A 144,179-nucleotide genomic window follows, 5' to 3' on the forward strand; every position below is an offset into this window, starting at 1 on the left:
CCGTTAGTTCCTGGGCAAAGATCCTCTTCCCCCTTTGAGAGAGATGAATCCCATAAGAGTTCATCAGGCCTGATGCCGTGTAGGCTGTCCCATTGTCAAAGAACTCAAAATTGTGGTGTTCAGTCCAGCCATGGAGCCATGCATTTATGGACTGTGTCTGCCTGTTCCTCCCAGCGTCACTGCCCTCAACTGGAAGGAGGGAGGAAAATATTACCTGCACCCCCGAATCCTTCAGTGACCATCCCAAGAGCCTGAAGTCCCTTTTGATTGCTTTCGTGGTACGTGTCTCTGCTTCATCCCCACACACATGGAGGAGCAGCAGTGGGTAATAGTCAGAGGGCCGTACCAGGCTGGGGAGTTGTGGTGGGTTGAGCCTGGCTGGGGGCCAGGTGCCCACCAGAGCCGCTCTCTCACTCCCCTCATTCACTAAACAGGGGAGAAAAGGCATAACGAAATGCTTGCAGGTCGAGATAAGGACAGGGAGAGATCACTCACTAATTATCATCACGAGCAAAACAGACCAAACTTAGAGAGGGAATTCATCTAATTTTTTACTAGGCAAAACAGAGTAGAGGAATGAGAAAATAAAATCAACTCTTAAAACACCTTCCCCCACCCCTCCCATCTTCCCAGGCTCAACTTCACTCCCGGCTTCAACCTTCCTCCCCTCAGCGGCACAGGGGGACGGGGAGTGGGGGTTACGGTCAGTTCATCTCACGGTGTTTCTGCCGCTTCTTCCTCCTCAGGGGGAGGACTCCTCTCATCGTTCCCCTGCTCCAGCATGGAGTCCCTCTCACGGGGTGCAGACCTTCAGGAGCAAACTGCTCCAGCGTGGGGTCCCCCACGGGGTCACAAGTCCTGCCAGCAAACCTGCCCTGGCCTGGGCTCCCCTCTTCACGGGTCCACCGGTCCGGCCAGGAACTTGCTCCAGTGTGGGCTTCCCATGGGCCACAGCCTCCTTCAGGTGCCTCCACCTGCTCCGGCGTGGGGTCCTCCATGGGCTGCAGGTGGAATCTCTACACCCCCTCATCCTTTCTCCATGGGCTGCAGGGGGACAGCCTGCCTCACCATGGTCTTCACCACGGGCTGCAGGGGGATCTCCGCTCCGGCGCCTGGAGCTCCTCCTGCCCCTCCTTCTTCACTGACCTTGGTGTCTGCAGAGTTTCTTACATCTTCTCACTCCTCTCTCCGGCTGCAAAAGCTCTCTCTCTAAGTGTTTTTTTCTTCTTCTTAAATATGTTATCACAGAGGCGCTGATTGGCTTGGCCTTGGCCAGCGGCGGGTTCGTCTTGGAGCCGGCTGGCATTGGCTCTATCAGACACAGGGGGAGCTTCTAGCAGCTTCTCACAGAAGCCACCCCTGTAGCCCCCCCGCCACCAAAACCCTGCCACGCAAACCCAACACAGGAGTTTTCTCATAATGTCCTTAACACGGGCCCCGGGGAGGTAGCAGACTTCTCTGAGAGGAGGGTATGCCCTGCATATCAGGCCCTCTGTACCTGTCAGAAGGGAGTCCCCTATGACTACAACCCGCCTTTTCTTCTTTGTGTGGGTGGTCATGACCCTAGGCCTGGGCCTTTTGGGCCTAGGTGCTACCTCTGGAGTAGCTTGACTGTCATCCATATCCTCGCTCAAGTGGCCTTCCACAGCCAGAGCCTCATACCTGTTGCACAGGGGTACATGGGAAGGTGAGGTGGGTGAGGAGGAGAAGGTTCACCTGCCACACCAAGCATGGACTTGTTTCCATTCACTCCCCTCTTTGAGGCTGCTGCCTTCTGCCTGGCAAGGGGAGCATACAGGGTCCCCTTCACCTTGGCTTTGGTCTGTTAGCTGTCCCTGTTTCTGCCTCAGGGAGGGCAGAGCTTGGCTCCACCAATCTATCTCTCTCAGCCTCTCTGATGCTCCTTAACCTTTCCACTTCTTCACGGAGTTCTGCCACCAGGCTGAGCAGATCATCCACCTGGTCACACCTCACGCAGCTAACCTCACTACTGCCTTCCCCTGCCAGTGCCAAGCTCAGACACTCCCTGCAGCCTGAGAGCTGGGTGGCTGCATGCTTCTGTGGCAGCTCCGTCTGCATTGCCACATGCCTTCTGGCGAACGCAGAGCTTAGGGCTTTCTGCCTGGTGGGTGCCATGGCTGAACTCCTTCTGTGAGAGCGTGATGACCACCAATGGACTCCCCTCTTGAGCAGGCAGACTGACTAGGCCCTACCTGCACACCCTGCCTGCACTAACTGCCGCGTAAACTGACATGCCCTGTAATGGAGCAAAGCACTTCTGAGCATGGAGCATGCTGATAAGTGATATCTTGCACTGTAAAATTCAGGAAGATTTCCCACATAGTTTTGCTAAGTTAAGGTTTGTAAGGCCTTTGCTATTAAAGACTGAAGGGACAAAGAAACCGCTGTAGCCATGTATCAGTAGTACTTGTGCTTTGCCTACCATATGATGCTGCTTCTTCCCTAAGTAGCACTGATGCCACACATGAGACCTCCCTCCAGCAGTACGCAAGTAAGGACAAAGTGTGTGGGGAGCATATCTACCTCCTCAGTCCTGCTGCGGAGGAGGGAAATCCACATCTCAGGGCAAAATAAGTCGTGGAGAAATCTCTCACCTAAGCTGTCTTTTCTTTGATCAACTGAGAGAAGTTTTCACTCTCCTGTACCAAAGAACAACTTCTCTTACCAAAGAGAGCTGGGGATGTGATGAAACAGGACAGAAGAGGGTGATCATGATGTCATGGTCAGAAAAGTTTGTGGAAAAAGTAGCCACTCTGTAACCATGTAAAGATTTCTTCCCAGGAAGACTTCAGGCTCTGCACAGCAACAGTAAGACCAACCCCAAAGGAAAATGTTAGAGCACCATAATTGGTGTGTGGGTGTATGCAGGTGTAAGTGAGTACGTGCATGTGCATATGTGCTGGGGGAATAATTTCTTAAAATGAACTTATGGTGTCTGAAACAAATGTATAAATCCCTCAGTTCTTATATTTGGCTCAGATCATATTCCCTGTGCAGCTGGTAGAGCCAAATGTTTCACTCACTCCTCAGAGAGCTCAAAGCTCTCCTTCGTATCTTAAGATGTCAGCGAAACACTAGCTTCTTTCTGCTGAAACCCGACTCCAAGGAGCAATGACAGTAGCATCTATAAAAATAACTGTCTGGGCTGGGGTCCTTAGAGAAGTGTTTGCTATTGGATTCTTGAGCCCAGTATAGAACAGGCATTTTCATAACAAGTCAGACCCTGCAGGGCCCCCATTTCAGCTTGGTCCTTTTTAAGAAGTCATTGCACACTTCATGTGTTTCAGGGGAAGGAGCAATTTTATCTTGTGTCCTTGTATATGCCGAATTCAAAATTACTGTTATTTCATGCATTGCCAGGAGATGTCCTTCCCATCTTCTGCCTACAGTAATCATGTGACATGAGTCTCTAAGAAGTTGTATTTTCTTTGAAAATGACTGTTGTCATTGTTACTACTGACCAATGGCTTCGCGTCCCACTCAGGATCAGCCAAGAAGAGGTTGTGCCACAGAGAGCCAGGAGCCTGTGTGCTGCTGCTCTGGTGCCAGAACAGGCTCTGCTCCATGGAAGGGAAGATGCCCCTCTGTTTGCATGGGCAGGCAGGCTGAGCACAAGCAGCTTCAGATGCAGCCACTGTGCATGGCAATCCATTCATCCAACCCATGGCTGCCAAGCCACGGCCTTGGGTGCTCACTAGGTTCAGATGCCGAGGTGTGACCTGCAGCACAGCTGAGCCTGCTCACAGCTGAGCAAATCCTGCTTATGGAGTGCTGTTTGCAGTGGGGACACACCAGCAGGGCTTACAGCAAAGCTACTGGAGCCCATCAGGGACTACAACTCATGTAAAATACCCTTTTCTCTGTCTTTTTGGCAATGGTATTCTGATCCAGAACCCTTTTGTTCAATTTCTCTCATTTAGCTCAGAGAGTTATTTTCTCTTAAATTAGTCTGAGTTTTAAACAGAAACTCTATTCAGAGTTAATTTTGTCTAGATTATTAAGACAAGATCACATCCTACATCTATCAAAAGCACACTAGTGTCTCTTTCAGACAGTGAACATGGATTCATAGCACAGATGTAGCAGGATAATACTTTCTGGGGTTCACAGGAGGCTGTAATAATTATAGCATGAAACATCATGCTTATTCAGTGTTTACTGCATCAAGTAAAACTTCTTGATTTATACAGCTAGAGACTGCCTCTGCTCCCTTCATGCTAGAATCACGTTTCTAGCTTGTCAAAATGGAATCTGTTAGTACAATGAGGTCTTTCTTCATTGCATTGTCTAGATGAAGTGCTGGTGAATGCAAAAAGAATATTGGAATGATGAGCTCATTAGAGTTTCCATTATCACTACTTCAGCCAAAAGTAGAACCATCTCCACCTCTTATTCCATATCATTTAAGTCATGCACTGGTTTCACACTATCTGATATATCCTTATTAACCATTAATCCCTCCCCATTTTTTGATACATACACAAATGTCATTTTTTATGACAGGGGTGGCCTATGGGCCATCTCTGTAAAATGTCCATAAAATATTCGAGTTCATATAGTCCATGACTTGGGCTCCATCTATTATGGTGGTCATTTAGGACAGGAGAGATGGTGTGGGTTTTGGAGTTATTTGGCACCAAATCCAGCTCAGGTTGGCTCACTGCTGTACTTGCATGTCATCTTGTTGAGGCTGTGTGTGGTTTGTGTGGTTCCTTCTATAATAATTCCTATAACATGTAACGCAAATCATGGTCTACAATAACTTAAAAGTATATCTGGTACAGTCTCCACCCCTTGACCCTTTGATTTAACATTTGCAATGAACTCCTACACTTGCCTTTGCCCTTGTCCATAAAGGTATGCCTGCTTCAGCATGAGAAGGACAATATTTCCTGCAAGACCAGGAGAAGGAGGATGGCCACTGTGAGGGCCTTGCTGTGCCTAAGATACCCCCTGGGCCAGGGGTACTGTAGCCTCATCTCTGCCCCTGGGCAGGTTGTGCAAACAACAGGAGGATTCCAGCTTCTGGGGAGGTGGTGCTGCTGCTACTGAGCTGAAGGAGTACAAACCAGCTACTGGTCAGGCACTTGATGGGCTCTAGCCTCCAGCTTGCATGGGGAAGGGGTTGTAGGCAGGAGCCTGCCACAGCCTCAGCCTAGTGGGTGATTCTTGGTGGAGTTTTGCACAGGGGCTCCCACTTGGGCTGTGAGCTAGGCAGCAGCCTCATCTTTCAAGCAGTATCCCAAGAGGAGCAGTGAGATGTGTTGCCTAAGAGCTATTTTCCTTGTTCCCCTCCCCAGAGCTGACAAAGAGGGCTGCAGGGAACCTGGGTTGGAACAGTGAATAACTGATGGCTACAAATGAACCTGGTCCAAGTGACTTTGGAGGAGACGAGGAGTCATTCCTGTGGTTGGGCTTCAGAAAGGGGCACAGGGAACTGCAAGGGCACATCTGTGGCAAGGCTGCAGCAGTGGGACTGGGTTGACTTGGAAGCCTGGGTACAGACCAGCAGGACAAAATGTTCATGGAGGAGGACAGGCTTGAGGGAGGGTGAGGAGAAGATTACAATACTTGTTCTGGAGGGATCTGCATTGTGACCAGGGCAGTCCCTGAACATCTGAGTCTGTCCTGGCTTCAGCAGGGATAGAGTTAATTTTCTTTCTAGCAGCTGGTATAGTGCTGTGGCAAAACACAGCACAGATTTAGGATGAGAATAACGTTGATAACACACTGATGTTTTTGTTGTTGCCAAGCAGTCAAGGACTTTTCAGCTTCTCGTACTGCCCCACCAACGAGAAGATGGGGGCACTCAAGAAGCTGGGAGGGGACACAGCCAGGGAAGCTGTCCCAAAGTGACCAAAGGGATATTCCATACCATACAAAGTCATGTTCCGTTTATAACTGGGGGGTGGGCCAGGAGGCGGGGCAGCTTGGGGTCTTGCAGAGCATCGACTTCGGGTGGTGAGAAATTATGCTGTTCATCACTTATTGTGTACATTATTATTATTATTATTATTATTAACTTCCTTTTTTTTTGTTTTGTCCTATTAAATTGTCTTTTTCTCAACCCACGAGGTTTTTTTCCCCCTCTTCCATTTTCAATTCTCGCCCCCATCCCACTGGGAGGAGGGAGTGAGTGAACAGCTGTGTGGTTGTTTTAGCTGCCTGCTGCATTAAAGCGCAACAGAGTCCCAGTGCAAAGCCCCTGGCAAATGCTCAGGACAGCTTCATGGATGGTGGGGTCTGGTACCTGGCAGGCCAGTGTGAACAAGTATTGCATGGGAACCTGCTTCCCCTTCTTTCTGTCACCAGTCTTTGGGGGCTGACTCCGGTCCAAGGGCAACTGTGAGTGCTGTGATGAAGTAAGGAAATGAGTGCTTTTCAGAGAGAAGATGACTGGAGATGCCCAAGAGGACAGAACAGAGTCTGGGTAGTGCTGAATGGGGGCCCTCCCGTGCCTTCTGGCTCCTGATCCCCTTAGGGATGGGGGCAGTGTCCAGAGGGGAGGCACCCTCTGATATGTCCCTGCCTGTGTCCCACCCTCAGTCCCAGTACCCAGCACAAGCAGCTTCCTAGGAGGGTGTTAAGGTGCCAGGGGACATGTCCGTCCCAGTGCAGCACCAGCAGTGAGAGCAGGATGCTAGAAGACCTTCTGTCCCTGTGAGCAAGAGCTGCCTTTGCTTTCACAGGCCATATGGATCATTTTCTCACCTGCTATCTCTGTGGTAGAGGAGAGAGGAACACCAGCAGAGCAGCTCTGCTGCCCAACATTTAATGCAGTGAGGTGATGAGAGCAGAAGAATCACCTGAGCATCCCCTCCATCAATTCACATGAGTGTGTAGCCAGCTGGGGGTGGGAAGCCAAAGATCACCCTTTTAGAGCTATGGCTCCTTCCAGTGCCAGCCAGTGTCCCAGTATGCCTGGGGGAGTATAGAGAGGAGAGGTGAGCCCAGGCTCACAACTGCTTCCCTTGGATGTAGGACAGAGAGGCTGAAGCAGTGGCTAAGGAAGAATGCAGCAGAGATGTGCCTTTGGCAAGGGGTGGACAGCGTGGAGCTTGCTACTTGGCAAGGCCGATCTCATGAAGACAGATAGGAGAGAAAAGCTCCTGGGGAGGAAGAGTCATAATCCCCTAAGGGGAAGATAATTCCCTAAGGGGAAGATAAGTTCTGCATCTGTTTGCACTTGTCATAGACTCCTTGATCCTTCACACTACTGTGAGTGGTAGCTTTTCTAATACTGTCATGCCAGTACATTTATTCATTTCTAAACATGGTTTAGAAAACTGTCTTCTAAAATGAGCTAATTTTTTATGTCATTTTACTTCACTTTCGCTTCACTTTAGTTCAGTATGAGGTGGCTGCTGCATATCTTGTACTAATTTCTCTGATTATGTTCAATACTAGTATCTTTTCTGAAACTTTGCAATCCCAGCTGTGAGGCAAACCTTTCTGTGGAGAAGAGAGTCATTCAAACATTATTCTGAGGGCAGAAGCAGAGAACAACTGCAAATATCAAAACAAGATCTTACTAAAGAACAACTTTTTCTACTATCTAGTCACTGGATTTCTATGAAGTCTTGACAGCAGGTGGATCTTGCTACTTCTTTTTTGTTGTTCTTGCAGTATCCCAGAAGGACCCTGTAGCTCTTCTGAGCCTTGAATTCAAGGTTGTGTACCAAAGGTGGAACAGTTGTGCCATAGACCACTTGGCTTCTGGAAAAAGCAAAGTTAAATACCTTCTTTTATGAGGAGCCTTTGTATTTTTAGCTGAGCTCAGTGCCATTAAATGTTGAGCTAGCAACACATAGACAGCAACTATGTTTATCCTTGAATTTGGATTAACAAGTAGTTAAATTTGACACCGTGCCTTGGTGCGAATTCAGATTATCAGTTTAAATATTATTGTCTTCAAATCTTTTTGATTCTAAGAGTAGCAAATTTTGAAGGATTGTGAATTATTTGCAACTTCCTTGATACTTTGTAATTTAATACTCTTGAATCATTCTTGGGTATCATAGGTTATGAAATTTGCTTCACAGTGAGGAAAATTGTGTTTAGTTTTGTACTGTTATGAGTCTGAATGGATAAAAGGATGTAAACCACCAGATCTTTAAAAAAAAACCCCAAAGGCTGGAAAACTTGAGAGAGTTATGAACTAAAGACAGGGGGAAAAAAAAAAAAGCTTTTAGTACTTGTGACTAGCCCTTACATCACAATTGTCAAGTTGAGATGTACAGAGACAGCATCTTGATCATGTATAGAAAAGAGCAAGAATATATTACTATAGATATTGCTTACTCATGAAGTGTGTGAAAAATATTTCTTTATGTAGACTATTTAAAATATCACTTTGATAAACTGGGAAAACATATTGAGAGAACCAGGGCTCCAGTTAAAGGCAGTGCCCTCGCCACCCGGGCTCTGTCTGCAGCCCTGCTTCTTCCTGCCCATTCTAAACCCCTGGCTCTGAGCTGCCAAGACCTTTCTGCCCCCTCCTTGGCCAGGACCGATAGCCACTGGGCTGCTAGACACCACGTGGCACCCCAGCACCTCAGGGACTCAGCTGCAAGAGCCCCTCAGAGCAACGCTTGCTGGCCCCAGGCTGGGGAGCACAGTTGTGCTCTGGGTCCCACTGGAGGGAGGTGCCCCTGCCAGCACCCCTTGGTGCCTGCTCCCCAGAGAGGAAGGACTTCAGATGCAGCCCTGTGCTCACCATTTCCCACTGGGTGGCTCTGGGCTCCTCCTGGGCAGGGTGCAGGGTGTTTCCATCAGCCTCCCCATGACCTGAGCATGGACCTCAGCCGTGAGCCCTGAGTTTGGGATCCAGGCTGGGGCCTAGACACCCAGAAGTGCTAGACCTCTTCTTGGAATAAGCTCTTCATGCTCAGGTCAGTGCCTAATGTTGGATGTAACCTTGGATCACAGGCATTGGTTTTCTAACTTTGTTGCTATGTTATTGGCTGAACTTTATCCACCAAGCTCTTTTAATAACCAAAATGTCAATGACCAGGAGAAGAGTGTGTTTATATCTGGCATGATTTAAAGCTGCTGATGTTTAAGTTTCAACAGGTGAGTTCTGTTGTATTGAGCTGTTGGAGCGAGTCCAGAGGAGGGCCATGAAGCTGATCAGAGGGCTGGAGCACCTCTCCTATGAGGACAGGCTGAGAGAGTTGGGGTTGTTCAGCCTGGAGAAAAGGTGGCTCCGGGGAGACCTAATTGCAGCTTACCGGTACCTGAAGGGGCCTACAGGAAAGCTGGAGAGGGACTGTTTATCAGGGAGTGTAGTGATGGGGCAAGGGGTAATGGGTCGATTGAGATTAGATGTTAGAAAGAAATTCTTTACTGTTAGAGTGGTGAGGCACTGGCACAGGTTGCCCAGAGAGGTTGTGGATGCCCCATCCCTGGAAGTGTTCAAGGCCAGGCTGGATGAGGCTTTGGGCAACGTGGTCTAGTGGAGGGTGTCCCTGCCTATGGCGGGGGGATTGGAACTAGATGATCTTTAAGGTCCCTTCCAACCCAAACCATTCTATGATTCTATGATTCAGCTGCAGCAATTTAGGAATGCTGTCCCATCTCCTTGTAGCGAAGGAGAGTTGACAGATGGAAATGTGGGTCCACGCCTCTCCATTGTTTATAGCATCTTGTATCTTAATCTTAACCTCTGATGAAGATGGCTCAGGGCTGGCATAGTAGCTAGTGTGTGGGTACCTTTTTACACTTTCTCAGACAATAACCTGTGTAACAAGGCAGTAGCAAGGAAGTAGAAAGTGACCATTCAGAAGGTCTCCACATGCTAATATAATGCAATGTGTGCTAGGTGAGGATGAATATCAGTCATTTCCCCATTAAAAAACCCCACAATAACAATCATTTTAATCTTAATCTGCAAATTAGTTCTTTTTCACAGCACTGAAATTCAAGACACTGCAAACTGGAATCTTCTAGTTAGAAAATATACATGTCTAAATAGCATATTTTCTTATATTTTCTTAGATTTACAAATCATTTTGGAGGGTGTGAACAAATCTAGACATCAGATACGCAAATGGTGGAAGTGTTAAGCATTCAGGGTACCACAAGCCTGGGAGTCTGCCCTGAGGTAAAGTTTGGAACAAATATGTATTTGCTTGGACAGACAGACCTGGTGCTTTGGTGCTTTGGTGTTTCTAAGTCTTGTGTGCAGGTAAGAATTGCTTATTCACTGAGCAGAACTGTGGATGTGCGATACTTCCATGTAGGTGTGTTTACCACTGTCAGAAGGAACATCTTTCTCTGTGTTTGTGGAGTAGACCCTGTGTCAGAGATTGTGAATGTCATTGACCATCTGCTCTCTTTTCTGATGTGGCACAGGTCTAAACATGCTCCTTCAGAAAGAAGTGATCAGCCAGGACAGAGCAGCACTTCTACGGCATCTTCCATTTTTATGAGGAATACAAAGGCTGGGTGTACATGCGTGCACACATGCAAATGGATGTGTACACTTGTATATGCATTAAACTACTTACCTCAGAATGCATCTGATGTGCTTTATGTGAGGCTCTCACTCAGAAAATCAGCGTGGTCATGGACACGATAGTGAGGGACCCCCAGCACCGGCACTGTCACAGGAAGGAGCCTGGACTGTAGCACATCTCGTCTCTTCTGCTTTAGGTGTTTTGCTATTGCAACTGGTAACTGGTTTTAACAAAAAATTACTCACTCCTTTATGGCATATTTTATCTAAAACATTTAGCACATTTCTTCATAAACTTTAGACTGTGCTGTGAGAAGGAGAAGTACAAACAAATGCTTAAGCACTGGAAAATGTGTCCAGAGAGATTGTAGCAAATTCCTCCTCGGAGATTTCAAAAATTCACCTATACATGGTCCTGAGCGGCTTGATCTAGCTCTGCTTTGAGAATTGCATGAGAGATTTCCAGAGAACATTCTGACCTAAATATTTTCAGGATGCCATGATTCAGTGATTTTTCTCCAATAAGAGCAAGGCCCCTGTGTTCTCAAACTTGCACCCTGCATTAATTTCAGTGTTTAACTCACCAAGCCTAGTGGGCCCTTTCAAACTGTCTCTGCTGGACTTGTCCAAATCCTTCTTTTAGATCCTTCTCATATTATTTATAGGGGATTTATTCAGTCAGTGAGATATCAATAATTTCTAATTATATCTAATCACATCATCTGACAGTTTTCCCTTTAGTTGACTTTGCCAAACAATGCTTTGCCAGGAACAAAGTTTGCCAAAAATGTTATGACTGAAGAAAGAAAGGGTATCTGTACTATGTGAAGACAAGAGTATAAAATGCCCTGAGACAAGACAGCTCTGCCTTTAAAGAAAATTTCAAGGTAAGTGTGGGGTGTCTCGGCTAGCAAAGAGAGGATAGAGCTTCCATTCTCTGTTACACTGCAGTCCTGCTCCTCCTGGCCCTCATTTTCAGAAGGTGATCTGTTTCTCAGCTCATATTTTAAATATGCTTTCAAGACAACTGTAACTAATCATTCTGCAACTTCCCTCTGAATTTCTGCACAGCAATAAGATGGGAAATTCTTTTTTCATTTTACAGTACTACCAGCCTGCAAGTCACCCAGCCTGTAAGTAACTCATCTTATCCCACAAGAGGTAAGACACTATTTTATTCATTTCTTGTGTATAATAAGGACATATAAAGGATTTGGACTTGTCTAGCAGTTCTACTTTGAAAAACACACTTACTGGAGGGAGGCAGGGGAAGAGAGGGAAATTATGCTGGGACTTCATTTGCTACCCAAAGAGTGTGTCTAAGAACTACGAGGTAGTGATGTGTGAAGAATAACATGTATCTTAGAAGCAGTATAACTGTATCAGTGTCATGCTGCACTTTTGCTAATAAGCCCTGCTTTTTGGTACAATGAAGTAATTTGGGTGGAGAAGAGCACACTGATGTAGTTTTTCTGCTTCCAGTACTAGATCTTGCAGAGCTGATGATGGTCATTCTGTGCACACGACACTGTGAAGTGCATAGTGCTTTGTGATGTGCTGTAGACCTACCACAGGAGACCATCTAAGGTAGAATTTCTTTCCTGCTGCCAAGCTGTTTGCTGTCTCTCTTATGTAAAATTAAATTATAACTCCACTGACCTGGACTTAAACCCACTCCTAGCTGATGTCTCATATTTAATTGTGGGCCAAAGCAGAGGGTGGGTTTTTTATCCCTAAATCTTTGACATGGCAGTAATGTGGTTACACCAGAAGAAAATATTTGTATATTTTATTCACTAGTCAAAAACATGTGAGTCAGTCACTTTATCCCATGTTTTCTATTAAAATATATTGTGTTCAAAAACATACTAGTCCTGCTGATTAGCTTTGAAACATGATGCAGTGTCCTCTTAGAGTTGCAGATTCCGTAGGTGCTGGTAAATGATTTGAGTCAAGTGAAGACAGATCACAACCAATATTTACTTGAACATGTTTCATTAACTAACTTGCTACAATTATTAGATCAAGCTGTTGTTATTGATGCCAGGCATCCTTGGACACTGCACATTCATGTATTTCCTCACAGCTCATTCATGCACACACTCACCACTTAGCTCCCCAGTAGGAGCAACAACCAGGAGGCCAACCCTGACAGGCCAGTGGCTTATAGTTGCATGTTGAAAAAGACCCTCAGGGGCTCCTGCTTTCATCAGGCAGTATGTATAATGCTGTAGTCTTTACTAGCCTCTTGGATGTCATCCCAGTTATACAACCCATTGTTGATGATGGTGTGTGCTCGTGGGCTTGGGCAGATTCAGCAGGTTTTGGTGTTGTGGGTTTGGCAGTTCTTGAGGCTTTATCAGGGTCACTAGCCTGCAGAGTTTGACAGTTTTGAGGAGACTCTCACAGCATGCACTTTTTCTCTGTTCAGCCCAGGCTGTTTCTCCATCCATACAGAGGGGTACCTGTGCAACCCATTCACATTCCCTCACAAGGAGGGAACTTTTATGACATTATGAAGGACTTTGCGCTACTATGCCCATCCTGTACTCCATATACAAAACTGAAAATCTCTCTTCCTTTCCAAACTCAAATTTAATTGTTGAATATGTAGGGAGCTCTCAATTAACTGCAATTAATTTAATGCTTTGCTTTTGGTTACCCAAAATTAATGCTCAGAGACTTAGCTGAGAATCTAATATTGCCTTGCCTTCTGAAATTTCCAATTATGAGAAATGTATTATCATTTTGGGATTCTAATACTGGATTTAAAATTCCACTTCAATTTTTGAAATTCATAAACTTCTATTTTCTTATAAATTATTTTCATGTACATTTACAAGGCACCAAAACACCATTAAACAGAAACTGTGATAAACATTAAAGTCATATGTTTTCATGCAATTGTGTTACATACAAGTTATTTCCAATCAGCACTTTCGGTCATCAAATATTTTTGCTGTGGGTTTAAGTTCAGGTAGTCACAATATGTTGGAGTTGAGTGTCAAAAGGGAAAAAAGATCTAAAAAGTGCAGTATATGTGTCTCAGATCAGCAGGTTAATTCAGAATAAAAATATGTCTAAATGACTACATGGTTGGGAAGTATAAGTTTTTTGATCTAAACTTCTTTATATACGTAAAGTTTCAGTGCCATCTTCCATGGTATGAATATGTGGGAACTTGTCTCTAAGGCCATTTTCAGTGGAAAATTGGAAAAGTGGAACTGAAATACTGCATGTACTGAGGGTGATGCCTTTTTTTGGGCATTGGATGTTCACTCTTGTCTGTGCAAGGACAGGATCTTGCTGTTCAGGGGACTCAGAGAAGCCAGAATTTCTGTTTCACACAGAGACAGAGTACAGCTAAGCAGTATCTCCATGTGAAACAGTTGTTGTTGGGTATAGTGGCTGCATGGTGCTGTTCACATTGGGTGTCACATTGGATCTCACTGCTCCACTGGGAGAACTGCCTTGAGGAGTCAGTCCTCCTGCTTCCACAAGGGAAAGCAGTGGTGGCTGCTGTGGGAAGTCGTTTGTCTCCAAGGCCATGCTCCTGTATGTAGCAGCAGCCGGCCCGGTTTTCCAGTGTTCTGGCCAACCAAACCAGCTTGTGGAACCATGGCTTCTTTGCTGCCACTCACCTGATACCAGTGCTCACCTCAGGGTGGTGCTTTAGGCAGGTGGTACTTTGCCTCTGGCTGGGTGATACAGCTGATCATTTCCTGGTGGATAGTTGTTCCAACCCTATGAAGCAGGGATGGACTAAGAAGGACAGGAGCCACTTCCTAACAACCCTTCAAGACCTAACTTTTCCAAACTATTTGTCCAAAACCCTTAAGAATAAAAGTCCAAACAGAAATATCAGCATCTCTTGAAGATATTTGCAATTATGCTAAAGATCCAGAGATGCCTCCAGTTTTGCCATGTGCTTCTGCCCCAAATTCTGAGCTGTCATGTGCTTCCTCCTTAAATCCCATTAGGGATTCAATGAGGGTGTATCTTAATTATCCTACCAGCCAATCAAGAATGCCTGAGCCACAAAAACATACATAGCAGGTAATAGCAACAAAATCTGTACTCAGCATTCACTGAATACAGAAGAAAACTGTGGGAACAGTGACTGAAGACTGGAACTAATTTTTGTAGCTTAATTCCCTAACAGCTAGATTGAAGGCAGAAATCTTTCTTATTCTGTGCATTTTACATTCTTTTCTGTGCAAGGATTCTTCTTCAGTAGGAAAAATGGACAAAAGTGTTTTGCTTGGCTTTCAGTGGAATTTGTAAGAGGTGGTAATCGAAACCAGATGCCAGTACTTAGATAAGGTTTATTTGCCTATGATATAATACATGCTCCACCACCCAGCCTGTCTTAAAAAACAAGAGAAAGCCTGAATCAGATCTTTGGAAGAATGATTAAATGTTTCCTAGAAGGAAGATTACAGGTTTGATGCCTGATACTTCCTAGAGTGCTAACTCATATACACCAGGTAGCTTATACAGAACTGCAGAAATGATCTGTACTCCATATTTCCTGTCTGAGAGTATATCAGTTGCCTTCAACAGGGGTCTGTTTCTCTCTACTGACTATATAAGGGTGCTGAGGTGGTAAAAATAAAATTTAAAATATCACTTTCAGAAGAACAAAGTTGTCCTTGTTCTAAGTCTTTATCACCTAAATTGCCTGTAGTCAATGGAGAACAGCGATGTTGACAGAGAATGATTCAGGTCACTCTGAGAAAAATGTCTCAAAAAAGATGGAGTTAACTCCTGGAGGTGCCTTTTTTTTCATCAGAAACTGTAGACACCCTGGACCTCTAAATTAAACTGCCAAATTAAAAATAAATTTAAAAAAAAAAAAAAGAAAAAGAAAATATTTCTTCAAGGCAAAAAACCTGGGGAACTCTTGATAAGTCAGTTTTTTAGGACACCAAGGAAGGCACCTCGATCAGAAATGCACACTGAGATAATGTGGAGCAGTCTTATAGGAGTTTGAAGATGCTAGGAATGAAAGGATCCTGCACTTCACCTGTGGAAGACTGGTGAGGACATATCACCAGTGATGTTGTTTAGTTTCTCCAATCACATCTCATTTCATTTCCACGTTCTTGACAAAGAAAGCATTTTCTGTTTTCTTTTCTCTGCTTTGAAGTTAGTATAGTATTAGTGTGTTCTTTATTCAATTTGATACATTTGAATATCTTTGCTTGGGTAGGAGCAGGGGACTGCATTTAGAGAAACACCAATGAAACTGGTATTTTCCCCATTAGCAAGTTTTCAAAACCGGGAAATGACTGAATATAGCTCTCCAAATGACAATCATGGCTTGATTTACAAGAAGTAGATAAAATATACTTAACCTTGTCTTTGAGTAGGTATCTTTCTAAAGGGGAAGAAGTGCAAGGGAGAAGCTTACAAAGGGAAATATTTATAATGCTTGAAGGGTGGCTTTCAACAAAGGTACAAGAATATTGGCTAGGAAGGCATTTGGAGCCTGTAAAATTTTAGACTTTTAAAGCCAGATGAGTCAGTGAGGAACAGCTCTCAATTTCATTTTGATACATACTTCTGAAAGGCTTGTCTTCGCTCTGAAGCATGCCATTAGAAGTGATGTGACTGTTCCTGCTTGTTAATAAGACCCATTTCTGAACTGTATCCTTGAACTGGCTGATGGGAAAGAATCTTCTTCTTTTATTTTCTAAAGGTGGATCCAGTTAATGTTTATCATAAAAATATATGTGCTAACATGGCTGAGCGAATAGCATAACATAGCATGACAGAGCAGGAATAACTTGAATTGCTGTTGCCACCAGACTGATCATAAAGCTAGCCTCTGATGGGAGAGATTTAATCCTCTTGAAGACAGTATTGTCATGAAATAACATTTTGCCTATCAGAGTTCTCTACAGGTGTAACCAAAATAAACTGCAGCCATGTCTTCGGATGCTGAGATGGCCGTCTTTGGGGAAGCAGCTGCATATCTCCGAAAGTCAGAGAAGGAAAGAATTGCAGCCCAGAACAAACCTTTTGATGCCAAGTCATCCATCTTTGTGGCCCATCCTAAGGAATCCTTTGTGAAAGGGACAATCCAGAGCAAGGAACCAGGGAAGGTCACTGTCAAGACTGAAGCTGGAGAGGTGAGTGAAAAACAAGGCTGAAGGACACCATTTGATTCCCAGTCTCAACTCTTAGCTGCCATACATGGATCTCCTCCTTCTGACAGACCCTGACTGTGAAGGAAGATCAGGTCTTCGCCATGAACCCTCCCAAGTACGACAAAATCGAGGACATGGCCATGATGACCCACCTCCACGAACCCGCTGTGCTGTACAACCTCAAAGAGCGTTACGCAGCCTGGATGATCTACGTAAGTACCAGCAGCAGTCTTCCTTTGGGTAGCTAGGGGTGACATCATTGATGTAAACTTCTGATGAGGGGGAGGGGAGAGTGAGGTGCTGATCTCTTCTCTCTGGTGTATGGTGATAGGATGTGAAGGAATGGCTTAAAGCTGTGTCAGGGGAAGTTCACATTGGATATTAGGAAAAAAGTTCTTCACTGAGAGGGTGGTCAAGCACCAAAGTGTTTGTGGCCCCAAGCCTGTCAGCATTCAAGAAGCATTTGGACAATGCTCTTAGATATATGGTTTAATCTCTAGGTTGTCCTGTGTGGACACAGTAGTTAGACTTGATATTCCTTGTGGGTCCCTTTCAAACCAGGATATTCTATGATTCTTGTGTTGGGTTTGCATGGCAAGGTTTTGGTAGCAGGGGGGGCTACAGGGGTGGCTTCTGTGAGAAGCTGCTAGAAGCTCCCCCTGTGTCTGATAGAGCCAATGCCAGCCGGCTCCAAGACGAACCTGCCGCTGGCCAAGGCCAAGCCAATCAGCGCCTCTGTGATAACATATTTAAGAAGAAGAAAAAAACACTTAGAGAGAGAGCTTTTGCAGCCGGAGAGAGGAGTGAGAAGATGTAAGAAACTCTGCAGACACCAAGGTCAGTGAAGAAGGAGGGGCAGGAGGTGCTCCAGGCACCGGAGCAGAGATCCCCCTGCAGCCCGTGGTGAAGACCATGGTGAAGCAGGCTGTCCCCCTGAAGCCCATGGAGGAAGGATGAGGGGGTGTAGAGATTCCACCTGCAGCCCATGGAGGACCCCACACTGGAGCAGGTGGAGGCACCTGAAGGAGGCTGTGGCCCCTTGGGAAGCCCACGCTGGAGCAAGTTCCTGGCAGGACCTGTGGACGCGTGAAGAGAGGAGCCCGCACCAGAGCACGTTTGCTGGCAGGACTTGTGACCCCGTGGGGGACCCACGCTGGAGCAGTTTGTTCCTGAAGGTCTGCACCCCGTGGGAGAGACCCACGTTGGAGAAGTTGGTGAAGGACTGTAGCCCATGAGAGGGACTCCATGTTGGAGCAGGGGAACGATGAGAGGAGTCCTCCCCCTGAGGATGAAGAAGCGGCAGAAACAGCGTGTGATGAACTGACCGTAACCCCCATTCCTCGTCCCCCTGTGCCACTGACAGGGGGCGGAGGTTGAAGCCGGGAGTGAAGTTGAGCCCCGGAAGATGGGAGGAATGGGGGGAGGTGTTTTAAGATTTGATTTTATTTCTCATTCCTCTACTCTGTTTTGCTTGGTAATAAATCAGATGAATTCCCTCTCTCAGTTCAGTCTGTTTTGCTCGTGACGGTAATTAGTGAATGATCTCTCCCTGTCCTTATCTCGACCCACAAGCTTTTCGTTATATCTTTTTTCTCCCCTGTCTAGTGAATGAGGGGAGTGATAGAGCGGCTTTGGTGGGCACCTGGCCCCCAGCCAGGGTCAACCCACCACAATTCTATGACTAGAATTCTATAAACTACCCTTTTGAAATAATTTTATCAAAAACTGTGCATCATCCAATAATTGATTCTTCTTCTCTCTCTTTCTATTATCAGTTGCTGACAAGGCGGCCTACCTGATGGGTCTGAACTCAGCTGACCTGCTCAAGGCACTGTGCTACCCTCGAGTCAAGGTTGGGAATGAGTATGTCACCAAGGGTCAAACTGTGCAGCAGGTAACAATGAGTTGGTGATAGGGAAGTTCTTCCTTGAATTAGCATCGTGAGCATTCTCTTCAGATCTGCATGGTAACTTTCTTTCTTTCCTCCTGGTATAGGTGCACAATTCAGTAGGTGCTCTGGCAAAGGCTGTCTATGAGAGAATGTTCTTGTGGATGGTTGTTCGTATCAATCAACAGCTGGATACGAAGCAGCCCAGACAGTACTTCATTGGTGTCCTTGACATTGCTGGCTTCGAGATCTTTGATGTAAGGAAAAGAGTTTCTTAAATGCTTCTTAGGAGAGCCATCCAACTATTAAGGAAACTCAGAGAAATATGTTGGTTTATTTTACATGATAGTGGAAAAATGATTATGTGCTTATAGGAGTTCAGAAGCACCTGGCCATACAAATGTTATGTATGAAGAACAATTCAGTAATAACAATTCTCCAGAAATACAAAAGTTCTTATAAGGCATAGCAAGTGAGTGTTAAAGATCCATCAGATAGACCATTGTAGGCTGAAAATGGTGGCAAATGAACATGGGCTTTCTGCAACATCATGTTTGATGTACTAGGGCACCAAAATTATGTGTTTCAGGATGCAGTGAAAACCAAGGATTTTATCTGAAAGAAGAGAAATATTTGAATGAAATAACTGAAATATTAAACTTGAATCAGAAAGAAGTGCTGTAACATGCCTAGGGACTAATCTTCTAAAATTTTTCCATGAATGTGCTTTATAACTGTGTACAAATTAGGAATATTTATTGCAAAGAATACCAGAAAATCATTTGAGAGCACTGAATTTGAAGTTTATCTTTCTTCAATATGAAGGGAAAGATATTACTGAGAATGCTGAACATAGCACTTAGTATAGTGTAGGTTTCCCTGTGAAAGCTTGTGAGTTTAAATTTCTCAAGTTTCTCTTCTTTCAACTTATGATACCATTGTTGCATGACAAGAACAGAGTGCTGACATGAGAGAAGAGAGCTGCAGTGCTAGTCTTCAGATGCATGACATGCAATTACATAGAGTTCCTCTGACCACAGACACCTATTATGTTGAATAACACTAGTCAGTGTTAGGAGAAGGACACTTGCCCTACAATTGACTCTTTCCACTAGATATAGCTGTTAAGTAAAGGACAGATTAGGCTGCTCAGCTGTGTCTGGTACATGCTTGTTACAGGAAAGATGCTGTAGAAGAGTGCTACAGATGAATTATAAGCCGATCTAACCATAGAACTAGTCTGAGTGGAAAGTAATGGAGTAAATCTCACTATTCTATAGAAGTAGGAACATGGTTCAGAAATAGCTGCATCTGTCTGTTTTGCAGTTCAACAGCCTGGAGCAGCTGTGCATCAACTTCACCAATGAGAAACTGCAACAGTTCTTCAACCACCACATGTTCGTGCTGGAGCAGGAGGAGTACAAGAAGGAAGGAATTGAATGGACATTCATTGACTTTGGGATGGACCTGGCTGCCTGCATTGAGCTGATTGAGAAGGTATCCTTCCTGTTCAGATGCATTATGCATCTGGGAATTCTATAGTTACTTGGCATCAGTTTTCAGAGGACTCTGCCACATTCACATCCAAACATTCAGTTTTGGTTATTCAAAATACCTGAATATATAGCCTATTTTATCTATGAGGTTTCAACAACTTCATGGCAGCAGCTCTGTACTAATCTCTTCAAGAGCCAAAACACTGCAAATCTCCCAATAACAGCATTCTTTCATAACAGCTGGAGTTAGTTTCCACTATAGAGCCTGCAAATTTCTCTTAAGCTCTGATAGATTAATTTCTGCCTAGCAGTACAGCTACAAATGAAGATTTTTTTTTTTTTTAATATTTGCAATATAAAAGATGGAACTTCACAACTTCGAGTTGACAGTTATACTCTCAGGTGCATCGGAGCAATAAGAGAGCAGTAAAGTTCTTTACAGTACATGACATTCAGTGACTAAGAGGATCTTGAACAAAGAGCACATTTATTAAGACATATCCATACACTGTGAGCTGTTTAGACCAAGAGTTTTTGTGAATATGACATTTTTAACATTATCATACAAATTTTCTAGCACAAATGATGTAAATTTCCATCAGTCACTGAGCCTTTGAAAGTAAACTGACTAAGTATCCATGTTTAACCTTGATATTTGGATTTGAAAAGACACAGCACTATTGCCTGATTGATACCACAGTCTTTATTTGTGATGTCATACGCTATTGAGTATTGCTCAGCCACCTTTGTGTCAGAAGGCCAATTTGACATCTGTATTTCTTTTTCCTTCTTCCAGCCCATGGGCATCTTCTCCATCCTGGAAGAGGAGTGCATGTTCCCCAAGGCAACTGACACCTCTTTCAAGAACAAGCTCTATGACCAGCATCTGGGCAAGTCCGGCAACTTCCAGAAGCCCAAGCCTGCCAAAGGCAAGGCTGAGGCACACTTCTCCTTGGTGCACTATGCTGGCACGGTGGACTACAACATCTCCGGCTGGCTTGAGAAGAACAAGGACCCCCTGAACGAAACTGTCATTGGGTTGTACCAGAAATCATCTGTGAAGACACTAGCCTTACTCTTTGCCTCTTACGGTGGAGAAGCAGGTCAGTTCTATAAAACTTTTAGGTTCATCCATGCACAATGTACAGGGAGACTCACAGATTAATTTTTTTTTTTTTTTTAATTCTGTAGAAGGTGGTGGTGGCAAGAAGGGTGGCAAGAAGAAGGGTTCTTCTTTCCAGACTGTCTCAGCTCTTTTCCGCGTAAGTACATAATTTGTTATCTCTGTTGATCTGGAAATGGAAAATAAACTCCCTTGAAATCTGAATAGTTCTTGGCTCTAGTTTGGTAAGCTTTAGTCACAGTTTTTTAGAGTTCTTGACCCATGTTTTTATAGTAAGAAAATCCCTCATGTCATTTAACCTCTGTTGCAGTGGATGCAAAGCTTATCCCTTTATCCACTACTTTACAATGATGTTGGCAGCTATGATAATAAAATTATCTTACATAGCCTAGAAGGCTACTTTCCCTTTCCTACAGTTTTCAAGGTGAAATATAGTCTCGTAATGAGATTGTTTTCCCTTTCTGATTAAATTACTTTTTCACCCTCCCCATGTCAGCTGCACACTCTAGCAGTTAGCCTGGTATGTGTGAAATATCCCCATATCTTAAGCTCTAGACTATTAACAAGTAGAGGCTTAACAGTTCTTTCTCAAGCCTGGGCCTTCCTGCCTGGCTTTTCCATATGCTTCTCCCAGGTGAAGTCGCTGTTCTTCCCTGCAGGTATTCAGGACCATATACTCATCCTTCACCTTAGGGCTACCTTCTTCAAATGGCCTATTTCCTCCTGAATTGCTTTTGTTTTGTTCTTGGTCCCCTTGTCCAGCCTCCCCTGGAATAAAACATGGGCATGTGTGCCTGGGCTCCAGGAGCAGTCACAGGTACAGGTTTAGAGCTCTCATGGGTGAAGGACAGTTGTAAATGTCTCCTTAGTTGTCCTCCTATTCTTCTGTTCTTCCTGGTAGACTCACATTCTACATCACACATTTGAAAAACTGTCAGTTTTCCAAGATAAACTTGGTAGCCTCTGCCACATTGGGTTTTATTCTGGTTTGGGATCCACCATAATTGTCAAAACTGGCTTTTCAAACATGGCTTACATCACAAAAATACCTCTTTTGATATGGGTTAAAAAAATTGGGAATCTGCCCTCTCAGATGTGATTTGAGGCAGGGCAAATATTACTGATAGCTGTTCAGTTTACAAGGCTTTGGTCCACAGCTAGAATCTGTTGCCCACTTCTCCACTACTGTTACCTTTGTGCCTACCTCTGAATCACATATAAAAAAAAATCTTTCACACTTGGCTCCACCAGGAACGTAGAATAAGTGCCAATATTCACTTGAATTAGCTCATTATTTGGAATAGAATTTGTGAAACATATAAAATATAGTGATATTTCAAATAAAATTATGTCATTAGCATTGTCTATGAGCTTTGTACTGCAAAATGGCAAATTTTTTTTACATTTGTTTTACCACAGTATTCATAAAATAGAAAAGAATACTATATTCATATGACTCCAGCAATTTTGATGGCATTATAGTAGTTTTACTGTAAAGCTGAATATGCAGAACAAACATTTATTAATATAAACTTTTGTTCATAATTCTTCAGGAAAATTTAAACAAGCTGATGACCAATCTGCGCAGCACTCACCCACATTTTGTGAGATGCATCATCCCCAATGAAACAAAAACACCTGGTAAAAGCCTCAAGTATATAGAGACCTTCCTGTGATACTGAAAATCTCTATGTTGCAATCCACAGTACTCATTTGTGCTCTGCATTGTTAGGTGTCATGGAGCATGAACTGGTGCTGCACCAGCTTCGGTGCAATGGCGTGCTGGAAGGGATCAGAATTTGCAGGAAAGGATTCCCCAGCAGAGTCCTGTATGCTGACTTTAAACAGAGGTCAGGTTTCTCCAGCATACTGTCTTATTATAGCTAAGTCTACATGTATACAACCTTAACCTGGTGGGACAATTTAGGGCCATGTTATGACATTGATATATCTTTTGTAGACATGGGATAAGTACTCTTTGTTTTCTTTACTCAGCACCTGTTCTTCTGACAGCATTACATGACTCACTGAAAGCAAACAGGACATAGACGTATCCTCCCTAGAAAGGTCCTGACATTGTCTGTTGCAAGGACAGCTGGAATCTGCATAAGCAGTTATCAGGGAGCAACAATGGTCAAGTGCTCCCTAAGAGAAGGAGAACTAGGAGCTGAAAGTGACCGCAGGGCTGACTCTCACCAACACCACCCAACAGGGTGCAGTCCAAAAGGGTCTGAACATGATGGCCAGAGCTGAGAGCTGGTAAGGCGTTCATTGACAATCCCAGACAGGGCAACCATTGAATCAGATCAAGGAGCCATCTGGGTAGTCCTGTCAGGAGCAGCAGGAGATGGGGCTAGAGACAGCACTGGAAACAAAGCTACAATATCCATACAGGAGCTCCATGGAGGAGACAACTACTTACAGTATAGGTCCAAGGTCGATCAAGAAAACAAGGACAGAGACTGGGCTGGAGAACAGCTATGATGTAACTCATGAAAGAAATGACATCCCAGGCCTAAGCTGAAATGGAGCCCATGGGCCCGTGGTGGAGGCCCCAGGTGAGGCTGGTAAAGGCTGTTCAGACCTATTGGTGCCTTCAGGGCCCTGAGAGCAATATGATTACTTAGAGACAGATTAGATAGTGTGCCAGGTTTCCTTCCAGTCGCAGCTAGCTCAAATTCCAAACTAATGCAGCTTTTTTTTTGTAACTTCTATATGTTAGTTATTTAAATAATGCATTCATTATAATATTTAACACAGTGTTTTCATTTTTTAAACAATTATTTTACTGTCAGTGATACTGTAGTATCATCTACTCCATGTAGAATTATAATGGCTAACTCGTTGCAAAAGTTTCTCACATTGCTCAGAAAACGTGTCTCTATCTAAGAAAGGAATGTCTCAAAAAATCAGTCAAGGTTCAGCCAAGACATTGTCCTGCCATGTTGTCCAGCCAATAAGCTTTTCTTATAAAAGAATGTTAGCTTGGGTAATAAGAATATTCTTACATTCTGCTTTTTTCTACAGATACAAGGTGTTGAATGCAAGTGCTGTCCCAGAGGGACAGTTCATGGATAGCAAGAAAGCTTCAGAGAAGCTCCTTGGAACCATTGCCATTGATCACGCCCAATATAAATTTGGTCATACCAAGGTACAAGTACGTCTTGGTTAAAATGTAGAGATTTGTTACAGACATATTAAGATAGGTATGAATGAAATATGAATAGAAATGTACATTCATGAAAGCACTAGAAACAAAAACAGTGCAAGGACTAAAGCAACAGGATGCATAAATAACTAAGGACATGATTGCCAGCAGTAAAAGTGGTAGCAGGAAGATGTAGATTGCACCAAGACCACAGGGTAGTCCCATAAGCAAACATTCTGTGCTCTGTTAACTAGGAGGATGGCAACAGAAAGACTGTATCCAAAAGATACAGAAAATGAGGAAACAAAAGAAAATGGACAGCAGCCTTCACTGAGTTTTGTGAAGTATGGAGCAATATTCTGAAGTGAAGAACATTCGGCAAAGTCATTGATTCCTAAAAGGGATAAAAAAGCTTGTCCAGTTACCAGTTTGTGACTGCCAATCAAGATAAACCTAGAGGATGTAGTGAGGAATTGGTAGCTGAAATTTCTTGGGTTTTTGTATATCAGACAAGTCATACCATCCAGACTACCGGCACACACTGGTGTTTGTAATCATATTGGTGTGAAAGCGTGAGTGGTTAAAGTCAATTTAGAGAACTAAATAAAATAAAAATATCATCTTCCCCTTCCATAAAGTCTCAATTACTTTGGTAACAGTAATTCCTATGGAAATGTAATTTGTTTGTGTATTGATGACATAAGAGTGATGTCTTATGCCATCCTGTTTCTCAAGGTGTTCTTCAAAGCTGGACTGATAGGTCTCCTGGAGGAGATGAGGGATGAGAAGCTGGCACAGCTCATCACCTGCACACAAGCCAGGTGCAGGGGCTTCCTGATGAGAGTGGAGTACCAGAGAATGGTGGAGAGGAGGTAGACATTCTTCTTAAAGTTCATCTCATTGCCCATTGTTTCTGCAGCCATTACACTAACAATTCTTTCCATGTGTACTGAGTAACTTGCTATGGGTGACTGTGCTTGAGCAGGAGGGGTGGGACGAGATGTCCTCCTGAGGTTTCTTCCAGTCTCAACCACTCTGTGATTCTGTGATTTAGTCATTCTGTGTTTGATTTGAATTTCAGGGAGTCCATCTTCTACATCCAGTACAATATTCGTGCATTCATGAATGTCAAGCACTGGCCCTGGATGAAGCTGTTCTTCAAGATCAAGCCCTTGCTGAAGAGTGCAGAATCGGAGAAGGAGATGGCCAACATGAAGGAGGAGTTTGAGAAAACCAAGGAAGAGCTTGCAAAGTCTGAGGCAAAGAGGAAGGAGCTGGAGGAGAAAATGGTGACCCTGCTGCAGGAGAAGAATGACCTGCAAATCCAAGTACAGGCTGTGAGTATCATCAGTGCACTTCATACTTAGTAAAAAATGAAGATCAAACACGTCTTCCAAAGAACAGAATCAAATAGGACTAATTAATCTGCACAGCAGCCATGATGAAACTCAACTTTATTAAAAAAGGCCATATACATACTGTCATAGATGTGGCCTTGGTAGGTGATTTGCATTGGAGATACATCCCCATAGACTCAATGTAAAGAAGAAAATATCTCCAATAAAAGTATATGAGTGTTTATAAAATATATAAAAATTAGAAACATATACAAGACAGATATCATATCTAAAACATATGTAAAAACATATGTGTGAATATATAATATATCTACACATAAAGTAGATCTACACATAAATGTATATATTTATTGTATATATTTACAAAACTATATGTATATACAAACACAGTGTGAAGCACATATATATATAAAAAAGTACATATGACCATATGGTCACACTCTAACTAAATGTTGTCTGAAGTGTTCTAGCAGGAATAAGAGTAAAAAGAAGTATGAAAAAAATCCCAACATTTCAGAGGCTTCAATGTATGATGAAAAGCATGGGAGACATCTTTATCCAGAGAATACACTTGTAGTTGAGTAGGTTGATTTTTCTGAAAGAGCACTTCCTTCATGAGTCAGGATGCTGGGTTCTAAATCTGCACCAGAATTACTAATAGGCTACATAGCAATGATCACTGAGGCAAAGGTCACAAGCAAAACCTAGAGAATACATGTAACTCTGTATAGAGCTTCACTATAAAATATCACTTCAGTGAAGAATATGAAACTAATTATATAATGTACAATATTCTAAGCTACAAAATTGAATAAGTGAAAAAATCACGAGATATAAACAGTAATAAGAAAAACTTAAATAATTATTTCTATTGTAGGAAGAAGATAGCTTGGCTGATGCTGAGGAAAGATGTGACCAGCTCATCAAAACCAAAATCCAGTTGGAAGCCAAAGTAAAGGAGGTGACTGAAAGAGCTGAAGATGAGGAGGAAATTAATGCTGAGCTGACAGCCAAGAAGAGAAAACTGGAGGATGAATGTTCAGAGCTGAAGAAAGATATTGATGACCTTGAATTAACACTGGCCAAGGTGGAGAAGGAAAAACATGCCACCGAAAACAAGGTTTAAAACAGATTTTGTGACCCACATTCAAGGTAAAGAGATACATTTCCAATTCTGGTAACAAGATTGTTTTCTTCTACCAGGTGAAAAACCTCACAGAGGAGATGGCAGCCCTGGACGAGACCATCGCCAAGCTGACAAAAGAGAAGAAAGCTCTCCAAGAGGCCCATCAGCAGACACTGGATGACCTGCAGGCAGAAGAGGACAAAGTCAATACGCTGACCAAAGCTAAAACCAAGCTGGAGCAGCAAGTGGACGACGTAAGCACACAGGCATATAGCAAGAAGAGAACAGGTATGGAGTTAGACCTGGCTGGCAGAGCACTGATAGTCTTGCTCTTTTTAGCTGGAAGTGTCCCTGGAGCAGGAGAAGAAACTGCGCATGGACCTTGAGAGAGCTAAGAGGAAGCTCGAAGGAGACCTGAAGATGGCCCACGACAGCATAATGGATTTGGAAAACGATAAGCAGCAGCTGGATGAGAAACTGAAGAAGTAAGCGTGGCTGTGGGGCACCCGAGTGCTGGGCTGGTGCACTTGTCTTTTCCCTTTGAGCTCTAACATGGTTTGCTTTGCCTAAAGGAAAGACTTTGAAATCAGCCAGATCCAGAGCAAAATTGAGGATGAGCAAGCCCTGGGCATGCAATTACAGAAGAAGATCAAGGAGCTGCAGGCAAGTCTCTGTCCCTTCTCCTCTTCCCCCCAGTCTCAGGTGAGGCAGGAGGAGGGCATGGGTGTGAAGGGTCCCTAATGTTCCCCAGGCTCGTATTGAGGAACTGGAGGAGGAAATTGAGGCTGAGCGAACGTCTCGGGCAAAAGCAGAGAAGCATCGGGCTGACCTCTCCAGGGAGCTAGAGGAGATCAGCGAGCGCCTGGAAGAAGCAGGAGGAGCTACCGCAGCTCAGATCGAGATGAACAAGAAGCGTGAGGCAGAATTTCAGAAGATGCGTCGCGACCTCGAGGAGGCCACGCTGCAGCACGAAGCCACGGCTGCCGCCCTGCGGAAGAAGCACGCGGACAGCACAGCTGAGCTTGGGGAGCAGATCGACAACCTGCAACGAGTGAAGCAGAAGCTGGAGAAGGAGAAGAGTGAGCTGAAGATGGAGATTGACGACTTGGCCAGTAACATGGAGTCTGTCTCCAAAGCCAAGGTATTGAAAAATATACTGAAAACAACTTGAAAATAAATAATGTTGAAACATATCTTTTTAAAATATGATCATGTTACAATATAACTCTCTGTCTCTGTGTAGAACTGTATTTCTAACTTTCTAACCCCAATGAGCCGTATAGAGCTTGCACGGCTGATGACATTTTTCTGGTGAGAATCATGCAGTTCCTAAGAAGGAGGCAACCATACACTAATCTTCTTTCATTCTCTGTGATCTCCACAGGCAAATCTGGAGAAGATGTGTCGCACACTGGAAGACCAGCTGAGTGAGATTAAGACAAAGGAAGAAGAGCACCAGCGCATGATCAATGACCTCAGTGCTCAAAGGGCTCGCCTGCAGACAGAATCAGGTGAGAGAGCCTCCTCTGTGCTGTGGAATGGGAGAGCTTCCAAAACCAGTTTGTTTGGGCCACGAATGACAAGGAAAATATTTCCTTTTTGTGTGTTTTCCTAGGTGAATATTCGCGCCAGGTGGAGGAGAAAGATGCTCTGATTTCTCAGCTGTCTAGAGGCAAGCAGGCTTTCACCCAACAGATCGAGGAACTCAAGAGACAATTAGAGGAAGAGATAAAGGTGATCATAGTTCCTACAGCTGGCCACTGAAAACGCTCTTAACTTCACACTGCCTGGTGAGGACAGGGTCTGCTTAGCACAAGCAATACTGGGAGAAGATTTTCATTTCTGCAGGGAGTGCGATTAGTGGATTTTGTCCTCCAGACTTACATCTGTCCTTCACTGCAAACACCCACACCCTCCCAGCAGTCATGTTCACAGTGTTAAATTAATCCATTACAAGAGATTTCCCAGGATATTACCATCCCTTGTCCCAATCTCGCTCTTGCCCCCCCCAGGCCAAGAACGCCCTGGCCCACGCCTTGCAGTCTGCTCGCCACGACTGTGACTTGCTCCGGGAACAATATGAGGAGGAGCAGGAAGCCAAGGGGGAGCTGCAGCGTGCCCTGTCCAAGGCCAACAGCGAAGTGGCCCAGTGGAGAACCAAATACGAGACGGATGCTATTCAGCGCACGGAGGAGCTGGAGGAGGCCAAGTACGTTGGGAAAGTGAGGAAGAGAAAAAAAGGGGTAGACTAACAAGGAAAATTTGAAGACACAACTGTGATATTGGCCTAAAAAGTTAAAGCTGTGCTTTGGGGCAGGGTAAGGGCTGAGGGAAAGTATATCCTCCAAAGTGTGTGGCTTATGAAATGTAGAGGAAAATATCCCCCTGACCCAGAGAATGGTACAGAAAACCTTTGGACAGTACATGCAGAAGGCACAGTGGTTGTTCAAGCCTGGGAATCAGAACTGGGAAAACAGTGACTTACTGGGAGAGGACTGGCACTGTCTGTGCATAGCATACATACTCAAAGAAGTGATAAACCGTCCTGTTGTGAAAAGCCCATCAGCCACAAGCCACAGCCTCCTCTTTGCTCTCAAACCATGAGCTGTGCTTATCTCCTCCCAGGAAGAAGCTGGCACAGCGGCTGCAGGATGCAGAGGAACACGTCGAAGCCATCAATGCCAAATGTGCTTCCCTGGAAAAGACAAAGCAGAGGCTGCAGAACGAAGTGGAGGACCTGATGATTGACGTGGAGCGAGCGAATGCTGCCTGCGCGGCTCTGGATAAGAAGCAGAAGAACTTTGACAAGGTCTTCTGGGCTCCAGCCTTGGGGCTCCTGGGCAGAGCATCCCCTCCTGATTGCCACGTCCATACTCACGGCCCATTTCTCTTCAGATCCTGGCAGAGTGGAAGCAGAAGTATGAGGAAACGCAGGCTGAGCTGGAAGCCTCCCAGAAGGAGTCTCGCGCTCTCAGCACGGAGCTGTTTAAGATGAAGAATGCCTATGAGGAGTCCTTGGACCACCTGGAAACGCTGAAGCGTGAGAACAAGAACTTGCAGCGTAAGTCCCTGGCCCTCTGCTCCCGGCCGGGCTTTCTCACTATCCACCACCACCCACCGCTCCACATGGGTCCTTGCCTGCAGGTCGGCAAAGATGCCTGTCACCTTGGTGCGACAGGGCCCTTCCCATTCTGCTCTGTGCCTGACCAGGCGTTTGGTCTTTGTTCCCACAGAGGAGATTTCCGACCTGACGGAGCAGATTGCCGAGGGAGGAAAGGCGATCCATGAGCTGGAGAAAGTCAAGAAGCAGATTGAGCAGGAGAAATCTGAAATCCAGGCTGCTCTGGAGGAAGCTGAGGTAGATGCCCATAATCACTGGCATCAGCACTAAAAATATGAGCAATGGGGACATATGGCTAAAACCTGCCTGGTCCCCCTCTGTTCTGGCTGGGAGCCAGCCAGCTGAGATTTCCTGAAATAGCCTGTAATTTTCTGGAAAGCCAGCAGTGGCTTTATCGACATTACAAATGTTTGTGCCCGCTTCTCTAGGCCTCCCTAGAACATGAAGAAGGGAAGATCCTGCGCCTCCAGCTTGAGCTCAACCAGGTGAAGTCTGAGATTGACAGGAAGATAGCAGAGAAGGATGAGGAGATTGACCAGATGAAGAGAAACCACCTCAGAATTGTGGAGTCCTTGCAGAGCAGCCTGGACGCTGAGATCAGGAGCAGGAATGAAGCCCTGCGGCTGAAGAAGAAGATGGAGGGAGACCTGAATGAAATGGAGATCCAGCTGAGCCATGCCAACTGCGTGGCCGCAGAGGCACAAAAGAACCTGAGAAACACACAGGCAGTGCTCAAGGTCTGTTCAGCAAAGCTAGAGAAGGAGAAAAGTCTTCCCTGACATTTTTGGCACCCAAGCGCACACTGACGCCTTGTAATTTCTTTTGTCCCTTTTACAGGACACGCAGATACACTTGGATGATGCTCTCAGGACCCAGGAGAACCTGAAGGAGCAGGTGGCCATGGTGGAGCGCAGAGCAAACCTGTTGCAGGCTGAAGTTGAGGAGCTACGGGCAGCCCTGGAGCAGACGGAGCGGTCGAGGAAAGTGGCTGAGCAGGAGCTTCTGGATGCCACTGAACGTGTGCAGCTCCTCCACACCCAGGTGAGGCACTCTGCTGGAAATGAGTCCCATCAACAAGAGACAGCACAGAATGACATTGCGATGTATCTTGTAAGTGATGACTATGTAAACATTTGAGGAGCCATGCTGTGATACGGCCAATCTAGCCAGCCCCCCACGTCTGGTGTGCTGCTATGGCGCTAAAGAGGACTCTTGCATTAAAGACTTTCATAAACAATACTCTCACTGTCAACTCTTGATGTGGAGGCATTGGGTCTAAGAGTACAAATCATGTCTTTCCTGTTGCACAGAACACCAGCTTGATCAACACCAAGAAGAAGCTGGAAACAGACATCGTGCAAATTCAAGGTGAAATGGAGGATATGATCCAGGAATCCCGCAATGCTGAAGAGAAGGCCAAGAAGGCCATCACTGATGTGAGCTGGGGCCTGCTTTCAGTGCTGATGGTGGATGGATTCTCCCTCAAACTGTCTCCAGCCCCAAAATGGCTCTGATCCTTTTCTCTCATCAGGCAGCCATGATGGCAGAAGAGCTGAAGAAGGAGCAGGACACCAGCGCCCACCTGGAGAGGATGAAGAAGAACCTGGACCAGACGGTGAAGGACCTGCAGCACCGTCTGGATGAGGCTGAGCAGTTGGCACTGAAAGGAGGCAAGAAGCAAATCCAGAAGCTGGAGGCCAGAGTGCGTAGGGCTTTTATTTGTGGATGAGTGAACGTGGCACATAGGTAATCACCAGGGAAGCTCCAAAGATGGTCTTCTCATTGCAGGTGCGGGAGCTGGAAGGGGAGGTGGATGCTGAGCAGAAGCGCAGCGCTGAAGCCGTGAAGGGTGTGCGCAAGTACGAGAGGAGGGTGAAGGAGCTGACCTACCAGGTAAGGCAGGAGGCCTCCTTGGGCTGAGAGAGTTTTCTCATAGCGAGTCAAATTTCCCAAGGGGAATTGCTAACCTCACGTGGTGGGAAACCAGGAACTCATTCTCTGTCCTGCTTACCAACCACTCTAGTCTGAGGAAGACCGGAAGAATATTCTCAGGCTGCAGGATCTGGTGGACAAGCTGCAGATGAAGGTGAAATCCTACAAGAGACAAGCTGAGGAGGCTGTAAGTATCATTCTGAGTGGTGATAAAGACATTTTCAAAGGGCAAAACTTGGGCATTGAGGAAGTGATTTTGAGAATTTGAGAGTTGCTTTTTTCTTTTTATCATGATATGTTTCAGGTTTGATAATGTATCCTCAGGACTGATTAGGAATTCACAGAACAATAAGAAAATAGTTATATTTAAAAATATGAAGACTATATCAGATTATAAATTAACTTAATTTCAAATATAAATAATCCTCAATTCTCCTTCACAACAACACAGCAATTAAGTAATTTCTTCAAAGCTATCTTATTAATATAATATTTTTAAGTTGTTTTGGGGTTTTTAGTTTTGTTTTAAAGACTATGGTTTTATTTGGTATTTCTGTCCCCTAATAGAAATGTGGTTTTGATAAGCATGTTAGACTTTATACCATTTCTAGAATGTGAGGTACCAGGGTGTGTAAACAGTGATTTAGCATTTCATATTGCATTTAATGAAAATGGGGGCCCAGAGGTGCTGCTTGAAATTGTCGGTGCCTCCTAAAAGTAGTCCAGCAATGGTGGCAACATGCTGTAGATCAGTTTCCAGCACCAGATGTGGGGATCATCCCAGCACTTCAGAGTTCGCAGTCAAAACAGAGGTCCCGAGGAGAAAGAGATTTGTCTTGCTGGAGCTCACAGTTTTCCTTTGTGAAGCTTGGGCTGATACATTCTGGTTCAGGTGATGAATTGCTCAATGAAGGAGCTGCAGGAGGAGGTGAGCAGACTGTTTTGTTTCTGGAATGCCAAACAGGAGAGCGACAGGTCCTTGGAGAGACCCTGGAGGAGCGAGAGCTCAAACCCTACATTACATGAAATAACATTGTCTGAAGCTACACTTGATGGAGACTTCCAAGAAACTTGAAGCTTTTGACATCTGTCATCAGGCGAAGGCACATTCCACCTACAGATGTACACTTACAGACTAGATACAGGGTCTGGTGACAAATGAGATATGCTTCTTCAGAGAAAGCATCTGGGCCAGGTGAACCTGCCCCATGCTTCCATGAAGTGGTGATGAAAGTGGTTGGACACTCTTTTATAAATAGAGTGGAGGAACTCATCTGCCACACAGATCTTTCTCAGGAAGTTTGCCCCTTGCCAAGGGCTGTAATCCAGGATGTTGTGGAGGGACTAACAAATCTTGGCTAGCCATCAGATTATTAACCATTACTTCTAGACATGTGGATTCCTACTTTGAGAAGGAAGCAGGACTAGGTAAGCTGCTGAGATCCCTTTCATCATGAGTTAATCACTGTTTCTGATGCTCAATGGTACCACCCAGAGATTACAGAGCTCTGGGGACTACAGTGAAAGGCCTGGGAGCTCAAGTGTTGTCCTCCCTGATTCTGCTGATCAAGGGGACCACTTGGGTATGAAAAGATGCATTCTTCAGGTCAACAGCTGGTTATGTGGCTGGTGTAACAGGCAGGGCTTTGGCTTTTATGACTTAATCTTGTTTTGTGAGGAACAAGAACTTCTGGGGAGTGGTGGATTTATGTGAACAAATAAGGTAAAAGCATATTTGCCAGCATGCTTGCTGATTCAGTGATGAGAGCTTTAAACAAGGTTTATTGGGGGACGGTAACAAAATTGCCCAAATAAAAAGACAAATGGATGCAGGTAGGAAGTATCTGGGGGACAGCATGATGGGGAAGGTTCTCACACCTCTACTGAGAAAGCAACATGGAAGGAAAGCCATCTCATGTGTCTGTAGACAAACTCATACAGCATGGGGAACATGCAGGAGGAATTAGAAGTCTGTGTACAGTCACTGCAGAGCTAAGACCTCCCTGAGACCACAGACACTGTGCTAGCTCTTACGACTAGACTGTTTTTAAAGACCATCTGTACAAAGCACAAGAATGTGCAGGAAGTCAAGCAGGCTACAAATAGAGGAAAATGGAAGTGTGAGCCTTTCCATTTTCACAGCTCTCTCTCCTTGCACAGGAGGAGCTGTCCAATGTCAATCTCATCAAGTTCCGCAAGATCCATCATGACCTGGAGGAAGCTGAGGAGCGGGCTGACATTGCAGAGTCACAGGTCAACAAGCTCCGTGTGAAGAGCCGTGAGATGTATTGGAAAAATGAAGGAGAAGAATGAGGATCTAGAAAGTTGTAAAGTGACAAGGGAATACACAGAATGTGAAGCTCCCTCACTTTTTTTCCCAACACTGTAGTTAGTTCTTTTAGAAATTTGTAGAAAATAAAGTTTGTAGAGATCTTGGCATAGTAAGTGTTTCAAATTACTTCTCTTTTTCCATCTGCAATCTCATTAATCTTTTCTATATCCTGAACTTTCTCTATTGTCCATTGTATACCTGAATTATGGTGTATCCTTATATATAATAATGGAAAATTATTAAATATATAGGTACATATACATATCATAGAATCATAGAATGGCTTAGGTTGGAAGGCTCCTTAAAGATCATCCAGTTCCAATCCCCCTGCTGTGGGCAGGGTCACCCTCCACTAGACCACATTGCCCAAAGCCTCATCCAACCTGGCCTTAAACACTTCCAGGGATGGGGCCTCCACAACCTCTCTGGGCAACCTGCGCCAGTGCCTCACCACTCTCACAGTAAAGAATTTCTTTCTAACATCTAATCTAAATCGACCCTCCTTCAGCTTAAACCCATTACCCCTTGCCCCATCGCTACACTCCCTGATAAACAGTCCCTCTCCAGCTTTCCTGTAGGCCCCTTCAGGTACCGGTAAGCTGCAATTAGATCTCCCCGGAGCCGCCTTTTCTCCAGGCTGAACAACCCCAAGTCTCCTAGCCTGTCCTCATAGGAGAGGTGCTCCAGCCCTCTGATCAGCTTCGTGGCCCTCCTCTGGACTCGCTCCAACAGCTCGATGTCTCTCCTGTACTGGGGTCCCCAGAGCTGGACGCAGTACTGCAGGTGGGGTCTCACAAGAGCGGAGTAGAGGGGCAGGATCCCCTCCCTCCACCTGCTGGTCACACCTCTTTTGATGCAGCCCAGGACACAGTTGGCTTTCTGGGCTGCAAGCGCACACTGCCAACTCATGTTGAGCTTTTCATGAACCAACGCCCCCAAGTCCTTCTCCTCAGGGCTGCTTTCAATCCATTCCTCGCCCAGCCTATAGTCGTGCTTGGGATTGCCCCATCCCACATGCAGGACCTTGCACTTGGCCTTGTTGAACTTCATGCGGTTCGCACGGGCTTTTTTTTGAGAGATGAATCCCATAAGAGTTCATCAGGCCTGATGCCGTGTAGGCTGTCCCATTGTCAAAGAACTCAAAATTGTGGTGTTCAGTCCAGCCATGGAGCCATGCATTTATGGACTGTGTCTGCCTGTTCCTCCCAGCGTCACTGCCCTCAACTGGAAGGAGGGAGAAAAATATTACCTGCACCCCTGAATCCTTCAGTGACCATTCCAAGAGCCTGAAGTCCCTTTTGATTGCTTTCGTGGTACGTGTCTCTGCTTCATCCCCACACACATGGAGGAGCAGCAGTGGGTAATAGAGGGCCGTACCAGGCTGGGGAGTTTTCTCATAATGTCCTTAACACGGGCCCCGGGGAGGTAGCAGACTTCTCTGAGAGGAGGGTATGCCCTGCATATCAGGCCCTCTGTACCTGTCAGAAGGGAGTCCCCTATGACTACAACCCGCCTTTTCTTCTTTGTGTGGGTGGTCACGACCCTAGGCCTGGGCCTTTTGGGCCTAGGTGCTACCTCTGGAGTAGCTTGACTGTCATCCATATCCTCGCTCAAGTGGCCTTCCACAGCCAGAGCCTCATACCTGTTGCACAGGGGTACATGGGAAGGTGAGGTGGGTGAGGAGGAGAAGGTTCACCTGCCACACCAAGCATGGACTTGTTTCCATTCACTCCCCTCTTTGAGGCTGCTGCCTTCTGCCTGGCAAGGGGAGCATACAGGGTCCCCTTCACCTTGGCTTTGGTCTGTTAGCTGTCCCTGTTTCTGCCTCAGGGAGGGCAGAGCTTGGCTCCACCAATCTATCTCTCTCAGCCTCTCTGATGCTCCTTAACCTTTCCACTTCCTCACGGAGTTCTGCCACCAGGCTGAGCAGATCATCCACCTGGTCACACCTCACGCAGCTAACCTCACTACTGCCTTCCCCTGCCAGTGCCAAGCTCAGACACTCCCTGCAGCCTGAGAGCTGGGTGGCTGCATGCTTCTGTGGCAGCTCCGTCTGCATTGCCACATGCCTTCTGGCGAACGCAGAGCTTAGGGCTTTCTGCCTGGTGGGTGTCATGGCTGAACTCCTTCTGTGAGAGCGTGATGACCACCAATGGACTCCCCTCTTGAGCAGGCAGACTGACTAGGCCCTGCCTGCGCAAACTGCCACGCCACGCTCTGGGTCGCTAATGCTCCCTAGGCTGCTTCTTATAGGCGTCGGGGGGGGGGGGGGGTGGGCGCCGTTGCCTTGGCAACGCCCAGGGCTCGTCAGCGGTTCCCGCGAGAGCAGGCGGCTCGTGGTGCGTCCCTTCCGCGTCCCTGGCGTTTCCCTGCCTCTGGAAAGTCAGGAAAAAACGCCTGTGCACCTAGACCTGCCGCTCCGCTGCGGGTCGGGCCGGCACCAGAGCTGCACTCTTCAATGACTTCTCCATTTCTTTCAGGAATATCAAGTAATGTTATACTCAGATCTTTTACTGCTAGTAGTTTTGACATGACAGAGAACTGTTTGTGGAATGAAGCTTTCAATTTTGTTGGACATTTCCTCCGCAGGAGGAAGGTGGGGTTTTATTAGCCTATTTTTATTTCATTATATTTACATCAAGCTAGGCAGATTAAAGAAGTTTTCTGTGCTGGTACTTGGCATATTACACTGTGACACATCCTTTTCAGCCATTCTTGGTGCTTCTCCTAGTCTGTCACATCCTTACTGAGATGAAATCGCGAAACCTACCTTTAATAGTCATAATGTAAACAGGCCATGGATGCACACTGTGGGATACTAATGGCCTGTGCTATGTGCCACATGAAGGCATGAGTAGGATCAACTCCTGCCAGCCATAGCTTGGGGCACAACTACCTAAAGCCACAAAACCCTGAAAGGCTTCTAAACTAAAAAGTCAGACTAACAGCAAATCACCTGGTTGCGCTTACATTGTTAAACAGAAAAACAGACTAGAGAAGACATAAAAGCAAATAAAAGCTTATCAACAACTAACCACCTGCCCAAAGAATCCTAGCGGGCAGGTCCTTGAGTCCAAATTGGCTTTAGTTAATTTTTAAGTCTCTCTTCAGAACACCAAGGTCCACCCAGTTCCACCAGGGCCCAGGAGGTTGCTCTCTCCTGCACTCCTGCATCAGGCTAGCTGCTGTTTCTGGTTATTGCAGCATCCAGTGAGTTGCAGCCTTCTGGTACCTTGCTGTACCTCCATTACACCCTGACCAGGCATGATGCTGCTTGAGAACAGGAGCATCTCACTCGTCTTTAACCAAGCCTGTTGCTGTGCTTAAAGAAACATAACATATATACTAACAACTGAATAATCTAACAAAGGAAGCTTTATAGAGATAGTAGCAGCTTTTTCTGATATCAGCTGACATATCTGGGAAATGTGAATAACATATACTGAATAGCCTTACTTCAGTCTTTCTTTGGGATCCTGAAGAAGGTTTTGTGTAATCTACATTGCAGCTCAGCTTTAAAACCAGTTGAATGCATGCGGATAGTGTGAGGAAAGATCGTTAGCCCAAATTAAGGGTAAAGACCTTTGTTTTAATGCATTTGGATTATTCAGAGTAAAGGGTAGTGCACACCTGTTAGCTACTGAGAAAATCATCCTTTATCAGAAAGCAATTCACACACAGTTGGCATTCAGTCAAGACAGGGTAAGTAGGGAAAAGCATACTTAAAATACCTGAGACAAAGAAATAGGCAGCTATACAGATTTTGGTAGGAAAACTTCTCCAACCTGGCAACAATGGTATGTCTATCTTTACAAGTGTTTTCCTGCACGTGTGTAATATATTAATCAACTGTATTCTAGACCCACTGAGATTGGTTTACGATATGACTAGATATGGGATGATAATAATAAATGTGACTTACAATGGGCTGTGGCTTTGACCAAAGCAAGCAGACACTTAAATTATACTGTATGTGTTTATATGTGGTTAAAGGAGGTATGTCGATTACAAGGTATAATTTATTGTCCTTGTTTTCGGCTGGAATAGAGTTAATTTTCACAAGAAGCTGGGAGGGGACACAGCCTGGACACATGACCCAAACTGGCCAAAGGGGTATTCCATACCATATGACATCAGGCTCAGCATATAAAGGGGGCTGGCTGTGTGATATGCCACAATCTATATCATGAATGCATTTTTCTCAATCCCTTTGGCAGCAGAGTGCTGGCCACAGTTTGCTTTCACTTGGAAGGGCATCCAGTACAACTGGAGCTGACTGCCCCAGAGGTGGAAACACAGCCCCACCTTTTGCCATGGACTGATCCAGACTGCACTGGAACAGGGATCAGCTGTGGAATTCCTGCAATACATTGATGACATCATCATATGAGGCAACACAGCAGAAGTCTCTGGGAAAGGGAAGAAAATAGTCCAAATCCTTAAAGCTGGTTTTGCTATAAAATGAAGGGACCTGTACAGAAGATCAAATTTTTAGGAATAAAATGACTAGACGAGCATTGTCACATCTCAAAGGATGTGATCAACAAAATAATAGCTATGTCTCCACCAACTAGCAGAAAGGAAACACAAGCTTTCTTAGGCATTGTGGGTTTCTGGAGAATGCATATTCCAAATTACAGTCTCATTGTAAGCCCTCTCTATCAAGTGGCCTGGAAGAATTATTTCAAATGGGGCCCTGACCAATGACAAGCCTTTGAACAAATTAAACAGGAAACAGTTCATGTGGTAGCACTTGGGCCAGTCCAGGCAGGAACAGATGTTAAAAATTGTGCCCTACACCGCAGCCAGGAAGAACGGCCCTACCTGGAGTCTCTGTCAGAAAGCACCAGGGGAGACTCGAGGCCGACCCCTGGGGTTTTGGATCCAAGGCCCACTATACTTCAACTGTCCTAGTTAACTGTCCTTAACCCAATCCACAAGTTTTACCTTTTTCTTCTTAATCTACTCCCCATCCTACTGCGGGAGGAGGGATGAGCAAGCAGCCACATGGTGCTTAGCTGCTGGCTGGGGCTAAACCATGACATTTATATAGCTATGATTTGGACTTCCATTGAGATGATCTGCCCACATATCTCATTGAGTAGATAAGACTTATCAAGTGTACTTCTATGTTAGTAGACAAAATTAATGTTGCTACCTTAGTTAGTTACCGTTGTAGGTTAAACTGTGGTCACTCACAGGTGATTTTTATTAATGTTCTTCATGTGTTGACTTTCTTGGCTGTTTAAAAAAAACCCTGAGAACTGGATCTTGTGGCACTGTGAGCAGGATCTAGTAGTAGATGTGCTGTGTGCCTTTTCTACATTTCCCCTCTGGAACTCTGTAGATTGCCCGTGCCAGCCCTCTCAAGCAGAACATCACTGTCATGTTTGGCAGTGCTGCTGCTGCAGGGGACTGTGAGAATGGATGTTTCTGCATCCATCTACTGGCAGCAGGGCACCATCCATCAGTGCCACTAAAGAGCTGTTTTCATTCCACCAGCCAGACTGTGCTGGTTTTAGAATAACGACCTTGGTTCAAATAGCTTTTGGCTGGCCTTTTCTGCCTTCTTAAAGAGTCAGAAGTGGGAAGTTTGATACTAAATAGCAGTTGGCTAGAGCAGTATTTCCTGTGTGGATCTGAAGTTGCCTCCTATGGAAATACTGGAGTATTCACTCTTCGTATCATTGGGTTTTTTTGTTAATTCCTAAGGAAAAAAGTAAAATATTGCTCAGAGGATGGGAGGCCAGAGGTGGAGGACTTTCATTTTCAGATGTCAAATGAAACAGTCAAAGAAGTAGAGCACAGTAAAATAACAATCCATCGTTTCTTCTTAGAGAATTCCTGTTAGCCTGGGAGGTGAAACTAAATAAGCCTGGGAGGTGAAAGGAAATATGAAATGTCAAACTCAGGTGATGATACACTGTAAATGTAACTTTTGAATCAATGTACTGGAACCTGAGCTTCCTTCCTCATTTCCCTTGTACGTTGTTTCAAATTGTCTATGAAGAAAGTTTAACTGTGAAGAATAATTTCCACTATTGCTGTTCCCTGATTTATTGGTGCTGTAATGACTCTCTAATTGGCTGTTGTCAATTTATCAAGAGAATAGGCTATAAAATGTGGCAGATAATCTGGTCTTAGGTACTTGTCTCAGGTTTTTTCTCCTTTGACTATGCAAGGAGGCTGTGTTAATGACAGACTCGGAAATCTGAATTTTAGATACAGGCAGCTTAAAGAGAATCCAATCCCAAACACCTTCCAGGTGCATCCAAGAGGAGGTTTTGGAACCTGATAACTTGCCAAGATCAGAGTGCATTAACCTTGGAGGGTTTTTTTCCCAGGCAAGCTAAGAGCTTCAAAACTACTTGGTCTGTTGTATAACTTAACTTTTCATTTCACCTCAGTACACAAAGTATGGAAAAAGAGACACCACTGTTTTAAAAAGGTTTCAAGAATGATTTTTAAGGAATCCAAATCTGAAGAATCTATAGCCAAGAATATAGTTACTGAACACAAAATATCCATCAGAAGTCTTTTGAGGCACCAGGAAGGACAGCATATATTTATTCTCACTATAGTATTGCTGTTCACTCTCAGATGATTTGTCTTATTCACGAATGCATGCTCAAAGAATACTTTGTCTTCCATCCTGTGGGTCACTAGCGGATCTGGCTGCCTGTCTGAGGGAATGTCTAGCATGAGAGATTCTGCTATCAACAGGGAAATGCAAAGACCAATTACCTTCCCACCAACAGACAGAGCTTAAGGTAGGTGCAAAGACTCCTGTTTGAGCTTCTGTGGCATCTAGCTACTTCCTGGCATCCTCAGCAATCTGTCATGCTGTGTGGAAATGGTACATTTCTGAATGGCTCAGCCACTCACTGCTCCAAATCAAGGGTAAACTGAAAGCAGTTAGTTCCAACCTAGGAGAAGTGGCAGCTAAAATCAGAACTACTTCCTGAATTAGCTGTTAGAAAACAGTTTGTGCAATCTGTCCTCTGTTCATGGCTGTTCTCTGAGAGCTGTGACCCTCATTGTCACCCAGCAGCAGGTTCTTTGGCTTTTCTCCACACTCAGATTCCTTCCTGCTCTTTCACAGGAGACTTTCATAGGCCCACATGGTTTGTTTCTCTGCTTAGCTCTACATTCAGACTCTTCATGATCATCCTCAGTCCTTTTGGTCTTCCCTCTGGTTTTGTTTGCATGCCTTTTCTAAATCAGTGTCCACGCTGAGAAAGAATCCGGTGATGGCAGAGAATCATCTTTCCTTGATAATTATGTCACCTGGTGTCCAAAAGCTTCTGGTGCCCAGTGGTGTCTTGACTGGACGTGTCCCTCCATCTCATGAGAACACATTACGTAGGTTTATGCCTCACTTTGTGTTCAAGACTGAAATGAAGAAGAAATGTCAGATTAGGATGGCTTTGGTGCTTTGCCAGCTGCTTTGTCTCGGTTATGTTCATGATCCCACTCTGAAACTATTAACATGCTTACCTGTTAAAGGTGAACTAAGCTACTGGCCAGTCTGAAAAATCCTCAACTTTGTTTTGCTTGTTGTGAAATGAAATTAAACACTCCTGAAGATTTGCCAAAGTCCAGAGACATTAGTGTGATGCACCTGTTCCTCTTTTACTGTCAAATACAGTGTTGAATTTCTTCTGTGATTGACTAACACGTTATGTCTAATGGACTACTGCTGATCCAGCATGAACTCTTGCTATGGAGCATGAACTGTGCTATGAAGAACAAGTGTTTGTAAGAAGTCATACAGTAGACTCTTTTACACACAATTTAAATGTATCAGATTATCTGACTCCTTCTCTCCAGTATCTTTTTTTGTCCTGGCATTTTTTAACTATTTGATCTAGATGGATCATTTTAACTCTCTTAATATCTTGTGATTATACAAAGAATTGAGAAAATGTTTAGGACCACATTAAACCATAGTTTAATATAGCTAACATCCCACCAACATTGTGTGTGCAAGGGAAATGGCTGGGATGCTCAACTGTTGCAGAGGATCTCATAGCCCAAGGAAGATCTGTGTACAAGGAAACATGTCAGAGACTTGATGTTTCCCTGTGGACTGTTGCTGATAGTTACAGCAATTTCCATTATCACAGAAGAGACAAAGGTTTGTTCTGAGAATGTACATCGATGTGGGACCTTGCACAGCAGTAAGAACTGCTGTGCCAGGAAATCAGCCTGTTCATGGTTATTCTTTTGGTGTATTGATCATTACAGAATTATAACAGTGTAATTTTTTGCAGCATAATTTTCTCCATATTAGCATCAACAACAAAAAAAAAAATCCTGAAAAAATATTTTTGTCACAGCATTGAAATTATCCGACTCCATGGAACTTTGAAGATCAGTTTAAATAATCATGGAGACAGGGAGTGAAAGTCTGTGATTCGTATGCTGGTCTGTTGGATGCTTCAAGTGCAGAGGTCACCTATCCTGAACTGCAGTGCTATTCTCGAATATCTTGACAGTCATAGCTAGCAGATTATAACTGCAGCTAAAAGATATGGGATCCAGCTTGTGTGATCCTGGGAGCTGGTTACTGAGCATCCTCTCTTGAGGACAGTGTTCTGTAAGGATATCAGTGGGTGTTGAATAAGGAATGAGGAGTCTGAGGATCTGATTGATCTAAGTCTTAAACCCTTCAGATAAAAAAAAACAGTTTTAAATGTTTGTATCAGTCTTTCTGCAGGAAAACTATGAATTGTGCAAGGGTATGCAGTTACTGACATAGCAGCAAAAGCAGACATACCATTTTGCTTTCCTGAACTCAGCTTCCAACAGTTTAAAACATCTGGAACAATAGTGTGTCACACTTTTGTGGTCACTCACAGGTGATTTTTATTAATGTTCTTCATGTGTTGACTTTCTTGGCTGTTTAAAAAAAAAAAAAGTTTATCAGAAAAACCGTGGTGTACTCCAGGGGTCAAAACAAATGCCAATATTCTTTAACATCTTCATTACCAACCTAGATGCTGGAACAGAGTGCACCCTCAGCAAATTTGCGGATGATACAGAACTGGGAGGAGTGGTTGACACTCCACATGGTTGTGCTTCTATTCAGAGAGAGCTTGACAAGCTGGAGAAACAGGCTTTCAGCAAATGGAAATGAAAAGTCCCTTATCGGAGGGGGAATAACCCCATGTACCAGCACAGGTTTGGGGATGACTGGAAAGCAGAAAAGGACCTAGTAGGCACCAAGTTGAATGTCAGTTGGCAATGTGCTTTTGTGGCAAAGGTGGCCAACAGCATCCTGGGCTTCATTATAAAAAGCATTTCCAGCAGGTTGAGTGCAGTGATCCTCCTTCTCTACTCAGCTCTGGTGAGGCAACATCTGGAGTGCTGTGTCCTGGTCTAGACTCCCCAGTACAAGAAAGGGATCATAAAAAAGAAGCCTCAAGGCGATGATGTCAATGTGTGTAAATATCTGATTGGGGGTGGGGGGGTGGGAAGTAAAGAAATCAAAGCCAAACTCTTCTCAGTGCTATCCATTGAAAGCACAAGAGGCCATGGGCACAAACTGAAATGTAAGAAATTCCACTGAAACATAAGAAAAAAGGTTTTATATTGTGAGAGTGTTCAAACGCTGGAAAAGGTTACCCAGAGTGAGTGAGCAGTGTCTATCCCTGGGGATATTCAAAACCCAGGTGAGTATGTTGGTGTAGTTGACCCTGCTTTGAGCAGGAGGATTGGACTAGATAATCCTCTGACACCTTATAACTTCATAATTCTAATTCTGTGATTTTATATCATTTTGTTTCACCTAAGGATTTGCAGGGCAACAAATTCAACTTTGTAAAGAGTTATTGGGCACTAGTGATAATATTTGGTATCTGGATACCAGTCCTGTGTAGCACCAGAGGGACTGAAAGTGGTTGGACCATCCCACAGTCTTCCATGACACAGAGTAAAAGAAAGGAGAGAATGTGGAGCCTTTAGTTTACATTTTGCTCTTGTGAATCAATAGAAAAGTTTGTATTTGAAGTGTAGAAAAGGTTGAGGTCTGTGTCTATTTCCTGAAGGGCAAATAGACTTTATAATTAGCCATAATCCATTCTGTATACTTTGGATGATGTCACAAAGAATATGGAATGGATGATTATTTTAAAGCAATCACAAAATAGTATAAATCAAATAGCTTTTTTTTTTTTTTTACTAAATTATTGTCTTACAGTTTTGCACAAACTATTGACATAGTGGATTTTTTTTTTTTTTTTTTTTGTATAGGAAACCTCTGCAAATTTTTAAAAATAAACATATCAGTTGGGTTTTCTGGTATAAATGGTACATTCAGGAAACTCAAAATTCCCACACATTGCACTGTGCAGAACTCCACTAAACACCCTATAAAGTACAGAGGCTTATCAGGATTAAAATGGAATATTAATAGAGGTGGAATGGAAAATTAATTTCTCCTCACTTTGTGATTTGCTGCCATACATGGAGGACAGGAGTCACTTTGCATTGACACATTATTTCTGGAGTCAGGCTGCCTGTCAGCTGGTAAGTGCTGATGCAAAGGTAACTGATCTTGGGAAAAACATGGATCCATAATAAGCATAAGTTAACGTCTCTGAGAGAAAGTTTAAAATAGATGCATCTGATACTTTGTTTGCATTGCATACACTTTCAAATCCATAATAATGTTGATGTGAAGGAGTGATGTGTATTTCTTAGACTATATGAACTCCATTGCCTTTCCTGTCATCAGAGTCAGATGAACACATCTCAGTTGCACAGAAAGTATTTTCTTCTTGAGGGACTTTAGTTCTGTAAGACTAACTAGTGAAACTGCTTTAACCTTAGTAATCTGATGCCCGGGAATAAACTGTATCTGACCCCTGAGATGTAATTTAAGGCTTGATAATGGCAGTTCTTTTCACAGTGGGGAATGTTCACCATTTGCACGTGCTGCTAGGCTCTTTCAAAATAAAGAGGGTACTAGTATGAATAAGTATTATTTAAGCAGTGATGAGCGGAAGTTTGCAATCTTTAAAGGCAAATGTATAATTTCAGAAGGAATGGAGGTGAATCTCCAGGAAATGTCTGAAGAAAAGATCTACCAGCCTTGGGCACATTCTGTTTTTTTCCACTCATTTCATGCCCGTTGCCAGTGTACCTCAATGCCAGTGTAAATGGGTACTGAAAGAGCACCTTGGGAAACAGATCTGTTGTCCCAAAACTTGGGGTTCATTTACGTGCTGTGCAATACACCAATATATACACACAGCAGAGGTTTTTTGTTACATATTTGCACAGATATGGTTGTCTGTCCCAAGACACCACCCCAAAGCTCCAAATCAGGGGTTATTTATACATAAACCATTAGCATATTAATCTTTCTAATACATATGCATTGTTATTCTCTTAAATGATTGGTTTAGATTTCTTCATCTAACATGCAAACTACAACACATGCTCAGTTCTTTTCTCTGCCTTTATCTTTTGAGTAGGTGGTATAATTGCAGTAGGCAGTCTGTGGGTCAGTGGTCGCAATTGCCCCTGCAAGAATTACCTTTTCCCTAGTTTCCCATTACTTTTGGCAAGTCCAAATAGTTCTTCATGGTTTACTGACTGAACTAGTAATATATCAGTTAAACTTCAGCTGTTAACAATCACAACCTACTTATCAAAGGTACATTATTTAGATATTTCTTGTCTGGCCTTAGACCAGCAGGGGTAGGGCTACACAATGGACTTCAGCAGCAGTGTGACAACTTGATTCATACCACATTTTACATTTGGTTTTACTGTAACAGATCCATTTGCCAAATCTCTGCTTTGTCCTGCCACTGCAGGAGGGGCAGGCAGGCAGGCTGTGTCTGGTGCCTCCTCACACCCCAAGTCCTTGTGAACCATGGTGCCAAAACAAATGGCTGAAAACAACAAAGGAAGGGAAAGCAGAAGTACTGGTGGGGACTGGGAGGACAGAAAGTGTTTAGGACACTCCTGGGAGAGCTGGGAGAGTGTGTGCACACTGGGATCTGCATGAGAAGCTGTTTTACGAGCAGGTAAATCTTTCGAGATACAGATAGTCTGAGTGTGACCTTCATGCAAACAGCTATGAGGCATAGAGCAGTGAGATCATGGTCCTTCTCACAGAGCCAGCCTGACCACTGAAGGAGCGTATGCTGTCCAGAAGCAGTTTTGGGAGGCATGGGTGGAGTGGAAAACACTGTCAGTGACTGTCAGGTCACTAAAAGGATTGATTAGGGAAGAAAGAAATACTTCTCTCTGAACAAGGTGGGCGTTAGACTTATTGCTGAACAGTAAAGGCTTTCCCACACTGCTTGAACCCAGCTTTCCTTTTACTCATCTCCTTATTGGTTTAGGCCTTCTCCGGTCTCCTGGTACCTGCCCTGCTGTCTCTCCTGTTCCACCCCATCCATCTGCTCTCTTACTGAAGCTTGATAATCGCTCCAGTTTGCAATGGAGAGCCCTGTCAGTGTAACGTCTTTTTCTCTTTTTGCTGTGCAGGTAGGATTGCTTTGACTGAACACGAAACTCTAACATGTTGCCTCTCAGCACTATACAATTCATTGTCCATTTTGAGACATAATGTGTGCAGTGCCCCCTGTGAGACCCCTGATGCCCAGCCCCTGCTGCAGCAGCATTTCGGCTTCTCTCTGTGAAAAATGAGACCTAACCAGTTACTCTTCATCTTGTGCAATTTATTGTTTATTCGTAATTTGGATAGCTTGTACTTGTCCTTATGGAGTTACATCTCTTGTCTGAAGGGACAGATTAAATTTATTTTCCAGTGTCACTTTTTCAGCACTGCCTTCTGGTATGTTTGTAGCCTCCTAACTTCTGGAACCACCTGAAAATTCACTATGAATACTCTGCAATCTGCCATCCATATATTAATGGCGATGCTCATCTCAACTCGTTACTGCACAAGGCAGTACATTCTTCCATTTTGACACTGACCGTGTGATTACAACTCTTTCAGCAGAGAGGGTTTCTTTAGTATTTTGATCTCAATCTTTATGTCCCAATATGTCTGTGTGTTTTAAGGAAATATCAGGACTTCTCAGAAGTTTTACAAAAGTTACTTACTATTTTTCTTCTATCCTGAGAACATCTCAAAATGTCACAGAACATTTAGGCATGGGTTGTTTTTGACAGATCAGTGTAGACTACTGTTCAATAGGCCAATGGTCAAACACTGTCACCAGGCTCGTGAATGACTAGAGAATAACATTATTATTAGACCTGGTGCCCAGAACTAACTGGATCCTGTAATTTCACGAATGCAGAAAGGCCCAGGAATAACGCTTTTGGTATCAAGTGGAGAACGGTGACGAGTGGCGTTCCTCAGGGGTCCGTACTGGAACCGGTACTGTTTAACATCTTTATCGGCGACATGGACAGTGGGATTGAGTGCACCCTCAGCAAGTTTACCGACAACACCAAGCTGTGTGGTGCGGTCGACACGCTGGAGGGAAGGGATGCCATCCAGAGGGACCTTGACAGGCTGGAGAGCTGGGCCCGTGCGAACTGCACGAAGTCCAACAAGGCCAAGTGCAAGGTCCTGCATGTGGGTCGGTGCAATCCCAAGCACGACTATAGGCTGGGCGAGGAATGGATTGAAAGCAGCCCTGAGGAGAAGGACTCGGGGGTATTGATTGATGGGAAGCTCAACATGAGTTGGCAGTGTGCGCTTGCAGCCCAGAAAGCCAACTGTGTCCTGGGCTGCATCAAAAGAGGTGTGACCAGCAGGTGGAGGGAGGGGATCCTGCCCCTCTACTCTGCTCCTGTGAGACCCCACCTGCAGTACTGCATCCAGCTCTGGGGGCCCCAGGACAAGAAGGACATCGAGCTGTTGGAGCAAGTCCAGAGGAGGGCCATGAAGCTGATCAGAGGGCTGGAGCACCTCTCCTATGAGGACAGGCTGAGAGAGTTGGGATTGTTCAGCCTGGAGAAAAGGTGGCTCTGGGGAGATCTAGTTGCGGCTTGCCAGTACCTGAAGGGGCCTACAGGGAAGCTGGAGAGGGACTGTTTATCAGGGAGTGTAGTGGTGGGACAAGGGGTAATGGGTTTAAGCTGAAGGAGGGTCAATTGAGATTAGATGTTAGAAAGAAATTCTTTACTGTGAGAGTGGTGAGGCATTGGAACAGGCTGGCCAGAGAGACTGTGGAGGCCCCATCCCTGGAAGTGTTCAAGGTCAGGTTGGATGGGGCTTTGGGCAATGTGGTCTAGTGGAGGGTGTCCCTGCCTATGGCAGGGGGATTGGAACTAGATGGTCTTTAAGGTCCCTTCAAACCCAAACCATTCTATGATTCTATGATTAACAAAGAGCTGATCACAAGACAGACAAGACATTCTGCCTACTGAATGATGATGTAGCAAAATGGCAAAGTCTGAGAAGATTTCCATATATATTAAAATACTAGATCATGTCATGAAAGCAACTCTTTTGGGTTCTTGCAAAGAAGAGCATGATACTTTAGCTAGGCATAATGACTGATTCAGACTTAGACCTATACTAACAAGTGTGTGAGATATCCTTTGAAGGAGGCAGTGGGAAATGGGGTCCTTAAGGAGATAGGCCTTCATCCCTGTGACAGGAGCTGTGGCTTTAGAAGATGTAGGAAAATGATGTCATTGCTGTCATAATCTTGTTTCACACTTTCTTGAAAAAAAGGCGTGAGATGTCTGCTAGAGCTGCTTTGGACTGTAAAAAGCCAAAAGACAGTAAAAATAAGAAAAAAACCCTAGTCTCTCTTCCTCTCCAAAGGGTGGTAAAGAAGCATGTGGAACAACAGATGCAAGGAGATCTGTAGAAAAAAGTTGAAAAGGGATTGCAGGTCAGAACTTTAACATCTGAAATAATGTTCAGGGATAAAAAATATCTGAGTATACATAGCTGAGATGACCTTCAGAATGCCTTTGGATGTTAAAACCTGTGTTACATTTTTTTTTTCCACATTTTTCCATAATTGTAGACATGAAATTTATGCATATTTGAAAGAAGAGAACTAAAACCTAGGTCCCTCTTCTCTACTCTGAGTGTCTCTGGCTCCTTCTTATTTGGCCTATGACTTCTGCCTCCTGCTGCACGTGGCTCCAGCTGGAAGACAGTAACTTCTATCAGTGTGTCAGTTCTGCTGCCTGTGCTGAAGACACAGCAAATGTGGCTGTGATCCTTTGCAGCTTGAGAGACCACTTATGCAATTTTGTGGTCATTGTGGCCATGTGAATCTATCAAACTGAGAGTCAACTATAGCAAAAAAACCCCCCAAAAACCCAAAACAACAACCCCCCCCAAAAAAATTCAAAAAACCCAATAGCTCTACTGAAGAATGGGCAAAACTCATTCATCATCTCAATAAAACAAGTATTGATGAAACAGTTGAGAAAGATTCACTTATCTGGAACAAGTGCAGCTCAGAATTGTTAAAATAGTTATGAGAATGGAGGAACTAGTTTATGATGAGTGACTTGAAAAGACTGGCTTGTTTAGTCTAGCGAGATGAAACTGATACAAGATGGATTTATTTGTGTAATTCTACTGAGCAGAAAAAACAATGAGGAAAAAATCTCTTTAGGCTGAAGGAAAATATTAGGATTAAAATGAATGAATTAAAGAGACAATATACTAATCAATTTTGAGAATTAGAGGTACATTTCTGATCCTCAAACACCTATATGCTAGATTCATCTTTTGAGAATTTTAGAGGTAAACACATTTTCTAGAACTAGAGAACTAGAAAGATGCCATCAAATTCTGGTCACTGCAGTGGTGAGCACCATATCATAAATTTTTCTTCATCCCTGTATTGTTCTTCTTTATAACTGGTAGTAACTTGGGACCTGATGAGATTACAGAACTGATTGTAAGAAATGTTGTTTGATACAGATAGACTGGGAAGTTGTGTATAGTTCTGTGTTCCTATCCTTCTGTTTTCCAAGTGACAGAACTCTTGCTTTTAATTTGAAGCTCAATCTTCTTTTTGGTCCCAGCTGGACATCAGAAGTACAATGTCCTTCTGCTCAAGAAGCTTTGGCAGTGTCATGGATAACAAGTGAATGACAGGGATACTTGTCAAGTTTCTCTGGTTAGATTTGTAGAGCACAAACTGTATTATTATTAGGTAGACAAATTAATATGCCAAAATGCCCATGCAGCAATAGCAATCTGTAAATCACAAAAATCTTTTAACAAAAACTTCAATGACATGCCAAACATTTCTCACCCTTAGGGAGAGAATTGCTAGGGGAAGAACCATGTACCTTCTAAATATCGAATTTATAACAAGGGGTGGGAATATTGCACTGATTGTCCATGGCTTTTCATCTGTTCTAAAATGACTGATGCAATGGCCTCTTTCCAGAATTACCATGACACATCTTTTTTTTTTCTTTTTTTTTTTTTTTCATTTGCTTCTCTTTGTTTACATTATTGGCAGGATATTAGTGCTCTGTGTACTCACCGGCACCCACCCGTGTTATCTTCTGGATGAGCTGTTCACTGAAGGTTATATAATACCGTGCTATGGAAAGGGTTCATTCATGCCACATTGTACTCCCTGATTGTGACCCTAAAAGTGGAATCACATTCTGCCTGCACATGCCTAGCACTTTGTTGGCCTGCATCAGAAGAGCCCTGAATGCTCTGCATAAAGCAGAAGCCAAACTTCCTTGTTGTGCAGATAATCCACTGTTTAGTAGATGTCATGCCACTCAGGCTCTTCCTAAACAATCCAAGTAGCCATTGCATGTGCAGATTGTTTCCTGGGCATGTTAACAGGACTGCCTCTGGCAGGACTGCTGCATGGACACCTCAGCTGAGGACATGGAGGAATTGCTGGTCTGGTAAGAGTGACCAGCACCTTCCTGTGAGCTAAATGCAAGGCACCATCAACAGCCTTGTTTCCCTACAGCTATGGGGAGACCCACAACAGAGTTGTGGACACCCATGACAAGGGACCAGAATTTTTCTCTGGGAGGGAAAAGACCATCAGATTGACAGAGGGTCAGTGATGCTCTCATACTGTCGAGAGGGTGTGTTACATCAGCTGCACTACACCAGCGCAGCAAAGCAACTCTTAAACTCCTCTCTGGCCTAGTTTTCCCTTCCTTCCATCCCTGCCCCCCCAGAAGAAGCATGTCGATGCTGTTCTGCCCCAGGGCTGACTGAGCCATGCTGACTGTGGCCGGCTGTGGCAGTGAGGTTCCAGGCATCCCACCTGTTCAGTGGGTGTGGGGGTGACTTCAGAAGAGGGCACAGAAGTCCAGCCCCACAGTGTGGGGAGCCAGCACATCTCTGCAAAGGTTTGTTCTTTCCTTCATGCTGCTATAGGGATGTCTTTCCCAAACCACACCCCCACTCACTGTCTCCTTTTCCCAAAAGCTCCAGGAACTGCTTGGTAATGCTGCCATGGAGGGAGGGAGGGCAGGGCACATCTGAGCATGGAGCATATTGCTGTGTGAAATCTTCCATGATAAAAGTCAGGACACCTTTGCTGAGTTAGTGGCTGTTACAGTCTTTGATACTGAAGAATGGGGGTGGGTGGGTGGGGAGCAGAGAAGCTTCTGCAGATATTTCTCAGGGGTAACTGTGATGTGCCCAACACATGATGATCCTGGTTCCTTAAGGAACTCTGATGCCACGTAGGAGACCTCTCTCCAGGTGAATTCCATGGAGACCAGACAAGGGGAACATTTCTACCACCTCACTCCTGCTGTCAAAGAAGTAAATGAGTCAACCCCCATCTATGGACAACCAGCAGTGGAGAAATATCTCTTCCAGGAATTTTTTCATCACATCAGCCTAGGAAGGTTTTCACCCCTTGACACAAAGGAATCTGTTTTCTTACCAAAAAATGTTGTGAGTATTTGGATGAATTTACTTGGCAATAACTAAAGTGAGGACTGGGAAGATGAAAGAGGGTGGAATCATGGAATTTGTGTTCAGAAACATTCATGGCTTTCTCAGGAAAAAGTCACCACTCTGTGCATCCATGCAGATATTTCTTCCCAGGAAGAGTCCAAGCTCTGCACAACCATCACAGAACCAACACAGAAGCAAAATATTAAGAGTACAATAAATGATGTGTGGACAAATGTGGGTGTAAATTCATTTTTCCATGTGTGTAATTTCCTGAATGCAGAAAAAAAATAATTATTTTAGATGAACTTATGATGTCTTGAATTGTATAAATCCTTGTGTTCTTTTTATAGGCACAGATCATATATTCTGTGCAGCTGACAGAGTCAAATGCTACACTCACTCCCTAGAGAGTTCTAACCTTCCCCTCAAATTTTAAGATGTCACTGAAGAACAAGCTCCATGTTGCTGAAACACAACACCAAGGAGCAATGATATTAACATCCATAAAAATAACTCTCTGGTCTGGGATCCTTAGGGATGTATCGCTGACAGAATTGCTCAGGTCAAGACAGTGCAGATGTCCTTATCATATTAGTTGTCATTCGCTCCTTCCAAACCAGCAACATAAATTTGAAAAAGTTACTTCCACAGTTTATATATGGTGGAATAGGAACAGCTCTGTGTCTCATTTCAGCCTGTTACACAGTCAAAAGAACAGATGCTCTGGAGACAATGCTCATGGCCCCAGAGGGTGCCTCCACTGTAAGAAGAACCATCCTTCGGAGACCATTTACATGTTCTTCAAACCACTCATAGTTAATCTGCACAGCTCCTCACCACCAACAGAGTGGCTGCTGAATGTTTCCATTCATTCAAAAAGTTGCCAAACAAATCCATGGAAGGAGAACCAGGTGCAGACTCCTGACCCCACACACAACAAACACATCAGGATTGGGACGTTCCTGAGCCAGGAGCACCTGGTGAATGGGGCAGTGCTCAGGGAGAGCATGAGCACATCTGCCTGTTCCTATAATTCCTGTACTTTGTCAGCCTCAGACACCAGCAAGGCTCTCAGCCCCTGCCAGGCAGACACTGCTCTGAGCTGGCCTTTCAGCTGACCCAGGGAAACTGCCATGTCCTGACATGCCTGTCACCACCAGCCAACACACAGCAGCAACAAGGCAGGTAGGTCCCCCTCAGGGTCAGCACCTGGCAAAGGGGCCATGCCATGGAGAGGCTGGGGCCCGGGTGCTGCTGCTCCAGTGCCAGGGCAGGCTCTGCTCCCTGGGAGGGAGGATGCCCCTCTGCACGGGCAGGCAGGCTGAGCACCACCAGCGCCAGATGCAGCCACTGCTTGTGGTTCTGGGCAGAACATTTACCTGGGAGGCAAAGCACTCCATGCATTCATGGAGTGGGTGGAAAACTGCTGGAGCCAGGACTAGCTGGGGTCCTCTTCTTGTCTGGGCAAGGCAGCCGTGCCTGGTGATACTGGCTCCAAGCTGCTGTTGGGTTTGAATTTGGCAAGTCATCAATGTGAAGTGCATGAGATAGAGAGCCCAGAGAGGAAACACCCCATAGGATTGCTTTGTAAGGCTCTGAAAAGCAAGTGGGAGGCTTGTCAGTGTCTCTTGGGCACTGGACAAGGCCCAGAAGCAAAGGAGCAGCTTGAGAGGAGGGACACTATGCTGGCACATCATGGAGAGAGGAGAAACTGAATGACTGGGACTGATGGCAGGCCTGACACATGTTCAACTGCCTTTGGGGGTGTTGAGGATCCAGCAAAGTGCCACATCAGACAGAGGTGGGAGCAAGTATGGTGGCATGAATGTGTGGCAGCTGGGCAGACATGGTCACCCTGCAGCACATTGCCCCTGGTCTGGAGCTGAGAAAGGGTTAGGTGAGCAGCTCCTGTATGGGGTCAGTTGAAGCTCAAGGATGTTTTTTCTCCTGTCAGGACAGGTCACAGATCCCTGGACCCTGGCAATCACATATTACAAAGGAGGTATTTGTTATTTCAGGCATAGGGTATTCATCACAGTCCTCTCCCAGTTATCTCAATAAGCTAATGTCTGTCCTTTCAGAAAGCAAGAGTTAGGTGGTTGTTCTCCTACTTTCCTCTCCCTGGTATGCAGCTCTTGTTTTCTTGGGAATTGACATCATCATTTGCAAGTGTAGGAGCTCACTCACAGCTTCAGTTTCTCTGAGCAGGACATCAAATGGGAACCCAGCATTGATCTCCAGGAGTGGATCCAAACTTTTCTGCCCCAGACAAAAGCTGTTATAAGAGTGATGAAGATTTATCTACAGTGCTTGATCCCACCTCAACCTTCACCCTGCAATAGTAAGCCTTTGCTAAGTTGAACTCTTCCAGGCTCCTCCCTCAAGGGAGTCTCACAATTTCTGTGGTCTCACAAATTCTCTTTGCACCCCGTACAGCTTGCGTCAGAAATTTCTGAATGTATGCTGGTACAGTACAGAATATTTCAGAGCAAGTGTCACCAGAGCTTTATACAGAGCCATCAGTGCTCCCATAATGGTTTCCAAAGTACTACAGCTGGTGCACTCAACATCACTGAGCCCATTTAGGAAACCCACAGCACACGTGATTTCCGCTAATGCTCTGACCTCTTATTTTCAGTCACTCCTTGCTGCTGTGCTCTCATCTTACCTCTGAACTGCTGGGAGAGTGTTGTATTTACGATGGTGTCACACAGCACATGTGGATCAAATATTAAGTTACCATCTCAGTTGTCAAGGTAGCAACAAACTAATAACTAGTAACTCTAGCAATTATGGAAGGACTGTGCACGTGGGTGTAAAGGGAGGGTGTGTTCATGGGGAAAGACATATTTCTTCTTGGATCCTGGCATCCCTGCTGAGTTTTCCCTGCCATCCCCGTGAGATAAGTCTGAGGGCTGTAGCTCTGCCCTGCTGATGGCTTCAGCAAAAGCTTTCTCTCTTTGTGTGTGATCTTCTTTTCCTTGAGGTAATTAGCAGTCAGCAGCAGAGAGGAAAGGCCCCAGCAGGTAGCCCAGTGACCTCATTTATCGAGTATCTGGGGGGACTTCAGTGCCATCTGACAGAAGAAACATTGTCAGAAAGAGGTGCAAGAGGAAACTTGGGTGAAAGAGGGAGACAGACCCCAGGGTGCCCAAAGAGGTGAGAGAGCTTCAGATCACCTGCTACATTAAGTAAAGTTAACTCTTGCCATTAGTTTGAACAAGGAACAGCCACCAAATCTCATAATGGTTGGGAATGACTGACAGCATGATCCTCAGACATCAGGTTTGACTACAGTCAGTTCAGCTGGTGGGACTGACAGTGGTACCTGCTGAGCCTGAAAAAGTTATTAATGTTTAGACAGGTGGCTTGGATATTCCACTGCTGAAGTACTGTAAAGGGGAAATGAGGCATCATTAACACCTTTTTTTCTGCACCAAAATTTACTGACTGTGTGTACAGGTTTTAGCTGGGATAGAGTTAAATTTCTTCATAGTAGTTTCTATGGGGCTATGTTGGATTTGTGATGAAAACAGCGTTGATAACACAGAGATTAAGTTACTGCTGAACAGTGCTTACACACAGAGTCAAGGCCTTTTCTGCTTCTCGCATTGCCCCACCAGCAAATAGACTGACAATGCACAAGAAACTGGGAGAGGACACAGCTGGGACAGCTAACCCCAACTGACCAAAGGGATAGTCCATAGCATATGATGTTGTGCTCAGCAATAAAAGCTGATGGAAGAAGGAGGGACTGAGAGACATTTGGAGTTATGGTATTTGTCTTCCCATGTCACTGTTATGTGTGATGGAGCCTGCTTTCCAGGAAATGTCTAAACTTCTGCCTGCCAATGGGAAGTAGTGAATTAATTCCTTATTTTTTCCTTTTTTTTTTTTTTAAGCTTTTGCTTTACCTGTTAAACTGTCTTTATCTCAGCCTACGCGTTTTCACACTTTTACCCTCCTAATTCTGTCCCCTATTCCCCACTGGGAGGGAGTGTGCGAGCAGCTGTGTGAATCTTAGCCACCTACCAGGGTTAAATCATGACACTACCATGCAGTAAAGCCTTTAACAGTGTGTTTTGGCTCAAAGAAGCCTTCAGTCACTCTCACAAAGAAGAAACTGTGGAGTTGAAGACTCATCTCTGACATTGTGCTTCTTTTCCACTACTTCATGGGGGCACACATTCTGACCAAAGGAGCAGAGGGCTCATGGGAAGTGCAGATAGGAAATAGTGGAAGATGTAAAGGCAGGTCGTTGCCCTTTACTTGTTGGGAGCTTGTAGCCCAGGTAGTGTGCTTTAGGTCATTCACCATTTTGGTAGCCCTTCACTGGACCGTTTCTGGTTTTTCCACATCCCTCTTGAACTGCAGAGCCCCAAATGCAACACTATATTCCAGGTCTGACTGCACCAGCCCCAAGTACAGGAGGCAAAGTAACTTCTTTCAGTTTGTTGAACACGCTGTTCCTAATGCAGCCCGCTATGGGATTTGATTTCCTGACAGTGAGAAAGCACTGCTGGCTTACCTTCAAACTAGCATCTTCCAAAACCCCTACATCCTTTCCAGCAGGGCTAGTGCTAAGAAACTTCACTGTCCATATGGTGTTATTCTGCCCCAGCTGGAAAACTCCGACCTTCTCCTTACTGAGCTTCATGAGGTTTTTGTTGGTCTCACGCTCAGGTTTATCAAGGTGTATTACTTCCACCACTGTCTCCTCATCCACACACTTATTTCAGCTAAAGTTAAGTTTCTAGTTCATGAGATGAACAGCATCAAGAAAAAAACATGGATGGGGGTGTAGGGTGGGGTGTCCTAATGGGTTCAAGACTAGCAGTCTTAAGATGCCTTTACTTTCCCACTCAACCTGTGCTGCCTTGCTAAGATGTGACTCACAGACAAAGAACATGGGGAAGGGAAAGCCATGTCTTAAGGGGTGGTAGAGAGTGAGGCAGCTGCCTTGTCTCCATCTCAAGAAGGATCTATTTTCAGCACACCCAAATCCTCCCTCTTCCATGTGAATGTCAGCACTGCAGAGCCTTGCCCACGCCACATTACTGTGCAGGACAGCCTGTATCCAGGTTCTGCTCTCATTCTGTCTCTTCTTTTTTGACTCTGCTGTGCTTTGCATTCAGCCTCAGTGGAATCCATCCCTGCAGAGATGGAAACATTGGCAGAAAGTTAACAGAGGCAAGATCCATTTCCTTTCCTTTTTTCCATTAAGGTACTATTGCTTCTTCCAGCAGGTCCTTCCTTTCCCCAGGACAGATACCTTTGTGGCTGCTCCAAACATTTCTACAGGAGCACTACAGCTACACTAGTAAATTAAACATGTCCAGGAACTCAGGCCAACTGGCATGGGACTGCTGATGCTTATAGGAGTAAACTATTTTTGTATCAAGACTGGTGAGGTTGGATGCAGACTGTATTGGGAATGGTCCCAGAAAATGCCAGTTGCCCAGTTATCCCTTTGAAACTGCTTAGGGGATTGGTAGCTGGCACAAGTCAAAAGCTTGACAATATTTTATCAGTGTAAGTGATTGGCTTCCCATATTTGCAAATGTTTCCTGGCACAGTGCAGTATACTAGCAAAGACATAGCACGAGATGGAGTTTTCTCCAGTGTAATTCACCAATGTCTGTGAACTTAGAATAGAAAAGAAAAAGAATTGAGAACTTTGGATTATAGACTTCTTTGCAAGAAGCTTACAGGCCACCATGTCAAGAAATAGAAAGATCAGCTTTGTGAAAGAAAATTTTGCTGCCATGAAGGATGAGTAGCTCAGATCCCTTCAGGGTATGGTCATGTGAGTGGCCAAGTGACTGAACATGAGTCTTTGCAATTTTTGCTTCTTACAGAAGAAGAACACTCCAGAATAGGCTGCCTACAAACTTTCTTTGATTTCACCAACCCTTTTCAACTGCAGGAAATTAAAGAAGTGCTATCTGTATCAATAGTTTCAGTGACACAGAAGCCCTGGATATCCAGTGTTTTTCCATAATGTTCATCTGTGTTGGGTTTGCGTGGCAAGGTTTTGGTAGCGGGGGGGGCTACAGGTGTGGCTTCTGTGAGAAGCTGCTAGAAGCTTCCGCTGTGTCTGATAGAGCCAATGCCAGCCGGCTCTAAGACGGGCCCGCCGCTGGCCAAGGCCAAGCCAATCAGCGCCTCTGTGATGACAGAGTTAAGAAGAAGAAAAAAACAGTTAGAGAGAGCTTTTGTAGCCAGAGAGAGGAGTGAGAAGATGTAAGAAACTCTGCAGACACCAAGGTCAGTGCAGATGGAGGGGCAGGAGGTGCTCCAGGCACCGGAGCAGAGATCCCCCTGCAGCCCGTGGTGAAGACCATGGTGAAGCAGGCTGTCCCCCTGCAGCCCATGGAGGAAGGATGAGGGGGTGTAGAGATTCCACCTGCAGCCCGTGGAGGACCCCACGCCAGAGCAGGTGGAGGCACCTGAAGGAGGCTGTGGCCCATGGGAAGCCCACACTGGAGCAAGTTCCTGGCCGGACCGGTGGACCCGTGAAGAGGGGAGCCTACGCCAGGGCAGGTTTGCTGGCAGGACTTGTGACCCCGTGGGGGACCCCACGCTGGAGCAGTTTGCTCCTGAAGGTCTGCACCCCGTGAGAGGGACTCCATGCTGGAGCAGGGGAACGATGAGAGGAGTCCTCCCCCTGAGGATGAAGAAGCGGCAGAAACAACATGCAAGGAACTGACCGTAACCCCCATTCCCTGTCCCCCTGTGCCGCTGAGGGGAGGAGGTTGAAGCCGGGAGTGAAGTCGAGCCTGGGAAGATGGGAGGGGTGGGGGGAGGTGTTTTAAGAGTTGATTTCATTTCTCATTCCTCTACTCTGTTTTGCCTAGTAATAAATCAGATGAATTCCCTCTCTAAGTTTGGTCTGTTTTGCTCGTGACAACAATTAGTGAGTGATCTCTCCCTGTCCTTATCTCAACCCACAAGCGTTTCGTTATGCCTTTTCTCCCCTGTTTAGTGAATGAGGGGAGTGAGAGAGCGGCTCTGGTGGGCACCTGGCCTCCAGCCGGGGTCAACCCACCACATCATCTGATGCTCATCTGCTCATCTCCATCTTTGACATCTATAAACATAGTCCAATTTACTTTTGGCTGCCCAGTTTGCTTTTTAAAACTTGAATGTAATGTTTAATCTATTTTCCTTGGTAGTAATCATTGAGATTACTTCCCGAAATCCTCAGTCTGTGACTCAAGGAGCAGAGATGGACAAAATTAAAAAAAAAAAAAAGTAAAAATCAGTGAAATATTTTGCCTTTTGGTTGAAAGCTGCAGAAAGCAAAAAAAAAAAAACCAAAAACCACCACACACACACAAAAACCACCAAACCACAACACCCACCCCACCCCACCCCCCCCGCAAAACCAAAACCCACCAAAACCCACTAGAATTTTGGATAAGATTACCTAAGAATGTTTCAGACTATTGTTTCCATAAGTTCTAGTTCCATTTTTCCAGCTAAATTACTCTTCAATATTTTATTGTCTCTATTGTCTTTGTGTGTTCTCCCAGCTGAAAACACTAATGAAGATACTGATTAATTCCCTGCTAAGCAAGTTTTTGTTGTGGACATCAAGTGCTTTTACCCAGGACTGTTAATAGCCAGCCAGTCTCTGTGGAGAGGCTGCTAATATAGAAATCTACTCTTGGAAGACTTACACAGCACTGTGCTTATATAATGGGTTGTAAGTTCTGCAAACTTCTGATGTACATCCAAGTTATTCATGAAACCATGCTGTTCTGGAATGATTTTACCAATACACTTTCAAGTAAATATGCTACATTTTTCATCTTGATTCCCTTCCTTTGTATGTTTTGTTTAGTCAAAATGTCAAATGTTAGCAACATTTTTCAATAGTCTATAGCTCTTTCTTTCAATGAAGAAGGTGTTCAACTGACTACTAAAATATATAAAAAGAATAATCCCTTTTCATATATTCTTATTCAGGTGAAGGTAGATAACAACTGACAAATTTAAAAATACAAATGTTAACATGTTTCTTTTTATTTCCTCAGTATGTCAAATTTAATATCAGCAAGGGGATTCCTCTAGAACAGGAAATGAACTGTGAGATGTCACTGAGATGGGGCTATAAGCTGTCATCTGTGAGACCAAGATGACCAGATTTGCAAGGACTAATGAAGGTTCTCCTAAACAACTAAGCAATGAGATTTTCCTCTAGTATGCTTGAAGTGAATGGATATATATGCTGCTTGCACATCTTTTCAGTCTTCCTGGTCTGTTGGAGCTTATAGGGAACTGATGATCGCTGAGCTTCTGACTTTGCCATCTATGCCAACCACACAACATTGAATAAAATAAATCTGGACCAGTGAATTTCGTTTTGCATTCCAGCTATTTAATTATGCTGTTTCTTTGTTCTGACATTGAAACCATCATTATTTAAATCTCATTCCATAAGGAAGTACTTGTAGCTTAAGAGGGAGTCAGAGATCAATGGGTCTTTGAGTTCATCAGATAGTTGAAAGTTTCCTCCAAGACAAGAGACTGATTTTCTCTCAAGCTCTTAGCTAAGCTGTCTCTAAATTATCACCTGCTTTTGGAAGAAATAGAGCTCCCCATTCCTGCCAAGATGCTGGATGCATTGCAGGAGCGTGTTTACAGCATTGCCTACTGAAATGATGCAGTTTCCTTTATATGATACATCTTTGGGAACTATGGCTTGCCTTGCTACTGAGGTGGACAGAGGGTGCTGTTACCAGAACATCATTAAGATACTTTTAATTGCACTGAATTTTCTCTTTGAATTATAGCACAGACATAAGCGACTCAAATGTAAGACCATGTAAGACCATGATGTTATTTCCCTCAGAAACTATCCTTCTACATGGAAGGAGACTTGAGAGGGACAAAGAAAAGGGTTCAGTTATATGTCACCCTGGGAATGGGGGCAAAGAGCAGGGGACATTAATATCAGATAGAGGACACACAAAGGAATTAATTTCTCCAGCCATCCCCTGCTGAGTTTCCATTAAATCCTGGCAGCAGCAGGAATCAGCTACTTCTTTTCTCAGCTGTTGCTGTAACCTGAAAAGAGCCCCGAAAGGCTCACTTGAAGGTCATATTGAGAAGATAGGTCAGAGCTGCACTAGACCATGTGGCTTCTGGAAAAGGCAGCAGGACAGTTTCTTTTATGAGAAGCCTTCATATTTTCGATGAGTTCAGTACACAAACATTTTCCTCAACTTTCCTGGTAGAGCACAGATAATGATATTCTTCTCTCTGCAGGCTGAAAATCAACTGACATTGTGCCTGAATGCACATACACATCATCAAGTTTAAATTGTTATTACTCCCTCCAAATCCATTTCACTCAATGTGTAGAAATTGTGTGAGGCTCCATAAGCTAATCAAAAATTCTTCATCATTTGTACTGCACTTTGAATTTTTTGTATTGTCTTTGGAAAATGTAAAACAACCACAGTGGTGGAAATTATCTATATTTTGAATTTGACAACATAATTCAGTAAAAAGATAGTTCTGTATAGGTAGACTTTTAAGTAAAGATGAAGACTGAAAAAAAGTCCAGAGAATTTAGGGTATTTGAAAAGACAGAAAAAGCACTGTAACTCTATTTATAATAATACAGAGTGTCACCTGAGTTTAGGACTGTGAAATATATCGGCAAACAGCATGTTGCTCATGTACAGAAAAGTTGTAAATCAATGTGACAGTTAAGACCTGAATATCCATATATACTTACATATGGGTATTGTAGGACTATGGTATACAACACTTAAGGATCTAATATTTTCACTAATTTTTCAGAATTTTTATGAATATTGTTTCAATTATCTTCCCTGATATTCATAATATACTACACATAAAAGAAATGTACACAATACTATAATTTTTCCTTAGGTAAAATTGGTAATTGGGAATATCTTTCAAATACCTTTAATGCAATTCCTTCATAAAAGGACATATGGATATTTTCTGCTATATATCTGTGGAATAGTACACAGGGTACAGTTATACCCTCCTGGGAACACTGACCAAACCGGCTTGAACTTTACTAAAAAAACCTTGAATGATTTGCAGCTAGAGGAAATGTGATCTGACTACTGAGAGGATATTAGGGAGTGAGGAAGGAATTCTTCTTTCCCATGGCCTGCCTCACTTGTGTGAAGCTACCTTGGGGTTGGGACCAGTTCCATAGAAGGCTTTTGGTTTCTAAACCTTTTTGTGAACATACCTGATGCTACAATTGAAGCCCACCATCCTAAAAGCACTGCTGAGTGACTATTGCACCTGGAAACACCTCAACTCACTGGACACTTCCTTTTTAAACCAGATCTTCCCTCAGCTGACTGCATGCACAGAGCTGCCTGGCCACATGCCTCACTTCTGCATGTTACACAGCTGAGTCCACATCCTGTGCAACACAACTGCAAAAACCCGGAAGAGCTCTACTGAGAAGACTGGCTTTGTCATTGGCCACTGGAAATTCAAAGATTTTCAGTCTCCAAAGTCACACTCAGCTAAACTCTCCATACAGCCTCTGGAGATCCATGCACATCCTAAGGGCACTTTGTCCCAGGCTGACGGCACTGCCTAAGACAGGCTTGCTATGTACCACTGAGAACAGGACCCCCACAGAAAAGCAACAGCAGCTACTCAGAGAAGAATTCAGGGATATTGGTGGATGAAAAATTAGACATGACTCGGCAATGTGCACTAGCAGCTCAGAAAGCCAGTCATATCCTGGCCTGCATCAAAAGAAGTGCATCCATCAGGTCAAGGGAGGTGATTCTCCCTCTCTGCTCTCATGAGACCCCACCTCCCTTCAGCTCTAAGGTCCCCAGCACAAGACAGACATGAACTTATTGGAGCGGGTCCAGAGGAGGGCCACAAAAATGATCCAAGAATTGGAAGATCTCTCCTATGAGGAAAGGCTGAGAGAGCTGGGGTTGTTCAGCCTGGAGATGAGAAAGGTTCAAGGACACCTTCTTGTGACCTTTCAGTGCTTAAAGGGGGCCTAGAAGACAGACAGACAAAGACATTTTATCAATGCCTGTACTGACAGGCCAAGAAGCCATGGTTTTAAACTGAAAGAGGGTAGATTTCATAGAATCATAGAATGGTTTGGGTTGGAAGGGACCTTAAAGATCATCTAGTTCCAACCCCCCTGCCATAGGCAGGGACACCCTCCACTAGACCACATTGCCCAAAGCCTCATCCAACCTGGCCTTAAACACTTCCAGGGATGGGGCCTCCACAGTCTCTCTGGCCAGCCTGTTCCAATGCCTCACCACTCTCACAGTAAAGAATTTCTTTCTAACATCTAATCTAAATCGACCCTCCTTCAGCTTAAACCCATTACCCCTTGTCCCACCACTACACTCCCTGATAAACAGTCCCTCTCCAGCTTTCCTGTAGGCCCCCTTCAGATACTGGCAAGCCGCAATTAGATCTCCCCGGAGCCACCTTTTCTCCAGGCTGAACACCCCCAACTCTCTCAGCCTGTCCTCATAGGAGAGGTGCTCCAGCCCTCCGATCAGCTTCGTGGTCCTCCTCTGGACTCGCTCCAACAGCTCGATGTCCTTCTTGTCCTGGGGCCCCCAGAGCTGGACGCAGTACTGCAGGTGGGGTCTCACAGGAGCAGAGTAGAGGGGCAGGATCCCCTCCCTCAACCTGCTGGTCACACCTCTTTTGATGCAGCCCAGGACACAGTTGGCTTTCTGGGCTGCAAGCGCACACTGCCAACTCATGTTGAGCTTCCCATCAATCAATACCCCCCAGTCCTTCTCCTCAGGGCTGCTTTCAATCCATTCCTCGCCCAGCCTATAGTCATGCTTGGGATTGCGCCAACCCATGTGCAGGACCTTGCACTTGGCCTTGTTGGACTTCGTGCAGTTCGCACGGGCCCAGCTCTCCAGCCTGTCAAGGTCCCTCTGGATGGCATCCCTTCCCTCCAGCGTGTCGACCGCACCACACAGCTTGGTGTCGTCGGTAAACTTGCTGAGGGTGCACTCAATCCCACTGTCCAATGTCGCCGACAACGATGTTAAACAGTACCGGTTCCAGTACGGACCCCTGAGGGACGCCACTCGTCACCGTTCTCCACTTGGACATTGAGCTGCTGACCACAACTCTTTGAGTGTTAGATCTATTTTTAATAGATCTAAGGAAGAAATATTTTATGATGAGTGTGGCAAGGCACTGGAATAGGTTTTCCAGAGAAGTTGCAGATGGCCCACCATTGGAAATGTTCAGTGTCAGTTTAGATGGGGTTTTGAGCAACCTAATCCAGTGAAAGATATCCTTGCCCACAGCAGGGGTTTTGGACTAGATGATCTTTAAGGTCCCTTCCAACACAGGCCAGTCTATCATTCTACTCAATATTTAACCTGTTGCTGCCAGAGGATGCTGCCTTTACAATTCAGTTTTAATAGTTGGACTTGATGATCTTAAAGGTCTTTTCCAACCAAAACAATGCTATGATTCTGTGATATTACAGCTTCCTTGGTAATGGGAGACCAGAGCTCCCTTCCCAACCTGATGGGAGAAAACCTTCAGGTCTCATGTCCTGGGAGAGGTTTCAGCCACCCCTGCTCCTCCCATGGTCTTCTTAATCCCATGCTCTGATCTGCCAAGGCCCTGCCGTCCCCTCCTCAGCCAGGACCAATCACCCATTGGGCTGCTGAACACCATGTGGCATGCCGGTGCCTCAGTTTGGAACAGATTTGGGTTCCAGGCTGGGGCCCAGCCCCCCAAAATGTAGGTGCTGCAATGTCAGAGCCCTTCTTGGAGCAAGCTCTTCATGCACAGGCTAGTGCCTGATGCTGGATATTACCTTGGATCACAGGCATCATTTTTCTAACCTTGTCCCTGTGTCCCTGACCTCTTTCAATAACCAAAATGCCAATGACCAGGAGAAGAGTGTGTTTAGAACTGACAGCATTTAAATCAGCTCAAGTAACAGTGCCCTTTCCCTGAAACAAGATGAGTCACTCTCCAGGACTACTAGCAAATCCCCTGTTCTCAGAGTATCAGGACTGTCTACCACCTCTAGTGCTCTGATATAGGGGGCAACTTGTTGATAGCTTTTGTTACAGGAACTGTATGAATGTGTAAATGTGCAAGATATTAGTGTCTGGGAGTTGTGGGTGAAGAAAGACTGAAGGGATTTTTGCTTTCTTTCCAGTTGGTGAATTTGACAGTGGGAGCATATGGGAGACAGGCTTTAGTTGAGACTGTCGTTTGTTTATGTTAGAGGAACTGGAAAGAAATGCTGCGTGTTGATGGCTAAGCTGAGGACTGCAAGTTTCTTCACTTAGTTTGTCTTCTGGATGTGTGATCTGAGCTCTGACATGGGTGAAGGGCTCTGGAATTCTACAGGAGCAGAAATTTCTGTGAGCATGGAAAAAAACTTGGTTGATACATAGACTCTGTAACGACCTGTAACCACTCATTGTTGAAAAGGGGTAAGAACATTCAAATGGTATAGATTTCTACAGACCCAAATCTTTACCTCAGCAATTTGCTTTATTTATAGTACAGATTGATAGGTCAGACTTGGAAAAAAGAGCTGAGAAAGAACTGAGGTCCTTTCCTGAATTGACAGTATGGGTACTTTCTGATGAATTAAAACATCATCAAGAAAAGAAAGGAGTATCTATTGTTCAACTACACTGACCTACATAGCAGAAATCACAGAATACCTTGTGACATCTTCCTTAGCACAAATTCATGAACAGGCTTATAACACCACTTCTTGGATAATCTCCTGCTTTTCTGCAATTTCAAGTGTACAGATGGGCATATGCGTGTGAGTGTATGTATGCTCTTCTTCATATATCAGAAGTGACCTCACATCTCTCTCTGAGACTCCAACCCAGCAGTTCAGCTAGACCCCAGCTTCCTATTGCTATGATGAAATCTTTGTCTCTTATGATGTCTGTGACTCTCAGGCATCAGCACTATCACACTGAAGGACCCAGATTACTCTTCTACTTTCAGAATTTTACCAACACAACTGCCAAATGCTTTTAGTAATACTTATTTCCCTCTTAGTGGCCTGCGTAATGTATTGCTCTTAGGCATTTCTTATAAGCTTCACACCATCACGTGGGGAAGATAAATGTTGTCATCCCCATTGTACAGCTGGGATATCTGTGGCGCAGACATACCAAGCAATCCACCCTGGGTCATACAGTGAGTCGGTGGGAAAGCCAGCAATAGAATCCATAAGTCCTGCATCCAAGTTCTCTAAGTGCCTTGACTAGTCCAGATTCCCTCCTTAACACCCTTGTCAAATTATTTATAGGAGATGTATTCATATAGTCAGTAAGACATCAAAATTTTCTAATTATATCTAGTAATGACAATTATGCCCTTAGTTCAGTTTGCCAGACAATGCTTTGCCAAAGAAGGTTTGCCAAAAATTTTTTGACCGAAGAAAGAGTAGGCATCTGTAGCATCTGCAGACTAGATCATATAAAATGTCCCTGCAACAAGTCTGCCCTGTCTCCACGGAAAGCTTAAGGTAAGTGTATGGGGTCCGCAGCCTTGCAGGAAGAGGATGGTGCCCTTCTGTGCCACAGCATTCCTGCTGCCTCCAGTGCTCATTTCCAGGAGGGCACTCAATTTCTCAGCTCAGGTTTTAAATCTGCTTTCAAGGTACCTGCACGTTTTCACTCTGGATTTCTGTGCAGCAGCAAGTAGGGAGTTGCCATTTCTGATTTTTAGTACTGACCAACTGCCAGCCACCCATCTGGTGTCACGAGAGGTAAGAACCTGATTTATTAATTCTTAAAGGGCAGAGAAAAGGTCCTTTTGGGTGGGATTTCTCTACGACTGAGAGAATGGTCACTGTTTCACGTTCTATTTTCAAACCCAGTGTGGTCGCAGAAGGTGGTGGGGTGCCCAAAGCTCGTAGGGTTTTCAAGTGAATCATGGAATCATAGAACAGCCTAGGTTGGAAGAGACCTCGAAAGACAATCTGGTCCAATCTTTAAGTGGCTGTGTTTGAAGTCTCTGACCGCTGATGGCAGACCAGAAAATCCCCATGGGGACATTCTTCACTTCTGCTTCACTGACCTAACAGGGAGTGAGGCGTGCTGGCTTCCCATCTTTGCTGCTGCAGCAGTAGAACTGGACCAAGATAAGCGCAGTAGGAAAAAGTGCAAAATTCATCATTTTGTGTCAGAGCATGTGATGTGTTATTTTGTCCAAAACTTACCACAACATCTCTAAAGAAGTAAGAGCTGTAATATGAGCAACCAAGCTCTGCTTGTCATCTCTGTAAAATGCAACACTGTCATTTGTTCCCCTTACTGCTCTGCCGGTTCTCTACCACACAAAAAATGGAAGCTGCAGCCCTCCTCCTCTGTAAGCCACCTGTTCCTGCAGGGACAAATAAAGAATTATCATGTTAGTCCCTCATTTTAATAGAAATAAAATACAATACTAGGGATTGTGTCAATATTAGGTACCTACCTCTATATAGGAGAGAAATAAATAAATGTTTTCCTATGCTTCCCACTGTTTTTTTTCTGGGGGGAAAAAAAAAATTAAAAAAAATGTTTTGAGAGAAAGTAATACCGGCTTTAAAATTTCTTATTTTTTAAATTCCTGAGTTGAACTTTGAATGATAGAATCATTATTATGTTTAACTTTGTTTTCCCCTAAAATTATATTAATTTTAAAACAGGAAAAGAAAATAATAGAAATGGAACTATGCCAGTGTGTTTTGGAACAGCATTCTCTTCTTTTAACAGGCATTGTAGCCATTTATGCTCCATTCAAGAACTCACTAAAATTAGCAAATAATTGTATCAATGATACCAATGTTTTAGAGACTGAAACTGAGCCATTAAGATGCACAATTTGTCTGTATGCAACTCAAGACAGTGGTGTATGAGCTTTCTGACCTTGCTGAATTCGTATCCCTTGGGAAGAAACTGCATTTTCAAGTGAATTTTAAAAGAATGCCTAAGCAGCTGAAAGGAATTTTCAGGTTCTTAACTCCACAAGACAGTGCCTAAATACTTGACTACTAAGTTATTATGGATTATTTCAAATGTGATTTCAGTACAGTGGCCCCTGAGCCAAACAATCTCCCAAAATAAATTTTCACGTTTTCCATAAATCTTGAATCACATCAATGCAAAAATATACAATTACTTCCAAAAAAGCTATGAATAACACCTTTCTTTTCCCATCTTTTCTTCTACTAACAAGTGCTTACTTTTTTACACATTTGGGCAACATATCTACTTTTCCACAGTGATCTCTGCTGACGAGCCCCTCCATAAAGTGCAGCCATGTCGTCAGACTCCGAGATGGCCGTCTTTGGGGAGGCAGCTCCTTACCTCCGAAAGTCAGAAAAGGAGAGAATAGAGGCCCAGAACAAGCCTTTCGATGCCAAGACTTCAGTCTTTGTGGTGCACCCTAAGGAATCCTTTGTGAAAGGGACAATCCAGAGCAAGGAATCAGGGAAGGTCACCGTCAAGACTGAAGCTGGAGAGGTGGGTAAAATGCAAGATTGGCGAACAGCATTAAATTCCCACGCTGAGATCTTAGCTGCCATACATGGATCTCCTCCTTCTGACAGACCCTGACTGTGAAGGAAGATCAAATCTTCTCCATGAACCCTCCCAAGTACGACAAAATCGAGGACATGGCCATGATGACCCACCTCCACGAACCCGCTGTGCTGTACAACCTCAAAGAGCGTTACGCAGCCTGGATGATCTACGTAAGTACCAGCAGCAGTCTTCCTTTGGGTAGCTAGGAGGAACTGCTCTGCCAGGCTAAGGGGAAGCCAACGTGCTGTCTCCCTTCCTCGCAGACCTACTCGGGTCTCTTCTGCGTCACTGTCAACCCCTACAAGTGGCTGCCGGTGTACAACCCGGAGGTGGTGTTGGCCTACCGAGGCAAGAAGCGCCAGGAGGCCCCTCCACACATCTTCTCCATCTCTGACAACGCCTATCAGTTCATGCTGACTGGTGAGTGGCTCTATGTGTCTCAGAGGGATTGTACCACGAAATTCTCTGAAGGGATACTCTGTCTCAGTAATAGGAGGAGATTTTTCAAAGCTTTCATGATTTCGATGCATACATACTACTGTGTGTTTTCCTATCTTCACACCATTGTTTCTACTATTTTAAATGAAGAGTGCCCCAGTGCACCCAGTGTTGTGGAGGCTTTTTGTTTGGTCGTTTGGGGTTTTAGGTCAAGCTGACAGCATAGAGTTGAAAACATTAAACTTACCTGACTACATTTCATTCTTTCTGTGTTGTTCTTTGAGTTCTAAGTACTATATTTCTGCCTCTTTCACAGACCGCGAGAACCAGTCGATCCTGATCACGTATGTACACCCCTGCTCGGGTCCCTGCAGGGCTGCCCGGTGCCAGGGGACCTCCTGCCTGACCACACGCTCTCTGCTTCTCTCTTTGGTTTGACAGCGGAGAATCCGGTGCAGGGAAGACTGTGAACACAAAGCGTGTCATCCAGTACTTTGCAACAATTGCAGCGAGCGGGGATAAGAAGAAGGAGGAGCAGCAACAATCAGGCAAAATGCAGGTGAGTCAGGAAGAACAGACTGACTGTTCAACATGCAATTGCCATGTCAGCTAAACACTGTAACGGTGTAATGATCATCCTGTGGGGAACACTTGAGGATGGAATCATTAATTAATAGGTGCTGGCTTGCATCAATGCTTTCCTCTGTTCCTGACATGATTTTTGGAAAGGGTAACCAGCAATAATTATCATCTTCTAGGGAACGCTTGAGGATCAAATCATCAGCGCCAACCCACTGCTGGAGGCCTTTGGAAATGCCAAGACTGTGAGGAATGACAACTCCTCACGCTTTGTAAGTTACTTAACCAAATGATTCCTGAAAAATAGTAAACAGGCAGTCATTCTTTTCTGTTGTTTAGCCATGTTTGCAAGAGTAAGATTTAATTTTCTTATCATGACTTTACCACTTATACTGAAGGTAATTAGATTTCAAAAACAGTGATTCTAATAAAAATATAATTCCGCTTTGCATTGAGATGCAAATTAAAATAACAGATCACATGCCCTTTATCCTATAACGTATTGCAGTGTTAAAAAATAGGTTTTTTTTAAATTTTTACTGATATTCCTATTAATTTACTAAAACACAGAGAGACAGAATGCCAGGAAGAAAGGGAGGGAGGTTAGGAAAGATGGGAAGGAAGGAAGGAAGGAAGGAAGGAAGGAAGGAAGGAAGGAAGGAAGGAAGGAAGGAAAGGAAGGAAGGATAGCAACACAGATTTAAACAGCTGAACTAGTTAAATAGCTATTTCTGTATCATTAAGGCAACTGCTGTCTGTATGCAGGATATAGTTGGAAGAGTTTGGCTAAATGAAATCCACCCATTCCTTCCCAGTTGCACATTCAGCATGCATAAAATATACATCTGTGTTACTATTGATTATTTTCATGGTCAAAAATGCAAAAGATGACTTCATGTCAGCAGTGGAAATATAGCTGATTCTTAAGAAAATGTCTCTAAGTAGAAATCTTAGAGTGGAGTAAATGGCAAAATTTTATTTGAGATGTATTCTTATGATGTAAATCTTAAGAACCTTTTATTCCTTTAAAGGGAAAATTCATCAGAATTCACTTCGGTGCCACAGGAAAACTAGCTTCTGCTGATATTGAAACATGTAAGACACTTTCCTTAACTGTTCACAATCCATCCATTCACTCATCTATCCATACAATACCACTTCACTCAATCATACTTTCTTTTTTGCTGTTTCTTCTTGTTTCTAATTAAATTTTCCCTCCAGATCTGCTGGAGAAGTCCAGAGTCACTTTCCAGCTCAAAGCAGAAAGAAGCTACCACATATTTTATCAGATCATGTCCAACAAGAAGCCAGAGCTAATAGGTAGGAAAAATTACTAATTTGAAGGAAGATTGCTGAACATCAACTCACACTATTACTTGCTTGACTAAACTAAGTGTCCATGTCCCTTCTTACTTTCAGACATGCTTCTCATTACCACCAACCCATATGACTATCACTTTGTGAGTCAAGGTGAGATCACTGTCGCCAGCATTAATGACCAGGAGGAGCTCATGGCTACAGATGTAAGTAATAATTTAAAGTGGTGTATCTATTGTCATCTCTCCCAGACAAAGTTTTTATTTTATTGTTCCTATTGCAGAGTGCCATTGACATCCTGGGCTTCACTGCTGATGAAAAGACTGCCATCTACAAGCTGACAGGAGCTGTCATGCACTACGGGAACCTGAAGTTCAAGCAGAAACAACGAGAGGAGCAGGCAGAGCCTGATGGCACAGAAGGTATTAACAAAGTCTGTGGCTGACCTGTTAGAAATAGAAGTAGCAATAATAATTCAGTATTTGGAAGATCAAAAAAGAGAACAGTGGAAATGTGTGAAAAAGTGTTTATTCGAGCTAGTATATAGGTATGAAACTGCCATCCAGTATATACATTTTTTTCAATTACTACCTAATCTTTATTAGAAGTATGAATCGAATATGTGTCCATAATTCTCTGCTGGGCTACCACAGTTCTGGACAGCACAGCCTGTTCAGTGTGCTTATATTGAAGACCTATGGAGAAGAGAAAGATTTTTCAGAAAATATATATCCGGTTGCTTAAAAAAAAAAAAATATGGAGGCATTAAATTTAGAATTAGAACTTCTCTTTCATAAATCACATAGTATCATAGAATGGTTTGGGTTGGAAGGGACTTCAAGGATCATCTAGTTCCAATCCCTCTGCCATGGGCAGGGACACCCTCCACTTCAGGGATGGGGCCTCCACAATGTTATTCAGGAATTTTGCCCAGGTAAAAGGGAACTTTCCTTCAATTTCTTTCTTCTTCTTTGGAGATTCAAATCCGTAATTGTCACTACATAGTAGTATTATTTGAATATCAGTCTAAGTGGGGCATAGGTACATTATGCTAGGGAAGAACTGACTTAGATTTCTACTTCTCAGCTGACTACCTAATTGCTTAAATTTTGTATAATGCATACATGGTTTAAAATGACTAAGCCCTGTCTACTTCTTCCAAAGAATGCTTTCAGATGGCCAGCTTCAGAACTGAATTTTTGGGTTTTGACCCTGAATGAATCAATGTTCTTGCCTTTCTGCTATGACTATAAGTCTCCAGAAAGGCGCACTTCTTAATTGTTAGCTATAATTTTGGAATGCATTCCCCTTTAGGGTTGTAGCTGCTGCCAAAGAATACAGGTAGCCCAAGTACCTATGTGTATGTTTTGGATTACACTCACGTGGCCAACCTGCTGACACTTTGGTGTTTTGTTGCCTGGCTTATAGATACCAATTAGCTCTGGACTGAAGTGATGAACTTCAGCTTTCAGGATGAATTTTTAACAACTATATTGTTTCTAGATGCTTCTGTGAAGATTTTTAAAGACACAAATCACAATTAGGTGTATTGCTCTGAAAAGCTTTCAGAACAAAGATGATTTTGTTTTTAATGACTGCCATGCTTCCTCTGAGATCCAGTAAGCAGAATTTGATCACTGTTGCTTTGGAAAGGGTTTATAACTCAAAATGCTGCATGTCTTGTTAGTCTTAATTTTTCTGTCTCCTTGTCCTTCTACTTAGTTGCTGACAAGGCAGCCTATTTGATGGGTCTGAACTCAGCAGACCTGCTCAAGGCCCTCTGCTACCCTCGAGTCAAGGTTGGAAACGAGTATGTGACCAAGGGTCAAACTGTGCAGCAGGTAACAACCAGTTGGTGACTGGGAACCTCTGGCTTGTATCACCATTTGCTCCAGATATTGTTTTCCTTCTACTCCATTCTTCTTTGGTTTAGGTGAACAATTCAGTGGGTGCTCTGGCAAAGGCTGTCTATGAGAAGATGTTCCTGTGGATGGTTGTTCGCATCAATCAACAGCTGGATACGAAGCAGCCCAGACAGTACTTCATTGGTGTCCTGGACATTGCTGGCTTTGAGATCTTTGATGTAAGGATTACAGGTTTGATGACTGCTTTTGCAGGAGGAGATTGCTATATCAGAGAACTTCCAAGTAATATGCCTCTGAAGGTTTAACATTCTAGTCATTTGCAATTTTCTGGGAAAAAAATCCATTGTTTTCTTTTGTAGCACAGAGCAAAAGCCTCAGAAGCTTCATCAGTACAAGAACAGACTTATGTTTTTTGTGTAGAAATAGCAAATAGAATTTTCTATGTTGAAATATTTTAACAGTTTGAGTTTAATGTTAATGATTTAAAAAACAACCCAACATAATTACAATAATTTTATATAAGAGCTTCAGGAGCAGAACTAGGATTTGGAGGCCCATTCACAAACATACAATGCGTTAAAGATATGTAAATTGTTTAAAGGACCAAGGAATGAATAGATATGTATTTAATCAGAGATACCAGTGTTAAAAAATTGGAGACCAGTGCATACACTCATCTTTTTGGCTGAACCAAAAAATGCTAATGTACTTTATGAATTTTAGGAGATTCTCTAGGAATATCTGCATTGGAAAAATTTCCATTTTCATTATGTAGTTATTTCTTTGAGAAGCTGCATATAGGTCCTGCTGTGGTGAAGTCCTGATAATACAGTTGTATTTTAACCGGGAAGGTTTATAAAGAGTTGAGAAAGATCAAGAACTGTGCATGTTGACAATGAGTTGTTGCTTTTGTTTCAACTGGGAAGTTCAACAGCCTGGAGCAGCTGTGCATCAACTTCACCAATGAGAAACTGCAACAGTTCTTCAACCATCACATGTTCGTGCTGGAGCAGGAGGAGTACAAGAAGGAAGGAATTGAATGGACATTCATTGACTTTGGGATGGACCTGGCTGCCTGCATTGAGCTCATTGAGAAGGTAAATTTTTAATTCAAAATGTCTTCTATTTTCAGGAACTCATTATTTTAAATTGAAAATTGTTAAATGTTATTTATTAAAAAAAAAAAGTCTCTTCCATGGTTAGTTTCATGTATTCAGTTTTAGTTGTTGAAATATCTCTTGATCTGTAGCATTACTTACTATGCATTAGAGATATTACAAAGTCCACAGATGATAACTATGGAAGTTTTCCTCACACATCTTCTATGTGGAGAGTATGTCCACTTGCTAGATTAAAGGACATTTTTTTTTTCCAAAAACACAGAGCAGCTCCCAAAGTAAAATAAAAATATTTTTTCATGGTTGTGGAATAAAATTATCTGGACAATACAATTTTTTTCTAGATGGTTCATAGCAAAGTAAGTACAGGCCAATATAGTTAGTGCCTGATCTCTGAATGCAAGAAACTGAACAAGATTTTTTGTAGTTCCAGGTAATTTGGGGATTTGATTAAAAGTACAAAAACTGAAGTAAATATAAAATGGACACATTTGTGAACAATATTTTGAAATACATTCATTCTCCTGATTTTTAACATGATTTTTGGCATAAGAAAACATTCCTGAATCACTGTGCTAAAGTGTGAGCTAAGCAGGTGAATCTTTTGAACAACTTTTTAGAAATAACTTTTCTTCATGGCAAGGGTATTGGTTTGTTTCTCAGCTTCCTATCTTTTACTATATTCCCTTTAAGAACAAGTCATGACCATATTATTCTACAGGCATTCTCTCTTTATTGTACTATCTTCCAGCCCATGGGCATCTTCTCCATCCTGGAAGAGGAGTGCATGTTCCCCAAGGCAACTGACACCTCTTTCAAGAACAAGCTCTATGACCAGCATCTGGGCAAGTCCAGCAACTTCCAGAAGCCCAAGCCTGCCAAAGGCAAGGCTGAGGCACACTTCTCCTTGATCCACTATGCTGGCACGGTGGACTACAACATCACTGGCTGGCTGGAAAAAAACAAGGACCCCCTGAACGAAACTGTCATTGGGTTGTACCAGAAATCATCTGTGAAGACACTAGCCTTACTCTTTGCCTCCTATGGTGGAGCAGAAACAGGTTAGTTTTCTAAAATTCTTGTTTTCCAAGATTTATGATAGGTAAAGATGAAACAAAAAAGATAATATTAAAACACTCTTTTTGTTTTTGAAGAGGCTAGTGGTGGCAGTGCTGGCGGTGGAAAGAAGGGTGGCAAGAAGAAGGGTTCTTCTTTCCAGACAGTCTCAGCTCTTTTCCGGGTAAAGTATAAAATCCATGTGACATGAACATAGTTTCAAATCTGAGCTATCTAAACTCCTGTTCTTCTCATGACCTTGGTTTTATGATGAAACAATAATAAGTATGAATGAGAAGAAGTTACTCACTGCCTTTTCCTAATAATTATCTGTTCACATTTGGGATATGTTTCAAGCAGTCTTCAGCTGACCCTCTGAATTTCTTTTAAAAGTTCACTTGCATTCTTTGTGAAAAATATTTTTCAGAATTTGGGATGTAATATAAAAATTAATTAAATAAAGCCTTGTGTTAAAATTTTTATACAGACTAAGGTGCAGAATTTAAAACTTTCTTTTAATGAGAATACTTAACTATATAGAAGTTTCATTAAATCTAAATTTTAAATTTGAAAGCTTCTTTCTCCTATGATTCATTATATTAGTTCCTTGCTATCTAGATACAGAGCACAGAGAAGTAATTTTTTCTAATCTAAGCTGCTACACATGATCCCACAGGAGAACTTAAATAAGCTGATGACCAATCTACGGAGCACTCACCCCCATTTTGTCCGTTGCATCATCCCAAATGAAACAAAAACACCTGGTAAGATGCTCAAGCAGAAGAACTTCCTTTGATACATCCATTCCCCTCCGCACTGGGAACTGTGGCATTCATTTGTGCTCTGAATTGCTAGGTGCCATGGAGCATGAACTGGTACTTCACCAGCTGCGCTGTAATGGTGTGCTGGAAGGCATCAGAATTTGCAGGAAAGGTTTCCCCAGCAGAGTTCTCTATGCTGACTTCAAACAGAGGTGAGAGTACTGCACTTCTCAGCATCATTAAAAGGAATGTTGGTTCATTCAGACTGGACTCTGATGTGAAAAATAGCTATATATGAGCTGGTGGGGTTCAGTAGCTAGTGTGTGTTGGTGGGAAAAAAATAGCCGTATCTTCCTTTTTCTGTCATTCCACAGATACAAGGTGCTTAATGCCAGCGCTATCCCAGAGGGACAGTTCATTGATAGCAAGAAGGCTTCTGAGAAGCTCCTAGGGTCAATCGATGTGGACCACACCCAGTACAAATTTGGCCACACCAAGGTACAAATGCTGCTTGACTCACTCACTGCATGTCTGTGCTTTGCTCTACCTGACAGTGATGTGTGGCCCTGTTGGCTTTCTCAAGGTGTTCTTCAAAGCTGGGCTGCTGGGACTCCTGGAGGAGATGAGGGATGAGAAGCTGGCACAGCTCATCACCCGCACGCAGGCCAGGTGCAGGGGCTTCCTGATGAGAGTGGAGTACCAGAGAATGGTGGAGAGGAGGTAGACATTCCTCATCTTCAGTTAAATACTTGGGGGAAAGTGTTGGCGCTTGTCATACTGAAAATATTCAATGTACATTTTAATTATGCCTCAGGGAGTCCATCTTCTGCATCCAGTACAATGTTCGTGCATTTATGAACGTCAAGCACTGGCCCTGGATGAAGCTGTTCTTCAAGATCAAGCCCTTGCTGAAGAGTGCAGAATCTGAGAAGGAGATGGCCAACATGAAGGAGGAGTTTGAGAAAACCAAGGAAGAGCTTGCAAAGTCTGAGGCAAAGAGGAAGGAGCTGGAGGAGAAAATGGTGAAACTGGTGCAGGAGAAAAATGATTTGCAGCTCCAAGTGCAGGCTGTGAGTAACTTTTTTTTGTTTGTTTAGTTGTTTTTTTTGTAGAGGAAATAAGTAAATAAGATCTAACTCTTCTGACTGAATTTTACAAAATATTTTAAGCTGAATGCCATGTAACAAAAGGTAAAATTCAGGTCACTTTCTTTCCGCACTCAGTCTCACTAGAACAAAGTGTAGTTTAAAGAATTACTTTTTAGTCTTAATGCTTACATGTACATGTGTCCATGTGAGTTCATGACATAAAGCCTCATTATAGTCACTGTAGCGTATTTAGTCGAGTGGGGATGCTGATTCAATTGACCAACTACTCTGCCTTAATTCAGTTGTCGAAATGAAAGGCCTAATGTCATTTCTTATGGCATATCTCACCTGAGCTCCTGTAGCTACCGCTCCAGAAGACGCAGGTGTCCATTACCTCCTACAACACAGTGCCAGCCTTGTATGGTTGTCTCCAGTGCAATTTGGTCTCTCAGAAACTCAGGCAATATCATTGAGTTGCAGTGTCCATTTCAGGGAAAGATGAATCTTGTTCTAGTGTCCACTGACTGTACTGGCTGGGTATAAATCTACTAATGGGAGTTTCAAATATTTTCTCAGTGCTGGAATTATTTACATTTCTCAATACTTCCACATAAATTTCAATACGATACATTATAAAACACAATCATTTTCTAAAGGAGAGGAGGAAAAGATTGCTTAAATCCAAGTAAACCACTAACATATCTGAAATAAATGAGGTGAAATGTAATGGAGCTAGATACAGTATCTGATGATGAAGAAGGTAAAAAAAAAATTATTAAAAAGTTATTCTGAATTTGTAATTTTTAATGTAAACACACAGTAATATTTTCCAAAAAAAGTTATCCCAAAGGTCTTCCTCATGCACTTCTGTTCCTTTAACAACAAAAAAACTTTCCTGCATTTTCGTGCCAGGAAGCTGATGCTTTAGCTGATGCTGAGGAAAGATGTGACCAGCTCATCAAAACCAAAATCCAGTTGGAAGCCAAAGTAAAGGAGGTGACTGAAAGAGCTGAGGATGAGGAGGAAATTAATGCCGAGCTGACAGCCAAGAAGAGAAAACTGGAGGATGAATGTTCAGAGCTGAAGAAAGATATTGATGACCTTGAGTTAACACTGGCCAAAGTGGAGAAGGAAAAGCATGCCACTGAAAACAAGGTATGCACACGGGGAATCACGAGACGTCACGAGACTCTCTGAGTAAGAGCCTGCTACCGTAAGGCATGTTGGCATTGAAAGCTTCTAGACTGGGCATTGTCTCAGCATCCACAGGATAAATGAAACAACTGGCAAAACACCGCAAAGTGAAAATTACACTGCACCAGTGAACATATTTTCTACAAAAAATTCACAATTGCTCATATTTGTAGGTGAAAAACCTCACAGAGGAGATGGCAGCCCTGGACGAGACCATCGCCAAGCTGACAAAAGAGAAGAAAGCTCTCCAAGAGGCCCATCAGCAGACACTGGATGACCTGCAGGCAGAAGAGGACAAAGTCAATACGCTGACCAAAGCTAAAACCAAGCTGGAGCAGCAAGTGGACGACGTAAGCACACAGGCATACAGCAAGAAGAGAACAGGTATGGAGTTAGACCTGGCTGGCAGAGCACTGATAGTCTTGCTCTTTTTAGCTGGAAGGGTCCCTGGAGCAGGAGAAGAAACTGCGCATGGACCTTGAGAGAGCTAAGAGGAAGCTCGAAGGAGACCTGAAGCTGGCCCACGACAGCATAATGGATTTGGAAAACGATAAGCAGCAGCTGGATGAGAAACTGAAGAAGTAAGCGTGGCTGTGGGGCACCCGAGTGCTGGGCTGGTGCACTTGTCTTTTCCCTTTGAGCTCTAACATGGTTTGCTTTGCCTAAAGGAAAGACTTTGAAATCAGCCAGATCCAGAGCAAAATTGAGGATGAGCAAGCCCTGGGCATGCAATTACAGAAGAAGATCAAGGAGCTGCAGGCAAGTCTCTGTCCCTTCTCCTCTTTCCCCCAGTCTCAGGTGAGGCAGGAGGAGGGCATGGGTGTGAAGGGTCCCTAATGTTCCCCAGGCTCGTATTGAGGAACTGGAGGAGGAAATTGAGGCTGAGCGAACGTCTCGGGCAAAAGCAGAGAAGCATCGGGCTGACCTCTCCAGGGAGCTAGAGGAGATCAGCGAGCGCCTGGAAGAAGCAGGAGGAGCTACCGCAGCTCAGATCGAGATGAACAAGAAGCGTGAGGCAGAATTTCAGAAGATGCGTCGCGACCTCGAGGAGGCCACGCTGCAGCACGAAGCCACGGCTGCCGCCCTGCGGAAGAAGCACGCGGACAGCACAGCTGAGCTTGGGGAGCAGATCGACAACCTGCAACGAGTGAAGCAGAAGCTGGAGAAGGAGAAGAGTGAGCTGAAGATGGAGATTGACGACTTGGCCAGTAACATGGAGTCCGTCTCCAAAGCCAAGGTATTGAAAAATATACTGAAAACAACTTGAAAATAAATAATGTTGAAACATATCTTTTTAAAATATGATCATGTTACAATATAACTCTCTGTCTCTGTGTAGAACTGTATTTCTAACTTTCTAACCCCAATGAGCCGTATAGAGCTTGCACGGCTGATGACATTTTTCTGGTGAGAATCATGCAGTTCCTAAGAAGGAGGCAACCATACACTAATCTTCTTTCATTCTCTGTGATCTCCACAGGCAAATCTGGAGAAGATGTGTCGCACACTGGAAGACCAGCTGAGTGAGATTAAGACAAAGGAAGAAGAGCACCAGCGCATGATCAATGACCTCAGTGCTCAAAGGGCTCGCCTGCAGACAGAATCAGGTGAGAGAGCCTCCTCTGTGCTGTGGAATGGGAGAGCTTCCAAAACCAGTTTGTTTGGGCCACGAATGACAAGGAAAATATTTCCTTTTTGTGTGTTTTCCTAGGTGAATATTCGCGCCAGGTGGAGGAGAAAGATGCTCTGATTTCTCAGCTGTCTAGAGGCAAGCAGGCTTTCACCCAACAGATCGAGGAACTCAAGAGACAATTAGAGGAAGAGATAAAGGTGATCATAGTTCCTACAGCTGGCCACTGAAAACGCTCTTAACTTCACACTGCCTGGTGAGGACAGGGTCTGCTTAGCACAAGCAATACTGGGAGAAGATTTTCATTTCTGCAGGGAGTGCGATTAGTGGATTTTGTCCTCCAGACTTACATCTGTCCTTCACTGGAAACACCCACACCCTCCCAGCAGTCATGTTCACAGTGTTAAATTAATCCATTACAAGAGATTTCCCAGGATATTACCATCCCTTGTCCCAATCTCGCTCTTGCCCCCCCAGGCCAAGAACGCCCTGGCCCACGCCTTGCAGTCTGCTCGCCACGACTGTGACTTGCTCCGGGAACAATATGAGGAGGAGCAGGAAGCCAAGGGGGAGCTGCAGCGTGCCCTGTCCAAGGCCAACAGCGAAGTGGCCCAGTGGAGAACCAAATACGAGACGGATGCTATTCAGCGCACGGAGGAGCTGGAGGAGGCCAAGTACGTTGGGAAAGTGAGGAAGAGAAAAAAAGGGGTAGACTAACAAGGAAAATTTGAAGACACAACTGTGATATTGGCCTAAAAAGTTAAAGCTGTGCTTTGGGGCAGGGTAAGGGCTGAGGGAAAGTATATCCTCCAAAGTGTGTGGCTTATGAAATGTAGAGGAAAATATCCCCCTGACCCAGAGAATGGTACAGAAAACCTTTGGACAGTACATGCAGAAGGCACAGTGGTTGTTCAAGCCTGGGAATCAGAACTGGGAAAACAGTGACTTACTGGGAGAGGACTGGCACTGTCTGTGCATAGCATACATACTCAAAGAAGTGATAAACCGTCCTGTTGTGAAAAGCCCATCAGCCACAAGCCACAGCCTCCTCTTTGCTCTCAAACCATGAGCTGTGCTTATCTCCTCCCAGGAAGAAGCTGGCACAGCGGCTGCAGGATGCAGAGGAACACGTCGAAGCCATCAATGCCAAATGTGCTTCCCTGGAAAAGACAAAGCAGAGGCTGCAGAATGAAGTGGAGGACCTGATGATTGACGTGGAGCGAGCGAATGCTGCCTGCGCGGCTCTGGATAAGAAGCAGAAGAACTTTGACAAGGTCTTCTGGGCTCCAGCCTTGGGGCTCCTGGGCAGAGCATCCCCTCCTGATTGCCACGTCCATACTCACGGCCCATTTCTCTTCAGATCCTAGCAGAGTGGAAGCAGAAGTATGAGGAAACGCAGGCTGAGCTGGAAGCCTCCCAGAAGGAGTCTCGCGCTCTCAGCACGGAGCTGTTTAAGATGAAGAATGCCTATGAGGAGTCCTTGGACCACCTGGAAACGCTGAAGCGTGAGAACAAGAACTTGCAGCGTAAGTCCCTGGCCCTCTGCTCCCGGCCGGGCTTTCTCACTATCCACCACCACCCACCGCTCCACGTGGGTCCTTGCCTGCAGGTCGGCAAAGATGCCTGTCACCTTGGTGCGACAGGGCCCTTCCCATTCTGCTCTGTGCCTGACCAGGCGTTTGGTCTTTGTTCCCACAGAGGAGATTTCCGACCTGACGGAGCAGATTGCCGAGGGAGGAAAGGCGATTCACGAGCTGGAGAAAGTCAAGAAGCAGATTGAGCAGGAGAAATCTGAAATCCAGGCTGCTCTGGAGGAAGCTGAGGTAGATGCCCGTAATCACTGGCATCAGCAGTAAAAATATGAGCAATGGGGACATATGGCTAAAACCTGCCTGGTCCCCCTCTGTTCTGGCTGGGAGCCAGCCAGCTGAGATTTCCTGAAATAGCCTGTAATTTTCTGGAAAGCCAGCAGTAGCTTTATCAATGTTATAAATATTTGTGTCTGCTTGTCCAGGCCTCCCTAGAACATGAAGAAGGGAAGATCCTGCGCCTCCAGCTTGAGCTCAACCAGGTGAAGTCTGAGATTGACAGGAAGATAGCAGAGAAGGATGAGGAGATCGACCAGATGAAGAGAAACCACCTCAGAATTGTGGAGTCCATGCAGAGCACCCTGGACGCTGAGATCAGGAGCAGGAATGAAGCCCTGCGGCTGAAGAAGAAGATGGAGGGAGACCTGAATGAAATGGAGATCCAGCTGAGCCATGCCAACCGCGTGGCTGCAGAGGCACAAAAGAACCTGAGAAACACACAGGCAGTGCTCAAGGTATGTTTAGCTAAGGATGTCCACTTAGGTGTCTAGCTTGTCTAGCTTGTCTAATATCATAGAATCATTGAATTATAGAATGATTTGGGTTGAAATGGACCCTCCAAAGATCATCTAGTCCAGCCCCTCTGCCATGGGCAATGACATCTTTTACTAGATCAGACTACTAAAAGCCCCATCCAGCCTGACCTTGAACACTTCCAATGACATGGCATCCACAACTTCCTGTCACTGGATACCAAGGAGGTCAGCACCTCCCTCTTCACTTCCCCTCCTCAGGAAGCTACAGAGTGCATTGAGGTTGCCCCTCAGCCTCATTGTCTCCAAACTAGACGAAATCCATGTCCTCAGCCACTCCTCAGAGGCCATGCCTTCTAGCCCTCTCACCAGCTTTCTTACTCTCCTCTAGATGTACCCTTTTAAAATTGTGGGGCCCAGAACTGCAGACAATACTCAAGGTGAGGCCACACCAAAACTTAATAGAACAGGAATTCAGCTCCAACTGTGACATAGCTTTCCTAATCCTATCCCTACACATTCAGGCAGCATCCCTATATTATTTCCAGGATACATCTCTTTGGTTCCACTGCCTATGCATTTCTTTCTTACACTTTAGTTTGACCAGGAGGTCCTTACTTAGCCATGCTGTTGTCCTGCTTTCCTTGCTGATTCCTTATACATGGGAATTGAGAGCTTGTGCACTCAAATAAAAATGTTCTTAAGGAGCTGCCAACTCTTTTCTGCTCCTTTATCGCTGAGGGCAGTTTCCCAGGGGGTCCCACCCAGTAATTCCTTAAACAACTGAAAGTCCGCTCTCCTAAAATTCAGGGTCTTGACCTTACTCTTCATCTGACCCATAACTCTCAAGACTGTGAATATCACCAGGGCATGGTCACTGCAGCCCAGGCTGCTTGACATCTCTAATTAGTTTATCTGTGTTGGTAAGAAACAGGTGCAGTAACACTTCTCCTCCAGTTGGGCTGTCTATCACCTGGATGAAGATATTATTTCTGATGCACTCCAGGAGTCTCCTGGACTGCTTACAGCAAGCTGTGCTGCTTTTCCAGCAGATGTCAGGGTGATAAGCAGGATCAGAGCCTGCGAGCGTGATGCTTCCCATAGCTGAAGTAATAACACTTGGTCAACAGGCTCCCCTTGATCAGGCTTGGCCTCTAATTTTTACTCATAAGCTCTCAACCTGGCTCATCACTGTTTTTCAAAGACAGGTCTGTGCAATGAATCAATTTTTTACATAGAGAGCAATCTTCTCACCTCTCCTTCCTCTGCTGTCCTTTCTGAACAATTTATAGACATTGATTGTAGCACTCCAGTCATGTGATTCATCCCACCAAGTTTCAGTGACAGTGATTAGATTGTAGCTTTCTAGGTGTACAGTGGCTTGCAACTATTCCTATTCATTACCCATGCTACAGAGACACTTAATTTGGGCTATTGACCATATCACCTTTTTAGAGGAACAAATCCTAATTCTTTTGGAACATTTTACAGATGTTTTCCTGTTGCTTCCTAATACATCAGCAGCCCCTGGCTCTTCTCTGTTACTCAAAACTCAATTTTCTTCCTCCACGAAGTCTACTTTAAAACTCTGACCAGCTTGTTGGCAAAGACCATCTTGTCCCAGTTGGCTGGGTGAATGCAATCAGCTTCCAACAGACTGAGCTTCTCAAAGGTAGACCCATGGTCATAGAAACAAAAACCTTGAATATGGCACCAGCTAGACAGCCAGACATTCACCTGTTCAATTTTTGTCCTCCCTCCTGAACACCATCTTCTGATTTGGAGGACAGAGGAGAACACCACCTGTGCTCCAGATCCTTTTGACATTGCCTTGAGGGACATATAGTCTCTTTTGATGGGTATAAGTTGCCTTGTTGCAATATTAAAGCCTACATGGAATAGTAGTAGCAGATGATAATCTGAAGAGTTCATGGAGTTTGGCAGCCTCTCAGTGAAATAATGAATGTAAGCTCCTTGTAAGCAGCAAACATCTCTAGAGACATTGTCTAGATGGTAAACAGGTGTTTTGGTGCCTCTCAGTAACAAATCTCCAATTACTAATACCTTATGTGCTTTTCTGGTGGCACTGGTTCTAATGAGAGTGGGTGGCTGGATCAACTTTAAATGATTGAATTTTCCTGGATCCTGTCAGTTACTCACATGCTCTTCATTTTTCAACCCCACAGCATTGTGTCTGTTATGTAGGGGCACTTCAGGGGATGGGGGAAGGTTCTTTCTTCTGCCGGGAGCAGGGACGAAGGTCCAGTTTCCTTCATCTTATAAATTACTTGTGTCAGTCAGCTGGAGTTTGAGTTCAGGCTTACATTCCCTTTGCACAGCCTTAAATTTAGGGAGGGCTGTCACTCGGCCTGGGACAGTGCACAATAACATGCATCAATCTCTTGCTCACATTCTTAGATACTGTGCATATACTGACATAATAATTCTGCAAATAAATATTATATCTATAAATATATATTCATAGTGACATAATAGTGATTAGACTGGTGCTAACTGTCATTGTGCAACAGTGCTATGCGACATTATAATTTTCCTTTCTTCTCAAAGGATACCCAGATACACTTGGATGATGCTCTCAGGACCCAGGAGGACCTGAAGGAGCAGGTGGCCATGGTGGAGCGCAGAGCAAACCTGTTGCAGGCTGAAATCGAGGAGCTACGGGCAGCTCTGGAGCAGACGGAGCGGTCGAGGAAAGTGGCTGAGCAGGAACTGATGGATGCAAGTGAGAGAGTTCAGCTCCTCCACACTCAGGTTAGATTCATGAGATTCAAAATCTCAAGAGCTAATTTTTTTCCCCTTTACAGTTTTTTCATCTTTGTAAAATCTTAAATCATCTCTTCTAATAAAAAACTTAACCTGAACCAGAATTATTACTCTTTTGCCACAAATTGTGCAACGGATTATAGCTAAATGAGTAGGAAGGCATTAACAGGAGACTGAAGTGTTTCTTAAAATTTTAAGAACTGTCCACTATCTAGCTGTGTATGACCTGACAAGATGCATCATTTGAAGGAGGATGCTAATATTACACACATAGATGATAACTTTAAATTTCAGCAGTAAATTTCTAAAATAACTGTTCTGTTTTGGAACTAACTGGACAATATTTTTTGTTGTTCAACAGAACACCAGCTTGATCAACACCAAGAAGAAGCTGGAAACAGACATTGCCCAAATTCAGAGTGAAATGGAGGATACAATCCAGGAAGCCCGCAATGCTGAAGAGAAGGCCAAGAAGGCCATCACTGATGTGAGCTGGGGCCTGCTTTCAGTGCTGATGGTGGATGTATTCTCCCTCAAACTGTTTCCAGCCCCAAAATGGCTCTGATCCTTTTCTCTCATCAGGCAGCCATGATGGCAGAAGAGCTGAAGAAGGAGCAGGACACCAGCGCCCACCTGGAGAGGATGAAGAAGAACCTGGACCAGACGGTGAAGGACCTGCAGCACCGTCTGGATGAGGCTGAGCAGTTGGCACTGAAAGGAGGCAAGAAGCAAATCCAGAAGCTGGAGGCCAGAGTGCGTAGGGCTCTTATTTGTGGATGAGTGAACGCGGCACATAGGTAACCACCAGGGAAGCTCCAAAGATGGTCTTCTCATTGCAGGTGCGGGAGCTGGAAGGGGAGGTGGATGCTGAGCAGAAGCGCAGCGCTGAAGCCGTGAAGGGTGTGCGCAAGTACGAGAGGAGGGTGAAGGAGCTGACCTACCAGGTAAGGCAGGAGGCCTCCTTGGGCTGAGAGAGTTTTCTCATAGCGAGTCAAATTTCCCAAGGGGAATTGCTAACCTCACGTGGTGGGAAACCAGGAACTCATTCTCTGTCCTGCTTACCAACCACTCTAGTCTGAGGAAGACCGGAAGAATATTCTCAGGCTGCAGGATCTGGTGGACAAGCTGCAAATGAAGGTGAAATCCTACAAGAGACAAGCTGAGGAGGCTGTAAGTATTGCTCAAAGAATGGGCAAGAGCCGCCTTCCATCAGGGCAGCACGCTCATTGAGATGACTATGGATACCAGGAAAGGGGCATGAAAGAAGCTCCCAAGGCACAACAGTCTTGGCCATGCCATTTTACCATCGTGTCATTAGGCCTTGCTGAGTTCTGGGCACCCTGCCGTCAGGGATGAGCTGAGGGAAGTTGTGCAGCCTGTTTTATACAGAGGTCAGACTTAAAATACCCAAGGGCCACATCTACTGACTGACAAGTTCATGAATCTCTGCTGCTGATCAACAGCGGAGGGTTTCAGGATCTCTCTCAATCTAAGTCACACTGGTGTTGGGCAGCAAGTAGTGGGAGAAGTACACAAATGACAAATCCAAGTGACAAAATAGCTCCTCAGGAGTGACAGTGAAGCTTGTCACAGTGGGATGCTGAATAAGGGAGGATGAGGAGGTCTGTGTGAGGCTTGTGTGCAAGCAGCGGTGGGTGGGGGATGGAGGGGAAGAGCCGCAGCCCCAACAAGGCCGAGGCGCAGGAGGAGTGAAACCCTTGGCTCCTCACCACCGACTCCCTCTGCTCACACAGGAGGAGCTGTCCAATGTCAACCTCTCCAAGTTCCGCAAGATCCAGCACGAGCTGGAGGAAGCCGAGGAGCGGGCTGACATTGCAGAGTCGCAGGTCAACAAGCTCCGCGTGAAAAGCCGGGAGTTTCACAGCAAGAAAATAGAAGAGGAAGAGTGAGGCAGCAAAGTGACCTGAGGGATGCACAAAATGTGAACCTCTTGGTCGCTTTCTTCTGCGATGAGTCTTTGTAACTGTGTCAATGTCTAGAGAATAAAGACCATAGATTCCTTTGCATACACAGCAGAGGCAGTGCTTTTGGTTGTTACAATTCAATTCTGCAGTTACTTAAGTTTGCGGCATTTGCAAATGAAACATTTTATTTTACTTTAACTCTTGGATAGCAGTAGAGTTTTAATTATCCCATCTCCAGTATTTCTTTACTGTGTCCTATTACATTACTGGGTAGGGAATAATACTAATTTAATCCCATACTGGCAAGAGGAGAGGATGAGGACAAAGGCAGGAAGAGTACCTTGTCTATCCTGGCACAGTAAAAATGTTTCTGCCTTGGGGAGTCCTCTTTCTAAATGGGTGCAGTGCACAGAGGATCTCTTTGCTGGTCCCATTCTGACATTGGCAAGTCTGATTTAGAGGCAAGTTGCCCCATAAGAAAAAACTGGGGCCCCAAAGGCATCTTATGCAAGGACTGAAGTGCTGCCTCCTTTGAACAAGGCAGGTGAAGGCCACAAACTCTAGAGAGTAACTTTCTATTGAGCAAAATTAAAGATCAGGCTGAGCTTTTTTTATGGAAGAAGTTATCAATAATCAGTTCTAAAGCAAAACAAATAATGTATTTGGATAAGAAGATATTGCATTTCTTACTTTCTCTATTAGACAGAATAGCCAATATTAAGACAGAACGCTCCTGTTGTAAATCAAATGGAGATTGATCAACAGACTGGTAGAAGTAAGTCTGGACAAGAGGACTCACTATGGAATAAACCCAAACCAATGGAACACACAGAGCCACAAGAAAAGACTGGGAAATGCTGCAGTACTGTATAGTGTTTTCTGGTACTGAAATATTAATAGAAGACTTTTGTGCCAAGGAATAACGTGGACTTCCATAGAAATACAAAAAGCTAAACAAAATAGTTTTGATCATGTAAGATAAGACTTCAAGTGGAAATAATTCTGGGACCATTGCAGCTTTAAAGAAATCACAAAATCTAGCATTTTACAGAAGAAAAAAACATAGATGATCATGCCATACTGCATCATACCTGTCTGACTCTTGCGGCAATGGATGAGTTGGAATGTAGATACCAACTGCATCCTGGCTGGACAGAGAGGAAGCAAGTCACCTACACAATGTGTGCTGGTCTGAAGTTTTAAACAAATGACAGCCAGTTTCCTGCAAGGCAAGAAGTAGTACTTAGAATATGGAACAGCCATTCTGGCAGCACTGGACACTGGTGCATCGCGTAGCTGCTAAGGGAAGATTCTACAAGCAGATGTCAGGAATGGTAAAGGAGACTTGGCTCTCTTCCACTACAAGACACACTTATGGCTCCCTTGAGGTTCCTGGCTAGCTCTACACCACTACATTTCCAGGGAGTACTTCAAGAAACTGTGAAGGATGGTGGGGAAGGGAGCTGGAGTTGTGGGAGGGGAGGTGGGGAAGAGACAGCAGGAAGAAAGCCTTTTGCACTGACCACAGCGGCCAGTGTGTTTGCAGCAACAGTATTCAGATTTAGGAGGTCTTCCTTCTCCCAAGCACGCTGAGGTTTACACCCAAGGAATTCTCCCATCTTATGACTAAATATGGAAGTACTTTGCTAGGCAGCAGCTAAATATATTTAAGGAAAAGATGACACCCTGTGTTGCCTCCTGTGTCGCTGTAAGTGATGCTCTTGAGAGACACAGCATCTCTACGTGTGAAGCTGTGAAAGCTGCATCAATGCCAGTGATATCTGGGCACCAAAGGAGGGAAACCATCCCCTCCTCTCTCCCTTCCCACAGTATGCTCCCAAGAAATAGGTGGCATGCTTTGTTTCCAGACAAAACCTTTGTTTCCACACATTGAAAGGAAGCAAAAAGATCTTGTTTGTACTAAATTACATATTTCTTTAAACAAACAAACAAACAAACCACCCCCAAAGCTTAATTTCAAAGTCAGTATACTGCAACTGTGGGTCTTTAAAAGAGAAGTATTTCTAGCTCCATGGGTACTTTTTTGAACCTGCTGACTGACTAGCAAATACCACAACAACTTTGAGGACCATATTTTGATGCCAAAAATCCCTATTCCCCTTGGACAGTATTACAGTGCCCATCCCAAACAAACAAGCTGGCCGGACTGTGGACGAATCATGGTGCACTTGAAGCATTTGAAAATGTTTGGCTCATCTCTCACCTGTAAGCCACAATTATGCCTTGAGAATTTGTTTCTAAATGCTCAACTGATGAAAGGCAACGTTGCGGGTTCCTTAAACGACACCATCTTGGTCCGATTATTTACTTCAAACTGCATGTGTGGGAAATGGAGTTTGCACCCCATTGCACTGGGCTGACCTGGCTGACCTGGCCTTGCCACCAGCCATTGCAGAAAGCATGGCTGGAGACTTCTTGGAATCTGAGTGGAATATTAATGGGAGGGGTAAGGAAAATTAATTTCTCCTCACTTTGTCATTTGCTGTCTTTGCTGGAGGACAGGAGTCATTTTGCATTGACACACTATTTCTGGAGTCAGATTGCTTGTGACCTGGTAAGTGCTGATGCAAAGGTCTTGGGGAAAACATGATTACTATCAGACACTTATTGTCAATAACGTGTCATAATAATGTTCATCATTGCTGTTCTCCAAGCACTTCCAAGCCATACACTCAGGATGCAGAAACACTGCCTTGACCAAAAAGTGCATTCTTCCCTAATGACAGAAAAAGAGAGGGACAGAGAGTGAAAGAGAGCAAGCGAGAGAGAAGGAGAGGAGGGAGAGGGCGAAGGATAGAAGGGGGTGGAGGGGAGAGTGTTTCGGAGAAAGAAGTTAAGAAAGAGAAAAAAGTTAGGGAGAAGGAAGGAAGGAAGGAAGGAAGGAAGGAAGGAAGGAAGGAAGGAAGGAAACAATCAAATGCACATTATTTAGCTGTTGGTACCTAACCCTGCACTTAACTCTGCTGCTTTTAATCATCTGTGGGAGCATTTGCTAGTTACAACATCAGCCGTCTTCAAGTAGCTGGGTCACGGTGCATGTAGCTGCTGTTCCCAGGTGCAGAATCATGGCTTCAGTGGCCAGGGGTGTGATAAGAAACAGAACACAGGGATGCAGGGAACTCACTTGGGAGCATCTGTAACAGATTTCCAGAAGGGAAATCCACACTGTGCTTGTGAACGCACTGTCCATCCACCCATTTCATGGCCATTGCCTTAGTACCTCAATGCCTGCCTCGCTGGGTGAAGGTGCCGTGGGAAACAGATCTGTTTTCTGAATCTCTGCTTTGTCACTGCAGGAAGGGCAGGCAGGCAGGCTGTGTCTGGTGCCTCCTCACACCCTGAGTCCTTGTGAGTGAAATGGCTGCAAACACTGAAGGGAGGTGTACCTTGGGAAAGCAGAGGTATTGGTGGGGAGTGGGAGGGCAGGTAGAGATGCTCCTGGGAGAGCAGAGAGAGTGGGTTTACCTATTGGGCATTGCATGACATACTACTACATTGCAAGAGGGTAAATGATTTTAGGTACAGAGAGCTTAAATGCGATGATCTTCATTGCAGAGATGCTAACGAGTTAAGAGAGTATTAGAATTTAAGCTAGGCAGGAAGTTTTCCCATCCTTAAGTGCTCTTGGAAATGTTCAGAATTTCCTTCTCTCTTGATATGTGAAATCACAGTATTCCAAATCAGTTTGCAATGTTCCTGAAAAGAGACCTGTCATGGGTAGGCAAAAATCTGGCTTTAGTAAAGGATGGACTATGTCCATGCCTTCACATTGCAATACAGAACCACTGAAATCAAACAAGGAAACTCTTAGGATGAACATAGAGAAAATCTGTTTTTTCTACGGGTGATTTGAGATCATGAACAAACCCTCTTGGGGGTTCCCTGAGGGGGAAACGGGCATGAAAAAGATAATACAAGATAGCCCACAATAGTTCTGTATGTAACAGCATGCACCTTACTCTGTTGCCAAGAGATGTTCTGGGTGTTCAAACTGGTGTTTGGATCATAAGTAATTTGTGACAGTACCTAAGAATTTACTCTTCTTAGAGCAACAGCTCAGACAAAGGATTAAATGCATGTTCCTTCCATTCACAGCACTCAAAAGCAACACATCAAAACCATATTATGGCACCTCTCTTATCTGTCAGCGATTGCAACTGATTAACATGTTCTCAGACCTTTTCTGGGGGAGCAGTTACTTTCTCAAGCTAGTAACTCTGTACTAGTAACTCTGATTTACCTTTGATGCAAATCATTCTCCTTCTTCAACTCCTTCTACCACCTGTTGTCTCTCTTTTTGCCTGTTCTTCCTGGACACCACCCAGCCTTCTCACCCCACTCACCTGCTCTGTAACAGGAGCTCCTCAGCTGCTTTGGTGAGTGACGGAAAGGTCATTCTTAATGTCATGTCCTCATCCAGGACCCACTCACCAATTCTCCTCCATTGATGCTTGCTGGAAATATTGGAGGAGCCTAAGTAACTGTGCAACTTTAACATTCATTCAGTATCTGCACAGGTATTATTTTTTACCTTCTTCTTCACAGTTAAGTGGTGCTGAGCTATCTTTGGAATCCCAGTTGCTCTCTTCCTGCTCTCTCTTCTGAAAGACATTATAAGTGTTAAACACTGTACATACTTATGTGACAGACTTCTCTATACCATTAAGCTATACCACGAATCCATTACAAAAATAAACCTTGGAGCAAAGTCAAGAGAGTACAGTTAGAAAACAGAAAGATCTTCACAGTCCCTCCATTTTTCGGTGCATGGGACAGGGCAGTCTTCACAGAAATGCTAGATTGCCTTTGCCATGGCCAATGTCATGAAGGGCCCAGATTGCCCTGTACCCACTCTGTATGTCTCCCTCTGAATATTTTAAAGTTTCTGGTAGTTCTGTTCATCAACCTGTTTTCCTCAAAAATCAGTTAATACCTCTATTCTTATCTCATGCTCATTATGGGATCTTTTTTAACCATGTTGCATAACACCACCACTTTGGACTAGACAATTCCTGCAGGGAATATTAAAAGCATGCATTTCATTAGTCAACAGGAGAAAGAGAGGCTTTAATAAGCAAAGTGTCCTACCATCTCCAGAGGCCAGTGCCCAGCTGCATCTTAGTTTTGGGAAGTCTTGGGATGAGAAGTCTTGCTCTGAACACTGTGTTTCAGCAATTCTGTTTCTTTGGCGCTAATATTTCTGGGAGCTCTCATTTTACACAAGGGACAGCAGAAATGCTGCTGTGGCAGAGGCTGGGCATTCCCTGTCAGACAGCTCATCAGGGGTCCACAGGGTGCACTGATCCCTCCAGCATGCCTTGCTTATGCTGAGAGCACGGCCAACAACAGCACTTGCAAACTGCAAATCCCATGGCGAATATTTCTCAAATAAAGTGTTGTACTGAATAATCCACAGATTTATAAAATCTGGCCAATTTGGGGTTGGTTTTTTTCCTGAAGATCTGGATAGCTTTAGTTCTTTCTGAATCACAGTTTAGTCTTTTATCTGAAAAGACTCATGTCTGGTACAGCAAAGTGCAAAGAAGAAAAAATATTGTTCATAGTGCAGGAGTAAAATTGATTCTGTGAGTAAGGTTGGCAATGGCTGTCTGAAGACATATTGGTTCTAACATTGATCATTCAGAGACATCTATACTGCTGTGATAGCAAAAGTGCTGCACCAAGAATAATTTTTATCAATGTGATTAAGAGAAAAATGATTTTTAAATGAAAGCACTTTGTGGACCTGGCTCTAAATTACCAGAAACACCATGGGTGTTGCTTGTGAGTTTTTCACTTGCAGTGAAGATTTCAGGAGCATTTAAAAAGCCACAGATGATCAAGTTGTAAAAAGAGCACAGAAGAAAATAAGACCTCTGCGGAAAAGTTGATTTTTCACTCCAGAGCAATTAGGGGATATTCCCATTTTTTTATATAAGAGGTTTTGGAATAAATAGAAGAGTAACAATAGAGCAGGAATAGATGGTACTTGCACAATATTGCTAAATGAATTAAAATCTGAAGAACCTGAATTATTTTCTGGGGTATATAACCAGTGCTTAAATCAATGACAGAGAAATGGGAATGGCAAATGTAACATCAGGCTTTAAGAAGGACTCGGGAGTGAACCTGAGAATACATCCCAGCTTTTGTGATTTCTATGTCAATAGATACTGCTAAAAAGGAAGAAAGAAAATATACTGCACAAGTACCAGCACAGCTTTTGTAGAATAAAGTCATAGAATCATAGAATCTTTAAGGTTGGAAAAGACCTCTAAGATCATCAAGTCCAACCATCGACCCAACACCACCATGTCTACTAAACCATGTCCCGAAGTGCCACGTCTACACGTTTTTTGAACACCTCCAGGGATGCTGTCTCCACCACCTCTCTGGGCAGCCTGTTCCAAAGCCTGACCACCCTTTCAGAGAAGAAATTCTTCCTAATATCTAATCTAAACATCCCCTGATGCAGCTTGAGACCATTTGCTCTTGTCCTTTTGCTAGTTACTTGGGAGAAGAGACCAACACCCACCTCGCTACCTGTCATGCCTTACAAGCCAACAAGTGTGTGCAAAATGGTGTTTGCATCAATGCTAGGTGTCTCAATGCTCACACTGAAGCAGTGCTAAGACTGCCTTGCTCCTCTATCACCACATGCATTGATGTCACCTGCATTTGGGTGGGGCATTGTCAACATGATATCACAGGAACCTCAAATGTAGAACAGCAAATGCAACAGTTCAAAGTGCAGTATAATATTGGCTGGAAGGTCATTGTAAAGGTGCCTTTACATGTGGAAAAGACAACATTGCACTTCTCTGACTCACTCATAAGCCTCTAAATCCATACCAGCTGACCTTATGGCTTACATACTCTCCAGTACTGGCACACCAGTTTTCAAGAAGCCCTTACTTCTCTTACTTTTCTGCCATTAAGGCAGACATACAAATCGGAGCAGTGCAGGACATGGAAGAAGGTCATTGCTAGTCAGTGCTTTCTGCGAGTATGCCTCTGCTGGGAAAAAATAGTGGCAGCAACATAAGGTTACTGCTACCTCTTTCGTTGATGCCAGATACACTCCAGTGCAGAGCTATGCCTGTTTAAAGATAAAAAAATTAAAAAGGTTATAAAAGAAAACAGAATTGTCCATTGATGGTAGCTCATCATCCCTCTATTTAGAGGAGAAAGATTGGTCCACACCACTGTTACTTGCATCCAAGGCCTAAGATCCTCCTATTTGCCTGGGACAACAAGATTCGATGTAGGCAGTTCAGTTGTGAGGAAAGTTCAAAGTAGAAGAGGCTATGAGAGAGAGTTACCCTCTTTTTGGCAAAGTTATTTTTAACTTTGTCAGTGCCTTTAGTCAGTTCACATGCAGTATTAGAAATAGCTGCATTTCTCTACATAGCAGGGCAGAAGCTTGAGATAAGAATTTGCTTAAACAATATTGCTACCGAAGCACCTCACTCACAATCCTTATCAGAATTAATCAGTATTCAGCATGGATCAGCCTGAAATATTTTCAAATCAATGTTACTAACATTATCAGGGATTTCTATCCTGATAAGCACATGGAAAAGATTGGCAGGAATGGGTACCTGGCAGAACAACCTCAGATGTAGGTTATAAGTAGACCAGAAAGAAAAAAAAAAAAAAGGAAAAAAAAAAAAAGAAAAAAAAAAGAAAAAAAAAGAAAAAAAGGACAGAGGGACAGAGTAAGAAATCAAAATGAACTGCACCTTAATACCTTAATAAAGGAATTAAAACAAAGCATACAAATAAAACAAGAATTTCTGTGCTGTCATTTAGCAAGACCTGGACAGGCTATAGAGTGTACCCTCAGCAGGTTTGCTGATAGTACAAAAATGGGAGGAGTGGCCGACACACAAGGAGGCTGCACTGCCATTTAGTGAGACCTGGACAGGCTGGAGAGTTGGGTGGAGAAGAACCAAAGGAAGTTTAATAAAGGCAAGCATAGGGTCCTGCACCCAGGGAGGAATAACCCCAAAACCAGTATAGGTTAGGGGTTGACCTGCTGGGAAGCAGCACTGTGGAGAAGGACCTGGGAGTCCTGGTGGACAACAAGCTCTCCATGACCAGCAGTGTGCCCTCATGGCCAAGAAGGCCAATGGTACCTGGGGTGCATTGAGAAGAGCACGGCCAGCAGGTCAAGGGAGGTTCTCCTCCCCCTCTACTCTGCCCTGGTGAGGCCACATCTGGAGTTCTGTGTCCAGTGCTGGGCTCCACAGTTCAGGACAGACAGGGAACTACTGGAGAGAGTCCAGCGGAGGGCTGTGAGGATGATGAGGGAACTGGAGCATCTCTGGTATGAGGAAAGGCTGAGAGAGCTGGGGCTGTTTAGCCTGGAGAAGAGGAGAATGAGAGGGGATCTGATCAATATTTACAAATATCTAAAGGGCGTGTGTCAAGAGGAAGGGGCCAGACTCTTCTCAGTGGAGCCCAGTGACAGGAGAAGGGGCAACGGGCACAAACTGGTACACAGGAAGTTCCATCTCAATATGATGGAAAACTACTTCACTCTGAGGGTGACTGAGCACTGGGACAGGCTGCCCAGAGAAGTTGTGGAGTCTCCTTCTCTGGAGAAATTCAAAACCCGCCTGGATGCAACCTGCTCTAGGTGATTCTGCTTTAATAGGGGGGTTGGACTAGATGATCTCCAAAGGTCCCTTCCAGCCCCTATCAGTCTGTGATTCTGTGAATAGAGAATTAGACTCTCTATGAAATTAAGACCAGGCAGAAATTAAAGATAAGTTAGTGCAGCCTCTGGTTTGAAGGGCAGCATAGGCTCGCAGTGCTAAATGATCTTCTGATACCAATGAAAATTTTGTTGGGCAAAGTGCAGCCACAGCACAAATTTGCTATACAATTCCTGCAACCAGACATCATCACAAAAGACTTGGGAAAGAAAATTCCTTGCAATATCCATACAGGCATGGCCAAAGGCTGTGATGTCTAACTCAGATATGTGGGCATGGAGGAGGGTCCAGGTGGTCCAATTCCTTTTCTGAAGTGAGGAAATGAGTAATGTCATAGTATTTTTGGGATTAGCCACAAGACAGATGCCAATACACATCAGGCACCAACCCTATCTCCAAATAGCAAGAATGGGACTGACCTCCATCAGGAATGTACACACTGAATCCAAGTCCAACACAAGGGAAAGAATATTCAACCCCAGTTCATTTGCTCCTTTGCACAATCCAGTCATCTAGCCCTTGCTGAACAATGTGGAAGAGTTTTATCCACATGAATGACAGCAACTGAGCCATCAGCAGTACAGTCAAGCAACACCATGTTTATCTTCATCGTAGAAAAGCATGCACAGAACAATGAGAAATCTGGTGACAACTGCAAAAAAAAATACAGTCATCAGAGAATTGGTTCCACTGGGGCTCCGACATAAAAAGCATTTCTGGAAATATCGCAAGCTGCAGGTTTTAACAAGGTGTAACTCAAAGGAGCTGGGGAAGCCAATATTTTGGATGAGAAAACAGAAGCAATGATTGTTTGAAGAGAAAACATTGAACCACACCCAAAAAATTATATTCATAAACAAAGCGGCAAAACATTGCTTTGTACAACAGCAGTAGGTAGTCAAACACAGGTTACCTGAAGGAAAGAGGGGAAGTCCTCCCATTCCTTCAGACACCTAACACCTCTCCAGTCCCTCTTCAGGAAGGACTTCCAGAGCTGCCTTCTTACAAGCTGTGAGGAACACATCATGTGGCCTGGGGAGACTGGGATCCGGGGTAAGCTGCTGGGCACAGTGGGTGTCTATGCCCAGGTACCACCAGGTTCACTTTGTATGTAGGTGTATCTATATTGCCACTACCGGACCTTCATCCTGAACTGTCAGAGGGGAACAGGATGAGGCCGTTTGTGCTGTTTGTATTTGCATGAGTCCTGAGTGTGTTCAGCTGTGCTGGTCTGTGTGGCCAGCTGTGTATAGACGTACATATGTGTTGCATATGTGTGCTCTGTGTGCCTGTGCCTGCTGGGAATATATGCTCAGTCTCACTGCTTGGTTGGACCTAGGCTTGGAACTGTGACAGTCTTGCCTCTGCCACACTGCCAGATTCAGCCCTGTTCTGTGACAAGAAACACCTCTGGAACAAAGCCAGCAGGGAAACTGTTGTTAAAGTGGAAAACAGTCATGTATTGAGCATTGTGAGGTGGAGAAAGGAGTGTTTCCCTACCGGCCGGCCAGCCTGCCAGCTGACCCCCTTCAGCTGGCAGGGCTGCAGAGGCTTTTGCTGCTCAAAATATTCTGGCAGTGTCTGAGATAACAAGCGAATGACAAGCATATTTGGAAAGTTCCTCTGGCTGACCTGGCTGGGAAGGCACAAACCTCACTATTCCTTTTCTGTGTTAGCCATATGTGTTACTTGCTCAGTGTTGACAAGGAGGAAGCTTGATGGAAAGCAAGTTGATCAAAGTAAAAGGGAGAGGAACCGACCAGAATGGCATGTTTGTGATCAGTATCCAGCCCAATATGGCCTGAGAGAACTATTGGTAAAAGCCTTTGGCATAGGATAGACAGCCTTGTTCATTTGGGACATTTCCCAGCAGGAGAGATGGCACAGCATTTAGCTCAAGGCAACAGGAAATGTAGAGGTGTGTGGGAACTCCTGTACAATGCAACAGATACTCATACATATACACACTCTCTTTTACACATTTGCATATATCCTAATAAGGGCTCTTTTTTGTCATCTGCAATTTGACAGTCACAATTCAAGAAACACCTTTCCAACATTTTCTCCTCTGAGTCTTAGGGTCAAATCCCTTCCTTACCCTTCACCTTTCTGAGAAGACAAAGCCGTGCTAGGAACAGCATCCGGTCTGTGCCATCCTGGCTCTGAACTACTTGCTCTGTGCATGCCTCCCTCTGTGCACTGCATGGTTGGCCTGTGCTGGAAGCAGCGTGAATGTTTTGCATAATATGGAAGCCAAACTCTTAGGTGCCAAACTTCCTTGTTATGCAGATAATCCACTGTTTAGTAGATGCCATGCCACAGGCTGTTCCCAAACAATCCAAGTAGCCGTTGCATGTGTGGACAGTTTCCTGAGCATGTTAACAAGCCCTTTGCCACTGGCAGGGCTGCCGCATGGACACCTCAGCTAAGGACATGAGGGAACTCCTGGTCTGGCAAGAGTGAACTGATGGAAGCCCAGCATCTTCCCCTGAGCTAAATGCAAGCCACTGTGAACAACAGCCCAGTCTCCTCCAGTCCCTGTAGTAAATTGTCAAGTTCCTGATAACACAACTCACTTTTCTGCAATACTTCTGTGACCACTAAGCACATGCTGTTTTCTCTGGCACTGATGCAGCATTCCTGGCTGAGCAGAAGGAGGACAGAACTCATTTGTAGACGTGTAGACAGAACTCATCTCATTGTATACGTGGCACTTTGGGACACGGTTTAGTAGACATGGTGGCGTTGGGTTGATGGTTGGACTTGATGATCTTAGAGGTCTTTTCCAACCTTAAAGATTCTATGATTCTATGATTTGAGCATGAAGCAGGTTGCTAAGTGAAATCTTCCATGATAACATTCAGATGCAGGGGATAAAATTTTCCCCCATAATTTTTCTGAGTTACTGCCTCCTAAGACTGATACTGAAGACTCAGAGGACAGAGATGCTACTGCAGACATTACTCATGACCCCAACACATGTTGATCCTGGTTCCCTATGGAAATCTGATGCCACATAGGAGACCTCCCTCCTGTTGTATTACACAGAGAACAGGTAAGCGTTAGTCCAACTGGATATAAGGACTCTCTTTCTGCAGTTCCACAGCCATGCTTCTGCTGCTGAAGAAGGAAATGAGCCATCTCCCAATGCAAAAGCATCAGTGGAGAAATCTTTCTCTGTGGAACAATTTTATCACATAAGGAGAGGAAAATGTTTACTCTCTGGCACACAGGAAGCGCTTTTCTTACCATAGACAGCTGTGAATGTTGTTTCATATACTTATGTGAGAACTGGGATGATGAAACAGGAAAAAAGAGTGAACATGGTCATGGTCAACAATGTCCACAGTTCTCTGAGGAAAAACTAGTCTGTCTACACATTCACCCAGCGATTCCCTCCCAGGAAGGCTTCTGACTCTGCACAGCAACGGCAAGACCAATCCTGAGGAGAAACATTAGAATACCATAATTGGTGTGGGCAATCGGTGTACAGGCATACATGAGTATGGCTGTAAGGTGAACCATCACGTTAAATGAACTTCTAACATCTAAGACAAATGTATAAATCCCTGAGTTCTTATACTGGGCCCAGATCATATTCCCTGTACAGCTGGTGGAGCCAAATGCTTCACTTACTCCCCAGAGACCTCTAACTCCCCCTCAAATTTTACAATGTCAGTGAAAATTAGATTCTTTCTTCTGAAACCTGATTCCTGAGAGTAGTGATATCAATAACCATAAAAATAGGCACTTCAGCTGGGGTCCTCAGAGATGTGTTTGTACTGGAATTGCTGAGCCAAGGGATTTTCATACCAAATCAGGCTCCACTGGGTTCCCCCAGTATAGGCAAGCTCATTTTGAAGAGCACATCATACACTTCATGTACACTGGGGAGACAGGCAACTTTTTTATCTCTTCAACAACAAATATGAATCAGAACGAGAGATATTTTCAAGCACTCTGCAGGGGTCCCTCCCACTGGAAAGAACATTCAGTGTCATCTGGCACAGGCATCTGAAATGTCTGTCAGCACTTGAAAATGCCCAGTCATCCTTGGGCCCTTCAAGCTGGAGAGGGGACAACCACCAGAAGTAAGATAAGGCCTGTAAAATCAAGAGAGGACAATGAGAGGGAGTGGATGCATGACTGAAGTTCCCTACGAGAAGTAGGGGCATCAAGCAAAATTACCAGGTGGCCAAAGACAGAGGGTGGGATTCTTCAGACCACTCATAGTTAATCTGCACAGCTCCTCACCACCAACAGAGTGGCTGCTGAATGTTTCCATTCATTCAAAAAGCTGCCACACAAATCCATGGGAGGAGAACCAGGTGCAGACTCCTGACCTCACACACAATAAACATGCTCTCAGTTGGCTCCTCATCTATCCCCAGATGGAGCTCCATGCACTCCAGCTGGTCATTGACACAGCGAGAGTCTGTATCCTTCCATCCCAACACTCCAATCATAGGAGACATCCCACCATGTCTCCATGATGCCAATAAGATCATAGCCCTGTAGGCGTGCACACGTCTCCAACTCCTCTTTGTTCCCCAAGCTACGTGCGTTTGCATAGAGGCATTTCAGTTAGGCCCCCAATGAGGCTGACTGACTGGCTGGAGTGGCTGGAATTCCTTTGATGTACTTTACTGGTGTTTCCTTGTTGGTTCCTATTACCTCAGGAGCCCCGGCTCATCTCCGCTAGACTTCAAGTGTGTCCAGCACATCTCTGAGCAATAGGCTGAGGGCCCTCGCCGGCACTCCATCCCTCCAAACTTGGAATGTCATCCCACAACTTGTCACATGCAAGCTTGATATTATCCCCCTCCCCCTTTAAGCCTAATTTAAAGCTCTGTCGATGAGCCTCGCAAGCTCCTGGGTGAAGACCCTTTTTCCCCTTTGAGAAAGGTCAATCCCATCTGACTTCAGCAAGCCTGGTGCCGTGTAGGCCATCCAATTGTCAAAAAACCCAAAGCTATGGTGGTGACACCAGCCACAGAGCCATGTGTTAATGGACTGTGTCCACCTGTTCCTTCCAGCGTCGCCGCCCTCAACTAGAAGGAGGAAGGAAAAAACAACGTGTGCTCTAGATTCCCACAGTAACCATCCAAGACCTTGAAGTGTTTTGATCACTTTTGCACTAAATGTTGCGGCTTCATCACCACCCACCTGGAGGAGCAGTACTGGGTAGTAGTCCAAGGGCCGTACCAGGCTGGGGAGTTTCTTAGTGATGTCCTTAACACAGGCCCCAGGGAGGCAGCAAACTTCCCTAAAAGGAGGGTCTTTCCAGCATATTGGACTCTCTGTACCCCCCCAGAAGGGAGTTGCCTACAACTATAACCCACCTTTTCTTCCTCGTGGAGGTGGTCACAATATGGGGCGTGGGCCTTTCTGACCTTGGCAATACCTCTGGTGTAGCTTGACTGTCATCCATGTCCTCCTTTGACCGACCTTCCACAGCCAGAGCCTCATACCTGTTGTACAGAGGCACTTGGGAGGGTGAGGTGGGCAAGGAGGAGGTTCACCTGCCACCCTGAGCGTGGACTTGCTTCCATTCACTCCTTCCTTTTAAGCTACAGCCTTCAACCTGGCAGGGGGAGGATACAGGGTCCCCTTGATCTTGGGTTATCATGTCTAGAGAGATGACAACATTATCTCCCAAGGCCTGGGCTTGCAGTGCTTGAAAGACTGAAAAAGACACTCTGTGTTGAGATTTGTTCCCATCTCCATAACTTTTCATGTCTGTCTCTATCACAGAGAAAGAAAAACACTGGACACAACTCTTACACATTCATCTTGTCATGAGATTTCTGCCACTTACAGTTCAGACAACAGCTGTATCACCCTGCTAAATCAAAACCCCATGTAACTTCAAATATCTTCAAATAAGGAAATTTGGTATTAACCATTAAACTCTCCTCATATGGAATATCTAAAAGGACCAAAGAGTATTGGTCTCTGACATAATCTCATAGAAGTGCTCACACATGGATTTGTTTGTGGGTACGCACAGTGAGAGTATGCTGCTTGTCACAAGAGATAGAAAGGCTCTGGCACGACTTATTTTTACTGAAGAGTTGATGACGTTGCTGAATATGTATGGGAGGCAAGTCCATCTAGGTCAACAGGAAAGAATGTGAAAGAATTAATAGGAATTGATGAAAGCCAAGTTGGAAATTCACTTGCTTTTAGAATTCCAAACCACTGTATTCTGAAGTCTACCATGACTTAAATGCTGGTCACACTGTTATTTTATCTGAGTTTATCTTTCACAGACCATAAAGCAGCTGGGAAGACCACAACCCTTTTTCTTCTGCACTCAGGTTGGTAAATCTAGATCATTTCATCCTGCTCTCACTTCTTAATATAGTAACTCGCTTCCACCAGATGTAGGAAAGGCAGTTAAGGAAATTGTCCTAGCACACCTTTGTTTTTAAGAGTATGTAAAAGAAATCTACCAGACGTGAGTTACCCTAGGTTTGCTTTATTACAGCGCTGGATGCACAGGGGACAGCTGCACCAAACGTGCATGCAGGTGATTACCAACACATAGGTTACTGTGTTGGGTTTGCGTGGCAAGGTTTTGGTAGCGGGGGGGGCTACAGGGGTGGCTTCTGTGAGAAGCTGCTAGAAGCTCCCCCTGTGTCTGATAGAGCCAATGCCAGCCGGCTCTAAGACGGGCCCGCCGCTGGCCAAGGCCAAGCCAATCAGCGCCTCTGTGATGACAGAGTTAAGAAGAAGAAAAACACTTGAGAGAGAGAGCGAGCTTTTGCAGCCGGAGAGAGGAGTGAAAAGATGTAAGAAACTCTGCAGACACCAAGGTCAGTGCAGATGGAGGGGCAGGAGGTGCTCCAGGCACCGGAGCAGAGATCCCCCTGCAGCCCATGGTGAAGACCATGGTGAAGCAGGCTGTCCCCCTGCAGCCCATGGAGGAAGGATGAGGGGGTGTAGAGATTCCACCTGCAGCCCGTGGAGGACCCCACACTGGAGCAGGTGGAGGCACCTGAAGGAGGCTGTGGCCCATGGGAAGCCCACACTGGAGCAAGTTCCTGGCCAGACTGGTGGACCTGTGAAGAGGGGAGCCCACGCCAGGGCAGGTTTGCTGGCAGGACTTGTGACCCCGTGGGGGACCCCACGCTGGAGCAGTTTGCTCCTGAAGGTCTGCACCCCGTGAGAGGGACTCCATGCTGGAGCAGGGGAACGATGAGAGGAGTCCTCCCCCTGAGGATGAAGAAGCGGCAGAAACACCGTGTGATGAACTGACCGTAACCCCCACTCCCCGTCCCCCTGTGCCACTGAGGGGGGGAAGGTTGAAGCCGGGAGTGAAGTCGAGCCTGGGAAGATGGGAGGGGTGGAGGGAAGTGGTTTAAGAGTTGATTTTATTTTCTCATTCCTCTACTCTGTTTTGCCTAGTAATAAATTAGATGAATTCCCTCTCTAAGTTCGGTCTGTTTTGCTCGTGACGATAATTAGTGAGTGATCTCTCCCTGTCCTTATCTTGACCTACAAGCATTTCGTTATGCCTTTTCTCCCCTGTTTAGTGAATGAGGGGAGTGAGAGAGCGGCTCTGGTGGGCACCTGGCCTTCAGCCAGGGTTAAACCACGTCAGTTACATAGAATCAAAACATACATATTCATCATTTTTCTCAGAAAAGGCAGTCCTATGATAATCATTTATTGGAATTCATTTCCATATTCTCCTCCCCGTCACGCATGCTCAGTGATTTGAGTTGGTGGTCCTCAAGGGGTCGCTGGTGGTCATCAGTGGTCGCACACCCGTGTTCGCTGGATGACCCTCTTCTTGCAGGCATGCGCAGTATACACCTGTCCATAACAATTTATTTCATAACATTAATATTCACGGGCCTATTGTCCGGTTGGGTAGGGACTGTACATGGACCATAGCAGCATTGTACATTGCCACAGTCAGGGAGCTTCGTTACCTATTACCTTGATTACAAACTCATTATTCCAAGCTAATCATTCTATAGTTTCTGTCTCACGGCCTCTATCCCACAATTACATTTTCCCCTTTTTGGAAGTTTTCCTTCCAGGCCTTGAGCAGCTTTCTGATTAGCATAAGTTTTCTTACAGCTAAGCTTCTATATTTTCTGCAGAGTAGTAGAAACTTTCTTAGAAAGAAAGCTTTTCTTACCCCTCAGAAAAGAAAATGTTCTTTCTAATTAGCCCCCAAAAGAAGGACTTTCGCAGTAACTCAAGATGCAATCATGGCCTGAGGTGAGAAGGTGCGAACAAGCTGCAAAATCCCAATATCCAATGGTGTACTGGAAGGCGGAGGGCAGGAGGGTCTTTCTGGATCTCAATAAGAAAGGTCCAACAACAAATGGCTTAATGAAATAGACAGTTGGATAAGATAGATGAGATGCTGAGTAAATCTTATATCCCTTCGGATGTTGGGCACCCCTTGTTCATACAACGTCGGATGGACCCAGGATGGGTTTTCCCATGGTACATTGCACAGATCCCATCTGTGGAGAGGTTCCTTGTTTTCAGGTTATTTGTGCTACTGCAATTTTCTTACAAAAAAACCCCCAATTCTGTTCATAAAGGATGAGAAGTTCTTTTTGCACTTTTAAATACAGGCAGGGCCACACAGGTGGTGTAATCACCAGTACAGTGAGGGAGCTGCCTGCAGGGTCCTCCCTTACAATGATCTGAGTGTGTCTCCCTCAAGGGATTTGTGCAGCACAGCCCAAAGGCCATGTTGGATGGGCAGCACAATGCAGAGCGGCATGGGCCTGGGCATGGTCAGGTTAACTGTGATGTGGATCACTGACTCCTCCATGTACAGTGGTCTCCTGGTCAGGATCAAGACATTCCACCCCTTGATGCAGACACAGTTTACCTTTCTTATAGATAGTATAAGTTAAAGCTTATGTTAGTAACATATGGAATTCTCAGGCTTTAAGTACAAGGACCAACAAGGTTGTTCAAGATGACTGACTCCTTCAGTACAGTGTCTTACACAAGGCTCCCAACACAGATGACTTCTAATAAGATTCATATTTCAACCCATCACCCCAAACCAAATCTCTGGCACAGCTCTAAGTTGAACTTTCACTGGAAATGAAATGTAACTGAGGAGTATGAAAATAAACAAATTCATGCATTGGTGACTGTGACTTAAAGGATGGACAAAATTTATCTATATGAGATCAATTAAAACCCATCTCTATTCAGAGATAGATTCAGTCTTAACCATAGTTACCATGAAAATGTGTAGACTCCAAACCCTGATACTCAATCACTCTCACTCTTTTCAGTGTCAAGACACTATATGAAATGCAACTGCTGCATGACTGCACAATAGTTACATAAATAAATCCATGTCATGTAATCACTCTACCAGTGGCCATGAATTTGCAACTGCATTCACCTCTGGTGTGGTTTTAGTAGATATTCTTTATATCCTCCTAATTCAGGACTAAATTCACAACTGCACTTCAGTGTTACAGAGCCTGAAGGGGACAGATAAAGTAAGGGTAAGAATGGGGACACAAAGAGAAAGGCTTCCAGTGCTGTAAGAGGAAAAATGGAAAAAGCTCAACGCATTAGAGATTTCCTTTTTCATTTAACTGCCAGAACATCCTCTTCATCCACTTGCTAGAACAAACTTTTTTTCTCTTCATAAAACACTGTTTGTTTTGGTCTAGCTCCCCAGAAAGACTCACTTGCAGTTAATAGCAGTGCAAAGTTCTCCACTAAAATGAAGGTGCTGTTGCTGTCATGCTTGGTGTCCTCTGCTGCATCCTGGAACAATAAGATTTTGAAAATTCCAAGTTAACCATTCTAAAATCAGGAAAATGTCATTAAGGTCTTTCCAAAGAATTACAAAACAGAACATCACATCTCTTCATCCCTCCTGTAGAAATAGGGAGACAGGCTGAGTAATGGCCTAAATGGACATTACTGGACCTTGGAAGGGCCAGTGGGGAGGGGTGAGTACTAACACAGCCAATACACAAAATTTAGAAGCCCAAATTCCCACACAGCTTCTGCCTAATTCTGAAACTGAGGTTTATGGGAACAGACCCAAAGCATGCAGGACTATGTGTCCCAAAGCACGGAATGGTTTAGCAGAAAACCTGCACATTATACCAGCAACCAGCTATCAAAGCTTAGATTCTTAAACCTCTGTCCTCTCCACACACTCTCTCCACCCCACCAGACACGACTTAACTGCCATATTTCTGACCAATGTTTACAGGAAATAAAAATTATGGCCGCCTTTAGCTTGACAGGAAATCTGGAGATAGCAATGGAAGCAATGGCAATGAGAAATGATTTATGAAGAATTACATAGTGATGCCAACTTACACATCTTAAAATTCACAGTTCCTCATTTAGATGTTGAAGAAATGTAGTCTGGAAAATGTTGGTGGTTTTTTTTTTTTTCTGGGAAGATCTCTTTGTACACTTCTAATATGAGCTCCTCAGTGGTGAAGGTTAATATTCTTCAGTAATTAATCAGGAGAATTTCATATAGGAACTGTCACTGAATCTACATAGGGTGTGAGAGAAAGAGATAAAAGTGCATCTTAGACTTATACACTACTAAAACAACACGTGGGGCAGCACTGGACCAGCATATGCATGTGGACATGACTTACAAAACATCCATTTCTGCTGTATTTTCAATTACATGCCCTATGGTGATTCTGTCTTGTGGTGTCAAAGATAGGCAGCCTGCTACCTCACACTGCAGTGCAACAAGACCTCATCTTGTCTCCATCAAGCCTCATTCAGTGAGGGCCCAGCTGTCCTGTGAGGATATCTAGAACCGGCTCCCTTTTCAGTTAAACCTTCTGGTCTTCAAATGAACCCTAGTAAAAGCTTCAGAGAAAATAGCACATCAGTCAGAAAACAGCACATGCGCTTGGTCAATGCCAAAACACCATTGAAATGCTGTGATGTGTAGTAGCTTGCATCCAATCCTGTCCACAACTGCATATAATGTGCTCAACTGGAAGCTGGAGATGGAGATTCATGTATATGCTTCATGTGCCAAAAACCCTGTACCAAAAAGTGGGTTCAAGATATGAAAGCCATCATACCAGGTCTAGTGGCTGACAACAAAAGTGAGCATATTGTGGTAAAAGGTCTGCAGATACCTCATGTTTTATCTTTGGGAAGAATAGGTGCCATTGGTGTGGCACTGCTACAAAGACTGAAGAACTCTTACAGAGATCGTGTTAGATGTTCCTGATACCAGAGGGAACCTGTTGTGATTATGTCATCTGATTATGAAACATGTTGTGTTTTGGTGTTGGTTTTCAAGGTGCCATATTGTGCTATCTATATAATTGAACACTGGCGCTTAAAAACATAGGTCTCTAAGAAGGAATACCAGCAGCTCTTTTTTTTTTTTTTCCTGAACATCTTCAAGATCGCTATAGTTCATGTATTTGGCTGTCTGAAACCTGATTGCTGTTTCCTGGGCATAGCCATGTTTGCCAGTATGTGTTGCATAGTGTTTAGTGGAAGAAGGAGAAAACAAGAGATGAAGGTGAAGAATGTGAAGCTAAAGAGGGATCACAACCTCCAGTCTATTACTGCATTTTCATTCTGCCCACAAAAGCCTAGAAGGCTGCATCTCAAAGGATATTTTAGCAAATCTTTTTGTGTAAAATATCTGTCTGTTATGCCTTTGAAGTTCTGTGGGGTTTTGTTATTCAAATAACAATTACGCAGGCAGTAGCAGGTCAGGCTTCTGCCAGGAAGTAAGTACAGATCTTCTAAGTGGTATCCGTCCCCCATCACACTCTCAGAAGTGAGGTTCTCCATCTAATGAGATTGGAGAGGGGAAGAGGGAGGGGAAGAGAGGACATGAGGAGAAGATATGGAAAATGGTCTGGAGGGATGGAATGTAGAGTTTGAAGACTCTGCTTAGGAAGAAGAGATGAAGAGGAAGGGTCACCATCAATGTTGCAGCTGCTTTCTCACACACAGTAGTTTTCTCCTGTCTTCCAATCCCAGAGCCTCTGTCTGTACAGACTACTAGGTATTACCAGCTGCTGGCAGGTCCTCTTCTTATTTCCTTTTTCTCACTCCTATCACTGCTCCTTTACTGTGTCTTAGACAATTCATATAGCATAAAACCCTCTCTCTTTCTGAGGGCATGAGTTTCTTTAACGTGATTGCCAATTTCTTCACTGAAGTGCTTCAAGTCCTTTTATGTCTCTGGCTGCTCCCAAAAGCAGTGGAAAATTTTGCATAAAACCATGAAAGTCTTTCCCTCATCCTGTTTATGAAAGGACATCACCAGTGCATTTCCCAGTCCAAGTCAGCACTAGAGATGGCACAAATATTTTACAGTCCCCTGGATATAAAACTTTCTCATGCCAGCCAGTCCAGAAAAGATTCAGCCTAGGCAATGACTAAAATTACTAAAATTACCCCCTCTTACTGGGCAGAGCAGACAAGCTTCAGACCACACCAGTGAAGGGTAGGATCAGAATTTACAGCCTTGGACAAAGAGCTCAAGAGGGCAACTCTAGGAGTCCAGCTATAACATCATACATACGGTAAACAAGGAAAAGGCAACTAATACATTAACTGAAGAGAGCTTAATATAAGCTTGAGCCCAAACACTAAAATGCCTCCGTAAGAATTTTAGAGTTACAGAAAGTATTACTGTGGGCATACCAAGGCCTGCATGAGTTATTATATTGCAGCTACTTATTATAAACATTCACAGATTTCTTGCAAGTATTAAAGTAACGCTGACTTTCATGTCTTTGACTGTCTAGTGTGCTACCTTAAAATCACTGGGCAATATTGGATAAGGATAGTAGCGTAAAGGTTGTGTTGCTTATAAGTAAATGTTCCTTTCAGAACAGTGCATTGTTCATATCAATTTTTCTCACTTGAAATGCAAAAGTTGCCTCCACAGGAATGAGCAGGGGGAAGATTGTTTGTATTGGGGGTCTTGGAAGAGGCAGGCCATAAACTGAAAATTTTGAGATATTTCAACTTTATTTTATCTGAACTGCTGAAATTACCTGTATCTCCTTTCTGGCCCCTCTCAGCATGGGGGAAGGGAAGTCATATCTTTGGAGCTGGCAGAAAGTGAGGCAGCTGCCTGATCTCCATCTCAAGAAGGATCTATTTTCAGCATACTCAAATTCCCCCTCCTCTGCTGGGAATGTCAGCACTGCAGTGTCTTCCTCACACTGAATTGCTGTGCAGGATATTCTATATCCAGAGGTGGCTTTCAATCAACCACTTATTTCTGGCTGTGCTGTCTTTTGCTTCTAGTGCCAGTGGAGTCCAACTGTGCATAGATGGAAAGAGAGATGGCAGAAAGCCAATTATTGGCAGGACCCTACTTGTTTTAATTTTTGCATCTGAGCATTGCTGACTCTTTCAGGACTGTCCCTCCACATCGTATAGTTGAATCTTGATTAGTTATGGCAGGTGGATTCACAGACTGAATGCAATCCTATTGTAAATTTCAGAGGCCATTCTGTATTTCTGTTCATAATCACCTTCTCTTTTGTAGGAACACTTTTTTCATTTTTGTGGTTTTTGGGTTTTGTTTTGTTTTGTTTTGTTTTGTTTTGTTTGTTGAAACTCACAAATATGTACGACCCTCCTTTCTCCCAGGATTGTCAACTTCCCTTGGATTGTACCTGCCTGACACTAACCTGTGCACATTGTTTGCATTTCCCTTTGTTGAATATCATGAGATTCCTGTGTTCCCATTTCTCCAGCCTGTTGAGGTCCTTCTGAATAGAAGCATATGATATGATAAGATCATTCAATGACATAATTTCAAACAACAATCTGTGTGACCAATCAATAAACCCCCACAATAGAAGGTTCGGAGATGGTAAGCAAGGATGATGTGCTGACAAAGCTCAGAAAAGAATGTAGGAAGTAACCATAGCTATCCTAACTTATCTAACTGAACTTAACACAAAGAGGACCTTTGTTTTAGATAAAGAGCTGAGTGGCACAACTGTTTGTGTAATTTTTTTTTTTTTAAACAACCAGTAGAAAGTATAATTCTCCTGAGCCAGTCAGACCAGGCAGGAGGGGAGAAGGGGTGGGGGGGAAGTGTGTTTGTGGCTCAGGCCAACATGGAGTATAAAAATCAAACAATAAGCAAAATGAACTTTGAAGAGAACAATGGGCTTGGGCTGGCTTCAACCCACATATTCCTTCCCAGTGACTGAGGATGCCCAGCGTCATGACGGTGAGCATCTAGAGACTGGTAATGTGAATCATGCTCGTACTGTCATTCAACTGTATATTGTAATTGCTATATTATGTTGTGATTTCCATATTTTGCGGTATTATTCTGCTAAATCAAAATACTGTATAATGTCAAATAGCTTCAAATACCAAATCTGGTATTAAAAATTTAAACCTTCTTTGTGTGGAATATCCAAAAGAGCCTGGTCAGAGAGTATGAGAACCTGACAGCCTGGAAATTTCCTTTTAAATTAAAAAAAATTCCCTTTAAATTAAAAAAAGCGATGCATCCCAACAAAGAGGAAGTCAAGCAAATCCAGCCAGAGGCCCCTGTGGATGAACAGGGATCTCCTCGGCAAAGTCAAACAAAAAAAGGAAGCCTACAGAGGGTGGAAGCAAGGGCAGGTAGCCTGGGAAGAATACAGAGAAACTGTTCAAGCAGCCAGAGATCAGGTTAGGAAAGCCAAAGCCCTGATAGAAATTAGTCGGGCCAGGGATGTCAAGGACAACAAGAAAAGCTTCTATAGATATGTTAGTGATAAGAGGAGGACGAGGGAAAATGTGGGTCCCCTCCGGAATGAAACAGGTGACCTGGTTACCCAGGATATGGAGAAGGCTGAGGTACTCAATGACTTCTTTGCCTCAGTCTTCACTGGCAAATGCTTGAGCCACGCTGCCCAGGTCACAGAAGGCAGGGACTAGGAGAATGAAGAACTGCCCACTGTAGGAGAAGATCAGGTTCGAGAATACCTAAGGACCCTGAAGGTGCACAAGTCCATGGGACCTGATGAGATGCATCCGTGGGTCTTGAGGGAACTGGCGGATGAAGTCACCAGGCCACTCTCCATCATATTTGAGAAGTCCTGGCAGTCTGGCGAAGTTACCGCCGACTGGAAGAGGGAGAACATAACCCCCATTTTTAAGAAGGGTAAAAAGGAAGACCCAGGGAACTACAGGCCAGTCAGTCTCACCTCCGTGCCTGGCAAGATTATGGAGCAGATACTCCTGGAGACTATGCTCAGGCACATGGAAAATAAGGAGGTGATTGGTGACAGCCAACACGGCTTCACTAAGGGCAAATCATGCCTGACAAACTTGGTGGCCTTCTAGGATGGGGTTGCAGTGTCGGTGGATAAGGGAAGGGGAGCTGACGTGATCTACCTGGACTTGTGCAAGGCATTTGACACTGTCCTGCACAACATCCTTGTCTCTAAATTGGAGAGACATGGATTCGATGGATGGACCACTCGGTGGATAAGGAATTGGCTGGATGGTCACACTCGAAGAGTTGTGGTCAACGGCTCAATGTCCAAGTGGAGAACAGTGACGAGTAGTGTTCCTCAGGGGTCAGTACTGGGACCGGTACTGTGTAACATCTTTGTCGGCGACATGGACGGTGGGATCGAGTGCACCCTCAGCAAGTTTGCCAACGACACCAAGCTGTGTGGTGTGGTCGACACACTGGAGGGAAGGGATGCCATCCAGAGGGACCTTGACAGGCTGGAGAGGTGGGCCCGTGCGAACCGCACAAAGTTCGACAAGGCCAAGTGCAAGGTCCTGCATGTGGGATGGGGCAATCCCAAGCACGACTATAGGCTGGGCGAGGAATGGATTGAAAGCAGCCCTGAGGAGAAGGACTGGGGGGTATTGATTGATGGGAAGCTCAACATGAGTCGGCAGTGTGCGCTTGCAGCCCAGAAAGCCAACTGTGTCCTGGGCTGCATCAAAAGAGGTGTGACCAGCAGGTTGAGGGAGGGGATCCTGCCCCTCTACTCTGCTCTTCAGAGTACCTGCAGTACTGCATCCAGTTCTGGGGACCCCAGTACAGGAGAGACATGGAGCTGTTGGAGCAAGTCCAGAGGAGGGCCATGAAGCTGATCAGAGGGCTGGAGCACCTCTCCTATGAGGACAGGCTGAGAGAGTTGGGATTGTTCAGCCTGGAGAAAAGGAGGCTCCGGGGAGATCTAATTGCAGCTTGCCAGTACCTGAAGGGGCCTACAGGAAAGCTGGAGAGGGACTGTTTATCAGGGAGTGTAGTGGTGGGACAAGGGGTAATGGGTTTAAGCTGAAGGAGGGTCAATTGAGATTAGATGTTAGAAAGAAATTCTTTACTGTGAGAGTGGTGAGGCACTGGCGCAGGCTGGCCAGAGAGGTTGTGGAGGCCCCATCCCTGGAAGTGTTTAAGGCCAGGTTGGATGAGGCTTTGGGCAATGTGATCTAGTGGAGGGTGTCCCTGCCCACAGCAGGGGGGGTTGGAACTAGATGATCTTTAAGGTCCCTTCCAAACCAAACCATTCTATGATTCTAGAAGCTGGCAAGCTGGCATCCTGATGCTCCCACAGAAGAAGGATTAGCAACAGCTCTGGATAGTCCCATGTTATGCATGATATCCAGTGACATCCCTGAGATACAGAAGTTTGTTTGGGATTCCCTAGCTTAACAAAAACCATAGGTACAACTGACAAAACTGCAAACAATATGGAATACAGGAAATATAAGGTCAGAAAATAGAGGTTCGATAGCATTTAACATCATCATTATCAAATTGGATAATGGGATAGAACACACTTTCACCAAGTTTGCACACAATACAAAATTGCGAGTAGTTGGTAGGGACCTCAGCAGCACGCTGCAGAAAGGGGCTGACATGAAGTTCAACAAAGGGAAGTGTGAAGTCCTGTACCTTACAAAGAACAGCCACATGCACCAGCACAGGCTGAGAACCAGCCATCTGGAAAGCAGCTTTGCAGAGAAGGGCCAGGCAGTCCTGGTGAACAGCAGTGTGCCCTTGCAGCAAAGGCGGCTAAGCATCCTGGGCTGCATTAGGAAGAGCATCACCAGCAGGTCAAGGGAGGTGATCCTTCCCCTCTGCTCAACACTGGTAATAGGGTAAAATAAACTGCAGAAATTATCAGAAGAGGGAATAAAAAAAACAAACAAAAAAACCCAGAAAACAAAACAAGTCCCCAGATTTTTGCTGCATTGCAATATAAGTCTATAACACCTGAATATAGTGGCTGGTCTTATCCCTCATCTCAAAGAGGAGATAGCAGAACTGGAAAGGGTCCAGAGAGAACAATAAAGATAGTGGTTAAGAGATTTGAACAGGATGGTCTACCTGGACTAGTATTAAAAATTGCTTCTGATTGACCTATTCTCCACAAATTAGTCTAAATTTTTATTAAACTTAAAAACAAACAAAAAGTTAATTCTTTTTAACTTATTTACCTTTTGACCTTTACAGTGTTCTGTGGAAATTATTTCTACAGTTCAACTGTGCACTCTAAGAAAAACTTCATTGGTATCAGGTGTCCCTTAGATATTTTTCCATATTCGCCTTAGCATGCCTGTCATTATTTACCCAGAGTTTTTGAGACTTGGTTGTAATCAATCAGCCTCTCCCATTCCAAAGAAGAAGGGCCCTGTTCTATGTGGTGTCCTTTATGTGCAGGCCACTCCTGATCCCTAGTCACTCTCCCTTTTTTGTTTTTTGGTTTCTACTTTGTACACATTTTTAAATGGAGTAATTACATGGACTCCTTAGGCAAGATGTGGGTACCCAATCAATTTAACACAATAGCATAGTAATGTTTCCTGGGTTTATATTCTATTAATATTTTGAGTGCTGCCAAGCTCTGACCTATTTTCTTCTTTTTGGATTACCACATTTTTTGACTTCCTTTTTCTAAAGTTCCCGAGATTATGCCAGGACCCTGAACTGATCAAAACTTTGCAACTGCTCTGCACAAATAATTTTTGTAAGGTGATGAAATCAACACTATTATAGGACTGTTATACCCCCAAACGTGATCGTACTATGAAGGATAGTTTGTAACAACATAGAAAATTCAGAAACAGACAGATCAGAAGCATAAAGATTTTATAAATAAATCTCCCCTATCCTTTATGTCCTGGCAGGCTGCTTGTCCCATTCAGTGACTTCCAGATTTGATGTGAACTCTCTGCGATCTGGTCTAAGAATACATCCAGAGTCAACAGTTGGTTTGTATACTGCAATAAGTTACAACCTTGGGTGAAGGAAGCCTGGACAAAGAAGATACGTAGGAGTATTTGGGAAGTTTCTTCAGCAGCTGTAGAGCTATTAAAGAGTAACTTTGAAGGAGCTGTGAGGACTGTTTGGGGCCAGGTGCAGTTAACAGGATGGCCAGCAGCCTGGAACTGCTGCAACAGTGAGCAAAGAACACTGACCTTCAAATGACTCACACTTGTGGGCATTCATGTCCTAAATTCTGACTACAGGAAATGCAGAGTCAGGTAATCACCAGAGAATCTCAAGAGAAAGAGGACACCAGTGACTAATTGTGCCCTTTCACATATTATTTTGTTTTCCTATCATCTTTCCATTAATGCACTACTTAATTAAGCCTGTTTGTTGACACACTAGCAATAGAAAAGGGAGGGTGCTGATCAAACTTTCCTGGGCGTGGAAAGCCTACTTTTCTGTGTGGGCCTTTGAGCTGGTCTTTTAATAAAGGCTTTTAGAATTGAAAGTCTGCCTTTTCCCACCAGTCATGGTTACTGCTGCTCTTATCTATCCCTCCAGTTGCAGCTGAGAAAGAAAGTTTAATTAAAGGCATTTTCCAGCAATTCTTATGGCCAAGGTATACCAGTTTCCCTGCCTACCTCAAACTGTCAGGAATTACTTTCCCAAAAAATTCATAGAGGAGTTCTTAAATTACAGATTGCAACAATGTAGAAAAGCATGTGAATTAGGGTGAGGTCCTGCTATCCTCTTCTCTAAAATGTCAGCAGGTCTCCCAGCTGGCTTCAAAAGTGTCTGGGTTTAGACTAGATAAGATGCTTTATCAGAGGGCACCAAGCATAACAAGAAAAGGTAAAAGAACAGTTCCAAAAGCAATGCCTCCTGTGTAGTATATACGGTGACTGTGCACCTAAGGTTTACCAGAAATTCAGCCCACCTGACAGAGTATATAGAGACATATAGACAGCTGCAGAGTGGTGAAAATTAAGAAACATTGGCCAGGGTCTTCTTTTGGTAGAACATATGTAAGTATGGCTATAAGGCACAGAGGGACAAATGTAAATGATGGGGGTGGATGTAAAAGAGACATAATGGTGAGAACACACACCTGAATCTCCTGAATTCACATCATAGTTGGGCCCCAATAAATGTCAGTGAATTATCCAAGCAGTTAATGATGCTGGGAACATAAGTACGAGTTCAAAGAACTACAAAAGAAGTCACAAGCCCAGGAGCAGAGGTCTGTGTCCTGCCTCCTCCACACAGCCAGAGGAAAGTCCTGTGATAGACAGACTGCCATTCCTTCCCCTTCCGCACAGCACTTGCAGCTCTGGGAAGTAGCCAGGGAGCCAGGACATCCCACAAAGGTATGGCTCTGGGAAAGATACGGTCCAAGTGTTCTTAGCAAAATACATCAGTACACAGGATGGATGGTCATGTCTCTACACACTACAGAGGGCCCCATCCAGACTGCAACATTCATTGTCCCAGTTCCTCATTCCTCTCCCCTTAGATCTCCCCAGAAGTGTAAAATTCCCATCAACATTTCTCACCTTTCTGTGTACCTTCATTATCAGTTTTTGTTGTATATCATCTGGCTTTCTGAATTTACTTGCCAGTCAAGTCTGGCAAGCCTGTGATAGTGAAAAAATAGTATCACATTTTGGAGTAACAGGGAATATCTGATCCTAATAAAAAGGAAATTAACAGATTCCTGTCCTCATGTATGCTGGAGTAAGGCTATATAAAGCACCTCTCTCCAGTCCTTCCTCTCTCAGACCCACTATTACAGAAGAAAGGTCCATGCTACTTAGCATCAGAGCAAACTGCTACATAAAATGAATGAGAAGCACCATTTTCTACTACTGCACTTGATGCTTTATAGCTACTCCTACATCTGTGAAAGCAATTCTCCACCATGGCAGAAAAAAGAGCCTCAGGAGGCTTTTCTGCAGACTCCTGGAGAGTAGGAGCACACAGATTTGTACTCTTTCCCCACTCCACACCCAAAAGCAGCATGGCAGAGGCCTCTTGACTTGTCTGTGGAATTCTATGCAGCAGTAAGAAGGGGCCTGACATTTCTGTTTACTGAACCTGACCGGTTTCCAGCCTGCAAACTCTTTACATTGGGTTGACTTATCAAATTAAAATCAAAATCTGAGATTTAAGTAGCCTGTCTATCTAAATTCCAAAGAACACCAGTGTTCACTGTTACTGAACATGCAGCATTTCCTTAGGATTTTCCAGCGGAAATTCCTGAATCCTGTGTTGCTTTGTCCTTGTCTGTTTTCACAAATAATTAGTATACAAGGAAATACTTGCAAGTGCACTGTAGCAGTGTTTAAACTTACAATATTATCCACCCTTATATGTCATTTGCTTACATTTCTTTCTAGAGCGTAATAGGTTAGCCCTGGCTAGCAGCAAATGCCCACCCCGGCACTCTCCCACACACACACCCCCTCAGTGGGACATGGGGAGAGAACAGGAGCCATAGAGCCCCACATCCTCCACTTTCTCTGACCTTGGTGTTCCTTCTGCTGTTTCTCACTCCTTTTGATCCCTCCTCTTCTCTCTTCCTGACATTTTCTACACTTTAAAAAATATATTTCCACAGAGGCACCACCAGCTTCACTGATGGGCTCAGCTGTGTCCTGTGGTAAGTCCATTGCAGAGCCGGCTGCACTTGTGTCCAGCAGGGAGGCAGCTCCTGGTGTCTTCTCACAGAGGCCATCCCTGCAACCCCCGCTACCAAAACCTTGCCACAGACACCCAATACATAGAGTTAAGTCACTTATAACTGTGTTTTTTTCCTTGCAGTAGAAAATGTCTGTGTTTAAATAAAGATCAAAACAAGAACCTAGAGAAGACAGCTGGCATAAAGTTAATGGGCAGTTTTAATCACCCGGATATCTACTGGAAGGCCAATACACCAGTGCACAAGCCATCCAGAAGATTTGAAGGCATTTATGATAGCTTCCTGACACAGGTGATTGAGGCACTAAGAAGGCAAGGTGCTCTGCTGTATCTGGTACTTGGAAACTAGGAAGAATGGGATGTGAAGGTCAGGGGCAGCTCTGGCTACAGTGATCATGAGATGCCTGGGAGGAGGGAAAAAAGCAAATTTAAGGATCACAATCCTGACCTTCAGAAGAGCAGATTTTCACCTGTTTGGAGATCTACTTGGAAAAATCCCATGGGAGACTGTCCTGGAGAGAAGAATGGTGCAGGATAGCTGGATGATTTTCAAGGATCACCTCCTCCAAGCTCAAGGCTGGTTCACCCTGACATGCAGAAAATCAGGGAAAAGTGGTAGTGGTATGGATGAGCAAGGAACTCCTGACTAAAATCACACATAAAAGAGGAAGCATACAAAAAGTGGAAGCAACATCATGTGTACCAGGAGGAATATAAAGACAGTGTAAAAGTGCAGGAATGGGGTTAGGAAAGCCAAAACCCATTTCAAGTTGAATCTGGCAAAGGGATGTGAAGAGCAAGAAGGACTTCTACAGGTATATCAGCAACAAAAAGATGAGCAGGGAAAACATGGGTCTGCTGATGAATAGGGTAGGGTACATGGTGGCAGAGGACATAGACAAGGCCAAGGTACTGAAAGCCTTCTTTCACTTTCATTTTCACTGGTAAGATATGTCTTCAGAAATCTCAGAATCCTAAGCCCAGTGGGAAAGTATGGAGCAATGAAGACATACTCTCAGTAGAGTAGAATCAAATTAGACAACAATTAAAGAATTCGGATAGTCAAATCCACATGACCTGATGGGACGCATGCACAAGTACTGAAGGAGTTGGCCGATGTCATTACAAAGTCATTATCGATTATCTTTGAAAGATCATGGTGACTGGGGAGGTTCCTGAGGACTGAAAGACAGCAAATGCCACTCCTATCTTCAAGAAAGACAGGAAGGTCAAACTGCATGCCAGTCAGCCTCTCTTTGATTCCTGGGAAACTGATGCAAATCCTCATGGAAACTATTTTAATATACATTGAAGGACAAGATCATTGGGAGTACTGAACAGGAAAAATTATACCTGATCAACCTAATAGCTTTCTGTGATGAAATTACTACCTTAGTGAATAGAGAAAGAGCAGTCTTTGTTGTTCAATTTGACCTTAGCAAGGCTTTTGACCCTTTTGATCCTGTGTTCCATAATGTCAGAGAAGAAGGAGGAGCAGGAGGTGCTCCAGGCAGACACTCCCCTGCAGCCCATGGAGAGGACCATGGTGGGGCAGATATCCACACTGCAGCTCATGAAGGATCCCACACTGGAGCAAGTGGAAATTTCCTGAAGGAACTGCAGCCCATGGAAAGCCCATGCTGGAGTCAGGGAAAAGTATGAAGAGGAAAGAGCAGCAGAGAGGAACTGTTGTGGACTGACTGCTAACCCCCATACCCCATCTACCGGTTCCACTTGGAGGTGGGGGCAGAGGAGTCAGGAATGAAGAAGTGAAGGTGAGGCTGGGAAGTGTTGGGGAGAAGGTGGTGTTTTAATTTTTGTCCTTGTTTCACACTAACCAAATCTATTTTAATTGGCAAAAATTAAATAAATTTTTCTCAAGCCAAGTCTGTTTTGCCTGTGACAGTAATTGGTAAGCAGCCTCCCTGTCTTTATCTTGACACACTAGCTTTTCTACCCCATTGTCTCCCCTTGTCCTGTCAAGGAGAAGAGTCCGACATCAACACCATATCACACCATATCACAATGGCTTTTCTCTGTGGTATGCTGCAACAAGGTGCAATAGGCACAAAGTGAAACACTGGAAATCATATTTAAACATAAGAAAAAATAATTTAACAGTGAAGGCATTCAAGTGCTGGAACAGGTTGCTTACAGGAAAAACTTGGAACAAAGTCCAGACTCCTACTTATTACATGCAAAACTATAACCTGTAGCTGCAACTTCAAGAAAATTTAAGTTACAAACTTTTTTATTATTTCAGTTATAACTTATCTGTTTAATCATTTTATTTCTGCAAGATAAAAATAATTTCAATCAGATTTCTAGAAAACAGAACATGATAAAATTAAAATTAACCAGAAAATATGATGAACCACATAGTTGTTCCAATCTGTGTGAATTTCCCTCTTCTAGATCCAAAGTGACCTAAAGAACATGAAAAACAATTCAAAGTTCCATCTAGATTCAAAATAGTTTCATTAATAATTTATAAATTACTTTCACTTCAAAATTGAATGAATTTTCAGTTGTTGGTTATATTTTCCCCTCTTCCTCCTCTTTTTTTTTTCCCCCTAATTATTGCAATGTAGGGAGAATGAATAGAGCAGCAGATTTTTTATTCTTTTCTAAGTATTTTTACTTAATTTCTCTTTTCTCTCTCTGTAGCTTTTAAAGACTTAGGAAGCCCTCAAAAGTTACAGGACAGCTAGTGAAGTGAAGAAAAGAAGGAAGGAAAAATAATTGTGCTAGAAGAGATTGCTTCTATGATTAAATAAATAAATAGGAGAATGAGGGAAGTGAACTTTAGTAAGGATTTTGACATTGTGTTCTACAGTAATCTCATTCGGAAGAATGCATTGGATAGATGAACTATTAGGTTTGTTAAAAATTGGCTGGACCCCTGAGTTCAAAGGATAGTGATGAATGGCTTGATATTCAGTTAGCTGTCAATAACAAGCACAGTGGTTCAACACTGTGGCCCATATTGTTCGACATTTTCATCAGCACCTTGGACAATGATGATATGGAGTGTATCCTTGGCAAATCTTCAGATGACAAATGTGAATACAAGCCAGAAATGCACTCATTGTGAAGGAAGCAAACCATATATTAGGCTACATTAGGAAGAGTGTCACCATCAGATTGAAGAAAGTTACTATTTTCCCTCTATACGATAAGGATGTGGAGAAAATGGAGAGTGCAGTGGTAGGCTACCAAGTTGGTCAGCACACACAACCAACAAGGAGTTTAGTCTGGCAAAGAGGCTGAGGAGTGGTATAGCAGCCTATAACTGCTTGATATGCCCGAAAAAAGTGCTGAAGACAAACTCTTTTTGGTAGTGTCAGATGATAAAACACAAGTAGCTGCTTGAAAAGTTCACTGTGCACATTATTTTTCAGTAAGAGGATAGTGCACCACGGCAACAGATTTTTGAGACAGGTGGGATATTTTTATGACTTTAAAACATGACTAGGGACCTCCAGAGGTCCAACACTTTATCACCAACACTTCTCTGGTTTTATGAAGTTATTATTCTTTTTCTACTGCAGAGAGATGAATTTGGGGACTAAAGACCTTCTCAATGAGAAACTGGCAAAGGAGAAAGGTGAATTGAAGATTGAGATCAATGACTTGGCGAGTAGCATAAAGTCCACCTCTACAATCAATCACAGGAGAACTAGAACCATCACTCCTTTGTGTTTATGAATCTCTTTTCTATGCACAAGTGAAAAAAATCTTTGCAATCTTTTCCAAAACTTGAAAACAGCGGGAAGTGGCTGAAGCTCAAGTTGACACTATATCATCCCAGTTTAACAAATTCTGTAAAAAGCCTTGAGTTTAACAGGAGCATGGGAATATCACAAACATGAAAAATTATTCAGAAAATTCACAGAACATTAAATTGTCACTTTTTGTAATAATAACTTGCTGTTTTCTTCTTTTCTAGACATTGAAGATTACAGAGATTACTGGAAGCAATAAAAACAAAAATTTAAGGATATACTATGGATCTGGCCAGCTTTGACTTAGATTCTACAGATACTTGCATTATGATGTTGTCTACTATTGCCATAACATTTGTTCATTCTCTATTGCACCCTTATGTTTTTGGCTGTGGGAAAAAACATCAGTGTGCCACCAAAATAAGACAGATGTCTGAGCTTGAAAAATTCCCAAACCAATTTCTGATAGTTGTGCCTTTCCATTCCACCAACTGTTTTAGACCCAGAAAGTGCTGAGTGTAGGGTAATGACCTTGTTTAGGAAAGCCTTTATCTGAACATAGCCTTGCTTCCCAAAGAGTCTCCTCAAGAATGGAAAATTTAATATTGAATTATCAGAGAGCAGTGTTTCCTGGCTGGGACTGAAGATGCCTTCTGTGACTGTCTTCCTTTGCTGTGTTCTGACCTGGTGTTAACACTCCAGGAAGAATCAGTCTCGCTCAGAAGATGGAATGGGGAGCTTTAGGCCAAATCATCCTTTGCAAAGGAGGAACAGCTCACTTATTGCTCTTTTTCCTGAGCATTCTTTAGGCTGAGGATCAGGATATGGGTAAGAGGACTTGGCAAGTCCTCTTTCCAGACAGGTAATGGATAGAACCTCTTTCCAGACTGGTTAAATTCTCCTCATTCTCACTTTGCTAAGCTAGAGAGACAAGGCAATCCACAAGAACTCAGGACCCCAGGATGGCTTTGGTGTACTCACTGCAGGGAGAATATGTGTGAGGTGCTATTTCCTGAACTATGCAGATGAAAGCCATGCATTGTAGAAAGTGGTCCTTTATTACCAGGTTTCTGGTAAGGAAGTTAAAGATACAGGGAACAGAAAAACAAGTCATCTGTCATTCCCTCTTGAATCTGTTGCCTTCCCAGATGATTCCCATTACCCTAGGAGGTGAAATAAAATACAGGATGTCAAACTGACAGAGAGGGTGATATACTGCACGTGTGATCTTTGAAGCAGTGTACTGGAATCCAAGTCATCCTCTTTAATTAACATGTGCAGAGGACCCAAGAAGGAAGATGAAATATAAAGAATCATTTTGCAGTTACTACTAGACACATAAACACAGTAATGACTGTAAAAGTAGATATTGTCAGCGTCACAGAGAGTCTTAATCAGAATTAAAAGGATGAGAGGTTTCTTACAGCTATATGGATTTCAGCTGCTAAGCTTTCAGTTCCTGCACAACTTGGAAGTCACTATGTCAACAGTCAGAGAAAAGTTTGTCAAAAAAATACAGGTCCAACTTGGATTTAATTTCATGTGTCATATAAAGAACAGTTAAGTCTTTCTTTGTTAAACAATTATATAATGCATTAAAAGAAGAGGGGAAAACCTATCCTTTCTTTCTCTCCCTTTATCCTGTTTTGCATGCTAGAGGATGAATAAGACCTTTCAATTTTCTTCAAAGACATTTCTGCAAGTACTCAATATTATTTTTCAAACAGAAACTAAAAAATCTCTACATTTATTGTTCAGAAAGAAATTGGCAGCCTCATAAAAGAACACTTGATTTCAGATGTTTCAATTGTACGTGCAGTGTTGGAAACATACAAAAGCTCTTTAAAGCAGTGAGTTGAGAAGACTGGTCATCCTCTCTGACCCTTCTAACAGTGCTTCACCTCCCAGACACTTGATACAGAACATGAGTCTTCAGAATATGGTACAGAATTACAGCACCTCGTTCCAGTTCCATGGAAGAATTTCAAACAGCAGATCATACCTAACTCTTTGTAAAGGAAATGACAGCTCTGCAGGACCCAGAAGATATTCCCAGACACCTTGTGGATGCCAAACATTTATTATATAGAGCAGCTAGAGTGTTCTACTTGTGTCTTTTACCCCTACATCCTTCCCACAAGATGATATAGATTTTCTGCTGTCTGATGGTTATTTGTAGCACCAGAGAAGTGGCCATATCCTTGAAATTCCCTGTGAATTGCTAAAAGCCATGTGAGTGGCTGTTCTTTCCAACTACTCTAATGCATCTCTTCCCAGATTTACCTAACGTTCACCTTCACTGAGAACTGTCATGGTTAGTTTAAAAGCTATTTGCACAGCTAAACTTATTTGTACATAGATAAACAACGTGCCTGTCTTAAGACACAATGCATTGTCATTGATGTATAAGAAGAAGTCAGGTGCTCTTCTTCCTCTATGTAAATAGTATCTGTATCGGGTTCGTGTGGCAAGGTTTTGGTAGCAGGGGGGCTACAGGGGTGGCTTCTATGAGAAGCTGCTAGAAGCTTCCTCCATGTCTGATAGAGCCAATGCCAGCTGGCTCCAAGACGGGCCCGCCGCTGGCCAAGGCCAAGCCAATCAGCGCCTCTGTGATAACATATTTAAGAAGGAAAAAAAAAAAAACAGTTAGAGAGAGCTTTTGCAGCCGGAGAGAGGAGTGAGAAGATGTAAGAAACTCTGCAGACACCAAGGTCAGTGCAGATGGAGGGGCAGGAGGTGCTCCAGGCACCGGAGCAGAGATCCCCCTGCAGCCCATGGAGGAAGGATGAGGGGGTGTAGAGATTCCACCTGCAGCCCATGGAGGACCCCACACTGGAGCAGGTGGAGGCACCTGAAGGAGGCTGTGGCCCCTTGGGAAGCCCACGCTGGAGCAAGCTCCTGGCAGGACCTGTGGACCCATGAAGAGAGGAGCCCGCACCAGAGCACGTGTGCTGGCAGGACTTGTGACCCCGTGGGGGACCCACGCTGGAGCAGTTTGCTCCTGAAGGTCTGCACCCCGTGGGAGAGACCCACGCTGGAGCAGTTCATGAAGGGCTGTAGCCCATGGGAGAGACTCACGTTGGAGAAGTTGGTGAAGGACTGTAGCCCATGAGAGGGACTCCATGTTGGAGCAGGGGAACGATGAGAGGAGTCCTCCCCCTGAGGATGAAGAAGCGGCAGAAACAACATGAGATGAACTGACCGTAACCCCCATTCCTCGTCCCCCTGTGCCACTGACAGGGGGCGGAGGTTGAAGCCGGGAGTGAAGTTGAGCCCCGGAAGATGGGAGGGGTGGGGGGAGGTGTTTTAAGATTTGATTTTATTTCTCATTCCTCTACTCTGTTTTGCTTGGTAATAAATCAGATGAATTCCCTCTCTCAGTTCAGTCTGTTTTGCTCGTGATGGTAATTAGTGAATGATCTCTCCCTGTCCTTATCTTGACCCACAAGCTTTTTGTTATATCTTTTTTCTCCCCTGTCTAGTGAATGAGGGGAGTGATAGAGCGGCTTTGGTGGGCACCTGGCCCCCAGCCAAGGTCAACCCACCACGGTATCCAAAAGATTTGTGAATTTCACTTAAACTAATGATTCTTTTTTGTTTGTTTGTTTGTGTGGGTTTTGTTGGTTTTTTTTTTTTTTTTTAGAAATGACAAGGCATTTTAAGATTAAGAAAAAAGTTCCTTCTTGATCTAGATTTGTATTCTATGGGTGAGGTTTAGGTTACTTTTGTTAACACTGTTGAATGAGGCTTCTGGCAGAACAAATCTACCTAGAATACTTAGGATTTGCACTGGATTGCTATAAGGAAAAAAAAAAAAAGTCATGTCAAGACCCCGAGCCTCCCAGGAGTTCTTTAAATTTCTGTGAAGTTTGCGTTTGTGCTTGGGAAGGCCGGAGGAGGTGTGTTGGTGACCTAAACCCCATTCTTGCATTTCGTAATGATAGCCACTGTCCAAGGTCTGTACAATGGCAGCAAATTGACAAATTAAAACTGCTAATAAACCTAAAAGACAAAGGGTGCAAATGCCCGTAATAACTGCTAACCTGACCTTACCAAAACTTCTGCTAGACATATGTGTGAGCAAACCAGCATAGTCAGATAGGGAGAACAGCAAAACAATACCTGTAAAATCCAATTTCCAGCTGTAGCCAATTGGCAATATTTGAGAAGAAGGTAAAAGATGTAATTAAATGTATGAATCGAGGGGGATAAACAGTCTTCTCTGATCTTTTGAAAGTAGCCAGCAAAAAGCTAAGGAGTTGTAAATAGGTGCAGTAGCACAAGCATGATATTGTCCAAACTTTTGGAATTAGATCATACTACATTGTTCCTGTTCTTTATTTCCAGAATATTTCAAAATAGAATCTCCCCAAAGCTCCTTGTATTAGTAATCCTTCTCACTATTGCTGAGTCCTGAGACACACAAATCTTTTATGTCAAACAGCAATTCAGAGTCAGGAGAAGACAAGCCAACAATTCCAAGTCCTGATGTCCTGCTCTATTTGCTGGACAGCACTTCCTCCTTTCAGATTCTTAGTCAAAATATTTATAGGAGATTTATTCACATAGCTAGTAAGACTTCAAATATTTCTAAATATATCTACGAGCATGAATGGGAATCATGCAGTCAGTCAAGTTTGCCAAACAATGCTTTGCCAAAAATTTTTTGACCTAAGAAAGAGGAGGAGGGAGTTATATGTGCAAACCAGATCCTATAAAAGTACTGGTAGGACAAGTCCGTTCTGTCTCCACGGAAAGCTTCAAGGTAAGAGTATGGAGGGCGGGGTGCTGGCAGAATCCCATGCTGCCTGTGGAACTGTTTTCCTCAAAGGACTGTCTGTATCAAAAGAGATTTTCTTCTGCTTTCAAATCACTGGTGTATTTTTGCCCTGTGGCTTATCCTTGGTATTATATGTAAAAATAAGAAGGAAGTTGTTATTTCTGTTTTTCAGTATTGACCAGCTTCCAGCCTGAGAGCCAGCTGGTATCACAAGAGGTAAGACTCTGATTTACCTGCTCCATAGGAATAGACTCTCCAAGATGTTTTCTTTATGTAGCTGTATGGGCGCTTCCCATATCCCTTTACATCTATGCATACTAATGCAGTGCAATTCTACCTGAACTGTGCTGTCTAAACCAGTGTATTTCCTTTTATAACTGGGTTGGAGACATTTCTTTGGTACCTACTGGGAGACAGTTGACCTCTTACCACACAGAACTGTTAAGAGAAGATTACCTGTAAACAGAAATCCAGGAAAGAGGAGATGATTGAACAGCACGTATATAGTTAAGATTTTGTCAAATCCCTCTGAGTGTTTTTTATTGAGAAGTTTTCCGCTTTTGGTACAAGTTAATCTTAAAGGATTAGCTTGAACTGGAAAAGGCAGAACAACTGGAGAACTCTGATTTCTAAGTGAGAAAAAAGCTTTGCATATAGAATTCACACCTGTGCTTCTGCTTTCTCCACACCTTTTTTCTCATGTTGCTCCATCTTTATAGTTCATACAACTTACATGGTCTAAAATGTGAAAGAGAGAATGGATATAAGTAGGCTTTCATAATTTCAGTAAGATGACTTCCCTTGGTATCTCTGCTACTTTGTTTAAAAAATTCTTATACTGTGCCAATCAATCCCATTTTTCTGTGTGGTCTATTGAAACACTACTAGATCTAAAGGGAGAGAAAGTTAAAATAATCTAAATCAAAGACACCTATTGTATTTAGGATCTGAATAAATTAAAGGATATCTAGGGTGAAAAGCAGATGAGACAGAGAGGGAGACCATAAGAATAGGCAGAGCAGAACAGTCAGGTGTGTGGTACAAAGGCATTTCTTCCTTCACTCAGCACTGTGGTATGTCTCTCCATTTCAGCCCTGAGCCGTGCTGCACTCAATAAAGTGCAGCCATGTCGTCAGACTCCTAGATGGCCGTCTTTGGGGAGGCAGCTCCTTACCTCTGAAAGTCAGAAAAGGAGAGAATAGAGGCTCAGAACAAGCCTTTCGATGCCAAGACTTCAGTCTTTGTGGTGCACCCTAAGGAATCCTTTGTGAAAGGGACAATCCAGAGCAAGGAATCAGGGAAGGTCACCGTCAAGACTGAAGCTGGAGAGGTGGGTAAAATGCAAGATTGGCGAACAGCATTAAATTCCCACGCTGAGATCTTAGCTGCCATACATGGATCTCCTCCTTCTGACAGACCCTGACCGTGAAGGAAGATCAGGTCTTTGCCATGAACCCTCCCAAGTATGATAAAATCAAGGACATGGCCATGATGACCCACCTCCACGAACCCGCTGTGCTGTACAACCTCAAAGAGCGTTACGCAGCCTGGATGATCTACGTAAGTACCAGCAGCAGTCTTCCTTTGGGTAGCTAGGAGGAACTGCTCTGCCAGGCTAAGGGGAAGCCAACGTGCTGTCTCCCTTCCTCGCAGACCTACTCGGGTCTCTTCTGCGTCACTGTCAACCCCTGCAAGTGGCTGCCGGTGTACAACCCGGAGGTGGTGTTGGCCTACCGAGGCAAGAAGCGCCAGGAGGCCCCTCCACACATCTTCCCCATCTCTGACAACGCCTATCAGTTCATGCTGACTGGTGCGTGGCTCTCAGAGTGATTCCATCAAAAATACATTTAAAAAGTAATCACAGAGTTTCCCTATTAAACATGTTGATTTTTTCTTCACACATAATTGGAGTTTTATTTCAGTCATAGCATTAAACACTGATAATTTAAGCAGTATTTTTCCATGTCAGTATTTCTAAAAAGGAAGAGTATTAGATACAGATAGTGTGTCAGGAAGAATGATAAGCCAAATGGACTAGGTGGAGTAAGGAATATAATTATGTCTGTAATGAAATAATGAAAGCGAATAGGGTATAAGATCCATATGTGATGTGAAAATTCTGTCTAACGATGTGAAGTTAATTCAAGGGTTACAAGAAACATCAATACCACAAATGTTCAGATTGGTCTTGATAAAATCATGACATGAAAAAAATGAAAAATAATTCTATTTTGCTGCCAGTTTTGCTTCTACCTTTCCATTCCTTTCTTTCTCTGTGCTATTGAGTTCAGAACTATTACCCATGCTCAGGATTCCTTTGTCATGAGTCCTTACTCTCCCTTTCTCTACTGCTCTAAATACCCTCTCTGCAGTAGGAAATTTAAAACAAAACAAAACAAAACAAAACAAAAACCCAACCCCAAAACCAAAACAGAAACAATTTTGTTTGTATGCAGGAGACAAAAGACCACAGAGTGCAGTAGGGAAGAAACATACAGCCCTTCAAGGGTTTTCAATGTTCATAGAGAAGCATTATAGAAACATAGAATCATAGAACAGTTTGGGCTGGAAGGGACCTTTAAAAATCATGTAGTCCTTTCCTCTGGCATTGGGAGGGACATCTTCCACTAGATTAGTTTGCTCAAAGCTCTGTCCAAGCTGCCCTGGAGCATTTCCAATGATGGGGCATTCAAAACTACTTTGGGCAACCTGTTCCAGTGGCTCTTCATCCTCATCATAAAACATTTCTTCTTTATATCCAGTCTAAATCTACCCTCTTTCAATTTAAAACTGTTGCCCCTTGTCCTGTCACTACAGGCCCTGGTTAAGAGTCTCTCTCCGTCTTTCTCATAAGCCCCCTTTAAATATTGAAAGGACACAATAAGGTGTCCCAAGACCCTTCTCTTCTCCTGGCTGAACTCAACTCTCTCAGCCTTTCTTCATAGGAGAGGTGTTCCCAACCACAAATCATTTTCATGACCCTCCTCTGGACCAGCCCTAGCAGGTCCATGTCTCTCATACTGGAGACCCTAGAGCTGGAAGGGCTGTTCCAGATGGGGTCTCACAAGAATGGAGTAGAGGGACAGAATCACCTGCCTCGTGCTGCCTTTTCATGCAGTCCAGGATCTGATTGGCTTTACGGGCTGCAAGTGCACATTACCAGCTCATATCCAATTTTACATCTGGCAGCACCCCCAACTCCTTCTCTGCAGGGCTGCTTTCAAGCCAGTCATGCCCCAGTCTGGACTGATATTGGGGATTGCCCCAACCCAGTTGCAGGACTTTGCACTTGGCCTTGTTGAACTTCCTGATATTCACATGGGCCCACTCCTCAAGCTTGTCGAGGTCCCTCTAGATGGCATTCCTTCTCACTGGTGTACCAACTGCACCACTCAGCTTGTTGTCATCTGCAAAGGTGCGTTGTGTCATTGCTGAGGGTGCGTGCACTCAATCCCACTATATATGTCATTAATGGAACTGTGCCAGTATAAAACCTTGAGGAACACCACTTGTTAACGGTTCGGACATTGAACCTTTGTCTGTAACTCTTTGGATGCACAATCCAGCTAATTACTTATCCATCGAACAGTCCATCCATAAAATCACTATCTCTCTAATTTAGAGGCGAGAGTGTTGTGCATATGTTTAGAGGTAAGAATGTGGTGCAAAATACTTTACAATGAATTGAAATTTAAAAAAAATAATTTAGAAGGAAAAAAAGGAAAAAAATGCAGAATTTTTTTCTTGTCATACCTTACATTTACTGCATTGATTTCCAATCTTTTTGTGAACTTCATTCGCAAAGCCTATTTCTTTCTGCCCCTTTCACAGACCGCGAGAACCAGTCGATCCTGATCACGTATGTACACCCCTGCTCGGGTCCCTGCAGGGCTGCCCGGTGCCAGGGGACCTCCTGCCTGACCACACGCTCTCTGCTTCTCTCTTTGGTTTGACAGCGGAGAATCCGGTGCAGGGAAGACTGTGAACACAAAGCGTGTCATCCAGTACTTTGCAACAATTGCAGCGAGTGGGGAGAAGAAGAAGGAGGAGCAGCAACAATCAGGCAAAATGCAGGTGCGGTCCTAGGGGTCGGAATCTGCAACTGTCAAATTTATTTATGAGCTATATCATGACAATAAGATTTCTATTTCAGGGGACACTTGAGGATCAAATCATCAGCGCCAACCCACTGCTGGAGGCTTTTGGTAACGCCAAGACGGTGAGGAACGACAACTCCTCACGCTTTGTAAGTTGTTGCCTGGGACAAAATTACTTTTTTTGTACCAGTACACAGACTCGAATATTCTTGCAGTCAGGATTGATAAAAGAGATCTCAACTGACTTTCCTGCTTCTTTCAGGGTAAATTCATCAGAATCCATTTTGGTGCCACAGGAAAACTGGCTTCTGCTGACATTGAAACATGTAAGCGACCCTCCTGGCCTGATCCCTTTCCTTCCAGCCTTCCTCAGTTCTTATGCTAACTCTGTCCTACCTTCCTTGACAGATCTGCTGGAGAAGTCCAGAGTCACTTTCCAGCTCAAGGCAGAAAGAAGCTACCACATATTTTATCAGATCATGTCCAACAAGAAGCCGGAGCTAATTGGTAGGGAGGATCACAAACTTCTCCAGATGAAGGTCACAAAACAACATTTAATTCCTTTACATGCCAATGACATTTGATCTGTATGTGTTTTGTCCTTCTTTTCAGAGATGTTGCTGATCACCACCAATCCGTATGACTATCAGTATGTGAGTCAAGGTGAGATCACGGTTCCCAGCATTAACGACCAGGAAGAGCTGATGGCCACGGACGTAAGTAACGCACGGAAGTTTTCTTAGGCAGGCTCTGACCTTCAGCAGGCATGGTACTTACTCTAGCGATTCTTTTGTTAGAGTGCCATTGACATCCTGGGCTTCACTCCTGATGAGAAGACAGCCATTTACAAGCTGACGGGAGCTGTCATGCACTATGGCAACCTGAAGTTTAAGCAGAAGCAGCGTGAGGAGCAGGCAGAGCCAGATGGCACAGAAGGTACCAGCATGATATAAACCAGAGCACAGTATATACCGGAACACTTGCTAACACAGGCAGTAATTCAGGGTCAGAATCATTGACTCAGCCTGCGCATTTCGCCAGATACAAGCGTGTCCTTACCAGAAGACTTTGCTGGACGAACACAACTCAGCGGAAGATGCAGATTATTTTGAACTATGCAAAATAATAGTATAAGGTCCAGTGAATCCTAAAGCACACTTCCATTGGCTGACACAGTAGGAGTCAGGCAGCAGAAAAGCAAGCTTTGCGGCTAGACTGAATGGCAGCTTCCCAGATGTGGCACAGAACCAGGAGCCACTCTGCTCACTGACTTCAGTTTTATCCACCCAGGTAGCTACTATCATCTACCATCAGCTCTAGTCACCTCCTAATGGTGGTGTTTCCAGGTGACAAGAAGCCAGAAGCTGGAAGCTGCTCTGCCCCAAAGCCTGTATTCTGGAGACAATTCACGATGCTTGAACTGAGAGCATTGTGCTACTTCATTTTACACAGGGGGTTAAAAAGGAACATCAGTTAATACTGCAGCTGTGGCTCATATGTTCTACATTTTCTGTAGAGTCTCTGCATGTCTCCAGGACTTCTGTTTGAAAAATAGGCATCTAAGATATGCCTATAGCATTTGCTTTGCCTAGAATTGTTCAAATGTGCATTCCTTTAAAAATTCATGGGCATATTTCCATGAAACCAGAGTTATTTGCAGTTTTTAAGGGATTTTTTTCTTGAGTTGGTTTTTAGTGTGTGTGGTTTATATCTTTTTTTTCTAGGGAAGTTAATACATAAATGAAAATGACTGAAAGGAATACAATAGCAATGAGTGTGATAATGATGAACAGTAATAGTAGAATAGGTGACAAATAATAGCTGTCATCCTTGAATGAATATAACCAAAGGAAAGAGTTATAGAAAAGTATAACAGAATTAGATGAATAATTATTAAAAAATAACTCTACAAAATATAAAACATAAGTTGTTCTTTTTTCATATCTTACTCTCTCCACTGATAAATATACATTAAATACTTAGTTGTAAATAATATATACAATAAAAGCAGCTCAAAATTAGCATCTGTACATATATATTCTGTAGTGAGGTTTGGCCTTCTCACATTAAAGGACTCTAAATAGTACTGGTGCTCGCTATCATCTTCACTTTGAGAAAAGACAGATAGCAAAATGGAAAGTGATCACAGAGTATATCCAGTGCTCTACTGTATTTAATAGTCTAGATTCAGAGAAAATGAGAGCTGGAGAAGACCTATATGTGTTATCATATCGTCATAGAATCACAGAATGGTTTGGGTTGGAAGGGACCTTAAAGCCCGTCTAATTCCAACCCCCTGCCATGGGCAGGGACACCCTCCACTAAGACCAGGTTGCCCAAAGCCCCATCCAACCTGGCCTTGAACACTTCCAGGGATACAGGGGCAGCCACAGCTTCTCTGGGCAACCTGTTCCAGTGCCTCACCACCCTCACAGGGAAGAATTTCTTCCTTATATCTAATCTAAATCTCCCCTCCTTCAGCTTAACGCCATTGCCCCTTGTCCTGTCACTCCATGTCCTTATCAAAAGTCCCTCTCCAGCTTTCTTGTACGCCATTTTAAGTACTGCAAGGTGCTGTAAGGTCTCCCCAGAGCCTTCTCTTCTCCAGGCTGAACAACCCCAACTCTCTCAGCCTGTCTTCATAGGGGAGGTGCTCCTGCCCTCTGATCATATTTATATCATAGGTATATTTATGCTTAGGGAGAATGTGGTCCCACTATGAAAGTTGTATGAGATAGCCAATTCATCTTTTGGCATAATAGTTCACTAATCTCTCTCTCACAGCAGTAGAGTTTCACTGACTATATTTTTCAGTACAGTGTATTTCACTACCAACTAGTTTCCTTTTCTCTTTATTCAGAAATAGTCATTTGTTTGACCTGCCATTTTCATGGCCCTTTGCTCTTTTGTCTCTCTAGTCACTTGTTTCAAAATTTGCATGTTCATTGTAAAATAATTTGGTAGAATGTTTATGTTTACAAATCATCTAAATTATGGGAAAAATCAGTAAATCAAGTATGTGACTTAAAGTATATGTGGCTTCTGCAGAAATGATTCTGAATTACTACAAGATATGTTTACAGGAGAGCTAATACTTGATCCTGCTGTATGCTTGTTTCCTTAGTTGCTGACAAGGCGGCCTATCTGATGGGTCTGAACTCAGCAGATCTGCTCAAGGCCCTCTGCTACCCCCGAGTCAAGGTTGGGAATGAGTATGTGACCAAGGGTCAAACTGTGCAGCAGGTAAGAAACAAGTTATGATAGAAAACAAATGACATGAATTAAAAACTTTGAACTTCCTCTTTTGCTCTCGATGACAACTTTTCTGTTACTTTTCTTTAGGTATACAATTCAGTGGGTGCTCTGGCAAAATCTGTCTTTGAGAAGATGTTCCTGTGGATGGTTGTTCGCATCAACCAACAGCTGGATACAAAGCAGCCCAGACAGTACTTCATTGGTGTCCTGGACATTGCTGGCTTTGAGATCTTTGATGTAAGAGGAGGATCTTCGTACAAGTTTCCTGGAAGGGGCAGGATTGTTTTTATTTATTGGAGAATTGTGACATTCTGTAGAAATGTTATGTAGGTATCGTTCTCATCGTATGTATTATTCCACAAGGACTACAGGTTTTTACAGATGTCTGTTGTTGCATGTCAAAGTGAAAATTGCATTGAAAACTGATATGAAAATTTTTAATAACTGATAGGTAATAGCGGAGACAGATTTTGAGGAAGTTAAAATATGCCATCTTGAAGGAAGATTTTGTTAATGCTGAAGCCAGGTTCCCTCTGAATGCTTGGGGCTGTGTAGACAAATTCAAACAGATGGACTTGAACTAAGCTCTGCAACTCTTTCCAGAACTCAGATATATGTTGAGATAGTGCCAGGGCCTGAAAGAGTAGATATTTCAGAGGATGGAATATGCCAGTCACCTGCCCAGTCTCATGACTAGAAATTCAAGATCCCAATCATGGAGACCTTAATGGGTTGAAAATAAAACCTATTGGAAGATGAAAAGTGTTCCTGGAACTGAACATCACAAATAAATCTCTTTGCATTCTGCAGTTCAACAGCCTGGAGCAGCCGTGCATCAACTTCACCAATGAGAAACTGCAACAGTTCTTCAACCACCACATGTTCGTGCTGGAGCAGGAGGAGTACAAGAAGGAAGGAATTGAATGGGAGTTCATTGACTTTGGGATGGACCTGGCTGCCTGCATTGAGCTCATTGAGAAGGTTCTTGGGACCTACACACTTAATAGTTTTCCAGATGTAAAATGTAAAAGGAATCTTCTGTGTTCAAATTAGACCACTCTAATGTGTGGCACTCACACTTAATACAGCACATAACATGATTTTTTCTGGGCTGGAAGAATTTCATACATGTTTTCATTTGTCATTTCACTGCTTGTGGGATTCTGTCATGCAGGTGATTAGTAGTACTAATCTGCAGTACATACAATCTGTAGTACATACGATTCACGTGGGGCAAAAATTTCAGTCCTAGTCCCTTTTCTTGAGTTCATGGGTGTATTGTTTAAATGTGTGCTGAGTGGTTAATACACTGCGCAACTTCTATTTTAATATGTTTAAAGAAATTTTCTATCTTGTTTCCAAGAAAAAGCATTTAGGAAGTGTTAGCCCTTACATCTGAATTCATTTTGCTTTCAATATTCAACTAACATGCACACAGTGAATTTCTACATGCTAAATCTTTATTACATCACAATCCTGAGACTTATGGGTGAGCTTGTTTTCACATAACTGATGGCATACTCACTAACAAAATGCCCTTTTTGGAAAAACATAAGATTACACTTTCTAAGGAGAGTTTTTTGTATAATTTTTATCTTCCATTTCCCTCTCTCATATACATTCTCTCTGCTTCTTGCTTCCATGCTTGCTTTCTTCACACGTTGCTATTTCTTCCAGCCCATGGGCATCTTCTCCATCCTGGAAGAGGAATGCATGTTCCCCAAGGCAACTGACACCTCTTTCAAGAACAAGCTCTATGACCAGCATCTGGGCAAGTCCAGCAACTTCCAGAAGCCCAAGCCTGCCAAAGGCAAGGCTGAGGCACACTTCTCCTTGGTGCACTACGCTGGCACGGTGGACTACAACATCACTGGCTGGCTTGAGAAGAACAAGGATCCCTTGAATGAAACTGTTGTTGGGCTGTACCAGAAATCATCCCTGAAGACACTGGCTTTACTCTTTGCCTCTGTTGGTGGGGCAGAAGCAGGTGATTTCTTTGAAATCAGTTCTGCTATAATTTACAGGAAAAAATCTTGTAATACTATTTTGCAATAATATTTATATTTCAAAAATTGAAAACCAAAACCTCATCTACTTGTTGGAACTCAGTCACTCAGACTAATAAAGGATATTACATTTCCCTGTAGACCTTAATAGATCTGTAGGCTTTAAGACCAGGCAGCTGTACTACAACATTAACACAGGCTAGCTGCCAAACCAGATTTCTGCAATAAGGGGCATGCCCAAATACTTCAGGGAACACAATAAAATGTATCAACATGCTGCTAAATTTATGCATACCCTTAGATGTAAAGATACATAAAGACTGCATTTGGTGTATTCACTAGCGATTTATTTAATTCCTTAAATATCTTACTATACAAAATGTTACATTTTACTTTCTGTTTGCATTTTCTTAACTTCAGCTTGAATTTATTAGATTTCATTCTGCTATCATCTGAAAAAATCAAGTCTCCCACTGTAACTTTAAACACTGTATGCATTTACAAATTTTTATCATATTATTGCATTTTCTATTTTTTTAAGACAAACACACAAAGTCCTTCAGATTCTAACTGCGTGCTTTTGTTGTTCATTTCTTTTTCAAACAATATTATTGTTTAGAGAGTGGTGGCAGTGGCAAGAAGGGCGGCAAGAAGAAGGGTTCTTCTTTCCAGACTGTCTCGGCTCTTTTCCGGGTATTGTAGAATAATCATTATAAATATTACTGCATTGTGAAAAAAATATCAAAATTCATTTCAGAAAGCTTTAGATTTATCTAATATACAAAGTCTTTATGTTCAGGAAGGATAAAGCCACGTGCTTCTTACTAAAGAAGGAGTCTCATTGAATCCTTAGAGGTATTCTTTCAGAAATGTCCAAAAGCTCTGTAAAAAAAAAAAAATACTGATCACGCAGTGTTTTTACTCCATATAATATTGAGATTGTGTAAGTGACATTTTTAAACCCAAGTCTTTGCTCTTGTTCTTAAGGAAAATTTAAACAAGCTGATGAGCAATCTCCGAAGCACACATCCCCATTTTGTGCGATGCCTTATTCCTAATGAAACAAAAACACCTGGTAAGTTGTTAACGTTCAAAGATGTGATAAATCTGTTCTTCTCTGTGCAGTACAATGAAGTACCAATTCATTATGTCATTTATTAGGTGCCATGGAGCATGAGCTGGTGCTGCATCAGCTGCGGTGTAACGGCGTGCTGGAAGGGATTAGAATTTGCAGGAAGGGATTCCCCAGCAGAATACTCTATGCAGATTTTAAACAGAGGTCAGATTCCATGTCATCCACCCTCCACCATATCCACCAATGCTGAATAATTTGCACTTCCTAATTGTTTTAACTACCGTGGGTGTTATGGCAGGGGTTTATTGTACCTACGTTTAGGCATACAAAAGTCAGTTGTCCAAAAGTTAGTCATCCAGAGTCTTTCTATAGCTAATGAGAAGAACAGGAATTTTCAAAAGGCAATTATTCCTGTCCTTGATTCATATTCTAGTATGGGATAAAGTATTTTTAATTAACTGTCCAGAATTGAAGTCGATTAGTTTAGACTTTGTTAACTTCTGGGTAGCAAAGTAAGATGACTTGCAGCCATCAGCACAGAAAAGTTAATAAAGAAAATACAAGATATTCTAGACTAACTTGTTGGAAAACCAAATAAAATAAAGAGATCTTGCTGCTGCTTCTTATCAGCTGGAAGATACTCACATAGTCTGTACTGCCACTATTACTTCCTCTCTCCACATAATTTGTTGCACATAAAGTTCTCATTTGGAGATAAGGCATTAGATAACAGGCCATGTGAAAGATGTCAGCGTTACCCAATGGAAATCAGTACCCATTATGTGTCAAGAATTTCTGGACTAAGGAAAGTGCAAGGTTTTTCCTAAAAACATGTTTAGCCATGAAAATGTGATTTCTAAACAACAGGACAGAATTCAGACTTATTCACCTCTCTTCCACTCTTCATGCCCCTTCAGAAAATCTTAACAATGGCATCAGTTGGCACAGGTTTGATTGAGCTTTCAGGAATCTGACCTTCTTCATATTTACTTCCTCCCATAGGTACAAGGTGCTTAATGCCAGCGCTATCCCAGAGGGACAGTTCATTGATAGCAAGAAGGCTTCTGAGAAGCTCCTTGGGTCAATCGATGTGGACCACACCCAGTACAAATTTGGCCACACCAAGGTACAAATGCTGCTTGACAGATGTGGTGTGCTTGCAATACCTGACACTTATGTATTGCAACATTCTCATTCTCAAGGTGTTCTTCAAAGCTGGGCTGCTGGGACTCCTGGAGGAGATGAGGGATGAGAAGCTGGCACAGCTCATCACCCGCACACAGGCCATGTGCAGAGGTTACCTGATGAGAGTGGAGTTCAAGAAAATGATGGAGAGGAGGTAGATACTTATATGGCCTGCTGGGCCAATTCTCATCAGATTCCAAAGACATGAACAAAACTGAAAATAAGCTGCTTCACACCAAATCTCATTTATTTATCATTAATTCAGTTTACCAATATGGATGTATTTCAGAGTATACACTGGCAGTAGATGAAACAGTATAAAATCCTGATGTAAGTTAAAAATGATGATTTTTTTTTTTCCTAAATCACTCTTTGTACTAATTTTTGCTAAATTCAGTAAATGGCTACGTTACATATATGTCCAGAAAGCAGATATTTAGTCTAAGCTAATTATTACCATTATAATCCAAGATGAGAAGCACATTTTTGTAGCACAAGAGAAGTATCTGCTTCCCTTGGATAACTTTCATGAAAGGGGCCAAGTCACCTTCTGAAGGTGTTCCTTATCTTTGGCCATGAAAGTGAGCCAAACATCTGGACTTCAAAACTGTCTATAAAGGTTGACAAAACTAGGGAGTTTTCTTTAGACATATATAATTTTATATATATTAAATATACTTAATATTATTAATATATTATTAAATATATAATGAATATTTTATATACACACAGATGTATAGAACTATATAAAGCATTATATGTAGAACTTCATGTTATACATATCAATACATATGATTAAAAATGTATTATATATTTAAAAATATGTAACATATTTTTAATTACCTTTCAGGGAGTCCATCTTCTGCATCCAGTACAACGTTCGTGCATTCATGAATGTGAAGCACTGGCCCTGGATGAAGCTGTTCTTCAAGATCAAGCCCTTGCTGAAGAGTGCAGAATCTGAGAAGGAGATGGCCAACATGAAACAAGAGTTTGAGAAAACCAAGGAAGAGCTTGCAAAGTCTGAGGCAAAGAGGAAGGAGCTGGAGGAGAAAATGGTGGCCCTGCTGCAGGAGAAGAATGACCTGCAGCTCCAAGTGCAGGCTGTAAGTATTGCTAAAGTTTTTGGCTTGTAATGTCCTGTGTAAAATGATCCCAAATGTATCAGCAACAGACACATTATCCCAGAACAGTATTTATTTTAGAAGCATAGACATATTTTATAAAATACAAAGGAAAACCACTTAGAAAAACTAATCTGAAATCTACAAATATTAATAAGTTCACAATGAATTATTGCAGCTGGTTCCTTACACTTTTAAATCAAGAGAGATTGATTACTAATTTCCAGTTAGTAAATACTACAGTTTACAGTATGACATTTTAAATCATACACTGCAACTTACAGTATCAATTATCATGTCTTCATACAACTTTATATGCTATATAATTTTGATATGTTATCATCTGATCAATGACGTTAATCTGGAGGTCTTGTTAACACCTTTTATTTAGAGAATCAGAAGTGAATTCAGGTGGAGTAGGAGGGGCTGAGAGTGTCAGGCATTTCTCTAGCATTTATGGTCCCTGGCTCTTCAGGAAAAACGGTGATGAAAGTGGAGTTCTCCCCTTTTTCCCTGGAAATAAAAAGGTAGCAACAATAACCCCCTTAAAACCGTCTTTACTAGCAAGGATTAGGATTAATCTGACCCCATTTTGATATGTACAGCCTAAAAGTCTACATCTGAGCTAGCAGCCTCAGGTTCTCTTCGTCTTCAGCAATGAGAAAATAATCCTTTCTGAATATGATACAATTCATCCAAAAATATAAAATTTTGGTTGAATGGACTGGATCTTGATATCATGGCAGATATCTAAATCTAGATGAGACAAACCCCAACCTAACTATCTTGCTGAGCTATAAAAAGTCTTCTGCCTGGATGGTATCATTGCTTTTCACTAGAAGAAAGAGGAAAAGAAAAGCAGTATGTAGAAAATAAGTTACTTCTTAGTAACTTGCATCTTAGAATGCATGTAAATTCGGGTAACTGATACAGCCCCTGGTAAACACCAGTCTCCTTTCTAAACTGTTCTTCTTGACCACGGGGGATAGAAATGTGCCTGATTCAACTACTGCCTTTCTAACAGTGATCATAACACAAAATTTTACCAAAACTAGAAATTAAATTCATGCTCAGTAAATCTTTTGGGGAGAGCTGTAATATTATTTTTTCATCTGAATGTTGGAATTTTTAGCATTCAGGTTTTAAATACTGTATGCTAAAAAATCTGCCTAGATGTTTCTCTTCAGTAGAAATCTATGCCAGTTTCCAGTCCAGTCAAATGCAACAGAGTAAAATGATGAAAAGATACAAGGGAGATACTGCCATGTCTGATTTCAGGCTCTATCTTCAAATTAATGTTGGAATTCCATGAGCAATTAAAGAGTTAAAAAAAAAAATGCTCAGAGCCTCTATTTATAGTGTGACAATATATTCCCTTATTTTCTGGGCTGGAGGCAGTCCAAAACAAATCAATGCTCTTATACCAATGAGTTTTAACTACAAAAAGAACATCATAAAGCTCTTTGAAAATAATAATTCCTTTTTTGAAAATCCATAAGAAAAAATAATTATTTGAAAACTGTTTTATGAATCATGTGTAGGAAGCTGATGGTTTGGCTGATGCTGAGGAAAGATGTGACCAGCTCATCAAAACCAAAATCCAGCTGGAAGCCAAAATTAAGGAGCTGACAGAGAGAGCAGAAGATGAAGAAGAGATGAACGCTGAGCTGACAGCCAAGAAGAGGAAACTGGAGGATGAATGTTCAGAGCTGAAGAAAGATATTGATGACCTTGAGTTAACACTGGCCAAGGTGGAGAAGGAAAAACATGCCACCGAAAACAAGGTACAAGGCAGAACCTGTCACTCTCACTCCAGAAAAGAGCACTGTGATGTTACATGACTTCTGTATCTACTGCCCTTATTTACACGTGCTCCCTTCTTCTCAAAGGTGAAAAACCTCACAGAGGAGATGGCAGCCCTGGACGAGACCATCGCCAAGCTGACAAAAGAGAAGAAGTCTCTCCAAGAGGCCCATCAGCAGACACTGGATGACCTGCAGGCAGAAGAGGACAAAGTCAATACGCTGACCAAAGCTAAAACCAAGCTGGAGCAGCAAGTGGACGACGTAAGCACACAGGCATACAGCAAGAAGAGGACAGGTATGGAGTTAGACCTGGCTGGCAGAGCACTGATGGTCTTGCTCTTTTTAGCTGGAAGGGTCCCTGGAGCAGGAGAAGAAACTGCGCATGGACCTTGAGAGAGCTAAGAGGAAGCTCGAAGGAGACCTGAAGATGGCCCAGGACAGCATAATGGATTTGGAAAACGATAAGCAGCAGCTGGATGAAAAACTGAAGAAGTAAGCGTGGCTGTGGGGCACCCGAGTGCTGGGCTGGTGCACTTGTCTTTTCCTTTTGAGCTCTAACATGGTTTGCTTTGCCTAAAGGAAAGACTTTGAAATCAGCCAGATCCAGAGCAAAATTGAGGATGAGCAAGCCCTGGGCATGCAATCACAGAAGAAGATCAAGGAGCTGCAGGCAAGTCTCTGTCCCTTCTCCTCTTTCCCCCAGTCTCAGGTGAGGCAGGAGGAGGGCATGGGTGTGAAGGGTCCCTAATGTTCCCCAGGCTCGTATTGAGGAACTGGAGGAGGAAATTGAGGCTGAGCGAACGTCTCGGGCAAAAGCAGAGAAGCATCGGGCTGACCTCTCCAGGGAGCTAGAGGAGATCAGCGAGCGCCTGGAAGAAGCAGGAGGAGCTACCGCAGCTCAGATCGAGATGAACAAGAAGCGTGAGGCAGAATTTCAGAAGATGCGTCGCGACCTCGAGGAGGCCACGCTGCAGCACGAAGCCACGGCTGCCGCCCTGCGGAAGAAGCACGCGGACAGCACAGCTGAGCTTGGGGAGCAGATCGACAACCTGCAACGAGTGAAGCAGAAGCTGGAGAAGGAGAAGAGTGAGCTGAAGATGGAGATTGACGACTTGGCCAGTAACATGGAGTCCGTCTCCAAAGCCAAGGTATTGAAAAATATACTGAAAACAACTTGAAAATAAATAATGTTGAAACATATCTTTTTAAAATATGATCATGTTACAATATAACTCTCTGTCTCTGTGTAGAACTGTATTTCTAACTTTCTAACCCCAATGAGCCGTATAGAGCTTGCACGGCTGATGACATTTTTCTGGTGAGAATCATGCAGTTCCTAAGAAGGAGGCAACCATACACTAATCTTCTTTCATTCTCTGTGATCTCCACAGGCAAATCTGGAGAAGATGTGTCGCACACTGGAAGACCAGCTGAGTGAGATTAAGACAAAGGAAGAAGAGCACCAGCGCATGATCAATGACCTCAGTGCTCAAAGGGCTCGCCTGCAGACAGAATCAGGTGAGAGAGCCTCCTCTGTGCTGTGGAATGGGAGAGCTTCCAAAACCAGTTTGTTTGGGCCACGAATGACAAGGAAAATATTTCCTTTTTGTGTGTTTTCCTAGGTGAATATTCGCGCCAGGTGGAGGAGAAAGATGCTCTGATTTCTCAGCTGTCTAGAGGCAAGCAGGCTTTCACCCAACAGATCGAGGAACTCAAGAGACAATTAGAGGAAGAGATAAAGGTGATCATAGTTCCTACAGCTGGCCACTGAAAACGCTCTTAACTTCACACTGCCTGGTGAGGACAGGGTCTGCTTAGCACAAGCAATACTGGGAGAAGATTTTCATTTCTGCAGGGAGTGCGATTAGTGGATTTTGTCCTCCAGACTTACATCTGTCCTTCACTGCAAACACCCACACCCTCCCAGCAGTCATGTTCACAGTGTTAAATTAATCCATTACAAGAGATTTCCCAGGATATTACCATCCCTTGTCCCAATCTCGCTCTTGCCCCCCCAGGCCAAGAACGCCCTGGCCCACGCCTTGCAGTCTGCTCGCCACGACTGTGACTTGCTCCGGGAACAATATGAGGAGGAGCAGGAAGCCAAGGGGGAGCTGCAGCGTGCCCTGTCCAAGGCCAACAGTGAAGTGGCCCAGTGGAGAACCAAATACGAGACGGATGCTATTCAGCGCACGGAGGAGCTGGAGGAGGCCAAGTACGTTGGGAAAGTGAGGAAGAGAAAAAAAGGGGTAGACTAACAAGGAAAATTTGAAGACACAACTGTGATATTGGCCTAAAAAGTTAAAGCTGTGCTTTGGGGCAGGGTAAGGGCTGAGGGAAAGTATATCCTCCAAAGTGTGTGGCTTATGAAATGTAGAGGAAAATATCCCCCTGACCCAGAGAATGGTACAGAAAACCTTTGGACAGTACATGCAGAAGGCACAGTGGTTGTTCAAGCCTGGGAATCAGAACTGGGAAAACAGTGACTTACTGGGAGAGGACTGGCACTGTCTGTGCATAGCATACATACTCAAAGAAGTGATAAACCGTCCTGTTGTGAAAAGCCCATCAGCCACAAGCCACAGCCTCCTCTTTGCTCTCAAACCATGAGCTGTGCTTATCTCCTCCCAGGAAGAAGCTGGCACAGCGGCTGCAGGATGCAGAGGAACACGTCGAAGCCATCAATGCCAAATGTGCTTCCCTGGAAAAGACAAAGCAGAGGCTGCAGAACGAAGTGGAGGACCTGATGATTGACGTGGAGCGAGCGAATGCTGCCTGCGCGGCTCTGGATAAGAAGCAGAAGAACTTTGACAAGGTCTTCTGGGCTCCAGCCTTGGGGCTCCTGGGCAGAGCATCCCCTCCTGATTGCCACGTCCATACTCACGGCCCATTTCTCTTCAGATCCTGGCAGAGTGGAAGCAGAAGTATGAGGAAACGCAGGCTGAGCTGGAAGCCTCCCAGAAGGAGTCTCGCGCTCTCAGCACGGAGCTGTTTAAGATGAAGAATGCCTATGAGGAGTCCTTGGACCACCTGGAAACGCTGAAGCGTGAGAACAAGAACTTGCAGCGTAAGTCCCTGGCCCTCTGCTCCCGGCCGGGCTTTCTCACTATCCACCACCACCCACCGCTCCACATGGGTCCTTGCCTGCAGGTCGGCAAAGATGCCTGTCACCTTGGTGCGACAGGGCCCTTCCCATTCTGCTCTGTGCCTGACCAGGCGTTTGGTCTTTGTTCCCACAGAGGAGATTTCCGACCTGACGGAGCAGATTGCCGAGGGAGGAAAGACGATCCATGAGCTGGAGAAAGTCAAGAAGCAGATTGAGCAGGAGAAATCTGAAATCCAGGCTGCTCTGGAGGAAGCTGAGGTGCAGCCTTCTGTTCTTAATTGTTTACTTACAATGCAGTTTAGCAACCTGAGATACCATTTATGAAATTATATGCATTGACAATAAACTCCAGGCACAGGCATCATAGGATTTGGGACACCATTTAAGTCTGTGGATACACGGCAATCTTTTTTTTTTTTTCCTTTCCTGCAGTCTCAGACCTCATGCCGTACATTATTCTTCAAGAGAATAGTTCGTGTGAAGTTACTGACATTGTTACTTATATAATTATCTGGGTTTTTCCTGGTTTTCAGGCTTCCCTTGAACATGAAGAAGGGAAGATCCTGCGCCTCCAGCTTGAGCTCAACCAGGTGAAGTCTGAGATTGACAGGAAGATAGCAGAGAAAGATGAGGAGATTGACCAGATGAAGAGAAACCACCTCAGAATTGTGGAGTTCATGCAGAGCACCCTGGACGCTGAGATCAGGAGCAGGAATGAAGCCCTGCGGCTGAAGAAGAAGATGGAGGGAGACCTGAATGAAATGGAGATCCAGCTGAGCCATGCCAACCGCGTGGCTGCAGAGGCACAAAAGAACCTGAGAAACACACAGGCAGTGCTCAAGGTATGGCACAACTAAATATGTGCTGACTGGTTTCTGACACAGCTAAAAATTTTCCTGTTCTATACCAATGTAAAAATAGGAAAAATACATCCACAATCTGTCTCATCTCTCTTACCAGGACATGCAGATACACTTGGATGATGCTCTCAGGACCCAGGAGGACCTGAAGGAGCAGGTGGCCATGGTGGAGCGCAGAGCAAACCTGTTGCAGGCTGAAGTTGAGGAGCTACGGGCAGCCCTGGAGCAGACGGAGCGGTTGAGGAAAGTGGCTGAGCAGGAGCTTCTGGATGCCACTGAACGTGTGCAGCTCCTCCACACCCAGGTCAGTGTATAAATATATTTAGTATTTATACTTTTGCTCCATACATATAAAATAATGGAAGACTGTTTGAACTGTAACAGTATTTTGTAAAATGCATTGTAGTTTTCACAGTATGGATAACAAATATTAAAAGTGCCTTTTCAGCTGCAGATATAATCTGAATTTCTCTAGACTACAGTGCAGACACCTTAAAAGTAATAAATACTATGAGATATGTGAGGTTCTTACTCTACGACTTAAGTTCAACAGCTTTTACATCTACATTTGAGACTCTAAAGTCAAATGTAGGTTGATCATTAACAAAACAGGAATACACTAATACTGTCATTAACATCATTTATCAATGTCATTAAAAGTATTCTATAGCACCATTTAAAATATTTACTGACTCTAGATTGAAAATGGTAAGGAAAGACTATGTCTTTTTTCTTTATAAGTCTAAATTCCTTCTCTGTTTGCTGTGAAACTGTGAGGAAAGACTTTATGGAGGATGTTCCGGGAATTTGGAAGCAT

General features: G+C 43.8%; 2 protein-coding genes and 1 pseudogene across 2 annotated transcripts; all 3 read left to right on the forward strand.

Annotated features, from left to right (window-relative positions):
- Positions 1–18,481: 18,481 nt before the first annotated feature.
- LOC129214551 (myosin heavy chain, skeletal muscle, adult-like) lies at positions 18,482–34,134 on the forward strand. Its single transcript, XM_054846403.1, has 28 exons — positions 18,482–18,523; positions 18,625–18,774; positions 19,844–20,014; positions 20,810–21,116; positions 21,205–21,275; positions 22,690–22,777; positions 22,869–22,986; positions 24,164–24,287; positions 25,020–25,156; positions 25,366–25,621; positions 26,520–26,762; positions 26,846–27,022; positions 27,108–27,253; positions 27,341–27,431; positions 27,520–27,909; positions 28,153–28,279; positions 28,384–28,502; positions 28,781–28,977; positions 29,394–29,577; positions 29,664–29,829; positions 30,002–30,126; positions 30,318–30,626; positions 30,727–30,930; positions 31,200–31,325; positions 31,421–31,591; positions 31,678–31,782; positions 31,913–32,008; positions 33,982–34,134. Exons 2-28 carry the CDS (start codon positions 18,670–18,672, stop codon positions 34,132–34,134), a joined length of 4,506 nt encoding a protein of 1,501 aa, XP_054702378.1. The 5' UTR covers positions 18,482–18,523; positions 18,625–18,669.
- Positions 34,135–66,573: 32,439 nt separating this feature from the next.
- LOC129214540 (myosin heavy chain, skeletal muscle, adult-like) lies at positions 66,574–86,791 on the forward strand. Its single transcript, XM_054846378.1, has 39 exons — positions 66,574–66,792; positions 68,293–68,533; positions 68,620–68,763; positions 68,857–69,013; positions 69,348–69,375; positions 69,473–69,590; positions 69,790–69,882; positions 70,642–70,705; positions 70,832–70,930; positions 71,030–71,133; positions 71,211–71,349; positions 72,650–72,768; positions 72,861–73,010; positions 73,719–73,889; positions 74,662–74,971; positions 75,065–75,150; positions 75,643–75,730; positions 75,822–75,939; positions 76,102–76,225; positions 76,311–76,447; positions 76,542–76,797; positions 77,728–77,970; positions 78,183–78,359; positions 78,445–78,590; positions 78,678–78,768; positions 78,857–79,246; positions 79,490–79,616; positions 79,721–79,839; positions 80,117–80,313; positions 80,730–80,913; positions 81,000–81,165; positions 81,338–81,462; positions 81,654–81,962; positions 84,549–84,752; positions 85,126–85,251; positions 85,347–85,517; positions 85,604–85,708; positions 85,839–85,934; positions 86,519–86,791. Exons 2-39 carry the CDS (start codon positions 68,330–68,332, stop codon positions 86,672–86,674), a joined length of 5,841 nt encoding a protein of 1,946 aa, XP_054702353.1. The 5' UTR covers positions 66,574–66,792; positions 68,293–68,329; the 3' UTR covers positions 86,675–86,791.
- A 39,184-nt stretch (positions 86,792–125,975) lies between these two features.
- LOC129214546 (myosin-1B-like) overlaps positions 125,976–144,179 on the forward strand; it is a 20,060-nt pseudogene continuing 1,856 nt past the window's right edge.

Source organism: Grus americana, chromosome 18 (genome assembly GCF_028858705.1).
Source record: "Grus americana isolate bGruAme1 chromosome 18, bGruAme1.mat, whole genome shotgun sequence".
Taxonomy (NCBI): Eukaryota; Metazoa; Chordata; class Aves; order Gruiformes; family Gruidae; genus Grus; species Grus americana.

Bases quoted from the DNA above. Each gene is read 5' to 3' on its own strand.
- LOC129214540 (XM_054846378.1), top strand. From the start codon at position 68,330: ATGTCGTCAGACTCCGAGATGGCCGTCTTTGGGGAGGCAGCTCCTTAC. The intron at 76,448-76,541 runs GTAGACATTCCT...ATTATGCCTCAG, and splicing joins CAGAGAATGGTGGAGAGGAG to GGAGTCCATCTTCTGCATCC. The intron at 84,753-85,125 runs GTTAGATTCATG...GTTGTTCAACAG, and splicing joins TTCAGCTCCTCCACACTCAG to AACACCAGCTTGATCAACAC.
- LOC129214551 (XM_054846403.1), top strand. From the start codon at position 18,670: ATGTTCTTGTGGATGGTTGTTCGTATCAATCAACAGCTGGATACGAAG. The intron at 18,775-19,843 runs GTAAGGAAAAGA...TCTGTTTTGCAG, and splicing joins CTGGCTTCGAGATCTTTGAT to TTCAACAGCCTGGAGCAGCT. The intron at 29,830-30,001 runs GTAAGTCCCTGG...TTGTTCCCACAG, and splicing joins TGAGAACAAGAACTTGCAGC to AGGAGATTTCCGACCTGACG.